Consider the following 144,179-nt stretch of genomic DNA (forward strand, 5'->3'; position numbering starts at 1 on the left):
GGAAAGAAGTAAAATCCCAGATAGACAAACTATTACCCTACTCTGTGACAATACACGCTAAAATGTCTTATTAAGTGTTTTGTCCAAATAGTGGTCCAGGCTTTATCAGCCTCCATCAGCCTACACCAATGATGTACACTAGGTAAAGGTGGAAACAGAAATATTGGATTGCTTGAAATGTGAAAAAGTCATTATCAAGGGATTATTTGAAGCGGAAGAAAAATATGCTACATTTGATTTACTGTATTAACTCCAAATATGACGTTGAGCTTTGTAGGCCTAGGGTCATCTTATCTTTCTCACTGGTTGGTTGTTTCCAGCAGATTATACTAGGCCAGGGATCTCTAGTTAATATAATACCTTTATGGCTGGGACACTTTTTGTTGTTGTCTTTGAACCAAGCGTGAACTCAATATGACCTCAGCATGACCTTAGCTCATGCTTTCCAAGCTGGTAGGAACCTGACCACAACCTGCAGAATCCCGATGTGCAGCACATATGAGTTGGGCTAGTGAACAAATAAGTCTCAAAGAGTAACTCTCATGAATACCATATGTTTTAGGCTTAGTTGGGGTGGCATGTAGCCTAGTGGTTAGAGCATTGGGCCAGTAACCATAAAGGTTGCTGGATCAAATTCTCAAGGTAAAAATCTGTCATTCTGCACTGGGTACTAAAGACATGGACGTCAATTAAAGCAGCTCCCTGCACTTCTCTGATATGGAGAAGTTGGGTTAAATGTGGAAGCCACATTTCAGTTGAAGAAATTCAGTAGTATAACTGACTAGGTCTTTCCCGAGTTAAGCCTGACTCCTACATGTATTTTGACCATGACTCCATTCTGCTTCTCCCCGCTTCAAAAAACCAAAGACTCAAGAGGGAAGTTCCGGTGGTCAGGTCTGACCAATCAGAATCCATGCTCCAAGACTGTTTTGATCACATGGACTGGAATAAGTTCTGGGGAACCTCTGGGGATAACATCAATGAATATGCAGTCACCGAATTCATAAAAACATGTGATTCCGATGGTGTCTTTCAAAACTTACCTGAATCAAAAACCGTGGATTGATGGCAGCCTAGTCGGGAAACTGAGAGATGCTGCTTATAAACATGCAAGGTGACGGGGACAATTGTATGGTTATACAGTACAAATACGACCTGTGCAGATCGATCAAGATGGCGATACACAAATATAAGGACAAAGTGTAGGAGCAATTCAAAAGGAATGCATACGTGAGGAGGCTGCTCATTGACTCCAGCTCTGACTTTAATAACATAGTGCTTTCTAAACTCACCACAAAGCTCACAGCCCTGGGACTGAACTCCTCCCTATGCAAATGGGTCCTTAATAGTTTGCAAGCCCTGCCACATCCGACGAGTGTCGGAGTCGGTGTAGTACGATTCAATCTTAGTCCTGAGTTGACGCTTAGCCTGTTTGATGGTTCGTTGGAGGGCATAGCGGGATTTCTTAAGAGAGTCCCGCTCCTTGAAATCGGCAGCTCTACCCTTTAGCTCAGTGCGGATGTTGCTTGTAAACCATGGCGTCTGGTTGGGGTATGTACATACGGTCACTGTGGGGACGACGTCATCAATGCATTTATTGATGAAGTCAGTGACTGATGTGGTGTACTCCTCAGTGCCATGTCAAGAACCCCAGAACGTATTCCAGTCTGTGCTAGAAAAACTGTCCTGTAGCTTAGCATCTGCGTCATCTGACCACTTCCGTCTTGAGCGAGTCACTGGTACTTCTTGCTTTAGTTTTTGCTTGTTAGCTGGAATCAGGAGGATAGAGTTATGGTCAGATTTGCCAAATGGGAGAGGGAGAGCTTTGTACGCATCTCTGTGTGTGGAGTTTATTTCCTCTGGTTGCACATTTAACATGCTGGTAGAAATGAGGTAAAACATATTTAAGTTTCCCTGCATTAAAGTCCCCGGCCACTAGAGCGCTGCCTCTGGATGAGCATTTTCTTGTTTGATATGGCCTTATACAGCTCGTTGAGTGCTGTCTTAGTGCCAGAATCGGTTTGTGGTGGTAAATAGACAGCTACGAAAAATATAGATGAAGACTATCTTGGTAAATAGTATGGTCTACAGCTTATCATGAGATACTTTACCTCAGGTGGGCAAAATCTTGAGGCTTTCTTAAAGTTAGATTCTGGGCACCAGATGTAATTTACAAATAGACACAGACCACCACACCTTGTCTTACCCAGTGCTGCTGTTCTATCTTGACGATGGACCGAAAACCCAGCCAGCTGTATGTTATCCATGTCGTTGGTAGAATAGTCTTGATCGGAGCTCATCCATTTTGTTATCCAATGATTGCACGTTGGCTAATAGGACTGCATACACTTTTTTTTTCATCCTAACCAACCTGCCCTCCAAATACACCTCTGCTGTTTTCAAACAAGATCTCAGTGATCATTGCCTGCATCCGTAATGGGTCTGCGGTCAAACGACCACCCGTAATCACTGTCAAACGCTCCCTAAAACACTTCAGCGAGCAGGCCCGGGTATCCTGGAAGGATATTGACCTCATCCCGTTAGTAGAGGATACCTGGTTATTCTTTAAAAGTGCCTTCCTCACCATGCTCACCATCTTAAATAAGCATGCCCAGCATGCCCATTAAAAAAAATGTAGAACAAGGAACAGATATAGCCCTTGGTTCTCTCCAGACCTGACTGCCCTCGACCAGCACAAAAACATTCTGTGGCGTTCTGCATTAGCATCGAATAGCCCCCCGTGATATGCAACTTTTCAGGGAAGTTAGGAACCAATATACACAGGCAGTTAGGAAAGCTAAGGCTAGCTTTTTCAAGCAGAAATGTTCATCCTGTAGCACAAACTCAAAAGAGTTCTGGGACACTGTAAAGTCCATGGAGAATAAGAGCACCTCCTCCCAGCTACCCACTGCACTGAGGCTAGGAAACACTGTCACCACTGATAAATCCACTATAATTGAGAATTTCAATAAGCTTTTTTCTACGGCTGGTCATGCTTTCCACCTGGCTACCCTTACCCCGATCAACAGCCTTGCACCCCCACAGCAACTCGCCCAAGCCTCCCCATTTCTCCTTCACCTAAATCCAGATAGCTGATGTTCTGAAAGAGCTGCAAAATCTCAACCCCTACAAATCAGCCGGACTAGACACTTTGGACCCTCTTTTTCTAAAACGATCTGCCAAAATTGTTTCAACCCCTATTATTAGCCTGTTTCACCTCTCTTTCGTATCGTCTGAGATTCCCAAAGATTGGAAAGCTGGCGCGGTCATCCCCCTCTTCAAAGGGGGAGACACTCTAGACCCAAACTGCAACAGACCTATATCTATCCTACCCTGCCTTTCTAAGGTCTTCGAAAGCCAAATTAACAAACAGATTACCGACCATTTCGAATCCCACCTTACCTTCTCCACTATGCAATCTGGTTTCAGAGCTGGTCATGGGTGCACCTCAGCCACGCTCAAGGTCCTAAACGATATCATGACCGCCATCGATAAGAGACATTACTGTGCAGCTGTATTCATCAACTTGGCAAAGGCTTTGGACTCTGTCAATCACCACATGCTTATCGGCAGACTCAACAGCCTTGGTTTCTCAAATGATTGCCTCGCCTGGTTCACCAACTACTTCTCTGACAGAGTTCAGTGTTTCAAATCGGAGGGCCTGTTGTCCTGACCTCTAGCAGTCTCTATGGGGATACCAAAGGGTTAAATTCTCGGGCCGACTCTCTTCTCTGTATACATCAATGATGTTGCTGTTGCTGCTAGTGATTCTCTGATCCACCTCTATGCAGACGACACCATTCTATATGCCTCTGGCCCTTCTTTGGACACTGTGTTAACTAACCTCCATACGAGATTCAATGCCATACAACTCTCCTTCTGTTGCCTCCAACTGCTCTTAAATGCAAGTAAAACTAAATGCATGCTATTCAATCGATCGCTGCCCACACCTGTACGTCCAGCATCACTACTCTGGACGGTTCTGACTTAGAATATGTGGACAACTACAAATACCTAGGTGTCTGGTTTGACTGTAAACTGTCCTTCCAGACTCACATTAAGCAAAACAAATTAAATCTAAATTCAGCTTCCTATTCCGCAACAAAGCATCCTTCACTCATGCTGCCAAACATATCCTCGTAAAACTGACCATCCTACTGATCCTCGACTTTGGCGATGTCATTTACAAAATAGCCTCGAACACTCTACTCAACAAATTGGATGCAGTCTATCACAGTGCCATCTGTTTTGTCACCAAAGCCCCATATACTACCCACCACTGCAACCTGTGCATTCTTGTTGGTTGGCCCTCGCTTCATACTCGCCGCCAAAACACTGGCTGCAGGTCATCTACAAGTCTCTGCTGGGTAAAGCCCCGCCTTATCTCAGCTCACTGGTCAACATAGCAGTTCTCTGCTGCCAATGACTGGAACGAACTGCAAAAATCACTGAAGCTGGAGACTCATATCTCCCTGAACTAGCTTTAAGCACCAGCTGTCAGAGAAGCTCACAGATCACTGCACCTGTACATAGCCCATCTGTAAATAGCCCACCCAACTACCTCATCCCCATACTATATTTATTTATTTATCTTGCTCCTTTGCACCCCAGTATTTCTACTTGCATATTCACCTTCTGCATATCTACCATTCCAGTGTTTAATTGGTATATTGTAATTACTTCGCCACCATGGCCTATTTATTGCCTTACCTCCCTTATCCTACTTCATTTGCACACACCGTATATAGACTGTTTCTACTGTATTATTGACTGTATGTTTGTTTACTCCATGTGTAACTCTGTGTTGTTGTATGTGTCAAACTGCTTTGCTTTATCTTGGTCAGGTCACAATTGTAAATGAGAACTTGTTCTCAACTAGCCTACCTGGTTAAATAAAGGTGAAAATAAATAAATGTATCTCAGAATTTGTTTTTGTTTTTGTTGATCATGGATTTTAGAACACTTGATGATCTCTTATGACGTAAAAGAGGATGCTGTGCCCCACAATACCAACCAGAATTCTGAATTCCAGAAAATGGTTCAATTCTAAAATCTGAGTGATTACTTTGCTACACTACGACAACCAGGACGCTACAGTCTAGTAGCATTATCATGGCAATGTGATGTAATCGTACTGTAATGTTTCCATCATATGAGTTAGGCCTTAAAATAACTGTATCCTTTATTAAACTTGTTTAGGCTACAGAACAAGTTATCAAATGAGATTTTAAAGTACATTTTTCAAAGGACAGCTCCCTAGCAAATACAACAGTTTGCTCAAGTCAGACTTTGGTCTACATTTTACCCAAGAAAAGTTATAGGAGTCTCTCTGGTGTCAATTCCTTCACTAGCCCAATGGCTACGCTACTCGATCGCACGTTTGGCTTAAGGCTTTGTAATGCAAGGATGCTGTCAATTATTGTTGGGCTACAGTTGAGTGATTCATGTTCTCTTGGTACATTTTTCCAGTGAAAATGCAGACAAATAACAGGAGTGGAATATTAGCTAATAGACTGGTACGCGTGAGATGTGGTCGCCTGAGATATTCTGTCATTTTATCAAACAAATTAAGAACTTTTTTCTCTTCACATGGGTATGGAATACAACATTTTAGTACTAACACTAGAATGCACGTTCATGTCATGGTGTGTTGCGACAGCCTGCCGAATGCCCAATGTCTTCTGCATTTTCCAGTGTCAATTTGAAGTTGTGTGCAGTAAACGTTTGGGAAACCTTGGAATATGGATGTATCAGATGGTCTAAAACACACACACACACACTCTCTCTCTAGAGGCTTTAGAATGAATACCATGCAAGGAGAACATTACTTCTGACTTGAGCTGTTTTTGTTAACATGTTTTGCCTCATGTAATGTTGTGTCGGTAGAAGCCTTTGAAGTGAATGTTGTCTTCTACAGTACCGTGTTGTCTTCTACAGTACCGTGTTGTCTTCTACAGTACCGTGTTGTCTTCTACAGTACCACGTTGTCTTCTACAGTACCACGTTGTCTTGTACAGTACCGTGTTGTCTTCTACAGTACCGCGTTGTCTTCTACAGTACCGCGTTGTCTTCTACACCGTGTTGTACAGTGTTGTCTTCTACACGGTGTTGTCTTTACACCGTGTTGTCTTCTACAGTACCACGTTGTCTTGTACAGTACAGCGTTGTCTTTACGGTGTTGTCTTCTACAGTACCGTGTTGTCTTCTATCCACGTTGTCTTGTACAGTAGCGTTGTCTTCTACAGTAAATACGGTGTTGTGTACCATGTTGTCTTCTACAGTACCGTGTTGTCTTCTACAGTACCGTGTTGTCTTCTACAGTACCGCGTTGTCTTCTACAGTACCGTGTTGTCTTCTACAGTACCGTGTTGTCTTCTACAGTACCGTGTTGTCTTCTACAGTACCGTGTTGTCTTCTACAGTACCACGTTGTCTTGTACAGTACCGCGTTGTCTTCTACAGTACTGTGTTGACTTCTACAGTACCACGTTGTCTTCTACAGTACTGTGTTGTCTTCTACAGTACCATGTTGTCTTCTAGAGTACCGTGTTGTCTTCTACAGTACCTTGTTGTCTTCTAGAGTACCATGTTGTCTTCTACAGTACCTTGTTGTCTTCGACAGTACCGTGTTGTCTTCTACAGTACCTTGTTGTCTTCTACAGTACCTTGTTGTCTTCTAGAGTACCATGTTGTCTTCTACAGTACCTTGTTGTCTTCTACAGTACCGCGTTGTCTTCTACAGTACCAAGTTGTCTTCTACAGTACCACGTTGTCTTCTAGAGTACCATGTTGTCTTCTACAGTACCTTGTTGTCTTCTACAGTACCACGTTGTCTTCTACAGTACCAAGTTGTCTTCTACAGTACCACGTTGTCTTCTACAGTACCGTGTTGTCTTCTACAGTACCGCGTTGTCTTCTACAGTACCGTGTTGTCTTCTACAGTACCGCGTTGTCTTCTACAGTACTGTGTTGTCTTCTACAGTACAGTGTTGTCTTCTACAGTACCGCGTTGTCTTCTACAGTACCGTGTTGTCTTCTACAGTACCTTGTTGTCTTCTAGAGTACCATGTTGTCTTCTACAGTACCTTGTTGTCTTCGACAGTACTGTGTTGTCTTCTACAGTACCTTGTTGTCTTCTAGAGTACCATGTTGTCTTCTACAGTACCGTGTTGTCTTCTACAGTACCGTGTTGTCTTCTACAGTACCTTGTTGTCTTCTACAGTACCTTGTTGTCTTCTACAGTACCATGTTGTCTTCTACAGTACCTTGTTGTCTTCTACAGTACCACGTTGTCTTCTACAGTACCAAGTTGTCTTCTACAGTACCACGTTGTCTTCTACAGTACCGTGTTGTCTTCTACAGTGTTGTCTTCTACAGTACGTGTTGTCTTCTACAGTACGGCGTTGTCTTCTACAGTACTGTGTTGTCTTCTACAGTACAGTGTTGTCTTCTACAGTACCGCGTTGTCTTCTACAGTACCGTGTTGTCTTCTACAGTACCTTGTTGTCTTCTAGAGTACCATGTTGTACAGTACCTACCGTGTTGTCTTCTACAGTACCTTGTTGTCTTCTAGAGTACCATGTTGTCTTCTACAGTACCGTGTTGTCTTCTACAGTACCGTGTTGTCTTCTACAGTACCTTGTTGTCTTCTACAGTACCGTGTTGTCTTCTACAGTACCGTGTTGTCTTCTACAGTACTGTGTTGTATTCTACAGTACCGTGTTGTCTTCTACAGTACCTTGTTGTCTTCTACAGTACCGTGTTGTCTTCTACAGTACCGTGTTGTCTTCTACAGTACCGTGTTGTCTTCTACAGTACCTTGTTGTATTCTACAGTAACGTGTTGTCTTCTACAGTACCGTGTTGTCTTCTACAGTACCGTGTTGTCTTCTACAGTACAGTGTTGTCTTCTACAGTACCTTGTTGTCTTCTACAGTACCTTGTTGTCTTCTACAGTACCGTGTTGTCTTCTACAGTACCTTGTTGTATTCTACAGTACCGTGTTGTCTTCTACAGTACCTTGTTGTCTTCTACAGTACCTTGTTGTATTCTACAGTATTGTGTTGTCTTTACAGTACCTTGTTGTCTTCTACAGTATCGTGTTGTCTTCTACAGTATCGTGTTGTCTTCTACAGTACCGTGTTGTCTTCTACAGTACCTTGTTGTCTTCTACAGTACCTTGTTGTATTCTACAGTAACGTGTTGTCTTCTACAGTACCGTGTTGTCTTCTACAGTACCGTGTTGTCTTCTACAGTACAGTGTTGTCTTCTACAGTACCTTGTTGTCTTCTACAGTACCTTGTTGTCTTCTACAGTACCGTGTTGTCTTCTACAGTACCTTGTTGTATTCTACAGTACCGTGTTGTCTTCTACAGTACCTTGTTGTCTTCTACAGTACCTTGTTGTATTCTACAGTATTGTGTTGTCTTTACAGTACCTTGTTGTCTTCTACAGTATCGTGTTGTCTTCTACAGTATCGTGTTGTCTTCTACAGTACCGTGTTGTCTTCTACAGTAGAGTGTTGTCTTGTACAGTACCGCGTTGTCTTCTACAGTACCGTGTTGTCTTCTACAGTACCTTGTTGTATTCTACAGTATTGTGTTGTCTTTACAGTACCTTGTTGTCTTCTACAGTATCGTGTTGTCTTCTACAGTACCGTGTTGTCTTCTACAGTACCGTGTTGTCTTCTACAGTACCGTGTTGTCTTCTACAGTAGAGTGTTGTCTTCTACAGTACCACGTTGTCTTCTACAGTACCACGTTGTCTTCTACAGTACCGTGTTGTCTTCTACAGTACCTTGTTGTCTTCTACAGTACCGTGTTGTCTTCTACAGTACTGCGTCTTCTATGTATTTCTTCCATTCTTGGTGGGCAACTAGAGGTGATTTTAATAATCCACTCTGTCATTAACTATCAAAGTGGATGTGCTGGGCACACCTTTAGACCTCCTAGCAAATCCCCCATTCTCAGTCGCTTATGGCAATCTAAGAGATCCCTCTTTGTGTGAATAATACCCCTAATCACACACCAGTCTACTTTGTATGCTCAGTTGACTGTTACGCCATTTCTTTTAAACCAAACAATAATGCCTAACATTAGTCAGTTACTTCAAACATGCCTTTTTACATCTATGTTAATATGCTGCAAGGACCATACGGTCTACTCTACTGTATACAACAAAACAACATCACTATCTTGAATATGTATAGCCAGAGAGACAAGAGGGCTAGTGATCCCAGAGGTTCAAGTCCCAGATGAGGAACACATACTTGAGGATCAAAAGGGCATTTAAGGCCCCTATAATCTCTCCAGATGTTGAGTGCCCTCTGGGCCCTGGTCTAGACTAGTTCACTATATAGGGAATAGGGTGCCATTTAGGACACAAGCCGTAGTCTGCTGCCTGTGCCATTGTGTTGACATGCATGGGAGCTATTTGTGAGCTACTCATTACCTCTGTGACCAGAACTCAAAAGGCCTCTCTCTGACTCACCCTCAGTTACCCGCTAGTCACTCCAGATACCCATTACAAACACCTTGCTCAGATAATCCTCAGTAGAAACGCTCAATAAACGTTTAAACAGGGAAGAAATCAAAGAAGTGCGAAGTATCAGGATAAAGTTACAAGGAGTCGTTGAACTTTTGGATACAGTATCATTACAATATGCCAATTCTTCACAATTGTGTCCTTTTCTTTTCTCTTTACCCCTCCCTTCTTAGTATCACTGTGAGAAAAGTATTTTTGGCCCGGCATCAAAGTGTACATAGAGGCAGTGCCATCAGGGTAACTGAGATTATGTCCACACCTCTAGACTTCAGTTCCTGTCAGCCCACTAGATAGCTGTTGTGTTAAAAGCTGTTTGAGGGAGGAGAGCAGTGGCCAGTCTGAATGTGCCTTGTGCCAATATTACAATGGTGGAATAAGTACCAAATTGTCATACTTGAGTAAAAGTAAAGATAACTTAATAGAAAATGACTCAAGTAAAAGTGAAAGTCACCCAGTAAAATAAAATTTGGTTTTAAATATACTTAAGTACCAAAATTAAATGTAATTGCTAAAATATACTTAAGTATCAAAAGTCAAAGTATAAATCATTTCAAATTCCTTATGTTAAGCAAACCAGATGGCACCATTTTCTTGTTTTTTAAATTTATTTATGGATAGCCAGGGGCACGCTCCAACACCCAGACATCATTTACAAACAAAGCATATGTTTAGTCCGCCAGATCAGATGCAGTAGGGATTACCAGGGATGTTCTCCCCTCAGGGGTGTGTACTAAGTCCCCTCATGTACTCCCTGTTCACCCACAACTGCGTGGCCAAACACGACTCCAACACCATCATTATGTTTGCTGAACACACAACAGTGGTAGGCCTGATCACCTACAATGCCAAGACAGCCTATAGGGAGGAGGTCAGAGACCTGGCAGTGTGGTGCCAGGACAACAACCTCTCCCTCAATGTGAGCAAGACAAAGGAGCTGATCGTGGACTCTAGGAAAAGGCGGGCCGAACAGGCCATGTTCTCTTATAATCTCCACCCGGCACAGCTAGAAGAGGACTGGCCACCCCTCTTAGCCTGGTTCCTCTCTAGGTTTCTTCCTAGGTTTTGGCCTTTCTTAGGGAGTTTTTCCTAGCCAATGTGCTTCAACACCTGCATTGCTTGCTGTTTGGGGTTTTAGGCTGGATTTCTGTACAGCACTTTGAGATATCAGCTGATGTACGAAGGGCTATATAAATAAATTTGATTTGATTTGATCCTCAAAAAGTTCTTCAGCTGCACCATCGAGAGCATCCTGACCGGTTGCATCACCACCTTGTATGGTAACTGCTCGGCATCTGACCGTAAGGTACTACAGAGGGTAGTGCGTACGGCTTAGTACATCACTGGGGCCAAGCTTCCTGCCACCCAGGACCTAAATAATAGCCGTTGTCAGAGGAAAGCCCAAAAAATTGTCAGAGACTCCAGTCACCCTAGTCATAGACTGTTTTCTCTGCTACCGCACGGCAAGCGGCTCCGGAGCGCCAAGGACCAAAAGGCTCCTTAATAGTTTCTACCCCCAAGCCAATAGACTGCTGAACAATTAAACAAATGACTACCGGACTATTTACATTGACCCCCCCCCCCCCCCCATTTGTTTTATACACTGCTGCAACTCGCTGTTTATTATCTATGCATAGTTACTTCATCCCTACCTACATGTACAAATTACCCCGACTAACCTGTACCCCCGCACATTGAGTTCCTCAAGCATTCCTCATAAAGCTGGTTGAGAGAATGCCAAGAGTGTACAAAGCTGTCATCAAGGCAAAGGGTGGCTACTTTGAAGAATCTCAAATATAAAATATATTTAGATTTGTTTAACACTTGTTTTTGTTACTACATCATTCCATATGTGTTATTTCATAGTTTTGGTGTCTTCACTATTATTCTACAATGTAGAAAATTATACAAATAAAGAAATATCCTTGAATTAGCAGGTGTGTCCAAACTTTTGACTGGTACTGTATGTCTGGCAGATCGAAGCCTGGAATATTCCATAAAAAATGGGTGCAAAGAGTGATACATCCACATGTGTACGTACCACTGCAAACCTAAACTCTGGAATATAGTTATACCCAAACCATCTTCTAATTAGTCTTGTTTACTTTATGCCAGGGGCAGTCTGAGTCTGCACCAAATGGCACCATATTCCCTGTACAGTGCACTGCTTTTGACCAGAGCTCTATGGTGCCTGATCAAGCGTAGTGCACTATATAGGAAATCGGGTGCCATTTGGGACACAGATGTTATTCGGCTCATATCTGGGGTTGAGTTGGATGACCTTGATGCAGAATGTGTGTGGAGGGAGGAATGTTTGATGCAGGCCAAGATCCAACAGCCTGTAGGTATCATCTGAGATGTGTTCATCTACAGAGTGACAACCAAGTTCTTGAATTATAGATAAAGGTGTTGAAGTTCACCTAATCTCATCCAAATGTAGAACCTAGGAATTGTGAAATATATTGGGACAATTTCCGGTGCTATAGAAGAGGCGGCAAATGCTTTCTTCTCTTATGAAAATGGTTTTAGACAAAACATGTGTGTGTTAATTAATTTATACATTAGGTTGGGAAATCAGCAGAAAATAATAATGGTTCTTTAGCTGCAAGAGTGGCAGAGTACCAATAGGGGGCATCTATACCCCAAAAACTCACATCTCAAGCGTGTTGTTCTGTACTGATTTATCCAAAAGAAAAACAGCGTAAAGTATTAGAACCATGAGTGATTGGTTGATAATGAATATAAGGAGTTGTTGTGTACCTTTAAATATATCTCCTAAATCTCTCTCTTGCCAATGCTCTTTGCCAAAGCACATTAGTGGCTTAATGAGTGTGTGTTGACTCAGTAGGTCAGAATGGGTGCTGATGAGAGGTTGGGATAGGTTCGTTATCAGTTGGCATGGGGTTGGGGGGGTACTAGTGCAGTGTGTCCAGCATTGCATTCCAAAGGTCCTGAATCATCCTATGACATAACGTACCTGAACTGTGCCCATCTAACATACACCTGTTCTTTCTTTGTGTATGTGTATCGAAAAGAGAAAGAGAAAGAAATACAAAAAAGAGAGAGAGAGAGAGTAAGAAAGAGAATGAGAGAAACAGGGTGCAGGCTCCAGCCATTACAGAGCAACTGATTAGTACATAACTGAAGAGCACTGGCACTCAGAGGTCCTCTCCTCTATCTATCTCCATATGATGGCCTTTTAACTAAGACCAGGGCGGCATGATTAGGCTATAGGCAAAGACAGATCAAGGTCTTGTTCAGTAAGCACAAATAGGAAGAAAGCATCTTTAAACTGAGTGAAACGAGGAGGCTATATCTGAACTTGACCAATTAGAAACATTCATTTTTTGTTTTCCGTTGCTACGGTGTGCCGTCGTGAAAACAACCCAGATCCAGGGTCACCAAGCAACTCTGAGAGGATGACCTGTAATGAAAGCTTCGGTCACGGCCAGGCTACACAGAGGGAAACTCCAGGCTTGTCTAGACAGCAATACAAAAGAGGAGAGGGTAAAGAAAGGTGAGGGGTCAGAGGTCACCACTAGCCAATGAGAGCAGAGAAGGCTGAAGGAGTGAGAACAAAGCTAACAGGATAGAGACAAAAGGTACGGGTCGTAAATGTATACTCCTACATGTTATCCAAACAGGAGTTCCAATCAGTCAAATTCAATGTCCACTACCATTCAAATGTTACTTTTTTGAAACACTTTGTTAACACAGGGTCATAAAACCCAGTATTCTGAGCATCTATAATTGTCCCCCCCCCCCCCCAACTCTCAGCAAGAACCTCCAGGTTTTTCTATATTTCGGTTCTCTCCCTCAGGAGATGTCCTGGTTAAATAAATTAATTTGAAACTGAAGCCACTGGTTAAATAAATGTTAAATTAATTAATTTGAAACTGAAGCCACTTGACTCCTTAGTGGACAGATATGAAGTAATCCACCCATCCACCCTGTGGATACTCTGAAGCTATCGGTAGGTAGATGAGGCAATGAGTAGAACGACTGAAGCAGCATATGTAACATATAGTGCCTTCGGAAAGTATTCAAACCCCTTGTCTTTTTCCAAATGTTGTTACGTTACAGGCTTATTCTAAAATGGATTAAATACATTTTTTTAACTGAAATATCACATGTACAAAGTACTTTGTTGAAGCACCTTTGGCAGCGATTACAGCATCGATTGTTCTTGGGTGTGACGCTACAAGCTTGGCACACCTGTATTTGGGGAGTTTCTCCCATTCTTCTCTGCAGATCCTCTCAAGCTCTGTCAGGTTGGATGGGGAGAGTTGCTGCACAGCTATTTTCAGGTCTCTCCAGAGATGTTAGATCGGGTCCAAGTCCAGGCTCTGGCTGGGCCGCTCAAGGACATTCAGAGACTTCTCCCAAAGCCACTCCTGCGTTGTATTGGTTATGTGCTTACGGTTGTTGTCCTGTTGGAAGGTGAACCTTCACCCCAGTCTGAGGTCCTGAGTAGGTTTTCATCAAGGATCATCACCTTCTAGAATTCATCTTTGCTTCGATCCTGACTAGTCTCCCAGTCCCTGCCGCTGAAAAGCATCCCCACAGCATGATGATGCCACCACCATGCTTCACCATAGGGATGGTGCCAGGTTTCTTCCAGACATGTGGCTTGGCATTCGGACCAATGAGTTCAATCTTGGCTTCATCAGACCAGAGAATCTTGTTTCTCCTGGTCTGAGGGTCTTTAGGTTCCTTTTGGCAAACTCCAAGCGGGCTGTCATGTGCCTTTGACTGAGGAGTGGCTTCCGTCTGGCCACTCTACCATAAAGGCCTGATTGGTGGAGTGCTGCAGAGATGGTTGTCCTTCTGGAAGGTTCTCCCATCCCCACAGAGGAAAGCTAGAGCTCTGTCAGAGTGACCATCAGGTTCTTGGTCACCTTCAACTGTGGAACCTTATATAGACAGGTGTGCCTTTCCAAATCATGTCCAATCAATTGAATTTACCACAGGTGGACTCCAATCAAGTTGTAAAAACATCTCAAATTCGATTCTCATTGCAAGGGTCTGAATACTTATATAAATAAGGAATTTCAGTTTATTTATAATATATTTGCAAAAATACAAAAAAAATGTTTTTACTTTGTCTTTATGGGATATTGTGTGTAGACTGCTGAGGATTTAAAAAAAAAATGTAATCAAGTTTAGAATAAGTCTGTAATGTGACAAAATGTGGAAAAAGGCAAGGGGCCGGTCTGAATATTTTCCAAAGGCACTGTGTGACATCATAAAAATGATCTTTGCCTGGTCAAATAAACAATGTACAGACAATGATACCAAGATACAGTATTTGACATGTCCACAATGATAATATAGTTTTATTACACCGAGTCAGTCAGATGACATAACATAGTAACAACATATGTACCATCACTATTTTCATAGACGATCCCTAAACAGTGCTTCAGATATATGCTCACACTGCACTGACAGTGAGCTCAATGGCATATTAATGGACAAAAGTCATGGATTTACAACCCATTTAGTTACCAATAGGAACATCTAGAACAGTCTAATAGTTAAGGACGTGAACTTGCTAGCTCCAGTTGTTCAATGTCTGTACAGTATCGGTTGTTTGTACTGTGCTGTATCCACAACAATCACCTGTCATACAGTATACATACACACACATTTACCACAGTTAAATCCTACATATAGAAGACACATCCACAGAGGTGTTATCATTTTGTACAGAAGGCAGTGGTTCATTCACTGAAGTTGATTGGTCGTTGTTGTGGCACCACTGCTCAGTTCGGGCAATATTCTATTGGGCCGACCATTTATTTAGGCTCATTTTCATAATAAAAGGTATTATAAAAAATATAGTACAGTTCTTTAAACATTTATTTGAGCAAACATTCATATCTGTCCATTGCTGGCCTGATCATTTAAAACAGAACAGCAGCCATAGTAACAAAAAGACAAACGCTTCACCCAGGAGAGGCAAAATGGTCACGTTTTAACTTGAAGTGGTCTTTCAAAATGTTGACATAGCAGTGTGTAACAACGCCGCGATGAAGTCATGATTGACAGTAAAAACGCTTGTTCCAACTGACGTAGTACTATGATGCCCAAAAAACCATCAAATGTTCCAACGTGTCTCCAGTTTCCCCCCACTTGACTCTCTGAAGTCTAAAACATGATTATGTCAGTTGCTTTCAGGCTGAGCTTGCATGAACTGCTATGACACATGCTATGTAGACATTCTGATGGGCCGGTTCAAGTCAAAGTGTTACCAACCGAAAGGCAAAAAAAAAAAAAAAACCTTTCAACTGGGAAACGTCTGCAGATTCCTAAAAGGTGAGACACTCACAGCAATGAAGCAGCGAGATGTTTTGAAAGAAGCACATCAAAAGAGAATTGTCAAAGATAATTACACACATAAAGAAGTATCCAGTGTAGCCTACTGCACCCGGGCGGCAAATTGTTCCTTCTGCCAGCCAATCTGCACCGCCACCTCGGTTAGTGAGAACATCCCCTGGAGGCTGGAGCTGGGACTTTCTTCATTCAGTCCTAGTGCTTAGGGACGTATGCGAGGAGGCATGTGAGGAGAGGTGGGAAGAGAGGGGAATTCAGTGGCAGTGCGGATGATGGTGTAAAGAATTTTATGGCGAGGGGGAAAAAAACCTGGAGCCCGGCCCTTCGCCATACACATGCCACCCATTAACAAGCGGAAATGTCTCCAAAATCATCCGGTCCCTCTTTGGCACGGGAGTTGTTGAAATGTTGAGTGAGTCACTTGTACTTGATACACACAATGTGCTTCTATAGAATTCTATAGGCTTTATTCATTGAAAAGGTTCTCCCATGTCTCCAAATTCTATGTGGTAGAGAGAGACGAGAAGCCTGACCTCCTGAAGTCAGGCTCCAAGGGCATACCAGGGTAAAAGGTCATGGGAGGGTCTAGAGCAAGTTCTAGGTTAAAGAGCAGAGGGAGGCCAAGATCGACCTAACAGTTCATACAGGCCTCAGGCGTACAGTGATGTTTGTTTGGTTGGTCATTGGTCAGTATACATACATTACACACACGTGAAGTGTCAGTGTCCTTAAACTGTCTGTTCTCAGCGTACACAGAGTTTGTCCAGTGTCTGTCTGTCAGACACATACAGTTCCCAAGCGACCCAACGGCTTCGCCGCCTCAAGCCCACTCTTTTCTCTCTCTTTCTTACTCTGTCAAGCTCATTCTTTTCCTACCCTCCTTTTACCCCCTTGTCTTCAATCTCTCCCCATGCCCTCTCCTTTTCTCCTTAACTATTTTTCTTTCATCTCTCCCTCTCTCTCTCTCTCTCTCTTTCTTTCTCTCCATCACTCCCTCTCTCTCAGGTGCAGCAGTCTCGCTCCAGGGGGTGGCCCTGAGGGGTGGAGGAGGAAGAGGAGGATGAGGAGATGAGAGGGGGGTAGGGGCTCATCTTGTCTATGTTGACATAGGTGGTGTTGAGAAGGATGTAGTGCTCTCCGCTGAAGCTGGAGAAGATGGCGTTGATAAGGGATACCAGCTCTGAGAAGGTGGGCCTCCTCTCCGACTTGGGGTGCCAGCACTCGACCATCACGTTATACCTGGGGTGGGAGATAAGGGAGGGGAGGTGGTTAGGATCAAATTTTGATGCATGGATAAGCCGATATGCAGGTGAAATACAATTATGTTCATATGTTTTGCTCACTTAGATATTTAGTAGCCACATTTATACTGAACAAAAGTATAACGCCACACGCACACAATTTCAACAATTTTACAGAGTTACAGTTCATATAACATTTTGTTACACCTGCAATTACATCTGCTAAATATGTGTACGTGACCAATCAAATTTGATTTGATATAAGGAAATCAGTCAATTGAAATAAATAAATTAGGCCCTAATCTGTGGATTTCACATGACTGGGCAGGGGCACAGCCATGGGTGGGCCTGGGAGGGCATAAGTCCACCCACTTGAGAGCCAGGCCCGCCGCCCACTGGGGAGCCAAGCCAAGCCAAAACTTGAAACATCTGTGGCATTGTGTTGTGTGACAAAACTGCGCATGTTAGAGTGGTCTTTTAATTTCCCCCAGCACAAGGTGCACCTGTGTTATGATCATGCTCTTTAGTCAGCTTCTTGATAAGCCACATCTGTCAGGTGGATGGATTATCTTGGCAAAGGAGAAATGCATACTAATAGGGATGTAAAACCAATTTGTGCACAAAATTTGAGAGAAATACGTTTTTTGTGCATGTAGAACATTTCTGGGATTTTTTATTTTAGCTCATGAAACATGGGACCAACACTTCACATGTTGCGTTTATATTTTTGTTCAGTGTAGTTTTGACAGTTTTGCCACAGGGCCCCATTCATTCTGGAAATACTGCATGTCAGTGAATGTTCATGAAAAAAGACTCATATGAATGGTTATGGATCATTGCGTTTTGCTCTCCGCTTGGCTGAATCTATACTAGGATTTACACCTCACCTGAAAACTCCCCCTGACTTGCGGAGATGAATAGGGAGATAGTATTTTATTTTCACGAAATAATCGTAGTTCGTACTTGGAAACATGTTGTTTTTACAGATTGGGGGAGATTAAGGAGGATCTCATGTCTGTAGTGACCTGATTGATTCAGTAGTTATATATGCGTTATAGTTTACACAATTCTCTCTCTCCCTAACCCTCCCTCCCTCCGTCCTTCTATCTGGCTGTCTGCATCCCTCCCTCCCTCTGTCTGTCCGTCCCCTTCCCTGTCTACATATCTGTCCGTCTCAGTCTTTTTCTTCAAGCAGACCATGCAGTACGTAAGGGTGGTGTTAACAATGGGCCTCTGTTCATCTCAATGTCTCTGTCAAGGACAAGCACTACTGAGCCATCCCTATGCGCATTGGTCAAGGTGAAAGACAGGAGTGTGTGTGGGCATATGTGTGCGTAGGAATACACTTTTATTAATACTGAAAGCATCTGTCTGCACATTATATTTGGGAGTAGTTGGGTATAAGCTTGATGGGTGTAAGTATACATGTGTGTTTGTTTATGAGTGTGTGTGTGTGACCAGTGGACACACACACACACTTTCCACTCACAGTGTGTGTGTGTGTGTGTGTGTGTGTGTGTGTGTGTGTGTGTGTGTGTGTGTGTACAAGCGTGCACGCGTGATGTGTGTGCGTACTGTATATGAATGTGTGTTTGTGTGTGTGTGTGTTCACTCACAGTGGGTCAGGGCAGAACTCTGGCTGCAGCAGCCGTCTCCCTTGCAGTAGGAACACAGTGATGTCGAAAGAGTTGACGTCCGAATACGGCGGGGCTCCCCGGGTCATCAGTTCCCATAGCAACACGCCAAACGACCACTGAAACATTGAACACCAGATGGACCAATTACACATCAGATCACATCACAGTACATCACAGGCTGCATCTGAAATGGCACTCTATTCCCTATGGGTCCTGGTCAAAAGAAATGCACCATATAGGGAATAGGGTGTCATTTCGAACACAGGCCAAGTCAGTCCTAATGAGATCATTTCCCTTCTGGCCTTCAGTGATGAGAGCAGCCAGCCGGGAAGAGTGTTAAAATCAGCTAACCTTAGTGAGATCACAGACAAATACTGTAGCAGAGAGTGACAAGCTAAACCTATATACCTCAACCAGAGATGGAACAGTACAGTGGTGGTTTGTTAAGGCAGAGTGGAGTTCGAGGGGTTGAGAGGATGGAGCTCTGATTAAGTTCCAAAGAATTAAGCTTGCTACTTATTTATCACAGGTTATCATCGTGTGTGTGTTAGAATAGCCGAGAGAATGATTACATAATACTGTAAATGAATGAAGGAGTGAGTAGTAGTGTATATACAGTACCAGTCAAAAGTTTGGACACACCTACTCATTCAAGCATTTTGTTCTTTATTTTTTACTATTTTCTACAAGTGAAGACATCAAACCTATGAAATAACACATATGGAATCATGTACTAACCAAAAAAAGTGTTAAACAAATCAAAATATCTTTAAGATTTTAGATTCTTAAAAGTAGCCACCATTTGCCTTGATGACAGCTTTGCATACTCTTGGCATTCTCTCAACCAGCTTCACCTGGAATGCATTTCCAACAGTCTTGAAGAAGTTCCCACATATGATGAGCTCTTGTTGGCTGCTTTTCCTTCATTCTGCGGTCCAACTCATCCCGAACTGTCTCAATTGGTTTGAGGTCGGGTGATTGTGGAGGCCAGGTCATCTGAAGCAGCACTCCATCACTCTCCTTCTTGGTCAAATAGCCCTTATACAGCCTGGAGGTGTGTTGCGTCATTGTCCTGTTGAAAAACTAATAGTCCCACTAACGGCAAACCAGATGGGATGGCGAATCACTGCAGACTGCTGTGGTAGCCATGCTGGTTAAGTGTGCCTTTAATTCGAAATAAATCCCTGACAGTGTCACCAGCAAAGCACGCCCACACCATCACACCTCCTCCTCCATGCTTCACGGTGGGAACCACACATAGGAGATAATCCGTTCACCTACTCTGCGTCTCACAAAGACACAGAGGTTGGAACCAAAAATCTCAAAAGACAGATTTCCACAAGTCTAATGTACATTGCTCATGTTTCTTGGCCCAAGCAAGTCTTTTCTTATTGGTGCCCTTTAGTAATGGTTTCTTTGCAGCAGTTCGACCATGAAGGCCTGATCCATACAGTCTCCTCTGAACAGTTGATGTTGAGATGTGTCTGTTACTTGAACTCTGTGAAGCATTTATTTGGGCTGCAATCTGAGGTGCAGTTAACTCTCATGTATTTATCCTCTGCAGCAGAGGTAATTCTGGGTCTTCCTTTCCTGTGGTGGTCCTCATGAACACCAGTTTCATCATTGCGCCTGATGGTTTTTGCAACTGTTCTTGATGGTTTTTGCAAAAGTTCTTGAAATGTTCTTGATTGACTGACATTCATGTCTTAAATGAATGATGGACTCTCGTTTCTCTTTGATTATTTGAGCTATTCTTTTACCAAATAGGGCTATATTCTGTATACCACCCCTACCCTGTCACAACACAACTGACTGGCTCAAACGCAAAAAGAAGGAAAGAAATTCCACAAATGTACGGAAATGCATTCCAGGTAACTACCTCATTAAGATGGTTGAGAAAATCCAATGTCTGCAAAGCTGTCATCAAGGCAAAGGGTGACTACTTTGAAGAATCTCAAATATAAAAAATATTTAGATGTTTAAAAAAAAAGTGCGTTACTACATGATTTATTATATGATATTTCATAATTTTGATGTCTTCACTATTATTCTACAATGAAGAAAATAGTACAAATAAAGAAAACCCTTGAATGAGTAGGTGTGTCCAAACTTTTGACTGGCACGGTACATGCGTGTGTGCCTGAGTGTGTGTGCATGACTATCGCCTCGTATCACTCACCTCTGTCATCATGAATTGCTTTGAGAGGCTATTTAAGGATCATTTCACCTCTACCTTACCTGACACCCTAGACCCACTTCAATTTGCTTACCGCCCCAATAGCTCCACAGACGATGCAATCGCCATCACACTGCACACTGCCCTATCCCATCTGTACAAGAGGAATACCTATGTAAGAATGCTGTTCATTGACTATAGCTCAACTTTCAACACCATAGTACCCTCTAAGCTAATCATCAAGCTCAGGGCCCTGGGTCTGAACCTCATCCTTTGCAACTGGGTCTTGGACTTCTTGACGGGCTACCCACAGGTGGTGAAGGTCGGCAACAACACCTCCACTCCGCTGATCCTCAACACTGGGCCCCACAAGGTTGCGTACTCAGCCCCCTGTTCACCCATGACTGCGTGGCCACACACACCTCCAACTCAATTGTCAAGTTTGCAGACGACACAACTATAGTAGGCCTGATTACCAACAATGACGAGACTGCCTACAGGTAGGAGGGGAGGGACCTGGCGGAGTGGTGCCAGGAAAATAACCTCTCCCTCAACGTCAACAAAACGAAGGCGCTGATCGTGGACATTAAAAAGCAGAGGGAGCAACTCCCTATCCACATTGACGGGCCGCAGTGGAGAAAGCTTCAATTCCCTCTGCATACACATCACTGATGATTTGAAAGGGTCCACACACACAGACAGTGGGGTGAAGAAGATGCAACAGCGCCTTTTCAACCCCAGGAGGCTGAATAAATTTGGCTTGTCCCCTAAGACCCTCACAAACAGATGCACAATTTTTTTTTTTTTACAGATGCACAATTGAGAGCATCCTGTAGGGCTGCATCACCGCCTGGTACGGCAACTGCACCGTCTACAACTGCAGGGCTCTCCAGAGGGTGGTGCGACCTGCCCAACGCATCACCAGGGGGAAAACTACCTGCCCTCCAGGACACCTACAGCACCCGATGCCACAGGAAGGCCAAAAAGATCATCAAGGACATCAACCACCCGAGTCACGGCCTGTTCATCCCTCTATTTACATTTTACATTTAAGTCATTTAGCAGACGCTCTTATCCAGAGCGACTTACAAATTGGTGCGTTCACCTATGACATCCAGTGGAACAGCCACTTTACAATAGTGCATCTAAATCTTTTAAGGGGGGGGGGGGGTGAGAAGGATTACTTTATCCTATCCTAGGTATTCCTTAAAGAGGTGGGGTTTCAGGTGTCTCCGGAAGGTGGTGATTGACTCCGCTGTCCTGGCGTCGTGAGGGAGTTTGTTCCACCATTGGGGGGCCAGAGCAGCGAACAGTTTTGACTGGGCTGAGCGGGAACTGTACTTCCTCAGTGGTAGGGAGGCGAGCAGGCCAGAGGTGGATGAACGCAGTGCCCTTGTTTGGGTGTAGGGCCTGATCAGAGCCTGGAGGTACTGAGGTGCCGTTCCCCTCACAGCTCCGTAGGCAAGCACCATGGTCTTGTAGCGGATGCGAGCTTCAACTGGAAGCCAGTGAAGCTCTATCATCCAGAAGGCAAGGTCAGTACAGCTGCATCAAAGCTGGGACCGAGAGACTGAAAAACAGCTTCTATCTCAAAGCCATCCGACTGTTAAATAGCCTTCACTAGCCGGCTACCACCCGGTTACTCAACCCTGCACCTTAGAGGCTGCTGCCCTATATACATAGACATGGAATCACTGGTCACTTTAATAATGGAACACTAGTCACTTTAATAATGTTTACATACTGCTTAACACATTTCATATGTATATACTGCAATATATTCTACTGTAATTTAGTCATTGCACGTCTTAATATTTATATATTTCTTAATTCCATTATTTTACTTTTGGATTTGTGTTTATTTCGCCACACCCGCAATAACATCTGCTAAATATGTTTATGTGACCAATAACATTTGATTTGATTTTGATTTGATGTGTGTGCTTGGGTAGTCTCTCACCACATCTGACTTTGGGGTGAACTTGTGTGTCTGCAGGCTCTCCAGGGCCATCCACTTGACAGGTAGTTTGACTCCACTCTTGTTGTGGATGCTGTAGTACTCCTTATCATACACATCCCTGGCCAGGCCAAAGTCTGCCACCTTCACTGTGTAGCTTTCATCCAGCCTAGGAGAGAGAGAGAGGGATGGGGTCAACAACAGCTTTACAGCATACAAACAGCGCTAGGGAAACTGACAGCCATGTTGGATCCGAACATTCTTATATTATCTTGTAATGGTTGGAGCCAAAATGGCGTCTTTTCCAATGTGGAATCTCAAAGTATGCATGACTGTATGCCTCTCTCACTACAAAGATGGGTACACGTTCACACACTGACTGTTTGAGATTGCATTTGACAGTTTGTTCCAGATCTTACATGCAGTTCCTTGCGGCTAGGTCTCTGTGGACAAACTTCTTGCTGGCCAGATACTCCATGCCCCGGGCCACCTGCAGACCAAAGCCCATCAGGTCCTTCACTGTGGGGTTCTAAAGAAACAAGGAAGAGGGTGGAGGTGAGATACACGTCCCACATGTATCCACTGGTGCTGGGGGAAAAAATACTTCATATAGGAAGTAAAGCACACAAATACAGAAAGAAAAGCTCACACACGGAAAATGCTGCTTCGGTGCTTTACTCCTGTACCTACATATACAAATGTTTCAGCTGCTTTGGACTTTGTCTGACATTACTTCATGTATGACCAGTGTGTGTGTGTGTGTGTGTGTGTGTGTGTGTGTGTGTGTGTGTGTGTGTGTGTGTGTGTGTGTGTGTGTGTGTGTGTGCGCATGTGTGTGTGTGTGCGCATGTGTGTGTGTGCGCATGTGTGTGTGTGTGTGTCGTACATGTGTCTCTTCCCGTATGAAGTTCCTGAGGTCTCCGTGCTTCATGTACGGCAGCACCACCAGAGGAGAGCCCTCAGTGGGCAGACAGATCCCTAGTAGAGACAGCACGTTGGGGTGGCTGAAGTCCTTCATGATGATCCCCTCCTTCAGGAACTGAGACACCTCCTCCAGGTCAGTGATCCCTGACAACCCGGCAAGATATTACAGAATGACTTGTTTACTTATTTAGCCAAGTTACTGAAAAGAGAACACATTCTCTTTTACACAACATCCTGACATTAAAGTCTGTATTATAATCATGTATTGCCACCACCAAAAACGCAAACAAAACAGGCCCTGGAGCCATAAGCCTAAATCTCTTTACCGTGCCATCTAAACCTTAGTTAGCAGCCCATGAGGAGCCAGTCTTCAGGCTGTCTGAGCATTGGGACTGTGACCCTAAACCAAACCTATAGGCAACCGCTACGCAACACTCCCATTACCCAATCGAATCAGTGCTCCTGGTGTCACTGCTCTTTCCCCCTCCCCTCTCTTCTAATCTCGTTTAAAACGGAATCTCATTTAGCTAAGATAAAACAGCTGATTGCCCTTTCACTGGAACTACCAGATGACGACACACTCAAACGGAAAAAAGAAGACATGGCATTTAATGCTGAGTTTAAAAAAAGAAGACAATACGGCTGTTAAGCTGCAAGAGTTCAAACTACACTTTTCTGTATTGCAGAAACAACATGGTGACATCACCTACAATATTCACCGAAAACACTGTGTCTTTGCCAAGACAGTGACACAGTTCCCCAGGGAACTTCGTTTTCTTTAAAGTTCCCTGGGGAACTTCAGGTCACTGTAAACTCAATGAGAAGGCCAAGGCTCAGAGAACAATGTCTAAACGAAAGGCAGAGGTAACTCTATCGCTATGGGTTACCAGCCGAGTGCCCTCAATCGCTATGGGTTACCACCAGTCCAGCAGGCAGATCTCACCAAAGCCTTATCTAGGACATTAATCTCCCAGGGTAAAGTGACAGGTTACACGATTAGAGACAGGGGGACCCTAATGTCATCCTCGTCGCCAGGAGCCCATTCATCTCAATCATCCTTCCACAGGCCACACTGCTGCGGCTGTGTGTGTCATTGTGTGTGTGTGTGTGTGTGTGTGTGTGTTGTGTGTCAAGAGCCCAGCTGGAATGAGATAAGGCCCTCTAATGTTATTGTGGCATTGCATTGTTGCAATGATATCATATCACATCATAGCTATGAGATTTGAATGAATGAATAGGGGATGACTGAGGTTGGATTCTGCTTATATGGTTGAATTTTGGACATGGTTAGTCAGGTGTGTTTCAAATGGAATCCACGGTGTAGGTACGGTAGCTCCTCTTAGCATTATTATTGTATCTTCGGCCATGTTCCAGATGAAGATCTGGCCTTTCCTGTTTTTGATCATCCAACCACGTCCAAGTCGGAACCCCTTAGCTTCAAAAGGTTCTCTCTCGTTTTGTGTCTGAACACAACCCTGGTCAAGTGACTTTGTGATGTGGTTCTTTTGGTCATGCTGTGGTCTGTACTCACGGTTGAGGGACTTGATGGCACAGTGCTGTTTCTGACCGTCAGCCTCTAACAAGGTCCCATGGAACACACAGCCAAAGTGACCTGTGAAGAAAAAAAAGAGAGAGAGAAACATAAGAAGAGATGAAGCTCAAATGGGTGTCAAAATAAGCTAGAAACAGAGTACTTGCTGTTAGAGGAATGCTTGATGCTGAAACCCTTGTTTTGTTTTTTATAGACATACTTCTTTAGACCAGTAAGTCAATGGAGCAATTAAAAAATATATATGTAATTTATTTAATTTAACCTTTATTTAACTAGGCAAGTCAGTTAAGAACAAATTCTTGTTTACGATGACGGCCTAGGAACAGTGGGTTAACTGCCTTGTTCAGAGGAACAGTGGGTTAACTGCCTTGTTCAGTTAACCCACTGAGTCAGGCAGGCTGAAAAGCTAGATTCCCCTTTGTTGAAGTCTCGATTACTTCTATGAAGCTCTACTTGAGGCGCCCATTCATTCCCTTCAGTTTAGTTCAATAGGGGTTCATTAGAGGCTATATCGCCCCATATCTGAGTTACTGTGGCCTTTATTATATGTGGTCTGGGGGGGCTCAGTGCAGCTTTGCAAGGGTGTTGGGCTATTAAAAGCTAGGGAGTGTAGAGAACTCTGAGGTGTTCTCCCATCACGATCCTTGCAGATGCACTGAGGGCTCGGGTTACACCACACGGATAAACAATGGTGCTCGGAATTCTACCCGGGAATAAATCATCCCACGCCACCCCATAATCCTGCTTCGGAATCTCCAGGCTTCCCTGAGGGCCGAGTCAAGGGGGGGGGGGGGATTTTGGGGGGAGCATTGTCCCTGAACATTGTGCGGATGTTAATAACAGAGAAAGGCCTTTCTCCTTTTTCTGTTTTCATATCTGAATGTCAAACCTGGTGGTTTGATTATGTTGGTCACTAAGCTCTAACATGGTGAATACTGTATTTAGGTGTATCCCCTATGAGGATGGATTCTGATATTACCATGGTTGAGACCTACAGATTCCCTAAAGTCCGAGTCTGAGAATACACTACTTGTATGTGGACACCGGCTTGTCGAACATCTCATTCCAGAATCATGGGCATTCATTTGGAGTTGGTCCGCCCTTTGCTGCTATAACAGCCTCCACTCCTCGTCTGGGAAGGCTTTCCATTAGACGTGGGAACATTGCTGCGGGGACTTGCTTCCATTCGGCCACAATAGCATTAGTGAGATCCGGCACTGATGTTGAGCGATTAGGCCTGGCACACAGTCTGTGTTCCAATTCATCCCAAATGTGTTCGATGGGGTTGAGATCAGGGCTCTGTTCAGGCCAGTCAAGTTCTTCCACACAGATCTCAACAAACCATTTCTGTATGGACCTCGCCTTGTGTACAGGGGCATTGTCCTGCTGAAACAGCAAAGGGCCTTCCTCAAACTATTGCCACAAAGTTGGAAGCACAGAATCGTCTAGAATGTCATTGTATGCTGTAGCGTTAAGATTTCCCTTCACTGGAACTAAGGGGCCTAGCCCAAACCATGAAAAACATTATTCCTCCTCCATCAAATTTTACGGTTGGCACTATGCGTTCGGGCAGGTAGCGTTCTACTGGCATCCGCCAAACCCAGATTTGTTAGTCTGACTGCCAGATGGTGAAGCGTGATTCATCACTCCAGAGAACGCATTTCCACTGCTCCAGAGTCCAATGGCGGCGAGCTTTACACCACTCCAGCCGACGCTTGGCATTGTGCCTGGTGATCTTAGGCTCGTGTGCGGCTGCTCGGCCATGGAAACACATTTCATGAAGCTTCCGACTAACAGTTATTGTGCTGAAGTTGCTTCCTGAGGCAGTTTGGAACTCGGTAGTGAGTGTTGCAACCTAGGACAGAGATTTTTACACGCTATGATCTTCAGCGCTCGGTAGTCCCGTTCTGTGAGCTTGTGTGGCCTACCACTTCGCGGCTGAGCCGTTGTTGTTCCTAGACATTTCCATTTCACAATAACAGCACTTACAGTTGACCTGGGCAGCTCCATCAGAACAGAAATTTGACAAACTGACTAGTTGGAAAGGTGGCATCCTATGACGGTGCCACGTTGAAAGTCACTGAGCTCTCCAGTAAGGCCACTCTGCTGCCAATGTTTGTCTATGGAGGTTGCATGGCTGTGTGCTCTATTTTATACACGTGTCAGCAACAGGTGTGGCTAAAATAGCCAAATCCACTCATTTGAAGGGTTGTCCACATACTTTTGTATATCTAGTGTACTTTGTCTAAAACTATGACTTATTGGGTTAAATCGTTGGACAACATCATGGGTAAGCTCGGGGGGTCTTTCAGCTGAAAACATTTGAAGGGGTGCCCATATACTTTTGGCCATTTGGTGTACGTTAAGGTCATGTGTGTGTAGGTGTGTGTGTTCATGGATGTGTGTGTCTTTTCATGTATCAGAAGTATGTATAGTAGACACAGTTCCGACCCCATCATCAAGTTCGCTGACGACATGACAGTAGTAGGCCTGATTACCAAAAATGATGACACGCCTACAGGGAAGAGGTAGGACCCCAGCCACCTGTGCCATGGCCTGTTCTCCCCATTTCCATCACTCAGACGTGGGCAGTATAGGAGAATCATGACCTAAACTGTCAGAATGGCCAATAGCTTCTACCCCCAGACCATCAGGCTGCTGAATAGCCACCACTCGTCAGCTACCTGCTCTCCCTGTCCCCCTCCTGCCTCCTGGACTATCCATCCATCCATCCCTGTACATGTCTATCCTATATATGTCTATCCCACACACACACGTATGATCATCCCACTCACCTCTGCCTATGACCTGGTTTAAGTGTAACAGCAGGTGTTCCCTGGCGATGACCACATGTTGAACCTCCTTCAGCAGGTCAGGGTGCAGCTGGGACGTGTCGATGTGGACCGAGGCAGACAGGAGAGGGGACACCAGCTCCCCCTCCACCCCCAGACCCAGCCCCAGCCTGGGGACAGGAGTTCCCCATGGCCCCCGTAGATGGGGGGAGCCCCCCGGCACGACTCTGGCCTCTCCACGCCCTGGTCTGAAACAATATAGCCAAAGGTCAATTACTACAGGGTGTCAGGGTTAGAGGTCAGCGTGAGGTCAGATGATCACAGAGTGATGCCAGAGAGAGTCATGGTTACAGAACGAAAGAGGGAGAACTTGAGCCCTGCCCAGTACATGCAGAGGAAAGTGAGAAAGGTAGTTACGTTGCTTTCTTCCCTTTCTCTCAGTGTTTTGCTCGAATGAGTGGAAACAGTTGGGGTTATATTGAAAGAGGTTCATGCAGGGATGGACCACTCTAGTCCTTAGAAGTTACAGCACATCTCTGGGTTATGAACTTACGAGTTAGAAGTTTAAAGGGGCCAATCGTTGCGACATCAATTTTTTGTTGTTGTTGTTATAAATGAATCATATGTACCCATTGATTCTTGAAGAATATAATGTGTAAATAGTTCATAAGCTTAGCTCAACTATCATAACCCAAAATATAAACTTGTTTTACTCCAAAGTTTAAAAGCAAAGTAAATGTAAACCAACACTGTACAGCCTCAAAACATGGTTGCATCTGTAGTGTTGATATCATGGATGGTCTGTCAATGCATCCATAGCTCTGACTATGAATTTGAGAGTCGTTACATTCCTCCAGCCCCATTCCTCAGCTTTTTACCGAAACAATGGCAGTCGAGTACAATTTGTAATAGTTTCAAATACAAATAGCCACTTTAAGTTTAGGAAAGGAAAGCGAGCATTGTTAGTACAGGGTTATAAGGTCAGCGTTAGTGTTAGGACAGGGTTAGTGTTAGGATCAGGGCCATGGTGTTGTGTCAGGAAACGTACCCTCCAGCAGGGTGGTTCTATAGTCCACTGACTCGTGGGACACCATTTCGTTAGTGGGGCTGACGCTCGGGCGTTTGCCAACATGTCCAAGTGCTGAATGTGAGCCCGGCCATCATACCAAACCTTACCCTCAGCCAGATCTAGAGACCAGAGAGATGGAGAGGGGGAGAATAGGGGAGAGGGGGTGGTGGTGGGTGGGTGGGTGTTTGGGCAAGAGAGAGAGAGAGGGAGGGAGGTAGGTAGAGGATTGGATGTAGGGAATGTGATGAGATGTAGGGAAGAGAGGGGTGGCAGAGAGAGGTGAGTGATAGGGAAAGATGGGGTAAAGGTGGAGGGAGAAGGTAGGACCAGAGAAAGGGAGAGAGAGAGAGAGAAAGAGAGAGAGAACACAGTCATTGAAGGAGAAGGACAGAGCGCTCCACCATTTCTCCCATCGTGACCAGCCAGTCAGCACAACATCTCCAGCAACCCCACAGCCATCCCAACCCCACAGCCCAACACGGCTAGTAGGAGGTGGACACACGTGCAAACGTACACACGCTCACATTCAGCACTCGCACACAAAACCCACACAAACAAAAACATAGTAAATCCTGTATATCACATTTCTATAATAACACACATACCGTCAATGTGCTTGTTCCTCCTTTTCCAGATGAATAGAGTGAGCAGCATAAGTAGTAACAGGCTGACACACACACAGCCAGCTATCAGCCCTCTGTAGTCCTGTTCATGAGCCAACATCACTCTTCCCAGACTCACTGAAGACGATGCCTGACGCCACTACGCACACACAATACACACACACAGAAAGGAGAGGAGAACAGTGAGTGAGATGTACAACTACTTTCTAGATAATCTTTTTTTTTTTCCCTAGGGGAAAATACTGATGCGTGCACACGCACACTGTAAATCAATTCTAGTTGTTTCAACTGATTATTATTAAGTAACTGGTTCCACATCCTTTTTAAGTTTACTCAACTTTTTGATCAAAGTGTTACCTGAACTTAAACGTTTTTAGTTGGCCCAAACTTAGCTCCGACTTGAAACTTTAAATGATGTGTTTGCTCAACTTGTGTCACGGATCCCTCCGGAACATTCATCACGCACACCTGTCTCCTATTCCCACTGATTAGTATTTGTATATATGTGCCCTTTGGTGTCCATGGTCTTGTCGATTATTGTTGGTGTGTGTGAGTACCTGTGCTGTGTGTTTTGGGCTTTCGTGTCTTTGTGGATTGCGCAGATGATTACGGGTCTCGTCCCGTGTGTTAATCATTGTGCGCGTGTGTACAGTTGAAGTCGGACGTTTACATACACTTATGTTGGAGTCATTAAAACTCATTTTTTCAACCACAAATTTCTTGTTAACAAACTATAGTTTTGGCAAGTCGGTTAGGACTTTGTGCATGAAACAAGTAAGGTGTACCTGTGGATCTATTTCAAGGCCTACCTTCAAACTCAGTGCCTCTTTGCTTGATATCATGGGAAAATCAAGAAATCAGCCAAGAACTCAGAAAAAAAATTGTAGACCTCCACAAGTCTGGTTCATCCTTGGGAGCAATTTCCAAACGCCTGAAGGTACCACGTTCATCTGTACAAACAATAGTACGCAAGTATAAACACCATGGGACCATGCAGCCGTCATACCGCTCAGGAAGGAGATACGTTCTGTCTCCTAGAGATGAACGTACATTGGTGCGAAAAGTGCAAATCAATCCCAGAACAACAGCAAAGGACCTTGTGAAGATGCTCGAGGAAACAGGTACAAAAGTATCTATATCCACACTAAAACGAGTCCTATATCGACATAACCTGAAAGGCCACTCAGCAAGGAAGAAGCCATTGCTTCAAAACCGCCATAAAAACTCCAGACTACGGTTTGCAACTGCACATGGGGACAAAGATCGTACTTTTTGTAGAAATGTCCTCTGGTCTGATGAAACAAAAACAGAACTGCTGGCTATAATGACCATCGTTATGTTTGGAGGGAAAAGGGGGATGCTTGCAAGCTAAAGAACACCATCCCAACTGTGAAGCACAGGGGTGGCAGCATCATGTTGTGGGGGTGCTTTGCTGCAGGAGGGACTGGTGCACTTCACAAAATAGATGGCATCATGAGGAAGACATCAGTCAGGAAGCTTGGTTGCGAATGGGTCTTCCAAATGGGCAATGACCCTAAGCATACTTACAAAGTTGTGGCAAAATGGCTTAAGGACAACAAAGTCAAGGTATTGGAGTGGCCATCCCAAAGCCCTGACCTCAATCCTATAGAACATTTGTGGGCAGAACTGAAAAGCATGTGCAAGCAAGGAGGCCTACAAGCCTGACTCAGTTACACCAGCTCTGTCAGGAGGAGTGGGACAAAATTCATGCAGGGGTACGAGGTAATTAGTTAACTATTTAACTGACTATTTAGCAGTGTTATGGCTTGGGGGTAGAAGCTGTTCAGGGTCCTGGTGGTTCCAGACTTGGTGCATCGGTACCGCTTGCCCTGCAGTAGCAGAGAGAACGGTCTATGACTTGAGTGGCTGGAGTATTTAACACCGCCTGGTATAGAGGTCCTGGAAGGCAGGGAGTTCGGCCCCAGTGATGAACTGGGCCGTATACACTACCCTCTGTAGCACCTTGCGGTCGGATGACAAGCAGTTGCCAAGTATGTAATACGCTAGTATGGGTATTTGGACATGGCCACCGTCTCCTCTCCAGGGGCGTAATTTTAACATGAAAGATCTGCACAAAAATATTTCGATGTACAAACTTGGTGAATGCCATACAAGTTTCCCATTATGAAATCAGACCTGTCGTAAAACTGTGCACACGTGAACAACCATTAGAACTCGTCCTGAAAAACACCCATTCACCTTTTATGGTGATAATAACACCCTTATTTTCTGTCAAGTTTGGACGTTTTGGAATTAGGCTAAGACAGTATCTAAAGGAAATAGGAATGGCCGACTTGATCAAATGTCTTTGGAGGAGTTGGCAGAAGGTTTTATTTTGCAGTGACATTAGCGGTATCTGACCGTTTCTGAAAGGCAACAACAATCCCTACACACTTCAATGCAAAAGATGAACTGTATGTTATAAACCGCACACCCTGTCCGATGCATCAAGCAAAAAACGAGAAATGATTAACAGTCCCAATTAAATGAGCGATGCGCACGGTAATTTGGTGCATGGCTACTACGGGAATATAAACTCATCATGGCCAGAAAAGGTTGAGGAATTGTATTCTGCAATGGTTATGATATATACGTATTATGTTTCTAAATGAAATATTGTCTACGTGAGAAATGTGACATTACAGTACTCAGACGTGGCCTAAAAACGTCAATGGGAAAAGGTGAGCATAGAGCAGAATAGGCTACTTGAAATAGCTCATCTATTTACTAATGTGAAGTGGGTCCAATTCAATGAGAGATGGGACGAATGGTCGACAGTCCAAACTTGTTGTAGGCCTATAGGCTACTTCACGAGTAGCCTATGAAACCATCACAGGTCATAGGTGAGGAATCTATTCTGCAATGATCATGGAAATGGAATACTGTAAATAATAGGAAATATATGTCTATTTCAAATTATTTTCAAATGCAAAGATAAGAAACCCCCCAACATTTGCTCTTATCACTAACGGCAAATGTTTGCATCTTGTTATTATATTTAACTAGGCTACCTGTTCTCTTTATGAATGATACATGAGTCATATATTACCCATTTGCACAAAGCTACTTCAACCACGAGAAACTGTTAGTGTGCTCAGTGTTCCTGTAACGTTTTAAGGGTTAAATCATGTGGAAAGTCAAAAGTTTATGGTTGAACAATCTATTGTTATTACATTCATAAGCATTTTATGTGTCAGATAAATACTATTTGAGGGACACGACTTTTTGGGAGATATTGGAAGTCTGAGTTGAACAGTCCAGTAAAAGTTGAGAGGTGTTGTCACGTTCTGACCTTTATTTCCTTTGTTTTGTCATTATTTAGTATGGTCAGGGCGTGAGTTGGGGTGGGCAGTCTATGTTTGTTTTTCTATGATTTGGGTATTTCTATGTTTCGGCCTAGTATGGTTCTCAATCAGAGGCAGGTGTCATTAGTTGTCTCTGATTGAGAATCATACTTAGGTAGCCTGGGTTTCACTGTGTGTTGGTGGGTGATTGTTCCTGTCTCTGTGTTCACGGTTCTTGTTTTTGTTAGTCTGTTCATGTATAGTTTTCTTCATTAAAGAACCATGAATAGAAACCACGCTGCGTTTTGGTCCGCCTCTCCTTCACCGCAAGAAAACCGTTACAGGTGTTGATGGAATGCCAGGAGGAATGCAGAGATATCTGTGGATTTACCCGCCTAGTGGTAATAAAATGCCAGGCAGCAGAAAGATAAAAATGACTGTATGATCTATCAAAGCAGGCATCTATCAAAGCAGGGGCTGTCAATACAAACAGTCAGGACGCACACACGACACACACACATGCTTCAAGCACACACGCTTGCGCGCACACACACAACGCCATCGTCATGGGCACATACACAAATGCACGGACACACCACACACAGAGCCCTCTGTATGGATGCAGTGGCTGCCCAACAAAGCCTTTATGAAGCTGTGGAGGGGGTACTGCTAGACTGTGGGGGGGGTAGTGGTCTGAAGAGGTCTCTGTAGACAAGGGGCTGTTTCAAGTGAAGGGCTGAAGTGGAGGGCTCAGAGATCCTAGGGAAGGTAGGGTGGGCTCACTAATGTTTAACTAGGGGTGATGAGGGAACTCAGTAGCAACCCAATGGAGGTAGTTTGGAAATGTTCACTGAGAGTTTAGCTGGAATGGAGTGTGTTTTTGTCCATGTGTCTGTACTAGGTCTCTCTCTCACTCTCTCTCTGTCTCTCTCTGTCTCTGTGTGTGCGTGTGTGTCTGTCCTCACCTCCACCTCCAGTTCATTGGTGGCATCCCGTAACTCCATGGGGACAGTACACTCCAGGGTGTTACCCACCACAGTCACACTCTCACAGGTCCTGTTAGACACCTTCAGCACCTCCCCCTTCATCGCCTCCACATCCACACGACCTGGCACCTGGAGATGGGGGTTATGGAGATTTAGAAAGAAGGGGAAAGGGATAAATGGAGTCAGTATAAAAATCCTACGTACTACATCATCCTCAGTGAGTCCTACCATATCCACACAGAGACATGCATGCAGGCTTGCTCGAAAACTGCTTCCAGTGGAAGTGACTGAGGCACTGGTTGTGGTGCCACTACTGTTATCGTGAACCCTCTCTCCAGGACAGAGACAACAGCCTCTCTGCGTCTGCATACAAACTACCTAACCCTTTTGTCGATGAGGGCTCTTCAGACGGGAAGAGAGGATTTTTGAAGGAAGGAATCTCACCCTCACTGCCTTGGCTACATGCTCTGACGCTCCTTCACACACATTTCACTTGGCTCTTGGACTGTAAAATGGTCTGGTTCCTTCAGTCTCTAATGTTACTGTCTCAACCTCAACACTGTCACCTGACGGTTTATTCTCAAACTGCTTGGTTCACACACACACACACACACACACACACACACACACACACACACACACACACACACACACACACACACACACACACACACACACACACAGCTCAGTTGCCTCTCACTCTGCATGGTTGTGCTGTATGTGTATAGCAGAAGGCAATAAAAAGAATGATCACATTCCTCGCGTGACAGCCTGGGATTTTCAGATTTGACACAGAGTGGAGGGCCGCACCTGTTCCCAAACCTCACGGTGTAACTGTATGCGTCAACTAGTGCAGTACATGTGAACACACACACACGTTCTTTTATCCTCGTGGGCACATTACATTTATTTCCATTCAAAATCCTATTTTCTCTAACTCTTAACCCTAAACTTAACCCTTAACCCGTAACCTGTAACCAAAACCCTAAACCTAACTCCTAACCCTAACCCTAACCCCAAACACTAACCCTTACCCTAATCCTAAACTTAAAATAGCCTTTGTCCTCATGGGGATGTGGGAAATGTCCCCACGAGGGAGAAGGTCCTTGTTTCACAATCCCCCCGCATACGCACACATGGACACTGAGACAATAACAAACTCTAATATCAACAGTATTTTAACATATACAAAGCATATTGCATAATATGTACAATCTCTCATCTGAACACGTGTCATCTCATGTCTGTACTCTGAGGTTGTGTGTAACATTTAATGTGTGTTTACGAGTCATTGAAAGCAACATATCCCATAGAGAGAATAACTATACAATTTCTGCCAGGCATTAAACAGTCTATCCAAACAAACAGAGTGTGTGGCGCTAATCTGGGCTAAGATGCTTGTTACCCTCCCATGGAACGATCTGTAGAGATAAGAGCTTTACACCAGCCAAGACTAATAACATTATCAGTAGCCTTTACTGATTGGCGGACATTTTGGGGCAAAGATATCAGATGGCCCCAAATGTACTCTATAACAGTGCAACCCAGGGCCTTGGGTGTCCCTGGGGTAATGGGGGCTCATGGGAGCTCATCTGGGACCTAGATGGGGGATGGGAGGTTACTGAGAGGGAAAGGAGGGGCAGGGGCTGGATTAAGCCATGGGGCCAAGGTCATGCCTGGGAAAAAAGCCGACCCAGGATCCTGTGAGACCTGTTCCACACAGCTGTCACTAACCATCGGGCCGCCTCAGTAAAAAAAAAAGAAAGAAAGCTATAATTGTTTTCATTGTAAAAAAACAACAACAACGTTTTCTACCCAGAAAAATTAGGTTGCCCATTTGAAACACGCCATTAATATGTCAAGGGCTTTGACCTCAGGAACCTGAGACAATGCAGTGAGATGGAGAGAATACACAGAGGAGAGGGATCGGAGGAGTGAGTGAGGGAAATGTAGGGGGTGAGCGATGGGAAACGGGACTCTTTTTCCTGTTTTCTTTCAGTATACAAACCCCTCGCCCCCAGTATTGTTTCCTTCCCACCTCAGACGGGCGAGGGTGAGTCAGTGGAAGGGTGTCGAGGAGGGCAAAGTACAACAAGCTACAATCAGGGCTCAATTCCATTTCAATTCAGGAGATCAACTGAAACTCTCGTCCAGAAGAGAAACTGTAAGCGCCATTTGTTTTAAAATAGGAATTCTCCAATTTTAATTCATTTCCTGAATGGATGCATTGGTAGTTGCACTGACCCCAGCTTTCATCATTATCATCATGGCAGGGCTTTACAGTGCGACCCTTTCGCTTGCATATCCTCCTTCATATTCTTCTGTGCTTTATTACCTCAAATATTCTTCATTTTGTGCTCTCACATTTCTTTGTGTGCAGTCCACTGTACATTTGTCAACTTAGGCAAACACGTGTTCCTTGTCAAAAAGGTAAGCATAGCGCTCTGCATGGAGAGGTGGTGGTGGGGTAAGGGACGAGGGGGGAATGTGGATGTGGAAGAAAGGACCTCAACATTAATATTGTCAATTCCCCTTAAACTCAGACGATTCAGGAGATCAATAGAAACTCAACTAGGGAACAAAAAGGTGCCGGTCTGACACGTCTCACCTTAATCTCCAGGATGCTCTTGTTGCCTTTGGATGTGACGGTGGGTCTCTGGAAGTCCTCGAAGCGAGGGTCCTCTACATACAGCAGGTCAAACTGGGGCGCGGTGAAACCATCCAGGACGAACGCCACCTTGGTGACCACAGGAGGCTGCAGGCCCAGGTCCTTCAGGGAGGGAGTGGTACACAGGATGGTCAGCCTGTCCTCACCCTGCGTACAGCTCTGGAGAGAGAGCGCACACGTGGCATAAGTAACACACACACACAATACGTTGTCCTTTACTGCATTAACAATGGCAGTTACAACGTGCACACACATGTACGTACAGTATGTACACATGCACGCACACACCGCAATTGTGCTTTAAGGAGAAACACTCCTTACAAATTCCTCCAGCATTTCCCTTGTTCCCATGTCACATAACAAGGACACATACTAATCCGTCAGATGACAGATGTTTTCATCCCAGGGCTAATTACACGCTTTCTAATTGTACACACTATCTATTTATTTCTCCATACAGCTTCAGTGGGGTTTAAGTGCCTTGCTCCGGGCACAACAGCAGTGTGTGTATACCACCCTGGATTCAAACTTAAAAGCCTCCCATCACTAGCGCTTTACCATAAGTGCTATTGAGCTAGACAGCGACTTGAGAAACACATAAGAGAAAACATTATATGAGTCACTTTTCACCTTTTATTTTTGAAATGTATTATTTCAACAACAAAAAATATATATATATATATATATATATATATATACATCCAGCACCCGCTCAGAGACAATGAATGTGCACATGTAATCGTTTCCCGAAACATTCCCTTCCATGCAGATGATTAGTTCCAGATTCCAGCAGGTCATAATAAAGCCAAAGTAATGAGAGAACATCAAATACTGTATAGAATCCAAACCAGCATCTGCTGCTATACCAGTGCCTGAAACTATTATTTAGACTGTTTCAAATGTAAGAGTCTATCCAGTAAGATATACCGGCGTGCTGACTGGAACAAACTATACTTTGATTTTTAAAAGAATGTCAAAAGCTGGCTGATGACTGAACCATATAACCATTTTCCAAGTCTGAATCTCCACTGAACAAAAATATAAAACGCATCATGAGACAATTTCAATGATTTTACTGAGGTACAATTCATATAAGGAAATTAGTCAATTGAAATAAATAAATTAGGCCCTAATCTAAGGAATTCACATGACTGGTTATGGGTGCACTCATGGGTGGGCCTGAGAGGGCATAGGTCCACCCACTTGGGAGCCAGGTCCAGCCACTGGGGAGCTAGGCCCAGCCATTCAGAATGAGTTTTCCCCCCACAAAAGAGCTTTAAGGTACACAGAAATACTCCTCAGTTTCATCAGCTGTCCGGGTGGCTGGTCTTAGATTATCCCACAAATGAAGAAGCCGGATGTGGAGGACCTGGGCTGGCGTGGTTACATGTGGTCTGCGGTTGTGAGGCCAGTTGGACATACTGACAAATTCTCTAAAACAAATGTGGAGGTGGCATATGGTAGAGAAATTAACATGACATGTTCTGCCAACAGCTCTGGTGGACATTCCTGCAGTCAGCATGCCAATAGCACACTCCATCAAATCTTGAGCATTGTGTTGTGTGACAAAACTGCACATTTTAGAGTGGCCTTTTATTGTCCCCAGCACAAGGTGCACCTGTGTAATGATCATGCTGTTTAATCAGCTTCTTGATATGCCACACCCGTCAGGTGGATGGATTATCTTGGCAAAGGAGAAATACTCACTAATTGGGATGTAAACAAATTTATGCACATTTGAGAGAAATAAGCTTTTTGTGCATATGGAACGTTTCTGGGATCTTTTATTTCAGCTCATGAAACATGGGACCAACACTTTACATTGTTTTTGTTCAGTATTTAGGTCCCTGGGACTGAACACTTGCCTCTGCAACTGGATCCTGGACTTCTTGACGGGATGCCACCAGGTGGTGAGGGTAGGCAACAACATATCCTCCACGCTGACCTTCAACCCAGGGGCCCCTCAGGGGTGTGTGCTTAGTCCCCTCCTGTACTCCCTGTTCACCCACGACTGCATGGCTGCGCATGTCTCCAACACCATCATTAAGTTTGCAGACGACACAACGGTGGTAGGCCTATAGGGAGGAGGTCAGTGACCTGGCAGTGTGGTGGCAGGACAACAACCTCTCCCTCAACGTCAGTAAGACAAAGGAGCTGATCGTTGACTACGGGAAACGGAGGGCCGAGCATGCCCCCATTCACATCAACAGGGCTGTAGTAGAGTGGGTTGAGAGCTTCAAGTTCCTCAGTGTCCACATTACCAAGGAACAATCATTGTCCAAACACACCAACACAGTTTGAAGGGGGCTTGACAGCGACTCTTCCCCCTCAGGTGGCTGAAAAGATTTGGTACGAGCCCTCAGATCCTCAAAAAGTTTTACGGCTGCACCATCAGGAGCATCTTGACTGGCTTGGTACCACTTGGCATCCGACCACAAGGCGCTACAGAGGGTAGTGCGTACGGCACAGCACATCACTGGAGCCAAGCTCCCTGCCATCCAGGACCTCCATTACATGTGGTGTCAGAGGAAGGCAAAAAAATTGTCAAATACTCCAACCCCCCAAGCCAAAGACGATTCTCTTTGCTACTGCATGGCAAGTGGTATCAATGCACTAAATCTGGAACCAACAGGACCCTGAACAGCTTCTACCCCCAAGTCACAAGACTTCTAAACAAGACTGCTAAATATATAATCAACTGGCTACCTGGACTACCTGCATTGACCCTTTTTTACACTAACTCTCTTGCATTGACTCTATGCAAACACACAGGACTCTAAACACACAGCACACACACACACACACACACACACACACACACTGCTGCTACTGTCTATCTATCCTGTTGCCTAGTGACTTTACCTATACCTATATGTATAGTACATAGCTACCCCAATGACCTCGTACCCCAGCATATCGACTCGGTACTGGTACTTCCTGTATATAGCCATGTTATTTTCTACTCCCTATATACTGTATATGGCCATGTTCTTTTCTACTACCTAAATACTGTATATAGCCATGTCATTTTCTACTCCCTATATACTGTACATAGCCTATAGTACATAGCCATTTTTATTTGTTATTCACTGTGTATTTATTCCTTGTGTCACTATTTAGATCAGATAAATATATATATAATAATTATGTTTAACTCTTCATTGTTGGAAATTGTAAGCATTTCACTGTTAGTCTACAACTGTTGTCTACGAATCATGTGACAAATACAATTTGATTTGAAAGTCCTTGACTTTATTGTGTTGTCCCTGACAAGTGTTTAAAATGTTACAACCTGGAAATACAATTTATTTTGGGGGGTTTGTATCATTTGATTTACACAACATGCCTACCACAATATTTTGTATTGTGAAACAAGAAATAAGACCAAAAAAATGTAAACTTAAGCGTGCATATCTATTCATCTCCCCAAAGTCAATACTTTGTACAGCCACCTTTTGCAGCAATTACAGCTACAAGTCTCTTGGGGTATGTCTCTATAAGCTTGGCACATATAGCTACTGGATTTTTGGGCAAAACTGCTCCAGCTCCTTCAGTTGGATGGGTTCTGCTGGTGTACAGCAATCTTTAAGTCACACCAGAGATTCTCAAGTGGATTGAGGCCTGGGCTTTGACTAGGCCAAACCACTCGAGTGTTGCTTTAGCAGAATGCTTAGTGCCATTGTCCTGCTGGAAGGTGAACCTCCGTCCCAGTCTCAAATCTCTTGAAGACTGAAAAAGGTTTCCCTCAAAAATGTCAGTGTATTAAGCACCATCCATCATTCCTTCAATTCTGATCAGTTTCCCAGTCCCTGCCAATGAAAAACATCCCCACAGCATGATGCTGCCACCACCATGCTTCACTGTGGGGATGGTGTTCTCGGGGTGATGGGAGTTGTTGGGTTTGCGCCAGACATAGTGTTTTCCTTGATGGCCAAAAATCTAAATTATAGTCTCATCTGACCAGAGTACCTACTTCCATATGTTTGGGGAGTCTCGCACATGCCTTTTGGCGAATACCAAACGTGTTTGCTTATTTTTTTCTTTAAGCAATGGCTTTTTTCTGGCCACTCTTCCATAAAGCCCAGCTCTGTGGAGTGTACGGCTTAAAGTGGTCCTATGGACAGATACTCCAATCTCCGCTGTGGAGCTTTGCAGCTCCTTCAGGGTTATCTTTGGTCTCTTTGTTGACTCTCTTATTAACGCCCTCCTTGCCTGGTCCATGAGTTTTGGTGGGTGGCCCTCTCTTGGCAGGTTTGTTGTGGTGCCATATTCTTTCCATTTTTTAATAATGGATGTAATGGTGCTCCGTGGGATGTTCTTAGTTTTGGATATTTTGTTGTAACCCAACCCTGATCTGTACTTCTCCACAACTTTGTCCCTGACCTGTTTGGAGAGATCCTTGGTCTTCATGGTGCTGCTTGCTTGGTGGTGCTTCTTGCTTAGTGGTGTTGCAGACTCTGGGGCCTTTCAGAACACGTGTATATATACTGAGATCAAGTGACAGTTTATGTGACACTTAGATGGCACACAGGTGGACTTTATTTAACTAATGATGTGACTTTTGAAGGTAATTAGTTGCACCAGATCTTATTTAGGGGCTTCATAGAAAAGGGGGTGAATACATATGTACACACCACGTGTCTTCTTTATTTAGGGGCTTCATAGAAAAGGGCGTGAGTACATACAGTATGCACGCGCCACTTTTAGTTTTTTATATTTGTTCGAATTTTTTGAAACAAGATATTTTTTACATTTCACTTCACCAATTTGGGCTATTTTGTGTATGTCCATTACATGAAATCCAAATAAAAATCCATTTAAATTACAGGTTGTAATGTAACAAAATAGGAAAAATACCAAGGGGGATGAAGTGGGGTACAAAGGGTGGTAGAGTGACAGTTTTACACTATTCCATACTGAGAGATTACATTTTTGTCCAGCCTACTCATGATAGTTCAACCAGTCTGTGAAGGCAGGGTCAGATGCAACACTCTGTAATTTCTCCATTTGTTTGTTATGCAATATTGGATTTCATGGCACGTTCCTTTCACATGTTGAGCTTACATTTCACACGTATAATTTTCACATGTATACATTTTGCGTTCACACCACCTTTTCACATGTGAGGAGAATAACATGTTTTCACCTCACATGTGAATTGCATTGTCACGTGTGCAATTAGCAGTTTCACGTGTTAAAAACTTTGACATGTGAAAATCACATTTGCCATTTCACATTTAAGAAAACTCCACATGTGAAAAACAATCACGTGAAAATGAAATTAGCAGTTTAACTGTAAAACATTTTACTTTCACATGTGGAAATTCAGATTCAAATGTGGGGTTGAAATAATGTTAATGGATTACGTTCAAAGGGCGACATACTGTAGTTCTGCTGTATGAAGGCCACTGCCTGTTAAAAAGGTGCAATCCTTAGTTGCTACATCCATTTTTGGACTTGTAAATGAATGATATGTGTTTATTATTGAAGAACGTAACATATAAATGTCTCATGAGCTTCATTCAACTGTCGTACCCCATCAGAACCCCAAATATAATCTTGTTTTACCCCAATGTTTGTAAAGAAAGTAAATAGGAACAACCACTAAACACATGGTTAAAACTATCATTTTGATATCATGGATAGTCAGTCCTTGCATCCAGCGTTGTCTATAGATTTGAGAGGGGTTGAATTTCTCCAGCCCCAGCCCCATCCCCATCCCTCAGCTCTTTACTGAAACTGTGGCAGGGAATAATGGTGTAAGAGAGTAATAGTGTTTTATTATGTGATGTAATCCTCTAGTGAGTGAGGTACTTTTGTGCCATAATTATCAAGAAAAACATCTGACGTCGAGAACAAAATTGTTAGTAGGGCAAACAAAAAGACTAATAATGATATTGAAAGCCAAACATAACCCCAAAAGTATTGATTGCAAAACCAAATATTGCAAGGAAATAATTTCAAAATGTTTTTTTTTTGTGAAACATTTCTGATAAATAAAACACCTCCCTCTTTCCTGCAGTTTTCCCTATCTTCGGTTATGTTCGCCTGGCCTTTGCTTTCGCTGCCTTTTTGGAACATTTATTCAAGCAACATACTGTAGCACCCTGCATCCCACTGCTAGTTTGCCTCTGAAGCCTCTGAAGCTAAGCAGGGATGGGATGGGAGACCAGACGGAGATGAAAAATAAACATGTTAAAAATAAACAGGTCCGAAAACCAGATGTGTTTCTTCTCACATGTTATTTTGTAAGGGTACCACTACCCTAGATACATTCACTTCTCTGCTAATGCATCCTCCATCTTTTCTAGTCTGACATAGTGGTAAACAGAGAGAAAAGAAGGGCCTGCGTTCTAGTAGGAGTGAAACAAGGGCCCTAATCCAGAACAGAAGAATAAAGGCAAAGTCCCAAATGACACCCTATTCCCTATCTACTGTAGTGCACTACATTTTACCAGGGCCCATAGTGCACTATATAGGTGTAACAGTTCTGCTTTCCCTCCCTCTCCTCGCCCCTACCTGGGCTCGAACCAGGGACCCTCTGCACACATTGACAACAGTCACGCTCGAAGCACCGTTACCCATCGCTCCACAAAAGCCACGGCCCTTGCAGAGCAACGGAAACAACTACTTCAAGGTCTCAAAGCAAGTGACGTCACCAAACACTATTAGCACGCACCCCGCTAAGTAGCTAGCCATTTCACACCGGTTACACTCACCCCCCTTTTGACCTCCTCCTTTTCTGCAGCAACCAGTGATCTGGGTCAACAGCATCATGTAACAGTATAGCTTCCGTCCCTCTCCTCAACCCTACCTGGGCTCAAACCAGGGACCCTCTGCACACATTGACAACAGTCACCGTCAAAGCACTGTCACCTATCGCTCCACAAAAGCCACGGAAACAACTACTTCAAGGTCTCAGAGAAAGTGAAGTCATCAATCAAAGCGCTATTAGTGTGCACCCGGCTTACCATTTCACACCGGTTACATAGGGAATAGGGTGCCATTTGGGACACACTCTAAGAGCTAAAGTGGTGGAAGTTAGTTCAGGTATTTCAATTGTTTTTACATTTAACAAGGCAAGTCAATTAAGAACAAATTCTTATTTACAATGACGGCCTACCGGGGAACAGTGGGTTAACTGCCTTGTTCAGGGGCAGAACGACAGATTTTTACCTTGTCAGCTCGGGGATTCAATCCAGCAACCTTTTGATTACTGGCCCAACACTCTAACCACTTGCCTACCTGCCGTCCCTGTATCCTCCGGCATCTCTTCTGTCCTCTCCTCTTTCCCCTCTCGGCATCGCCATGGCACTTCGGTCCTCTAGCACAACTAGCGTGGAGAAAAACTGGCCCAGATGTCTGGTATGGTTGTCATTTCCGGCTCTTCACGTCTAACTGGAGATTTGGGAAGTGGTGCGGACGAGTTCTAGAAGTGTTTCTTCATGTGATAATGGAGTCGCAGGGAGTTTTTGTCAGTCAGTCCCCATGCTTCCTATATATATAGCAATCTGGTGTTCCTTATGGAACTTTTTGTGTGTTTTCAACAAAGGCCTCCTGAAAGTGCACCGGCAGCAGACACTTCGAAGCCTCCTGGTGCACACACAGCTGTGGCATGGACAAAAAAAAAGTTTAACTCTGCCCAGAGTTGACAGCCAAGTGTAAATGTCTGTCGCGTGGTTAGGGGCCATTGATATTGTATATGTATCTAGTTGGCCACTAAAGCAAACAAGTCCTTGAGTAAAGATATCCTACACAGACAGACATCAAGCCCAAAGTACCCATGGCCCCAAAAATGACCCCAAACACATGTTTCTAGTGGCCTTTCTGCACCACAGTCACATGTCCTTTCTGCTAAAACATTTCATTAGGTGGCATGTTTTTACATATCACGGCAGGAGTGGAATACATATCAATCAATCAATCAAATGTATTCATAAAGCCCATTTTACATCGGCAGTTTCAAGTGGTATTAGTTGTATGTACCGGGGTACACATGGAATACATCGTACAGTTGTCACAACGTGCATTTACAGTAATCTGGTCTTGACCTCGAAGGGCAAGCAGGAGCAGAGGCAGACGCACAGTGGCCAGAATATTTTGCTCCACGCTCAACTTTTCCGGAACATGGAAGTGTTTTAATAAACCTTTCAATGACTCGTTAGTGATTGAACTCCAATTCCCATGAGCATCATTGTTGCTAATCACAGTAGCCATGGGTGGAATAGCAGGGCTGGTTTTAAGTGTTACAGAAGCTTCCTGTTAGCAGTTCAGTTCCCCTGGACAGACTTCCAAACTCTAGTCAGTGTTGAGCAATAACGCAGATGGAGTGCAAACACACACACCCTCTGGCCCTGCAAGGCCCTCGTTCACACACACACACACACACACACACACACACACACACACACACACACACACACACACACACACACACACACACACACACTGCAGGCCTTGTTTAAACACACACACACGCTAGCATGCACACGCACGTACGCATGCAGTCACGCACACACAGGCACACACATACACACATGCACACGGGCCCTGTTCACTCACACACAACCTGCACTTGATGATCGAACAAAAGCAAGCAATCACAATTGAGTCTGGCGTGTGTGTGTGTGTGTGTGTGTGTGTGTGTGTGTGTGCTCCTCGACAGGGAGCAACTAAAGGGGTCTAGAAGGTAAAATGGTCCCCTGGAGAGTTTAGACAAATATCCTGTGAATTAGGGGAAACCTCAGTCAACCACTACTCATTATATGGCAATGATTCATTGTTTCATAAATGTCTCCTCTCGCTTGTGTTGGTAGACTGATCTGAATGACTGTGGGTTGGGGGGGAGCAACTGTGAATACAATTACTTGTTAGTTGATATTGTAGCAGCAGAGGTGGGTAGTTAGCTCTGATTATCACTGAACTGGCAACCCTGTACTCCCAAGATGGAGACAGCAACCATAGTGCAATTGTACAATTGTAAACTCTCTGGAACGTGTTCAGTATCCTGACCAAGGGCTAACAATGCCAAACAAAGCGATCTTATAAGATACTAAGTGTTACCCAGAAGCTAAGGACTCAAGCTGTACATACATAGTTAGTTAAGATCGAAAGATAACATCGACAAGTGTAGCCGTATTGGGTCACAAAAATATCTTTAACTAGCCAGGTGGAAACGGAAGGCCTCATACAAGCCCCTCTCAGGCTGGGCTTTGGCCATTCTGCTGAAAGGGTAAGAGATGGGAAAGGCAGACCAGACCGGGTCTTCAGTTGATATGGAGCACCCCCATGTATAAATTCCTCCAACATGTGTCTGGCCGGTTAATGGAACGGTAACACTTTCTATGAGGCGCACACACACAACGCCGTAGTGTATTTACAATGATATGATACACGTATAGTGCATTATAACACAGGGGGTGGGAAAGGCAGACCTGGGCTGTGTTGACATGGAACTTTATGATTCCTTACCAACCAACCGGTGTCTGGCTAGTCTAGTGGATCCTCTAGTAAAGCGAACCCTGTCCAACCGCAAACGCCACTTCCCCATCAACCTTTCCACACCAACCCCTTGGCAATCTCACTCTGCTCCCTGGCCTCCTTTACTGGATGTGAATGGGCCCTGGACGTAGTAATGTGAAAATTCACACTAACTCAGATCTATTGCTCCATCCCTCTTTTTTTTTTCTCGGCTCCTTTGGCTTTCTGACCATGCCAGCTTTCCCCTGCAGATCGTAAAAGAAAGAAGAAGAAAAAACATTCCTTTCATGTTTGTGGGAAAGCTGAGATTACTTGAGCCTCGGCTTTATTCCAGATCTGAGAAACAGATATCAAGTCGATGCTTGGACATTTTCTCCTTTCTCTCATGCTGTTGTCAGAGGCCCCAAATCTCATTGTCGGTCCATGGAAGAGTTGTTTTTCTTCCCTTCTAGACCTTGCTGGTATGAAATCTATGGAAGGAGGATCACGAGTGTGTGTGTTTGTACTCTACGTGCCTGCAAGTGTGTGGCTGTGCATGTGTGCATGTCAGCATGCGTACTGTATGTGTACAGTATGCTGCATATGCGGAGGACATATATTATGGACTCCTATTTCAACCGCAGTCCTACTATATTTTTACGGGCTGACAGTCAGCTTGGGGTCTGTGCAGACAGGCTACCCAAAGTCAGGAGATGAAATTGTACACGGATCAAAGTTTTATTTTCTTCTTTCCCTTTTCTCTACTGAACAAACACAGAGCTGCTGTGGTGGTGGGTGATGACAAGCCCGTTCAAATTACTGCTCAGGCATTCATATATCCAGGGTGTTCTCTTTGGAAACAGTGATCTCTCTCTCTATCTCCCTCTCTTCTCCGGCGACCCTGTGTTGTGGGTCAAAATAATACTGTGTCTCATACCGTCTCTTCCTAGAGAAGGCCTCATCTCATCCTGGTTACTGTAAAGAATTTAAGAGGCAACAGCTGGAGCATTAGGGGACTAGAGCATTATACCCGATACTAAATCATTAGAAATGATACCCCGTGTTGTTAAACACAGGACACGTCCCTGTCTTGTCTTGCCTGGTGCACTGTCATCCAGTCAGTCTTCTCTGGGGGTTTAGGTATTAGATTAGTGGTTGGGAATGGAAAGGAAATAAGATTGTTTGAAAAGGGACAAACTCAGTGCATGCGTTGAGTCACGCTTATTTGATCCATAGTTGTACCAAGATTGATCCCATTTCTATTCAAGTCTATTGAGAAATTCTAAGCACAATAAATTCCACGGAACATTTTCAAAGTCTCCAAATCGAAACTTTCAAATCATAAATGTACAACAACAATGTTATTGGTAGTTGAATTGATACTGATATATTATGAGGACACCTTCTACCTGTGTCCTTTTTCCTTCCTCATCCCTCCCTCCCTCCTCTCCTGTTGTCTCTTCTGACCCTAGCCCTCCCTGAGGCTCTGTAGAGCACCAACCTCATCACAGGTCACACCAGGAGGGGGTCAGTGAAAGGGAAACTGAAAGGCGAGCTGGTGTGTGTGTGTGTGTGTGCGTGCATGCGTGCGCTTGATGTCAGGGGATGGGGGTTGGTTGTAGCTTAGCTGATACAGATACAGTGGTCTGGTATAGAGGGGCTTGAGAGGGATAGAGAGGGATTTTGTTTGGTTGAGATTTGAGATAAAGTGTTAGAGCAGTGTATGTGTGTGTTTTGCTTGAGTGTGCGTTTCTCCTAAGGGAGTCATGACTAAACCTGTGTGCCTTGCTATCAAGGTTGAAAGATAACACCATAACAAAGCACTACCTGTCCACATAACATCAGAGGCCACTTGTGTGTAAAACGTATTTGTTGTGGTTCATAGAGATGGCAAGATGGCGCCGATAAAGATGGAAGCTTCACTTCAAGTCCTTAGGAAACTGTGCAGTATTTTGTTTTTTTAATGTATTACTTCTTACATTGTTAGCCCAGAAAACCTTAAGTGTTCTTACATACAGCCGGGAAGAACTATTGGATATCAGAGAGACGTCAACTTACCAGCACAACCAGCCCTACGACCAGGAATACGACTTTCCGAAAGCGGATCCTTTGTCTGCACCTCCCAGGGCATTTGAACTGATTCCAGACGCCGACTCAAAACAACGCCGTCGGAGGAGAGGGTGCCGGAGCGGTCTTCTAGGCTTCGGATGCTCGCACACCACCCACCGCTTCTGAGTATATTACTTGCTAATGTCCAGTCCCTAGCTAACAAAGTCAACAAAATTAGGGCCAGAGTTGCTTTCCAAAGAGATATCCGGGAGAGTGTAACATACTCTGTTTCACAGAGACATGGCTAGCTGGGAACATGCTGTCGGAATCCGTACAACCAGGGGATTTTCAGTGCATCGCGCAGACAGGAACAAACATGTCTCTGTTAAAAAGATGGGAGCGTGTGTATGTTTCATGATTAACGATTCATGGTGTAATTGTAACAACATACAAGAACTCAAGTCCTTTTGTTCACCTGACCTAGAATTCCTCACAATCAAATGCCGACCGTATTATCTCCCAAGGTGAACTCTCCTCGGTTATTGTCACAGCCGTGTGTATCCCCCCGCAAGCGGATACCAAGGCTGCCATCAAGGCTGTCTTGGTATCTTTATGCACACTGGAAACCATATATCCTGAGGCTACATTTATTGTAGCTAGGGATTTTAACTAAGCTAATCTGAGAACAAGGCTACCTCAATTCTATCAGCATATCGATTGCAGTACACGAGCGAGTAACACACTTGACCACTGCTACTCTAACTTCCACGATGCATACAAGGCCCTCCCCCACCCTCCTTTTGGCAAATCTGACCATGACTCCATCTTGTTGCTCCCCTCCTATAGGCAGAAACTAAAACAGGAAGCGCCGGTGCTTAGGTCTATCCAACGCTGGTCTGACCAATCGGATTCCACGCTTTAAGATTGCTTCGATCAAGTGGACTGGGATATGTTCCGGGTAGCCTCAGACAATAACATTGACATATACGCGGTGAGCAAGTTTATAAGGAAGTGTATAGGAGATGTTGTACCTACTGTGACTATTAAAACCTTCCCTAAACAGAAACCGTGGATTGATGGCAGCATTCACGCAAAACTGAAACCACCGCATTTAATCATGGCAAGGCAACTGGAAACATGACCAAATACAAACAGTGTAGTTATTCCCTCCATAAGGCAATCAAACAAGCAAAGTATCAGTGTAGAGACAAACTGGAATCGCAAATCAACGGCTCAAACACGAGACGTATGTGGCAGGGTCTACAGACAATCACAGATTACAAAAAGAAAACCAGCCCCATCGCGAACATTGACGCCTTGCTCCCAGACAAATTAAACAACTTCTTTGCATGCTTTGGGGAAAATAAAGGGCCACCAACACAGCCCGCTACCAAAGACTGTGGGCTCTCCTTCTGCATGGCTGACGTGAGTAAAACATTTAAACGTGCTAACCCTCGCAAGGCTACCGGCCCAGACGGCATCCCTAGCCGCGTCCTCAGAGCATGCGCAGACCAGCTGGCTGGTGTGTTTACAGACATATTCAATCAATTCCTATTCCAGTCTGCTGTCCCCACATGCTTCAAGATGGCCACCATTGTTCCTGTTCCCAGGAAAGCTAAGGTAACTGAACAAAATGACTATCGCCCTGTAGCACTCACTTCTGTCATCATGAAGTGCTTTGAGAGACTAGTCCAGGATCATATAACCTCCACCCTACCTGTTATCCTAGACCCACTTAAATTTGCTTACAGCCCCAACAGGTCCACAGACGATGCAATCGCCATCACACTGCCCTATTCCACCTGGATAGGAGGAACACCTATGTAAGAATGTTGTTCATTGACTACAGCTCAGTATTCAACACCATAGTGCCCTCCAAACTCATCATTAAGCTTGAGACCCTGGGTCTTGACCCCACCCTGTGCAACTGGGTCCTGGACTTCCTGACTTGTCACCAAAACCCTCACAAATCTTTACAGGTGCACAATTGAGAGCATCCTGTCGGGCTGTATCACCGCCTGGTACGGCAACTGCACCATCCACAACCGCAGGGCTCTCCAGAGGGTGGTACGGTCTGCACAACGCGTCATCGGGGGCAAACTACCTGCCCTCTATATATTTTATACTTATATATTCTCATCCCATTCCTTTACTAGAATGTGTCTGTTTTAGGTTTTGTTGTGGAATTGTTAGATACTGTATTACCTGTTACATTCTGCTGCACTGTCGGACCTAGAAGCATAAGAATATCTCTACACTTGCAATAACATCTGCTAACCATGTGTATGTGACCAATGACATCTGCTAACCATGTGTATATGACCAATGACATCTGCTAACCATGTGTATGTGACCAATGACATCTGCTAACCATGTGTATGTGACCAATGACATCTGCTAACCATGTGTATGTGACAAATAACATCTGCTAACCATGTGTATGTGACCAATACCATCTGCTAACCATGTGTATGTGACCAATAACATCTGTTAACCATGTGTATTGGACCAATAACATCTGCTAACCATATGTATGTGACCAATAACATCTGCTAACCATGTGTATGTGACCAATAACATCTGCTAACCATGTGTATGTGACCAATGACATCTGCTAACCATGTGTATGTGACCAATGACATCTGCTAACCATGTGTATGTGACAAATAACATCTGCTAACCATGTGTATGTGACCAATAACATCTGCTAACCATGTGTATGTGACCAATGACATCTGCTAACCATGTGTATGTGACCAATGACATCTGCTAACCATGTGTATGTGACCAATAACATCTGCTAACCATGTGTATGTGACAAATAACATCTGCTAACCATGTGTATGTGACCAATAACATCTGCTAACCATGTGTATGTGACCAATGACATCTGCTAACCATGTGTATGTGACCAATGACATCTGCTAACCATGTGTATGTGACAAATAACATCTGCTAACCATGTGTATGTTTTTTATTTTTATTTTTTTATTTCACCTTTATTTAACCAGGTAAGCAAGTTGAGAACAAGTTCTCATTTACAATTGCGACCTGGCCAAGATAAAGCAAAGCAGTTCGACACATACAACGACACAGAGTTACACATGGAGTAAAACAAACATACAGTCAATAATACAGTAAAAAAAAAACAAGTCTATATACAATGTGAGCAAATTAGGTGAGAAGGGAGGTAAAGGCAAAAAAGGCCATGGTGGCAAAGTAAATACAATATAGCAAGTAAAACACTGGAATGGTAGTATTGCAATGGAAGAATGTGCAAAGTAGAAATAAAAATAATGGGGTGCAAAGGAGCAAAATAAATAAATAAATTAAATACAGTTGGGAAAGAGGTAGTTGTTTGGGCTAAATTATAGGTGGGCTATGTACAGGTGCAGTAATCTGTAAGATGCTCTGACAGTTGGTGCTTAAAGCTAGTGAGGGAGATAAGTGTTTCCAATTTAAGAGATTTTTGTAGTTCGTTCCAGTCATTGGCAGCAGAGAACTGGAAGGAGAGGCGGCCAAAGAAAGAATTGGTTTTGGGGGTGACTAGAGAGATATACCTGCTGGAGCGTGTGCTACAGGTGGGAGATGCTATGGTGACCAGCGAGCTGAGATAAGGGGGACTTTACCTAGCAGGGTCTTGTAGATGACATGGAGCCAGTGGGTTTGGCGACGAGTATGAAGCGAGGGCCAGCCAACGAGAGCGTACAGGTCGCAATGGTGGGTAGTATATGGGGCTTTGGTGACAAAACGGATAGCACTGTGATAGACTGCATCCAATTTGTTGAGTAGGGTATTGGAGGCTATTTTGTAAATGACATCGCCAAAGTCGAGGATTGGTAGGATGGTCAATTTTACAAGGGTATGTTTGGCAGCATGAGTGAATGATGCTTTGTTGCGAAATAGGAAGCCAATTCTAGATTTAACTTTGGATTGGAGATGTTTGATATGGGTCTGGAAGGAGAGTTTACAGTCTAACCAGACACCTAAGTATTTGTAGTTGTCCACGTATTCTAAGTCAGAGCCGTCCAGAGTAGTGATGTTGGACAGGCGGGTAGGTGCAGGTAGCGATCGGTTGAAGAGCATGCATTTAGTTTTACTTGTATTTAAGAGCAATTGGAGGCCACGGAAGGAGAGTTGTATGGCATTGAAGCTTGCCTGGAGGGTTGTTAACACAGTGTCCAAAGAAGGGCCGGAAGTATACAGAATGGTGTCGTCTGCGTAGAGGTGGATCAGAGACTCACCAGCAGCAAGAGCGACCTCATTGATGTATACAGAGAAGAGAGTCGGTCCAAGAATTGAACCCTGTGGCACCCCCATAGAGACTGCCAGAGGTCCGGACAGCAGACCCTCCGATTTGACACACTGAACTCTATCAGAGAAGTAGTTGGTGAACCAGGCGAGGCAATCATTTGAGAAACCAAGGCTGTCGAGTCTGCCGATAAGGATGTGTATTGGACCAATAACATCTGCTAACCATGTGTATGTGATCAATAACATCTGCTAACCATGTGTATTGGCCCAATAACATCTGCTAACCATGTGTATGTGATCAATAACATCTGCTAACCATGTGTATTGGCCCAATAACATCTGCTAACCATGTGTATTGGCCCAATAACATCTGCTAACCATGTGTATTGGACCAATAACATCTGCTAACCATGTGTATGTGACCAATAACATCTGCTAACCATGTGTATGTGACCAATGACATCTGTTAACCATGTGTATTGGACCAATAACATCTGCTAACCATGTGTATGTGACCAATAACATCTGCTAACCATGTGTATGTGACCAATAACATCTGCTAACCATGTGTATTGGCCCAATAACATCTGCTAACCATGTGTATTGGACCAATAACATCTGCTAACCATGTGTATGTGATCAATAACATCTGCTAACCATGTGTATGTGATCAATAACATCTGCTAACCATGTGTATTGGACCAATAACATCTGCTAACCATGTGTATTGGCCCAATAACATCTGCTAACCATGTGTATTGGACCAATAACATCTGCTAACCATGTGTATGTGACCAATAACATCTGCTAACCATGTGTATTGGCCCAATAACATCTGCTAACCATGTGTATGTGATCAATAACATCTGCTAACCATGTGTATTGGACCAATAACATCTGCTAACCATGTGTATTGGACCAATAACATCTGCTAACCATGTGTATTGGCCCAATAACATCTGCTAACCATGTGTATTGGCCCAATAACATCTGCTAACCATGTGTATTGGACCAATAACATCTGCTAACCATGTGTATGTGACCAATAACATCTGCTAACCATGTGTATGTGACCAATAACATCTGCTAACCATGTGTATTGGCCCAATAACATCTGCTAACCATGTGTATGTGATCAATAACATCTGCTAACCATGTGTATTGGCCCAATAACATCTGCTAACCATGTGTATTGGCCCAATAACATCTGCTAACCATGTGTATTGGACCAATAACATCTGCTAACCATGTGTATGTGACCAATAACATCTGCTAACCATGTGTATGTGACCAATAACATCTGCTAACCATGTGTATTGGCCCAATAACATCTGCTAACCATGTGTATGTGACCAATAACGTTTGATTTGATTTGGGAACAACATGTCACAATGTGGGCCAACTCCAAGTCAGCCAACCACCAACCCCTCAACACTAAGGTGTACCAGTTTGTTTCAAGACAGAGGGTAACGTTAAAAAGCAACTGCAATGAAACCTACATTTCTATCTAGTTATCAGGGTTCCTTATAAAAGTGGAACACACAGAGAGTCAGGTCAGGGCTTCTCTCGTGCTGTGGTAACTGAGGTAACCTCGATAGTGGCTGAATACATGTGTATCCGCACCACAGAGTTCTTAGAAGAAGGAGAATCAACACAGATTGAAGAGCTCGAGGCCCACAGCTGAGTCCCAAAGGGCACCCTATTCCCTTTGTAGTGCATAATAAACCATGGTTGTGTCCCGTAGGGTTTTGGTCAAAAGTAGTGCACTATATAGGGATGATGGTGCTATTTGGGATGCGGCGGGGGGAAAGATAATCAACCCAGATTGAGCAGATTGAAGCCAGATAATAAACCAAGTCAGCTACTGTAACATTACTGTGTGACTCAGAGGTGATGACGCTATCTCATATGGAGCGTAGATTTTCCATTTCCCCTCCATCCATTCGTACAAATCTATCTAGCACTGTTCCCCTAATATTTCACCTCTTTTCTCCTCTTTTCAGGGGGGCTTAATGACAATAACAGCCACGCGGTTTGTTTGAAGGGGGGCTGGAGGTATTTTGTTTTTTGCACAGGCTGGAAGTCCTCCGGTCGGTCGCCTCAACAGACGGACAGACACTCAACGGGAAAGAGGTCATGCTAAACCTCAATCCTAGTTCAGTAGAGGTTAAGACACTCACCACAGTGAAGACCTTGCCGTCCTGGGCTGTGGGGATGAGCACCATCTGAGGCGGGGAAGCCGAGTGAAGGTAGAAGCCCTGGGCCACCACAGTGCTGCCTCCGCTATTGGGGACGCAGAGAGAGTAGCCATGAATAAAGACACAGTGTGATCTCCATGGAGAAAATGGCTGTTAGTGATTAGTCACTAGCGTGCCCATTGGCCGTTATCAATAAAACGTCACAATAAGGCGCAGAGTGTTAGATTTGCCTGCTGAAAACATCTAAAAACATTTACGTGCCGTTCTCAAGGGATCGTTCAATAAATGTTAACTGTCCTGCAAAAATCATCACCTCTTGAAGAACATAGTCATAATTACAAATGCATTGTTATTCCATGCAGAACAATTGCGCACATTTAGCTCTATCATCATACAGCAAGTAACTGCATGCTTTCAATGATCATTAAAAAAAAATCAATTCATCCTGTAATATTGGCCGCCATGAATTGGATATTTGAGTGATATACAGTCAAATGAAAGTGAACTACTGTATAAGTGACAAGTAGGCAATGAGTGGTTTACGTTCATTTCCCATCCTTTGTGAGATCTGCCTGTCGAGCAGCAGAAGGGTGTATTTGACGATATAAACTGTAAAGGTTGGCTACACATAGACGCAAATAGACCTAATGTACTTTTCTCCCGCCAAACAACGTAGGCCTTCCTAGCGAAGTTAGCTAACATGATTCCCTTTTGTTGTTTTCAAGAGGGTTTAATCACGCTTGCTGCTGACAGACATGATAGGCTCCATTTATTGACGGACCACGTCAAATTGGCTAGCTTGCTAATAACAGCTAACAAAGCTAGGCTGTATCCAAATATTGTTTGATTTGCTTGCCATCTATCGAGGCGAAGACAGTAATCCGACTGGCGATGTAACTAAGTCAAAGGAAGGCCGACGTCTTGCTCTTTCCAAAAGTCGAATCTCTGAGGAAGCTAAATGACATGTTGTTTGCTTAGCTAGCTACACGCCAAATCGATAGGCTCCCCTCACCTATCTGAAAATACATGCTCAATCAATGTTCTCTGATCATAAAAAAGCATGCAGTTACTTGCTGTACAACTCTGATGATTGATGTGGAATAATCGGAAACGTGTAGTTCTGACTCTGCTCTTCAAGAGGAGGTGATGATATTCCAACCAAATAGTTAGAACCTTTATTTAACAATCCCTGGAAAACGGCACATAGTTGTCAATGGTTTTAGCGGAGCTGGGGGTCTCCTTGCCCACCAGCAGCCAAATAGATTTTTATTTCATGTGTCCCTCTTCACCCACTTATCCTTTATGACCGTCTCTCTCACTTTCTCTTCTCCTCTATATACCACACACTGCTACTCGTTCCCTCTCTCTGCGACTTCTCTGTTTTCATAAACTCCCCCCTACGATCTCTCATTCCTTCTCTGACACCTGTATCCTATGGAACCTCTTCCTACGGATAATAAAAGCTTTATCTCTTTCCCTGGCTGCCTCTGTCGACACCGCCGTATTACTCCCGCTGTTGCTCTACGGCCTGCCTCCCTCCTTACCAACGGACGAACCTGCAAACTAACATCAAGTACCTGATGAAGGACCGTGTGGGCTGGATGCTGGAGATGAGAGGGTCTTCGTTGTAGGCGAAGAGTACAGGGGCCTCTCGGACCACAGAGTCCACCCTCACATACACCGCCTGGAGGGACGGGGCCGACTGGGGAGGGGTCCTGCACATCAACACGGTAACTGACACACTGGAGAAAGAGACAAAATACACGTCGGCATATTAGTGAGAGTACACACACAACACAGTTCCTCACATTTGGAGAATAACCCAAACCTGTTAAATACAGTGTATATCGTCCGCATGTACACACGCAAGCATTTTTACTCGAAGCAGAAACATTATGCACTCACCTCAGGATCTCACAGGTTGCGTTCCCCACAGTGACCTGTCTGGTGTTGCCACTGTCTAAGAAAGAGCCTCTGATGGTGAGCACGGTGCCTCCTGACTTAGGACCGAATGCAGGGAAGATCTCCCTGATTACTGGGTTCTGTATGAGCGAGACAGGAGGGGAGTCGAAGCCACTTCAAACCCAACAACAACCACAATTACAGCTCATATGCAAATCAGTCAGTTACTGTAAGTAATCGATCTGTCCATCCATCTGACATACTGTACCTACAGTGTCTATGACAGTGGGCACCAACTGTAGTCGTGGAGAGCTAGAGAGAGAACCAACGCCTGAATTTTTAGCTCTCCAGGACCAGGGTTAATGACTACTGTCTACTGTGTTCATATTGTGATTGTGAGTGGAGACAGCATTCAGTTCTTACCACAAAGGTGAATCCCTGTGTTTGGGACATCTCCTTGCCACTGTGGACCTTCACCACACTACTAGCCAGAGACGAGTTCACAGGAGACGCCGGAACACACACCAACCTACACACACAGAGACGTGTACACACACACACACACACACACAATTCAATAAAACTAGATTTATCCCGCAGGAGAGGCACAAGAACACCAACAACAAACATTGTGTGCTCACTCTTGTTGGGGTAAGCAAGCAGTTAACCTAATTTGATGATGACTTTACTACGCTGCAGAAAAGCACAAAGAGACCATCTTTTGGGGGGTTCAATCTTCTACACAATGAGTTGACTATAAGAGGGGGGGGGGGTGTTTGGTAACTTGGGCTTTTGAGTTAAACGCTGCTGTCTGGGCATGGCCTCTTGGATTGGAAAGAGTGAAATTCTGTACGCAGCCATTCTCCCACCAATTTAACACTTAGTGAAGTCATGAGCAGAGAATGCAATGCAATGTGGGAATGCGCCCCGGCACTTGGAGTCTCATTCTATGGCGCCGTTTCCTTAACATTCTTCATTCAACTGTTTTACCCTTATTCCAACGCATGATTAAACAGTACACACACAAACACAACCCCCCCCACCCACCCACTGACTCATCCACAAGGATGCATGCACTACTACCCCCCGCCTACACACACACCCCAATCCCAGTCCGTCCTCCCTCACCTGTTGCTGTTGCTCTCTCGTTTCAGCAGTTTGCAGGGTGCTCCGGCCACGTCCAGGCTGATGAGTGTGTGGTCAAACCTCTCCGTCTTGTTGAAGCCAAAGTTCCTCCCACACACCGTCACCTTGGTGCTCCCTCCCAGGGGGCCGTTGGCTGGGGAGATCTACACAAACACACAATAACAACCCAAAGACAACCTTCAAACATCCTTCAAAACAACCTCCAAACAATCAGATAACAAAGGAAGTGGAAACCCTGTACTTCTAGATCCAGGTGCTGGTTTTAGCAGAGACAACTAGTATCCAAAAACAAGTGTAGAAACCACACACAGGAAATGACAAGCGACCAGACAGACAACCTTTAAACTATCCTTAGACAACCTTTAGACAACAATGGAGGAGTTGCTTACAAGCTCTCCAGTAAAAACATGACTAGCTTGTTCACAGCTAAATCCCACTGTGTCACTGTGTAGTGTATCCAGGTTACTGGTGGGAGCTTTGTTTCCATACTTGCCAAAGGGGTATATGGCATATAGTATACTGCAAAATTAGCTACAGGTAACTGCCAAAATCATTTTTAAAAAATGGAGTAAATGAGGGATACAAAGTATATTGAAAGTAGGTGCTTCCACACAGGTGTGGTTCCTGAGTTAGTTAAGCAAGTAACATCCCATAATGGTTAGGGTCATGTCTAAAAACGCTGCGCAGGCCATTATTTTGGACATTATTTTGGCTACTATGGCTATGCCCCACATAGGATGACAATGCGCCCATCCACAGGGTCACTGAATGGTTTGATTAGCATGAAAACCATGTAAACCATATGCCAAGGCTGTCTCAGTCACCAGATCTCAACCAAATTGAACACTTAGAGATTCTGAAGCGGCGCCTCAGACAGCGTTTTCAACTACCATCAACAAAACACCAAATGATGGAATTGATTGTGGAAGAATGGTGTTGCATCCCTCCAATAGAGTTCCAGACACTTGTAGAGTCTCTGCCAATGTGCATTGAAGCTGTTCTGGCTCGTGGTGGCCCCACGTCCTATTAAGACACTTTATGTTGGTGTTTCCTTTATTTTGGCAGTTACCTGTATGGCCTCAGATGACACTAGTCACTAGCAGCTTGTCTTTGTTTATGTAGACATTCTCAGTATGGAATATTGCAATAAAGATCAAAACAACAACAATAGTCCCAGTGTTTTGGTCAGAGGGAGTGACATAGGGGGTGTTGTGAAATGTTGTGCTTGTGGACAACAAAGCTTTTTTAAACTTGAACTGGCTAGTTACCGTGGTGATGACGGGAGGGCAGGAGTCCTGGGTCCAGAGGGACGCTGGGTGACACTGGGCTGCCCTGGTGCAGCGGCCGTCACACCAGCCACATCCCATAAAACCTGGCGCCAGCAGGCAGGAACTACACATCCACTGTTGCTCACAGCCAGGACCAATCAGAGGGACCTTGGTGATCTGGGCGTACACACGACAGCCAATCAGAATACAGACTAAACAAAAACAAGTTTGTTTTGTACATAAGAATGCTGTGGGTTTAATTCCTGCATTGATCACATAACTATATGACACTTTGGATAAAAGCATCTGCTAAGCTACAATACCATATTTCATTACTATTATAATATTATATAGTTATGCATTACTTCATTGTAAAAACATCATACTGTACAGGAAGTATTCATACCCTTGACTTATTCCACATTTTGTTGTGTTACAGCCTGAATTCAACATTGATTAAGTATTTTTTTCTCATCTATCTACACACTATACCACAGTAACAAAGTGAAAACATGTTTTTTGACAAGTGTTGCAAATCAATACATGTTAGAATCACCTTTGTTAGCGATTACGGCTGTGAGTCTTTCCGGATGTCTCTAAGAGCATTGCATACCTGGATTGTACATTATTTATATCTACTAGGCTAACATATGGAATTGTTTTAAGATGGTCTTACCATGGATCATTTAGCTATTTGATTTTGAATTGTAGGACTCCTTTAGGTATCAATTAATATTATTTTTATTTGGCCTTTACAACTATAGCCCATAGAAACACATTGAATAACACATTCATAAATGGCAAAAAAGTCAAATAGTTTAAAAAACGAAACAATAGAGAATAAGGTTTTGAAGTGTCTGTCTTATATCTACGAGATAGAATAAAGCTCAGGAAATATACATTTTATTTGACAAATATTTAACCTCTTATTTTTGGTGGCACAAAACTACATCCAAAACAGAGAACATTGTGTTCGTGAGAGTCTACCCTTTCCACAGTAGGGTCATACTCGTTTCTAGGCTAAACCATACGGAAGCTACAGACATTTTCATAAGAATAAATATTTTCGGAATTTCAAGGTCTAACAAAAACCGCCCGACATAGGCGGATGTCCATGCTACTTATTATGTGACTTGTTAAGCAATGTTTTACTCCTGAACATATTTAGGCTTGTCATAACAAAGTGGTTGATGCGTACTAATTCAAGACATTTCAGCTTTTCATTTTTTAAATTAATTTGTAAAAAAAAAAAAAAAGAAGAGAATTCCACTTTCATATTATGAGGTATTGTACTCAGGCCAGTGATGAAAAAAATCTAAATTAAATCCATTTTTTAATTTCTCTGATCAATGTGGGCATACGGGGAAAACATTTATTTTCAACTGTTAGCTGAACTTGTCACGTCCTGACCATAAAGAGTATTTATTTTCTATGGTAGAGTGGGTCAGGGCGTGACTGGGGGGGGGTTATTATTTCTATGTGGGGTTCTAGGTTTGTTTTTCTATGTTGGTGTTTGTGTATGATTCCCAATTAGAGGCAGCTGGTAATCGTTGTCTCTAATTGGGGATCATATTTAAGTAGCTGTTTTTCTCACCTGTGTTTACGGGATATTGTTTTTGAGTTATTGCACGTTAGCATTCTCTGTAGTCGCGGATCGTTGTTAGTTTATTGTTTATAATTGTTTTTTTCTTTGCTAAGTTTCACTTCTTTAATAAATATGTGGAACTCAACGTACGCTGCGCCTTGGTCCGTTTCTACGAACGAACGTGACAGAACTGTTGTAGGACATTGATTCCAGCAATCTGTTGGCTCTGGTCAATGTTGAACACTGTGGCTTAGTGCCAAGGGGCTGTTGTTTCCATCAAACCAGCAATGTAAAGAATGTCTGTTATGAATATAAAGAGTGTGTGTGTCGATACAGTGTGCGTGTGTTTGTGTGTCTTTGAGTGTGTGTGTGTGTGTGTTGTCTTTTGATACTCCCTCTCCTGTGTCTACTGACTACCCACCTTATTTCCTGTCACCAACAAGAGTGAGCCGTCCTGGCTGCGCTGGGGGGAGCCGTCGTGGCGCTGGGGGGACAGGAGAGCCACCTCGGGGGACACGGGGCGCGAGTCATCCAGGCGGAAGTCCACGTGGGGCGTGCTGCGTTTGGAACGGGAGACCACCACCTGGGGAAGACAGAGGCCAGGCCAGCTCAGTAAAACACAGAGTTCAACCATTTATTAATAATTTTAAAAACACCCCTGTCTACCGGAGATGCCACACATTTCTTCAGGTTGCTTAAGTCCATACAGTGTAGAATTTCGGGAGAAACTCTTTCAGTGTAAACTTAAATGGCTAAAACCAAATATAAAGTATGTAGAAAAGATAATGGACCTATATATTTTTGGAGGTCCAACGCAGCAGTTTTTATCTCAATATCAAATCATTTCTGGGTAACACTGAAGTACTGTGATTGTTAAAATGGTCAAAAATAAACAAACGTAGCTTCTTAGCAAAGAGCAATTTTGAAAGCAAGAATTTTGATAGGACTGTCTGGGAGTGGTCTGAGTGGGGAGGGGAAAACTGAAAACTAAAAACTATCTGTTATCGGGAGAGGTTTGGAACTCTTTCTTATTGGTCAATTAACTAATTTACCACCTGGTGATGTCCCCAGGCTAAAACTCCATCCCATCAAAACAGGCAGACATTTCAGGTGTCTTTCACAGTATTATTCCAAACTCATAGTGTGGAAATATATTTTTTTTAAAACACTGCAAAGTCTAGTTTTTGACTGCACTGGGCCTTTAAATAATATCATCTTTGATAACTAACAGGCACCAAAATAAAAGCTAGACAGTCAGTGAACATTGACAATTACCAAAACAATGAATTTAGCAGTATAGGCTTTGTTAATATGTTTGAGCAAAATAACACAGAATTAGCCATGGCAAAATACTGGAAATTAGCTTTAAAAGTGGAAGAAATTGATCTCAGCTCCATGGGAGAATAAATAGAATGTGTAGAATTGCAGGAAATTAGCTTTCAAACTGCAAACATTTCTCTCAGCTCCATGGTGAAATGAGTAAAAATGCAGGGAATTGGCTTAAAAATTAAAAAATGTCTCTACACCACCAAGATAACGGCCTCTAAAATGTCATCTGAAATTCAGCCATGCCGCCAGGCCGACCGCGCCCCTTACCACAGGCCCTACCACGGCCCCTTCCAAGCCTTTTTGATCCAGGAAAAAAAAATTGACACGAACTTGGGCATGGTGATTTCGTAGGACCTTTCAGTGCTGAGTCAATCTTCTGCTGTTTCTACTAGTCGGGTGCCGTACAAGACTGAAGGTTGCAATAGAATGGAATACGGTAACAAAGAGATAATGCCATGGAATCTGGTGGTGCAGACCAGGTCATCTAGTTGTGAGGGACTATTAACACAGTAACACTGAACGATGTTTCACGTCACATGCAAAGTGTGTGTTTTTTTCCCCCATTGGCATTGTAGGGGCCCGGCGAGCCACTCCCACTACTGTGTGGAGGGTAATAATGCTGCTATATTGAGAGTGAGATGACAGATTGGCAGATTAGAGCTTAACCACCATGGAGGTGGAGGGAGCTACAGTGAGACGGAGGGACAAAAGACATTGCCCGAAGGCAGAAAGAGCAGCAAGAGAGCATCTTGTACCTGGACATGTCGCGAGGTGTTTCAGAAGTCTTATTCACACACACACACACACACACACGCACGCGCACACACGTCGACTTAGGCACGCATTCATACACATACACACACGCCTACACACACACACACACACACACACACACACACACACACATAAACGCATGCACGGACATACACACTCCTACACACAGATGCAGTGCAGCGCACACCTGGAGTAACTTGGCTTGGAGCTCAGAACCGGTTGGGTTGGGGTGAAACATAACAGTGGGCTGTAATAGAGTGTGGTTATGTCCTGGTTGACTTTAATCCACTGTATCACCCACCCACCCCTCCTCTCCTTCTATCCCCCCTTATCTCTTCATTGACTACGGCCCTCCGCCAGGTGTGTGTCTCTGCAAGGTGTGTACGTGCGTGTCAGCTGTGCTCACTTTAAAGTACCATTGCATTTCAGTAAGGAGTATGAGGGGGGCTGCTACCCTCTTAGTCTTAAGTCATGTCAGGTAGTCAGACGTGGACACTAACGCCTGTTTTCAAGGTCCTTTGTTGACAAGGCACCTTGGAGCATTGATACACTGAAGCTGAAAACCAATGTCTTCTTTGTGAGAGACTTCAGCCAGTCAATGAATGGCATGTCTCCTTTCTCATAGGGAACACTATTATTTCCTGCTCCACTCTTCAGCTACAACCAAAGACTGAATGACCTAGTCTCTTTCTCCAGAGGTAATAGTGGTCGGAATTAGAGCTTATTGTATTAGACAGGGTTAGCCTATAAACACAGCCACTGTGCTTTTCACAGTGATATTGAACCATAGGAGAGATTTCCTGAGCCAAAATGGAGAGACCACAGGGACACAGCACAACACAGCACATCGTTCTCTTTCTTTCTCCTACCCTCTCTCTTTTGTTCTCTCCATTGGTGCTAAGAGCATTTTCCCCTGGGAACAAAGGATAAACAGAAAGAAAGGCAGTTGACAGAGGCCTTTCCTAGGATTCTAATAAGCTAGAAGCAATCGTTCAACCTTACAAGCTCTCTCCCTCCCTCCCTCTTTTTTCTACACTCGGTCCCATATTTCTCTCTCATGCCACAACTCTTCTATTCGACCAATCTCTCCATACCTTCACCTCGTCTCTTAAAGTCCCCCCCCCCACCCCATGAGGTCCACTGCATCCCTCTCTCAGGACAGCTGGTCTCCTGCTCTCTCCTTCCCAGACCCCCATCCCGAGACAATGAGGTTAGAAATTTCACCAACAACAAAAAAAAAGAGTGAGAAAAAAAAAACATGCCAACAGCTGCGGGGACTCGGTGGAGAGAGAGAGAGAGAGAGAAATGCTGTGCGAGGGAACGTGTCATCGAAGCTCAGGGCGCTTGCCATTAACGGGCAGTTCGGCTCATGACCCTGCTTCCGCGCAGCTGTCGTCGACTTTTTCGCCCGTTCCCATCGTTCCTCCGTGACTTTTTTTCAACACAGTATTTCCTGAAAGTACTCATAAAACATCAGAGTTTGAGGCCAAACAGAGCTTCCTTTTACAGGGACATGCAAGACAGAGCAACCACTCCAAAGCTCTTATCCGTCAGCGTTCCCACTTCCACCTGACCTCACTCAACCTAGCCGGGTCCAAGATCGGTTATGCATTATGCATGTAAATGGGCAGGATGTTGGCTGATCTGGGACCAGGCTAGACTGAGCCATCTGCTGAGTAAATCCTGCCTCTCTAGGAGACAGTGAGACCGCCGCCGAGGGCCTAGACACACAAATGGGAAGCGGGAAAGTGAAATCCAACATTAGCTGTACTTGTCATTAATAGGCAAAACCAGACGTGTTTTTTTCGCTCAGATGGTACACACGGCGGAACGCAGCAGGAGGGTTTGTGGAAGCATGGCGAGGCAAGGTCAGGGGTCATGTGTTGAGCAAATAGGAAGGAAGCCACCCTCCTCCCAGCTGTGGTGTTTCCTAACCTGGCCCTGTACTGGCTGCCACCTGTGTCTCGGCTCCTTGTGTTCCCAAAATGTCAGGTTTCACTGGTCACGTACCACCGTCCTGCCCCATTTACATGCACAATAAGAAAGGGAGACTGTGCTGCCTGGCCACGGCACCAACAGACAGTTTTGCAGGTTTGAGCCTTCTGTATACACTCAGGAGCTCAATTGACTTTTTGTTTATGAATAATTCAAAGTTAGGTTTGGTTTCTTCCTCTTTCTACCCTTTTTCTTGGGTAAGCAGGTTACAGCACCAACCCTTTGCTGTTCAAGGAACTTTTTGGACTAAAAGGACTCATTCATGCTGCCTCCTTTGCATTGAGTGAGTGTGTGATTTTCACACTCTCACTGCTCCCACTCTCGTAAGGCTGTTTAAGTAAAGTGTTACACTTCCCCTCTCGTTGCCAGTGCTCCCTCTTGCCCCCTGTCCCCCTACCTGTATGAGACGTCCGTCTGCGGTGCCCAGGCTGGCCACGGTCTGCTCCTGTGCAGTCGCCACGGCAATGGAGGTGAGCAGGACGTTGCTGAACTGCCCGCTGAAGTAGTCTAGTCTGGCCATGGTACTGGTCACCTCCAGACGGTAGCCCTCCTCATGCTTCCCACAGCCAAACGAGTCGTCTGACGAACTCTACACGGGGAGGAAAACACATGCTACATAAGATATGTGGATCACATACGGTTGCATGAAATACGTCATGTACAGCCAGTGGTTTTTGACTAATTACATTCCGAGTGTCTCAACTGATGAGCCACAGTACTTCCCAAGACCCCTAACCTCCCCCCATGCCCCTGTCAGATGAGGGTAAAAGGGAGGGATGGAGAGCAGGGCTCCCTAAGCCTCCTCATCTGCTCTTTCGTCGGACCCTGCTCGTAATGGAGAGCTGAGTTGTGGCTGGCACGGTGTGCGTGTGCGTGTGTGTGTGTGTGTGTGTGTTTGTGTGCGTGGCAGGAATTCATGGGAAACACATTGGGAATGCGTGCCGGTGCGGCTGCCATGACATTACACACGCTCACTGCTCTCTCTCTCTCTCTCTCCTTTTGCTTTTCTCCCTCCCTATTTGTCTCCCTCTCTCTAGCTCGCCCAATAGGCATGCAAGAGTCTTCTCCATTAGTAATAGAGTAAAAGTCCACCCTGTAAGTGTGTTTGCGCCTGGCCTGTTTTCACTCGGCCACTCTCCAGAACCACTGTCTGGCAATGGCAACCCTGTGCAGTTTTTCACTTGGCCACCCTACTCTCTGCTTTGAAAGTAACCTAAGTCATCGTCATTAAACCATTAGAAGAGGTCACCAGTCTTTAAAGTGGAAAAAGCTCGGGGTAGGGTGAGGGGGGCTGGTGTGGTCAAGCTAGACAAGCTCTCAGGTCAAGGACCCCCCCCCAGTCGGTCATCAATAGTTAATGAAATCCGAGGCTGGCAGGCGGGGGCCGTGACTAAACAGGCGGGGCCAGTTACAGAGTTTAGGGTGCTAGCTACAGACTACAGAGGCTGAGGGTTACTGATTAAGAGATCCAGGCTGGGGCCCCTACCACTAACTCCACTTGGCCCGGCCTGGCAGCATCTACTGTTTCACTGTACGCTCCAAAGGGCCCAGACACAACACTCAGTATGGAACACAACACTGGCCCAAAACCCATATGGGAGGGGGAGGGGAGAGAGAGAGAGAGAGAGAGAGAGAGAGAGAGAGAGAGAGAGAGAGAGAGAGAGAGAGAGAGAGAGTGTATACAACGATGCAGGTCAAGTGGGTCATTTATTTTCAAATGATCTTAAAATCACTCACCACACTGACTGATGGTGCCTGTGAATCAGGGAGGGATAGCCAACTAATGAAGCACCCAAAGAGAGACACTCTGTAAACGAAGTACTACGTGTGAGGACTATGTCAGGGTGACTTGCTTGCGATGTGTAACACTGAAATGTCTCGGGGTAAACCCTCAAAGGCTTTGAAGCTGAGGAGAACAATGGGAGAGTAGTAAATCACGCAAGCAGCTTTTCTCTAGCAGCCATTATAGAGTAGACCATTACAGGCGAGTTTAGCTCCAAGGTGAAAGGACAGTCCTGGCTGGTAGACAAACAAACAATAAAAGAGCCTCAAAGCTACGATATACCTGTATCTATCATAAGCCAAACCAGGTTGGACTGGCTACAACTAGCTCCAAGGCTATAGCAAGGGTAGGATAGATAGAGAGACAACTACAGAGGGAAATCCTCAAGGCTCAGGCTGGCCAACATCTCTGGCTGTACGTAATGCCAAAAGCCACAGCTGTACTGCAGAGGGCCAGCGGTGCTGAGCTGTCAGGCCGGAGTTGATTCACTCTACAAGAACCTCATCGTTCTTTCAGAAGAGGAGAATAATATCTGACGTCTGAGAAGGAGAGAGGACTGACTACCTAGAGTGAAAATAGATCAGGTGGGTAAGATATAGTGTGTGTGTGTGTGTGTGTGTGGGGGGGGGACAGATGACGGATGGACCGTATTTCATGTGTCTACAGTGTGTGTGTGTTTACTTTTGCCCGGAATCTCCCGGCCAACAACTTTGATCCATCATAACTCCCGCTGTCCGCACCTCTCACGCAAGTAAACCACATGAGATACAGTCCATGGGAAGTGGTCCAAAGTCTGGGACCTCTCTCTCGTACTACTCCCCGAGATTGAGATGTCATCAAGCCAGGATACTATGGAGATTACCACAGAACCGCTCCAAAAACAGGTCCAGGGGAGATTATTATGACAGCAAACAAACAGGGTCCTATGGAGTGTTTGTAAAAGCAACGCTGAGCGGTAGGAGGGAGAGACGAAGAAAGAGAAAGGGTTCTGGAGCATTCCATGGAACTCTGTGAAGGTAACGCTGAGGATCAAGGGGACGTAACTGGACAGTGGACGGGTGTTTTGACAAGTCGTGTTTGAAGCCCCATTGCTATTATCCTAGAGACCTATGGATTTTCTTTGGCACACAGTAAGACAGTCTTGAAGAATGGTCACGCTGTTGTCATGGCAAACGATTTCCTTAGCGAGGTTAAATACGTTCTCTCTTTCTCTCTCTCTCTCTAGCTCTCAATTTTTTTGGGGCTCCAATTTGAAATCGAAAGAGAGATGTTTTAAGGCAAAGGAAGGTGAACTCCCAACTGGTTTCGGGTCTCCAAACTTTCCCCAAGTTTTAGGAAGATGTTTTTGTCCAGTAAAACAGAAGCCGAGGGGATACGTGAGACACTGTACACCTTTTTCCCCCACATTTAACCACCGGCAATTGTCTGCAACACAACGGCCAGGCGATAGAGTTACTATGGCAGCAGCGGCTCTGTGTTTAACTGCTCCGCAGGGCCCGCTAGCGACCCATGTGAGTGTATGTGTGTCTACATGAGTGTGTATGTGTGTGTGAGGCCTGCCAGAGTCAAGAGAGGTGTGTAATCCGCATGCTGGGTACAGACAAGGTGCAGAGAGAGCTCTATTGTCCTTTTCATACTCCTACACTGACCCTCGGGCCAGGCTCCCTTAGAGCAGACACACCAGTGGCTCTAGCGACACACAAAACCACTGGGCTGGGGCTGTGTTACTATTTATTATTTTATTTATAATTATTTATTTTTTTATCCCCTTTTTCGTCATATCCAATTGGTAGTTACAGTCTTGTCCCATCGCTGCAACTCCCGTAGGTACTCGGGGCTGTGTTACTATTAATAGTAGACGTACACCTACACACTCACTTCACTCAGTCATAAAAATACACTGGGGGCTACTGCTTAGAGTAGGTACACACACACACACACACACACACACACACACACACACACACACACACACACACACACACACACACACACACTTTGTTATTGCTGATTTCTTGAGTGGGCAGCAATGCTCTCCACAAAGTCAGCTGGCCTTTTACTAGAATAACACAACTCTGCCCCCTGACAGCTTGCACTGACTGTTGTTTGTGTGTACTTATTAGGGAGCAAGTGTGGTTGGGGTGTAATGGGGTGTGTGTATATGTATGTTTTGTAGAGTCTGGAAGGGGTGTTGATGGGTTGTGTGTGAGTGATTACACATGTACGTATATGTGTGTTTGTGTGTGTGTAGAGGCCCCCACACAATATACATAGCTTGTGTGTATGGGTACGTGTGTGTGTGTGTGTGTGTGTGTGTGTGTCAGGGGAATTAGAGAAGCTGACAATAAGGTTGGATTAGACCCTGGCGCGCCGAGGGCAGCTGGTCTGGGTCGATGCGTGCCCTCCGGATGCCAGGCAGAGTTAGGGGTTAGTGTGTGAATGTGTGTGTATGGGTTAGGTATGGTGACCCAGGGTGGCATGGGTGCATTGAGCCCGGACAGAGAACAGCTTCGCACATCATATAAACAGACGCCAGAGGAACTCAGTCAGGCTGAATAACATTCATTTCTGTTTTGGAGTGTTAAACCCAACCCTCGTTGGGAACGAGCGTTTCAGTTCATTGAGGGAGAAAAGTACAGGGTCTAAAAGCCTCTGTTGGTGAGAGGGCCCACTCTAAACTTCTCTCTAACCCTCTCTCCCTTTACCCCGCATTCCCATTGTTTCTTCCTCCCCTCTCGCTCCCTGTTCACACTCTTCTCCACCTGTCACCCTTCCCTTCTCTCTCTCCTATCATTCCACTCACTCACTCACCCTTCTCTCTTTCTTTCTCTCTCTTTCTCTTCCTCTCTCTATCTCTCTGTCACTGAGGCACAACTTGGTGTCCGTGGCTCATTTGAATAGTCAAATGATCTGTCAACGCAGACCGGGGGGCTGTGGGAGCCTTTGTGAATCCTGCCAGGGAACAATGCAGCTACCCTTGGGTACCACACTCTATATAGTCACACACACACACTGGCTGAATGAATGATGAGTGAATGATGACCCAGCACCTCCCTCTCTCTCTCCCTAAGCTGAAGAATGCAGTTACTAATAATTTGCTCCTTGGTCTCGTACAGCAAGAGGAGTGCAGTGTGGAGCTGTAGAGAGTTTGGGCCAAAGATATTATTTGTGGTCGTACTGTGATGAACTTCTATCCTCAGAGCTCTTCTTCCAGCACGTAGCTACACTCCGTCATCGAAACAATGACTGATATCTGACGATGGGAGGGAAACAGGGAACATCATGGACCTATAGAACATTCTTCACTAGCCCAAGACTTTCTCTTTTCTGTGACCGATAGTCCAGCCAGTCCATACAACATATTTACTGTTGCACGGCAGGCAGCCGCCAGCCTAGCATGTTAATTCAATTAGACCAAACAGACCAACGCAAATTGAGGATAATTTAGTGTTGGGGCAGCGGGACGCGCGGAGTTAGCGCCCATCATTTACCCGCCGTGCATTATTAGCATTAGCGCTTATCCACTCGTTATTCATGACCAACCACTGACAGACAGAAGGGGCTTCGAGTGGGAATCATTTCCACCATGAACCCACCCAACTGTCTCCTACTACATTTCAGTAATGGACTCTGGTGTAATGAAAAGGAACTGCCCAGAGCAGAGTGCACCGGAGAGGAGTTGTCAATGGCCAATGCTCCCTGATGAGTAATAAGGAAACATATCCAACTTGGAATGGGGAACATGCACGATTCCAAAGGAGCGTAACTGCTTTTCAAAGATCCAAGATCCAACCTGACATGCTTTAAAGCCCTTTCCTGCCAAACGAATTGAAACGGAATTCCTGGTTCTCAGTCAGTAGTAGTCTGGACTAATCAATTCCACCCGGGCCAGCGAGCAGCAAAACGTTTGGCAAGAGCCTACTTAGTGATGACTTCACGGTGAGTGAAGTTAAACGTCTGAAAACCTGCCCCTTCCTTCAGGCCATCCCGCTATCACTTGCATGGTGTGTTTAGGGCTCTCAGTGTGTGTGTGTGTGTGTGTGTGTGTGTGTGTGTCTGTGTCTGTGTGTCTGTGTGTGTGTCTGTCTGTCTGGTCTCTCTCTTTGTATTTTTTGGAGGGCCAACGAGGAGCAAAGGGAGAAGGATTTTCCACACACTGAACCATTAAGACCTTAGCTAACTGTATATGAGGCACGGTGGGGGGAACACAGAAGGACCCCAGCACCAGTAGCAGTTCCAACAGTAGGGACTTTAAGATGAACCAGATAACCAAGGGTTGTAAACAGGGTCAGGAAACTATACACTGTATCTTGGCTCTAGGTCTGACAGCGTTGCTTATCAGTGTACATTGACGCAGGGCCTGGGGAGCACTGTGTGCATTGCCTCATTTATTTATCTTAAAGGCCCAGTGGACTCAAAAACATGTTTTCCCACACTATGAGGTTGGAATAATACGTTGAAATTATAAAAAATTATGATAATGCCCTTTTAGTGTAGGAGCTGTTTGAAAAGAACGCCTGAAATTTCAGGCTGTTTTGGTGGGGTGTAGTTTTGGCCTTCCATGGTGACATCACCATGCAATACATTAGCTAATAGACCAATAAGAATGAGTTTGAAACCTCTCTGCCAATAACAGCTAATAAATGTGTTTTTTTTCTGCTCCCCACTCAGACCACTGCTCAGACAGTCCTAACAAAATTCTTGATTGAGAAATTGCTCTTAGGTAAGAAGCTATTTTTGTTTCTAATTTTACCATTTGAATTGAAAACAATCACAGTAAGCTACTTAATTGTTACCCAGAAATGATTTGATATTGAGATAAAAAACAACATCTGCATTGAACATCTGCATTGAACATCTGCATTGAACATCTGCATTAAGTATGGGATGTGCATATCACCGTCGTTTTCTTAATTGACACAGGATATGAACATAGCTAGTTCTTCCCTTCTTTTGTCCATCGTACTGCCAGATGGTGAAGCGTGATTCATCACTCCATAGAACGCGTTTCCACTGCTCCAGCGTCCAGTTGTGGCGAGATTTGCATCACTCCAGCATACGCTTGGCATTGTGCATGGTGATCTTAGCCTTGTGTGTGGCTGCTTGACCATGGAAACCCATTTCATGAAACTCCAGATGAACAGTTCTTGTGCTGACGTTGCTTCCTGAGGCCGTTTGGAACTCGGCAGTGAGTGTTGCAACCGAGGACAGACGATTTTTACGCGCTACGTGCTTCAGCACTCGGCGGTCCCCTTCTGTTAGCTTGTGTGGCTTACCACTTTGCGGCTGAGCCATTATTGCTCCTAGATGTTTCCACTTCACAATAACACCACTTACAGTTGGCTAGGGCAGCAATTTGACAAACTGACTTGTTGGAAAGGTGACATCCAATGACAGTGACACTTTGAAAGTCACTGAGCTCTTCAGTAACACTGGCAATGTTTGTCTATGGAGATTGCATGGCTGTGTGCTCAATTGTATACACCTGTCAGCAACGGGTGTGGCTGAAATAGCCCGAATCCACTCATTTGAAGGGGTGTCCACATACTTTTGTACATATAGTGTACTTGTGTTTTAACGAGAACGCAGGTTTAAAAATCAACACAAACTCGGAGAGAACAAACACAACCTTATCATACGTATTATATTCAGATTTTTTCATGACAACTTGCAGGTGGTGGTGGCTTTTAGTATTTTTTTTGTAACTATTTCTGCACCAGCTGAATACTATAATGTCTGTAAAACAAAAAACACACAACAAAAGGCAAACTAACAATGGGCATAGCCCCAGTCCAGAGAAATGGGCGGCAGTGCAACAATGCATCATTGTACTGCCTTTTCACACTAATAAACTCCTGGAAGTTGGCATCCCCCCCACACACACACACACAGATTATGTGAGAATAATTCATGATGATCTAAATACTGTACATCTGGTTGGTTTCTCCAGGGCACAGATCCAGGAACACTGTTAATGCTGATCTAGGATCAGTTTTGTCTCGAATCATAATGAATAAGGGGGGACGTGATCCTAAATCAGCACTCCTCTGGGACACTTTGTGAATACCGGCCCAGTACTCTTAATGCCAGATGAGAAATCTTCCAACAGGATAGGTTTTTGTATTAGACTGTAAATGTATTTTAGCAGCATATAAACAGGAAGTTGTGTGTAATGCATCACCTACCATCTTACTCTTCTTCTGAAACATGACTGAACATTGTCACAGTCCCGGTATGACGACTGCCAAAAAAAAGCTCAAGGGTTCATTGTCAGAGACTATTGTAGGATACATCAAACCAGTAAATGCTGGTTGTTTTTATTTTTTATTTAACCTTTATTTAACTAGGCAAGTCTGTTAAGAACAAATTCTTATTTATAATGACGGCCTACCCCGGCCAAACCCTAACACGGGAGCCCAACTTTAAAAACAAAATCTTTCTCTTTTGACACAATCCCTGATGCACAAAGACTACGTTTTCTTGGCAGTGAATTGGGATAGTCCATTAGATGCATGGCCAAATACTGGGCTTTCTGACCGTAAAATACACCATTCAATTCCAAGAAAAACAGCTCATGCTCACTCAGGTGTGAGCTTGCCCTCCCTTCCTTTTCCTCCTTCAACAGCAATATGATTCAGCCAGAGATCACCAATCCCCAGTGGGGTGGATAACATCAAAGCCTTCTGCCCCAATCTGAATGGTGTCCTGGGGATTTGGCTAGATAGCCTAGGTCTCTGTTTGTTGGTGCATTGTATGGGAGCGCGACAGGGTGATAAAAACCACACAAGCGTTGAGAGGATAGGGATTGAGAGGTTGGAGTAGGAGGGTGGGGGGGTGTCTTTCTATTCGATCACCTCCATACTTGAGTACACATTCAGACACAATCTCTTGGCTCCATTGTGTGTGGCTTAGTGTAGCTGAATGGAATGGCTGGGGGTTTAGCATCAGCTGATGCCAGAGTCAGACCATGCCTTGGCCCGGAAGGACTTTAAATCACCTTCCATTTCATCCATTTCAAGTTATCTTAACCAAGGTTTAGATGTATTCAAGATTCATCTAAACCTAACCCTGAAACATAAAGTCTCTCACATTCTGTCAATGTATCATCAGTTCACTGTTGACCGGTCTGGATGTTCATGGATTCAACCACAAAGACCAGGGAGGTTTTCCAATGCCTAGCAAAGAAGGGCACCTATAGATGGGTAAAAATTTGAAAAGAAGACATTGAATATCCCTTTGAGTCTAGTTAAGTTATTAATTACCCTTTGGATGGTGTATCAATACACCCAGTCACTACAAAGATAGAGGCGTCCTTTCTAACTCAGTTGCTGGAGAGGAAGGAAACCATTCAAGGATTTCATCATGAGGCCACTGGTGACTTTAAAATAGTTACAGATCTTCTTTAATGTCTATGATAGGAGAAAACTGAGGATGGATCAACAACATTGTAGTTACTCCACAATACTAACCTGAATGACAGAGTGAAAATAAGGAAGCCTGTACAGAATTTAAAAAATCCAAAACATGCATCTTGTTTGCAATAAGGCACTAAAGTAAAACTGCAAAGAATGTGGCAAATAAATTAACTTTATGTCCTGAATACAAAGAGTTATGATTGGGGAAAATCCAACACAACCCATCACTGAGTACCACTCCTAATATTTTCAAGCATGGTGGTGGCTGCATCATGTTATGGGTATGTTTGCCATCGGCAAGGACTAGGGAGTTTTTTTTAGGATAAAAATAAACTGAATAGAGCTAAGTACAGGAAAAATCCTAGAGGAAAACCTGGTTCAGTCTGCTTTCCAACAGACACTGGGAGACAAATTCAACTTTCAGCAGGACAATAACCTAAAACATAAGTGTCAGCCCTGATCTTTTTCACCTGTCCTTGTGCTTGTCTCCACCCCCTCCAGGTGTCGCCCATCTTCCCCACTTATCCTCTGGGTATTTATACCTGCGTTTTCTGTCTGTCTGTGCCAGTTCGTCTTGTTTGTCAAGCTTACCAGCGTTTGTCCTGTCAGCTCCTGTCTTTTCCCAGCCTCTCTTTTTCTCATCCTCCTGGTTTTTGACCCTTGCCTGTCCTGACCCTGTACCCGCCCATCTGACCACTCTGCCTGTCCTTGACCCTGAGCCTGCCTGCCGTCCTGTACCTTTGCTCCTACTCTGGATTATCAACCTCTGCCTGCCTTGACCTGCCGTTTGCCTGCCCCTGTTACATTAAAACATTGTTACTTCACACAGTCTGCACTTCAGTCTTACCTTGATTCCCGATAAAGGCCAGATCTACACTGGAGTTGCTTACCACAACGACATTGAATGTTCTTTGTGGTAAGTGGCCTACTTACAGTTTGACTTAAATCGTTGTGAAAATAAACGTCTGTCTAGCAATGATCAACAACCAACTTGACAGAGCATGGAGAACAAAACAATTCAAAAAGAGCAAACACTGTGTAAACGCTCTTAGAGACACCCAGAAAGAGTCACAGCTGCAATCGCTGCCAAAAGTGATTCTAACACGTATTGACTCAGGGTTGTGAATACTTATGTAAATAAGATATTTCATTTAAAAAAAATATTTAAAAAATACATATATTCACTGTCAATATAGGATATTGTGTGTAGATGGGTGACACATCTATTTAATTCCATTTTGAATTCAGGCTGTAACACAATAAGTCAAAAGTATGAGTACTCTCTGTATACTGATACCTTGACTCTAAGTATAGATTTGGTAGCGCTTTCCTGCAGTCAAATGTTAAGTTTTGTATGGTTCCATAAGACAGATGGTTACTTATGTGCAAAAAAAAGCGAAAGTAGGGTGGTTGGTCGGGGTGGATGGTGGATGGATCGTCTTGGATTTACGTACAGAATCATACGAAATGTTCTGAGACCAGGTTGCATAACTATGTGCGTGAGGTGTATACTTTTGCTTCTAAGTAAATGTATTTAAGACCACCAAGAAACATTCTGTGCGACCCTGATTTAGCCCACTGCAGTAAAAGGTTAAAAAAAAAAAGAGAGAGAGAGATTTTTTGTTGTTGCTAGGCAGCGTTAGCTAGCACTAGTTCGCTGTAACTGTGCCCAAACTCATCCTATAGCTTGTTCTCCATCTTCGTTTTAAATAGTGAGCCAACATGCTTCTCTGTAGCAGACATTTCTTGTCTCTCTGGAGCAGACATATAGTAAGAAGTATTTTTGGAACATGAAATCGCAATAAAAACTGAGTATCGATTCGCAATACATGTAGAATCGTGGGAATCGCAATACATATTGCATTGGCTCCTAAGTATTGTGATAATATCGTATCAGGAGGTCCCTGGCAATTCCCAGAACCTAATATATATTCTTTTACCAGGTATGGCTTGAATGTCTACCAATGTCATGCCCATCTTTTATCTGTTCACTCCAAACATTTATAAAGTATAAACAGTGCTCACTTTAGACTAGGGACTGCAAAAAGACTTAGTGAATGTTTTTTTAAACGTGGGAGTAATTATTAATAAACGGTGAACAAACAATTTCAAAATGCCTTTATAAATGGTTCATCACGGACCCCTAAAATAAAGTGCTAGAGACATATGCAACTGCATGGCAAAGTCCCAGAGTTCCATAGGGCTGTAGAGTCCACCATGTTAGTCTGTCTGAGGTCCATGCTGGGACGCTGGCCTGGGCTTCCGGGCCCACAGGGTGGAGTAGACCGGCTGGCCTAACACAGAGGGTTGTTTCTGCTCCACTGCTCCACCCCTACACTGACCTTGGTGATTACAACATCCATGAAGCCAGCTCAGACTGGTAGTGAGACAACACTTTAAGAAGGGATGGGGGGGCGGGCGGAGGGGCTGAGGTAAGGGCACTGGTCAGGAGGGTGCCTCGTGTATGTGCGTGCATGCTGAAATACGAGTGCGTCCACATAGCACCTATTCCACCAGGAAGCAGGATATCACTGTGTGGAGGTAGAGGCAGAGAAGTAAACGAGTAGGGGGAAAGGCAAGTGACTGATTAGAAAACAGCTCTGGGCCCTTGACTCATATCTAAGCTCAACTGAGCAAAGCTCCTTTACTCCACATCACACACTAAACAAGTGTATGATGTGGAGGTTTGGGGACTATTGGCAAAGACCTCTGAGAAGCAATAAAGTAGCCACATTTTTGCAGAATCCATGCTTAGATGTGTGGAGGACAAAATGGAAGATATGTGATTTGAAGAGAATGTATATAATTTGTAACGGCATGTCGAAAAAGAGAAATTGACGAGGACAGGAGCGGTGGACAGCAGAGATCAGTGTCAGGGCTATGGCAATTCCAGTATGTGCTTTCCCTCAGACAGACAGGTTGCAAGCGGAGGGAGACATTTCCACTAGTTACTGCTCTTAGATAAGGTAAGGTGTGCACACAATTCCAACCTCACAAACAGACAAGAAGCACACACCTATACTACGCAATGTTCTTTTTCCCAAACAAGTCACAGAGAACTGGGACTGGAGACCCCTCACTAATGATTAACTTAATGCAAAATACAAACTAACATTTACCACAGAAAACAACCCGATTATTACCAGGAAATACCTGCATATGTGAACTGAGAAAACACACCAGCCCTGGAGAATTTTGAACAAACAGCCAGAGGCGGCTCGCCCATTAGGGAGTTAAGGGCAGCGCCACACTTGTGATTGGTCAAAAAAATACCTTTTAGGGATTATGTTTTAAATGCTCATAAAAGTGTGGTAAATGTGTAATTTGCCTGTTTCAAAAATATATTGTTAAAAACAAGATGTTCACTTACTTTGCCCCACAGTGACTGCCAACATTGTGCCAACATTGCTTGGATTGTGTTGCCAGCTATTTTCTATTAAGGGGAACAGCCCCAATGAAATAGGAGGTTTTCATAGCTGAAATGTGCGTCTGTTCAGTCAGATCTTCTGGCTCTAGTCTCCTTCCTCCCAAAAGTTATCTTGCGCCAGATAGCTTACTTCCACAAGTGAGACTACAGTAGAACTTCTCTATCAGGTACAGATGGCTCTAAAGCAAAAAGCTAACTGTAATTAACTTGCAAATGAATAATCATAACAGTCACAGGAGCCTGGGACCTGATAAACCGGTCAACTACATCCAACAAGAGTTGAAGGACAGGGGGATACACTAGCTAGAACCTTCTCATCGCGGATCTGGTAGGACAAAAAAGCGTGGGCAATTTGATTGTTTGTCGATCAGGTTCTATTGTAGGTGACAGGGCGACATGTTGTGTGGACTAAAACAGCATAAAACCGGGTGTATCACAAAGCATGATCAAATTATACAGTAATTTTGAGAAACATCGAGAAATAGATTGGTACATTTTTAGCTAAAACAAACCAGTTATCAACCTTTTGATATAGCTAGCTGGTAGCTTGCTAGCTAGTTATCTCCCACGCCAATTTCAAGTCTTTCTAAGCTCATATCTGACTTACTCGGAAATATGAAGTTATTTCAGAATGAATGTTTACTAGCTAGCGCATCATACCTTGTCACATTATGTTAGCCAGCTATCCTCAGTTAGATAACGTGTTTTCACTTATTACATTTGTACATTTTGTTGCATTCTTCCTGGTCCACTTGTTCGTTCATGAGCTGACTGCTTATTCTAAATAGTATAATCTGATCCGTTTATAACAGCAGCAGCATGTGCAGCAGTGGTCTTTCGGTTTTTGACAGGCAAAAGTGAAAAAGGTGTATTTATGCTGTCGTTCAAATGCACAGATTGCTTTATATATATTCTCAAAGAAACTACCCGTAGCTTCTGTCATGCTGCTTTGTTGACAATTCCAACCATCTTCACGCCCCAGGTATTCACCAATCAACAGCCACTGCTGCAAACAGCAAACACACCAGCCTTTGAGAATTTCTAACTCGCAGAAAACACACCCGCCTTGAAGAATGTCTTAAATAAACAGCTTTTTAAACATATCTGTTTTCATTAATTGAGAATCAAAGTCCAATTTGATAATGTCATCATCGATTGACCAAATGGACAATCTTATGTAATCACGACTCAGTCGCAGAATATTGACCCACTGCTCTTCTCTGTATATTGCACAGTTAGTGTTGGTCAATGCAAGTTTATAAACCTACAGCCTGGTAAAGTAAGTATGGTTTTCCATTACTTTCTATGGGCAAGGACTTAATACATCATGCGCCATTATGACATAGTGTTTATATGACATAGTGTTTATATGACGTAGTGTTTCTATTTTGTTTCTATTATTTCCTTCTCTATTTCTATAATATTTATTCTACCCCACAGACAGGTGCTGAAGGCAATCAGTCAGCAGCTGGATGCCAGGTGGCCAGCGTGCCAGTCAGTCAGTCTCTGGTGCCTGGTGGTATCTAGCTGCTGTTGCTCAGCCTTTCCTCAAGCATGGAGCCTGTCTGGGCACGGACAATTCATGACACACTGTACTTGTCTTAGCTCATACTGGGATGGACTCACTGAGCTGAGGGGGTGGAGGTGGAGGTGCCTGAAAGAGTACACAGCTGCAGGGTCTCTCACCCAACTCTTACCACATATTCATTAGGGGATAGGCTGGTGAGTGTGTGTGGTTTTGTGAAACAGATGCAGGTTGAGGAAAACAACCACAAAATCTCAAGCTAAACCTCACACAGTTCTTGACTTATCTGACTTACCTTTCTCAGTTCCTCTTACTATCACTTTTACGTGCACACTCACACATACACCAGGCATGCACACCTATCCTACCTTATCAAAACCCAATATTGTAAGATTATTATGGATTTGAACAGGACAGGGCAGGAACAATCCTGTATTTTCATTATTTTGTTCATTTCACCAGTGAAGTAATGTCTCCCTCCCACCAGGTGAGCTGTGACCTAAACCACCATATTCAGTAGTTAAAATAGAAAACATTTTTCCCAAAAAATTTGAGATTTGCAACAAAAATGTGAAATTCCTATTGGACAAATTCAGTTAGTCCCTCATTGTTTTGGTGCATTTTCTTGTGTTTGGTGTCTGGTGAATACAACCCCTACCACAACATCCTAGTGACAGCAGGCAGGCAGGTCACCAGCATGCTCAGGCATGTGGGACCATTGAGATCCTATTAAATTAAATACAGTTTATACAGGTGTTTTGATAAGGTAGGATAGGTGTGCATGCCTGGTGTATGTGTGAGTGTGCACGTAAAAGTGGATTAGCTAAAGAGACATACAAATTCTTCAAATTCATTATTTTACACAATATCTTATCACAGCACTGGCAAACACTGGTTGACCAACTCCCTGACCAAAATGGCTGACCTTTATGCAATCATAAGAAGGTTAATGTCCATTCTAGCATTCTAATTCCAAATTCTATGTGTGGAAACACAGTGCGTGTATCTCAAACAGCAGCAAGCCCCTTACTGTAGGTCTTACTCAACTGTTGAATGGACACTTTTTCAAAGTATATAGTGATGTGTTCAATGCTGGATATATAAGGACATGTATCCTTGTTGCATTTCATAACCAGAAACTATTATGTATTTTTTGTTCTTAAGGCCACCCTTTAAAACCTGTTCATTGAAACAGTACTGCTAATTACAATGACTGTCAATCAAAAGCCTCTTCCATTGGAATTATATTACATACGTACAATCAATCAGGCTTCAGATTCAATTTAAAAGCAATCAGCGTCGGGTGGGTTTTCACAGATCAATGGTAATCTAATAATAATTTTGACTTTAAATGTGGCTGTTTGTTATTTTTAGAGCCCAATTGTCCCCCTTGTCTCTCTCTCTCTCTCTCTCTCTCTCTCTTTCTCTCTTTCTCTCGACTCAACTTATGATAATGGCCCCAAAGCCTGTTGGTGACATTCCAAGTCTGAACCATCTCTCACTCTCTTCCATTACCATTACACAGCAAAATGTGTAGTGTTTCTTTTTGTTGCCAATAACATTGTCAAGCCAAAATCTCCTGTCTAATCCAATCAAGAGGCTCTTTGAACTTTGTGTGTATACAGTAAGTCTATTGACGGGACAAGTTATTAGTCTTTCATAAGTATTCTAGATGATTTGTGTTTCTGGTAACAAACAAACGGCCCCCATGAGACCCACAATAAGCCTGCAGTGAGAGAGGCAATGAGCAGCTACTGAAAAGAGACTGGCTCTAGCCTATAGCACATGAAAAAGACGACAGAGACACCATTGTATCATTTATCATATCTGGCTCCCTACACTACTTGGGCACATCCTAAATGGCACCCTATGCCCTACATACTTCACTACCTTTGACCAGAGCCCTATGGGCCCATAGCCAGGAGTTAAGAGGCTGGGTGGAATTGACAACCACCATTTACATCATCAAACATGCTCTTGCATCGGCTCACTTCTCCAACCCTCCTTTAAATTCCTATTCCAGGTCAGTTTAGTTGACCAGAAGATAAAACAAACGTTTACAACTTTTTACTGTTTTATGGCCTAGATTATCTGGTTCTCTTACTATGCGATAAGAGAGAGGGCCTACTTGCCATATGCCACTGAATACGACCCATACATTCATTAGACAACAACTGGGAGGAGATCCTTCTTCAGGCTTCAAAACAAAAACAGGATAAAACATTGGTGACGGTTGGTCAGTTATTGTACGTTCAGACTCATTAGTTCTTTACTGCCTTTCCCCGGGATGAAAAAAAAAATGTGGTGCTTTAAAGTTTAAATTACTCGTTGTTTAGACTCGAAACGGCACAACGGAATATGTTTGAATGACTGTTAAAGTCATACGTAAAAAGAGAAACCCTGTTAGCGTTTACCTGTCGCGTAACGTTAAAAGCTCTTTTGGCTGCAGCAAATCAACACAACATTTGATAATCGACTAGATGGATTTAACTGTATGACATTGTCTGAAGCAGAGAATCTCACAAAACCAAAATATTTGAAATAGCAGATTTGAGTGATGAATGTTTGAGAGTGTTCAGAGTCGGTGAAAGAGAGACAGAGCAAGAGCAGGAGAGACTGTACACCACTAAACCCAAAACAATAATAATGGGGTTTCTGACACGCAACAGCTGCCAAGAAAGATGATGTAGGCTATAAAAACATAGCCTACTTAGTTCTGACTGTGGAATTATTAAAAGGTGTTACACATGATTACACTTTACAAGTGTAGAGAACCCTGCACCTCAAGGCATCTGACGTGGCTCTCTTGTCTGTCAAGTAGTGTAATTAGTCAAGGAAAAATAATCTCCGATAAGATTGTGCACCGCAGTGCGCTAGCTGCGTTACTACAGATCCTGGTTCGATACCAGGCTGTGTCGCAGCCGGCTGAGACCGGGAGACCCACAATTGTCCGGGTGGGGGGTTTGGCCGGCCAGGAATTCCTTGTGTCATCGCGCTCTAGCGACTCCCGTGGCGGGCCGGAGGCATTCGCGCTGACACCGTCACCAGGCGTACTGTGCTTCCACAGACACATTGGTGCGGCTGGCTTCCGGGTTAAGCGTGCATTGTGTCAAGAAGCAGTGCGGCTTGGCGGGGTTGTGTTTCAGTGTAGAATAGAATAGATCTATAACTTTAGAAGTAGCTTGATGTGCACTGTTATTGATTGGCTTAATGCTATATCTAGACTAACACCGTTTTCTCTTTCCCACAGATGGAATCAGATGTAGGTGGGCATGTCGAGGGAAAGCAGAGAGATAACATTGACCATCAGTAGTCCAGAGTTCTGATTCCCTATTTCAAGACACTTGGGGGTATCACAGAAAAATAGATACAATCCTTGTGATGGAGAGGAAATTTACCCTCGTGCAAAACAATTTTCAAGAGGGAGTGAGAGAGAGAAAGAGAGAGAGAGAGATTCTCATTAGATGCCTCTGCTCTGACGGGCATAGGGATGGGATCATCTTCCTCCCAGCAGCTGCCGAGTCCCTGTTATTCTACCACAGATTCATCGTGGCTCCCTAAGAGTCAGAAATGCATTCCGTGATTCCATTTGTCCCCTCTGCATTCTTCTCTGCAGCCCCCTCCCCTGCTCTCCTCCCTCTGTATCTCTACTGTAATCTACATAATCGTTAAAACCTATTAACATCCTTATTCTGTGGGAGTGCACCCGAGTTATATACTGGCTTAACATTACATGGTGACCAGGCCTATAGGTTATATGGCTGCAGGTTAGGTAATGATTCAGTGGCCGGGTGGGGGAATCAAATACTACTTGAAATCTTTCAAATATACTGCACATTGAGCATTTGCTCAAGCAATTGTTTTAAATTGTATTTGAACCCAGGTATCGATGAAGTCAAGGGAGGATTTTTAGTGCTGCTACAGATATTGACAGGACTATTGACAGGACCTCCGGAGAGGTCGTCAGCAGTTAAACTCGTGTCACTATTGATCAGATGATTTAACCGATTGATCCCATCAATGATGAAGTATGGATGGAGAAGACAGAGAAGAGGAGAGGCATGAGGCCAGTGAGGCCAGACAGTTGACTCCCTCCCATAATGACTTATCACTGAATTCTTGTGCCTCGCTAGATCTCCTTAATCCATGTTTAATTCAAGTCAACTACATACCATATTTACTGCAGTAGCTAATTCTCTAACTCTAAAATCCAGAAAATAACCTAATAACCGTAATACCCTTGAAGAGTACTCTCACTACATCTACAGTGCAGTCTATTCTATAACACATAACTGTTATAGTGCATTGCTGTTCAGTTCTTACCCCGTTGTAGCAGCGCTTCTCCTCGGAGCCGGTGAAATGGTATGGCTGCTTGGTGTGGCACTTCTGGATGAAGTCCTTGAAGAAGTTGTTGACATCTGCCAGTGAGATGACGCAGACGGCCGAGTTTGCACTGGGTTCCGGGGAGTCTGGCTTGGACCGGGCAAAGGCGGCGAACAGCACGTCCTCCCCTTCCTTCAGCCCCATCTCCTGCCTCAGCTCGCGGCCCGCCTTGGCCACGTGGGCTGCCTGGAGGACATTAAACACCTCGATGCTGGCTGAGCGCCGCCGCCTCCTCCTCTCCGTCAGGATGCACTCGAATGGCATCTCTACGTAGCGCCGCAGCTCCGGGTCCGTGCCGCACATGCGGACGATGCGGGTGTGGTAAACCTGCGAGCTGTGGCCCTCGCGCTGCACGGTGAGGAAGTAGGCGTGGTAGCCACTCTGGAAGGAATAGACATACTGGAGGTGGTGGTCGCCGCGGAGGCCCGGGGCCAAATTCATGTAGGACTGGTCGGAGAAGAAGCGGAAACCATCTTGGGTTTCTTTCATCTGACGCACTGAGATGGTGTGGTGTTGTGGCTGCTGGGCCTGGGGGCTGGAGATCATCCGGGATGGGCTTCCGGGGATCTCCGAGTTTCCTACGAAGAATCGCACCACGCCTCCGCTCTCCACGTTCAGCACACGGGACCCCAGGGGACTAGCCACGCAGTCGGGGCAGCCGTGCCGTCCTCCTTGATCTGTCTTGGGTGAATACATGCACTGTACCTCCCTGTCCACCTTCTTTCTCTCCAGCAGGTGGCGACGGCAGACACCGGCGTCCGCTGAGCCGCAGCTGAACAGCTCATCGTCATAATAACGCTCCACCAGCAGGGCCATGTTATAGTTGTCCACCACAGCGTTGGTATTACCGCAGGCTCCATCCTGACAACTAGGACCACACCGCCTTCTGACAGCGCCTTCAGACACGGGCCCGGTCTGGTACTCCGACAGCTTGGTCAGGTTCTCTGACAGTGCGTAGATTCGGTTCACGGCACCAATGTAGATGGTCCCCTCGAAGGTTACCAGGTTCTGAATGGCGGAGATGGCCTCAAAGGTGGGCAGGTCGTAGGTCACAGACAGGTTGAGCTTGGAGTTCTCAGCTGCCTCATTACACTGACCCATCACCACGGACCCAGAGAAACAAAGAGCCCAGCAGATGATCACAATGTGAGCGATGTCCAACAAGCAGATATTCTTCATCCTGTTCCAAAAAAAAGTTTTAAAATGAGTTCAAAATGAGGAATTACTTATTCAGACCACTTGTGTGTATAAGGTAGTAGTTGTGGAATTGTTAGGTTAGATTACTCGTTGGTTATTACTGCATTGTCGGAACTAGAAGCACAAGCATTTCGTTACACTCGCATTAACATCTGCTAACCATGTGTATGTGACAAATACAATTTGATTTGATTTGATTTTGAGAACAGTCACTAACACAAAGAAAACACCATCCATTTTTTAAATGTCTTCCTCGATTGCCCTCACTTGATCAGACAGAGCTACAGTTGAAGTTGGAAGTTTACATACACTTAGTTTTGAGTCATTAAAACTCATTTTTCAACCACAACTATAGTTTTGGCAAGTTGGTTAGGACATCTACTTTGTGCATGGTACAAGTAATTTCTCCAACAATTGTTTACAGACAGATTACTTCACTTATAATTCACTGTATCACAATTCCAGTGGGTCAGAAGTTTACATACACTAAGTTGACTGTGCCTTTAAACAGCTTGGAAAATTCCAGAAAATGATGTCATGGCTTTACAAGCATCCGATAGGCTAATTTACATAATTTGAGTCAATTGGAGGTGTACCTGCGGATGTATTTCAAGGCCTACCTTCAAACGCAGTACCTCTTTGCTTGACCTTTGCTTGACCTCAGAAAAAATATTGTAGACCTCCACAAGTCTGGTTCATCCTTGAGCAATTTCCAAACACCTGAAGGTACCACGTTCATCTGTACAAACAATAGTACGCAAGTCTAAACACCATGGGACCATGCAGCCGTCATACCACTCAGGAAGGAGACACGTTCTGTCTCCTAGAGATGATATGAAAAGTGTGGTGTGAAAAGTGCAAATCAATCCCAGAACAACAGCAAAGGACCTTGTGAAGATGCTGGAGGAAACAAGTACAAAAGTATCTATATACACAATAAAACGAGTCCTATATCAACATAACCTGAAAGGACGCTCAACAAGGAAGAATCCACTGCTCCAAAACCGCCATAAAGCCAGACTACGGTTTGCAACTGCACATGGGGACAAAGATCATACTTTTTGTAGAAATGTCCTCTGGTCTGATGAAACAAAAATAGAACTGGGGAGGCTTGCAAGTCGAAGAACATCATCCCAACCTTGAAGCACGGGGGTGACAGCATCATGTTGTGGGGGTGCTTTGCTGCAGGAGGGACTGGTGCACTTCACCAAATAGATGGCATCACGAGGATGGAAAATTATGTGGATATATTGAAGCAACATCTCAAGACATCAGTCAGGAAGTTAAAGCTTGGTCGCAAATGGGTCTTCCAAATGGACAATGACCCCAAGCATACTTCCAAAGTTGTGGCAAAATGGTTTAAGGACAACAAAGTCAAGGTATTGGAGTGGCTAGTACCCTGACCTACAAACCTGACTCAGTTACACCAGCTCTGTCTGGAGGGATGGGTCAAAATTCACCCAACTTATTGTGGGAAGTTTGTGGAAGGCTACCCGAAAAGTTTGACCCAAGTTAAACAATTTAGAGACAATGCTACCAAATAATAATTGAGTGTATGTAAACTTCTGACCCACTGGGAATGTGATGAAAGAAATAAAAGCTGTGTCAGCGATTGGGTGCAGAGATGTAGCGGAGTCAGGCGCAGGACACAGCTTAGAGCAAAACAACTGAGTTTACTCAATAAAACAAACAGGCAATATTCCAACAAGGCACAGTCAAACTAACACCTACAACAACCACTAAGACACCAACAATCACGGACAGAACAGAAAGATATGCCAGAGGGTTAAATAAGGAACATAATATGGGAATTGAAACCAGGTGTGTGTAATACAGACAAAACAAAATGAAACATGGATCGGTGGTGACTAGAACCGCCGAACACCGACCGCCGAACATCGCCCGAACAAGGAGAGGGGCCGACTTCGGCGGAAGTCGAGACAAGCTGAAATAAATAATTCTCAGTACTATTATTCTGACATTTCATATTATTAAAATAAAGTGGTCATCCTAACTGACCCAAGACAGGGATGTATGGTGTATGTCAACTTCCGACTTCAACTGTATATGGAGAAAAAGGAGCATTCTCTTGCTAAAAATAGAGACCATTAGAAACACAAGAGAGAGGGACAATTTGCTTGTCAGCTCGGCACACATATGGATCTGTGTTTTGGGGTTAAAAGCCATGGTTTACTCACGCCACCACAGCATCACCTCAGTGATATCACTGTCGCTGAAAGCCGATATGGGAGCTTTAATAGAGCCCTACTTCAATATCAAACACATCAGCACTTCTACTATGACTCGTTATTATTGTGAACAAGCCAATCGCTGACACTCATGAGAGTCCTGTTGCTGATGTGCTGACTGAGGGACAATAAAGTCGTAGGCTATTGAAGTAGCGTGCCGCTGTGTTGACCAAGCACCACCAAACACCATTGAGCACCACTTCTGTGGTTCCAAATTCCATCCACAGTGCGACCCAACATGGTGAATCATGGTGGAGTCGTGGACACAGCAGCCCTCCCTCTCTGCAGGGCGATGCAACCAACCACGGCGCTAAGTTTAGAAAATGTCTCCAAGGTAGCGGGAGATAGAACTCAATTAAAACAATGCAGGGGGACTTTGAGTGGTGCTCTGTACAAAATGATAAATAGTTGGTGCAGGCCACTTAAATGGCAATCCACTGGGGAATGCTTTTAGGGTCTGTCAGAGTGTCAGAGAAAGAGGGAGTGTGGAAGAGAGAGAGAGAGAGAGAGAGAGAGAGAGAGCGAGAGAGATAAATAGAGAGAGAGAAATAGAGAGAGATTTTTGACCCCATGCATGATAGTCATCAGATAATTTACAAGTATGATCCATATCAGGACGATCTGAGTTGGTGGTTCAGCACATTTTTAACAAGACAACAAAAACTGCAGGAGAGAAAGCCCAACAGAACCCCTCAGATTCTTTTTTTTGAGCTTATATTGTCGATTCTCAGAAAAAACTATAAATGGAACTGGTATAGGAAGTTATGTTATTGATATTTTCAGACAATTGATCCAACTCATTATCATATAAAATGGTTGATTCCTCAGCCATCATGCAATGGGCTATGGAAATGATGATTTCTATGATATAATGAATGATACAGTATGTACTTAATTACTGCAAACAAGTTATTGATTAACCCTCTGGGATTTCATTAGGATATTAACTGCCCTAAAACATAGAATAATTACAAGATTGTAAAAAACGAAACAATAAGAATGTTTTATTGTCACATACACCAGATAGGTGCAGTGAAATAAGTGGTTTTACAGGGTCCGCCAAAAGTCGTGCAAGTTAACATCGAAATAAATCACTGGACAGTGGTAAATTAAGCAATTAACATGGACCATCACCAGTCCAGAGTTCTGACTACTATACTATTTTCAAGGATGGATGGGAGCCAAAGTGGCAGGTGTGCATACTGGTCAAGTGACTAGTTTGTTTTTTTAAACTTAAAATGATGAGTAAGAGTGAGGAACAAAAACACATTTTCTCGACTCCACATTCTAACACGCACCTGCTCCACTCCCGAAACAATTCATTCTCTATAAGAGGTGTTATTGCAAGGAACAATGACTTATCCTAAGTAAATACAGCTTTGAGAAACAGAATATTTGAGGATATATTGTGATTTAAAGAGAGGGAAATGACTCATGGGAGAAATTGCTCTGTGAGGGAACACGCGGACATTTCTGTGAGACTATTTCTGGAGATTTTGGTTAGTGTAGGCTATAAATTCTGAGCATATTATAATGCATGTATTGCAAAACTTAGGCTATTTGGACAATCTTATTTTCTTTAATCATTGAAAGAATTGAGTAATGGCCATTGTGCGCAATTGTTTTGTTTTTGCATGGAATAATCTGACATTTGTAGGTCTGACTGTGCTCTTCAAGAGGTGATGATATTTCAACCAAATAGTATAACATGTATTTATCAATCCTTTGTAAACGGCAATGGTATTAGCGGAGCTGTGGGTCTTGCCCCAAAGAAGGCCAATCGAACGCTCTATACCTTATTGGGACGTTGTATTGAAAACGACCTATAAAGCAATGACGAGTGTTTCGTGGATGAGTCACAGGCTACAAAGTCATTCAAAGTAAAGCAAACATGAACAATAGAAAGGCAAAAATAGAACTTACCTGTCAGTTAGGCAACTATCTCAGTTATGTTTTGGTTTCTTCTTTCAAATCATAGTAAGCCCACACAACTCCTGCATGCATGCATCAACGTTTTGACGGCTGAAGAACAAATTGATGCGCAGGAGATGTTTGACTTTGAATACTCTTATCAGACGTTTTCCCTTTCTTTTCACAACGATCACAACCGTTTTCCCGTTTCTCAGACAAAGTTCGACTCTTTCTGACTCCGATTCACAAGCTGCGGACCTGTGTGACTCAGGATATAATGTAGATACACACACACAGGCATTCTAACCCCCTGCGTATTTTTGTCCGCTTTAGCGCGCGACGCTCCTCCTCTCGACTACTGTACTGCGAGTGGTTGGAAGGCGCGCGATTACACTCAGGTGAGTTTACAGGTTTGATCGATAGCAACGCTAACTTTTCTCAGTATTGTTCAGTCTTTAGCTTAGTTCCCACATTGTATGTTAATTAATAATTATATGTGCCATAACAAGTAAATAAAATACCCTATAACTCGTTATAGAAGCACCTTTCCTTCTCACTAGAAAAACGATCCAACATTCCACCTGACTTTCCCCAAGAAAGACCACTGACTCAGTCTATTCTTAATTATTGGTTGTCAAGTTAAAAATGCTCCCTTAGCTATCAATAAAGAGGCAAGTTCTGGCAACAGCTCTGGTGGACATTCCTGCAGTCAGCATGCCAATCGCATGCTCCTTCAAGACTTGAGACATCTGTAGCATTGTGTTGTATGACAAAACTGCACATTTTAGAGTGGCCTTTTATTGTCCTCAGCACAAGGTGCACCTGTGTAATGATCATGCTGTTTAATCGGCTCCTTGATATGCTACACCTGTCAGGTGGATTAATTCTTTTGGCAAAGGAGAAATGCTCACTAACAGGAATGTAAAGAAATTTGTGCATACAATTTGAGAGAAATAAGCTTCTGTGTGTATGGAACATTTCTTGGGATCTTAAATCTCGGCTCATTAAACATGGGGACCAACACTTTACATGTTGTGTTTATATTTTTGTTCAGTATATATACACACAGTACAAAGGTGTTTGGAAGTGACTGGGATGGCACAATAAAATTGGGGACTTATTTCCATTGTGGTCTCCATTTCTTTTTTTTTTACAGACACATTACATAGATACAGACACATTACATAGATAGATACACATTGCATAGATACAGACACACTACATAGATACAGACACATTACATAGATACAGGCACATTACATAGACACAGGCACATTACAGAGATACAGACACATTACATAGATATAGACACATTACAGAGATACAGACACATTGCATAGATACAGACACATTACATAGATACATACATACACATTACATACATACAGACACATTACAGAGACACAGACAAAAAAAAGGTTATACTATTCACACATTAGCCAGCTTTTGCCATTCTTTTCTAAAGTGGTTATGGCTGGTATGGCTTTGAATTGCTGTGGTTGTTTGTTCCACTCAACAGCTCCGGGATACACAGTACCAGTCAAACGTTTGGACACACCTACTCATTCAATGTTTTTTCTTTATTTTTACTATTTTCTACATGGTAGAATAATGGTGAAGACATCAAAACTATGAAATAACAGAAATGGAATCATGTAGTAACCCAAAAAGTTTTAAACAAATATATTTTATATTTGAGATTCTTCAAATAGCCACCCTTTGCCTTGACGACAGTTTTGCACACTCTTGGCATTCTCTCAACCAGCTTCATGAGGAATGCTTTTCCAACAGTCTTGAAGGAGTTCCCACGTATGCTGAGCACTTGTTGGCTGTTTTTTCTTCACTCTGTGGTCCAACTCATCCCAAACCATCTCAACTGGGTTGAGGTTGGGTGATTGTGGAGGCCAGGTCATCTGATGCAGCACTCCATCACTATCCTTGGTCACATAGCCCTTCAACAGTTTGGAGGTGGGTTTTGGGTCATTGTCCTGTTGAAAAACAAATGATAGTCCCACTAAGAGCAAACCAGATGGGATGGCATATCACTTTAAAATGCTGGGGTAGCCATGCTGGTTAAGTGTGCCTTGAATTCTAAGCACCCCCACATCATCACACCTCCTCCTCCATGCTTCACGGTGGGATACACACGTGCAGAGATCATGCGTTCTACTACTCTGCCTCTCACTAAGACAAGGTGGTTGGAACTTAAAATCTCCAATTTGTCCATTGCTCGTGTTTCTTGTCCCAAGCAAGTCTCTCCTTCTTATTTGTGACCTGTAGTGGTTTCTTTGCAGCAATTCAACCACGAAGGGCTGATTCACACAGTCTCCTCTGAACGTTGATGTTGAGATGTGTCTGTTTCTTGAACTCTGTGAAATATCTGAAGTGCAGTTAAGTCTAATGAACTTATCCTCTGCAGCAGAGGTCTTTCTTTCCTGTGGCGGTCCTCATGAGAGTCAGTTTCATCATAGCGCTTGATGGTTTTTGCGACTGCACTTGAAGAAAAAAGTTATTGATATGTTCCATATTGACTGACCTTCATCTCTTAAAGTAATGATGGACAGTTGTTTCTCTTTGCTTGTTTGAGCTGTTCTTGCCATAATATGGTCTTTTACCAAATAGGGCCATCTTCTGTATACCACCACTACCTTGTCACAACACAACTGACTGCCTCAAACGCATTAAGAAGGAAAGAAATTCCACAAATGAAGGCACACCTGTTTATTTTTTTATTTAACCTTTATTTAACCAGGTAGGCAAGTTGAGAACAAGTTCTCATTTACAATTGCGACCTGGCCAAGATAAATGTTAATTTAAATGCATTCCAGGTGACTAACTCATGAAGCTGGTTGAGAGAATGCCAAGAGTGTGGCTACTTTGAGGAATCTCAAATATAAAATATATTTTGGTTTGTTTAACACTTTTTTACTTACCACATGATTCCATATGTGTTGTTTCATAGTGTTGATGTATTCACTATTATTCTACAATGTAGAAAATATTAAAAATAAAGAAAAACTCTGCAATGACTAGGTGTGTCCAAGCTTTTGACAGGTACTGTAAAAATCTGTTCTTACCAGATAGACTCGTATTTAAAACAGTGAATGTTAAAGTCTCTGGCTGTGGTATTATGCTGGTGGACATCTTAAACAAATGAAAAATGGTTGGATCGATACCTGGGGGCTGAGTCCGTGATAATTCTATGGACCAGACTAAGTTGAATTAATATGACTATATTTTCCACGGATAGCCAGGCTAGCTGCTTAAAATGCTCGACCTCTAGACGAGAATGCGGGGGGAAATTTAAGTACAATTCTCATATGCTGGTCTGTAGCTTATTCATTCGATGCTTTGGGCTGCTGGTGAACCATGATGTGCAGGCATAATCAAAGTGACACTGGACTAGCGCACTTGCCAGAGTCCTTAGGGTGTCTATAGCTAGGTTTTCATCAAATTGCCAGATTTTCATGCAAATATCAAAAACTGCATAAAAACAAATAATTTTCCCGTCAGAGTTGTGTTTCCATCAAATGGACTTGTTGCAGATAAAATTCGGTGGACAAAATACGTAAATACATAGTTAAATGGGTTTCCATTCATTTTCAACTCTAGGCCTACTGATAGTTTTGTCACAAGAAACATTTGCTAGGCATAGCGAATTAGTGCACTCTTCTGGTATCGGTACTTGCGCTCTAAGCCCGAAAGCTTGCAGATGCAGTAAAGATATAGCCTACATGATGAGATTATTATGGACAAAAGTGAGAGATCATTTTGATTTGTCGAACGGCAGTCGAAGCATCGATCATCACGCCACCAGAATAAGACCCTCAGAATGTATTGAAAGGAGCATCATGCTCATCACCGTGCACTTTCACCACCCTGTGAAGTTCATCACAACATATTTCATCTGGCCTAATAAAGTACATGCTTTGCCATGATGTCATGTCATTTTCTTTACTTTACTCGCATAAAAAGGTCGTATGGAAACCTGGTTAATGTCAAGCCATTTGGAGGATGCTGGAATGATATTTTCGACAAACGGTGTGAATGCCTACAGGAGACTTTTGAAGTAGCCTAAATAGATTAAAACCATTGTGACTGGTTGTGTTTACGCCACATAAAAAAGGTCATTTTAAAGTTAAATTACAAATATTTAGGCTATATCGAAGCTTTTCTTCTTGCTCGGATTGGAGAGGAGGCAGAACATGTTAAGCTTTCCTGAATAACTGGACAACGATTCATTGCATTGTGGTGTTGTAGGTTAGTCTAGGTAGGACACTTGTATTGTCCCTAAACAAGATCAATAGGGGAGCTTTTTAAGCTGAGCGTCTCATGTTTTCACTGTTCTTTCATGAGCAATGATGCACCTGGCTTCTCTGCTGCCTATATCAGCCCGTCCCATTGGTTCTTGTGGATTCATATCGAAAGTTAATGCTCATTTGAATGGTTTTTATGTGTGGTACGATTCTTAGTAAGCCTATTGCAGATCTGTACAAACGATCCACCTACCGCTACTGTCACTATGAATGGCGGATAGAGGACAGGTTAGGCAGTTAGACTGGTAGACTGTACTAAATACCTGTGGTATAGTTAGCACATGGAAAAGTGTAGTGCGTAAGGGAAGTAACAACACACATTTATAATGGGGAGGCACATTCAAGCAGATGAGGAAATGTGGCTAGGATGAAATAAATTATATAGTAAAACCTGCAAAAGAGCAAATGTAAACCAGGGATAAACACACTACCCTCCCCCTGTGCCCAATAAAACACCACACAACTCTCCCCTATTTTGGACTCCCTCCCCACCACAGTAAATTTCAAACGGGTCCTAACCCAGCTGAGTGTGTCACCTATGAATCACGGTGGACAGCACAATGATCACTTTGTCCCACTTTCCTGAAACCAGGCTATTGAAGTGAAAGGGAGTTGGGAAATCAAGATAACAGTGTAACGTTTGGTGAACATAAAATGAGCAGGCACACTGGTCAGTAGGAGACTATTCACTTTCTACAGTGACTGCAGAAGTGACGGTGACCTTTGACTTCTGAGGGAGGACGACTTCTTTGAGACTGTTGAGTGTGATGGAACAAATGACAACAGTAAGCGAGAACAAGTAACACAAGTGCCCTTCGTATGACTTCATTCTAGTGACTGGTGAACTGGTGAATGTAACATGTGAATCAGGCGCCATGTGTTTGGGCGATGTGCACCCTTACCATAGTCACCCACTTGGCAACAGTGGTTGTAATAATCTGTCACACCAGACATTATCTGGTTGTAGCCTATGTGAGAGTGTTCTGTTCAAGTGCACATACATCCTGCTAATGTTTCTGTGAGTCAACGCTCTACCCTTATTCTGTCAACAACAGTTACGTAGTGTGGAGTATCCTCGCCTGCTTACTCCTCCTTTGTTGGTTTTATAGTGTGTGTCTCATGTCTGTTTGCTGTGTTTTTGCCGTACCTCAGGGCATGTACAGTATGTCTGATGCAGTAACTAAGGGGTGTGTCTGCTCTGGCAGAACGGTGTGTGTGTGTGTGTGTGTGTGTGTGTGTGTGTGTGTGTGTGTGCGTGTGTGTGTGTGTGTGTATGTGCGTGTGTGTGTGTGTGTGTGTGTGTGTGTGTGTGTGTGTGTGTGTGTGTGTGTGTGTGCCTGAAGGGCTCCTGTGGTGGCTCGTGGCTCCTGTGGCGACAGTGGACTCCATTCCAACTGGGGCGTTTTTCCTCAACAGCAGCTGAGGAGGAAAGGTTCAGTTGGGTGGATGGTCGGGGTGGTTAAACCTTACGTCTTCACGCTGTAGTCACTGCTGTTGTTGGTCTGTGAAAAACTCACCGCACGATCCACCACCACACCACAGTTCTGATAAACAGAGATATTTGTCATGCCGTCCTGTATGTATAGCAAGGATCCGATTTCCACAGATTTCATGGGTACGGGCATAAACATTTTTACGTTCATTGAACATAACGTGTCCCAAAAGTAACCCGGACCAGCGTAGGCTTGACTGTTCAATGAACGTTCTATAACTGTTGTTGCCATCTAGTGGAGAAGAGTTTGAACAACTAGGCACTGTTTCCTCTTGGTATTTGAACAGAGATTGTGGCAGAGGCTAACGAATGACAGGCAGAAAAGAGAAAGGCAAAACTAAAAAATGGGGAGAAATAAACAGAGAGAGGGACTTACTTGCCTTAATCCTATTAGCCACCATGACTTTTTTTTTTTTTTTACCTCACAGAGAACCCCACTGTCAAGAGGAAGAGAGTGGAACAGTAATAATCCTCATCAGTCCCCAAGTCATCCAGCAGTGGTAAGTCTAGTAGAGATACTGTATCTATCACCTGGCAGGTCAATAGAAACCTGAAGTAACCGCTGACCATAGAGATCTATCCTCCATTCTGTCACTGTAAACTCTGATTGATGCTTGACCCATTAGTGGCTCTGACCCTGCTGTGGCCTGGGCTGGGCTGGGGGAGGGGGGTCGCTCCAGAAGTTGATCACTGTAACAGACAGAAGGATAGACAGGGATTTAGTGATCCCCTCTCCTCTCAATCAATCAGTCACTAACCACATATCCTGGAGATGGAGACGGAGGCCAGTGACCGAGAGTAATGTCCAATAATAAAGCATCTTGGCGATAAAAACACAATGTTTGGTTGGTAAACAACAAGAGAGACATACATGTGTCAATATCCCAAGATGGAGGTCAGAGGAAGAGGACATTGTGTCAAGATGAGTGAGGGTCAGGTGGACGTACTCGTCTCAGAGACAGTCTGTTTGTAGCGTCACAAGCGTGGTGGTAATAAAATAGGAAATCAAAAGATCCCAATCTGGGAGTTGTACAATAAGATAACTACATCTGAGAATGAAAAAGTGTCAATCAATAAGACTCTGGCATCCTCTAATCTCTCCTTGTGTGGCCATTATCGGACGAAATCTCATTGTCATTGTTCATATTTGCGGCACAGCGTCTGTAATAAAAGTGATATGAGACAAAATGATGTCATCTGTGGAATATTGGAAACATGAACTGAATCCAAATTCAGAAAGGCATACTATAACATTTAGCTGTGGTAGATAAATCCTCACTTAGCGTTACAATAAAACCTTCTCTTAAACTTTTCTTGAATTTGTTTCAGGGGGAGCGATAGATCCGGATTCCCATTCTCAAAACAACCGTCCAAAAATAAAACATTTACTACAATATGTTGAATTATTTGTTTTATTTTTTTTGATCTCTCTCAGTCTCTAGTGGAATGCTCTCGGGTCTAGTTAAAATGTTTACGCGGTTTCTTGAAAGAGCTATTAAAAATCCACTCGGCTTGTTTACCCGAGGAAACGGACACAAAACAAATCACGCTCAAGTGGAGCCAGGTTCTTCAGACTCAGAGCAGCTCTAGTACTATTCTACCGGCTCACTCGCCCATCTGGGAGAAGCCAGGTCATGGGTTCGGATTACAGGGCGGCTAGAGGGGACTGGGCACGACCGTAACAATTCAGGGCCTGCCTGCCATGAGAATTTCATATTTGTGAGGTATGGGATGTCTTCCTCCTTCCTGTCTGGCTTCTCTCCCCAAGCTGTGGATTAACAACATGTAAGTTATAGAGAGGCGGACTGTTCTGTTTAATTGATGACAAATCCAGACATACAGTGTGTGCAATTGAACCTGTGGACATCAGTACTTCTCTGAAAATATATCTTTCCTGACTCATTTTCCACCATGCAGTAAAATTGTGTTGTCAAAAAGACAACAGCAATGCAGTCAAAACTGGAACGCTTAAAGACAAATAGCTATGTGAGAGGATGACTGGTGGTGTGGAGAAGAGAAACCTGGTGTGCTACAGGGAACATCTGTAAGGGGAGTAGATCTTAGACACTGGGGCTGGAGGAGATGGCCCACTGCCAGTCTTCCTGTGTGATGTCAGTGTCATCCCCATCATCACTACTCATGGTGGGCCAAGATATCTAGACTGGACTGTACCCCCAAAAAGTATGGGTCCAAGACCTGTTCTCCCTGACCCGTTGTAGAGGTGGAGAAGAGAGGAGAAGAAGAGAGAGAGAGAGAGAGAGAGAGAGAGAGAGAGAGAGAGAGAGAGAGAGAGAGAGGGGAAAATTGAATAAAATGGAAACAGGTCTATGTCACCTTACCTTTTCTTTCCATTGTGTATGATGACGAATCCATCATTGGATGAATCATCCCAAGGAGAAGGAAGGACACCTCCAAGGCACCAACTTATTGTCTTGTTCAATGAAATGAGGACGTAACAAGTCATTTTTTTTCTCCCAGAAATGGAATATGTCATTGAGTCGAGTGGATTTACTCAGAAACCATTTGTAACCAAGGAGAGATGTGTGTACTCTATGCAGGTTTAATCTGTTATCACCTGATGGCGCCACTGTGCTGTTTCATTGGTAGGCTACATGACCAATCACCTAACAGTCACTCCAACAGAAAAATGTGTTTAAGGTCACATTTTCTTAACTTTATCCAAACTCTAGTACTAGATGTCTGATTCTCTATGTATGCCAGAGGGCTACGGCGTGAGGACTGTTGGTCATTGTGGCAAGGTAACACTGACGTCTTTGTGTTCTGTCATCCTCCTGTTATTTCTGCTTTGGGCTCGCTGTGTGAAGCTCTGGATGGAAATTTCCCCCCTGGAGGAGTCTGAGAGGATTTCTCCCTCACTACTGTAAACCTACCTGCGGCTGGGAGTCTGGGACTGACGGAAGCCTTCTCCACCTCTCCACCTCTCTAGTAGTAGTTTTCTGGGTCGTGTATTCATTAGGTCACACCGTAGCAAGACGTAATAAAACGTTTCGCAATGGAAATGGAAAATGTCTTATGTTCAAGTAGTTCCTCCCTGTTTCATTCAGTTGTCTTCCGTTTGGTGCCTAGTGAAAATGACAGTGTTGTGCTTAATGGACCATGGTCCAGTAAGGCCTGGCCTGCTGTGTTTATGCTGTGTGTGCTTCAGGGGTTCCACACCCTCTCTGGAAGGTCCAGGGAGCTCCATTGGTCTGTCCCGGCCATAGAATTAGAATCGCTAGAAGGGACAGACCACACTATCACAGAACAGACAATAAGCCTGATGGACAATGTGAAAGAGGAAGGTAGCCTTAGTGCAACTTTAAATCCCTTTAAACTGTAATTAGGCTACTGATATTGAGGCAGTGAATCAAGATACTGTTTAAGCAGATACACAACATGACCAAAAGTATGTGGACACCTGCTCGTCAAACATCTAATTCCAAAATCATGGGCATTCATATGTAGTTGGTCCCCTCCCACTATGCTACTATAACAGCCTCCACTCTTCTAGGAAGGCTTTCCATTAGATGTTGGAACATTGCTGCGGGGACTTACTTCCATTCAGCCACAAGAGCATTAGTGAGGTCAGACACTGATGTTGGAGAATTAGGCCTGGCTCGCAGTTCCAATTCATCCCAAAGGTGTTCGATGGAGTTGAGGTCAGGGCTCTGTGCAGACCAGTCAAGTTCTTCCACACCGATCTCGACAAACCATTTCTGTATGGACCTCGCTTTGTGCACAGGGGAATTGTCATGTTGAAACAGGAAAGGGCCTTCCCTAAACTGTTGCCACGAAGTTGGAAGCACAGAATCGTCTAGGTCATTGTATGCTGAACCATGAAAAACAACCCCTGACCATTATTCCTCCTCCACAAATGGGTGTCCACATACTTCTGTAAATATAGTACATATGGAGTTGCTTGTCTCAACCTGTACTTACTGTAAGTTACGTGTTTTTTGTATAAATCAAGACTGAGATAGGTCCTGTTTTCTCAATCATTGTAGTGTATTACTCAACTGTTTGTTTCAATGTTTCTGGTTACCATGGTGATGTTGTGCAACCTACAGGGGGAAAAGAGACAGATGGCACAGTGGCTAAAATGTTTACTCTACTCTCGTTAAATTGTAGAATGGAATTTCCTTAGCTTTTCATATTATTTAACCTTTTACTAAAGTGGGCTAAATCAGGGTCACACAGAGTCTTTCTTGGTAGTCTTAAACAAATCTACTTTGAAACATAAGTATACACCTCACAGTTTCAGCTTGGACACCTTGAATAGGAATGATTCTAATAATGGCGCCAGAGGAGATGGCTTCCGTTTTACGGTCCCCTAACCAATTGTGCTACTGTGTGTTTTTTTTCCGTTATAGATATTAGGACAGCGATTACTCATCCTGTACTGGAAGAAGATTTTTTCTTTAACAAGTTGGACACGAAGGATTTACTCCAGACACCGACAAGGCCCTCATCCATGTAATTCGTAAGAGAAATAGACAGAGATATCGGGGATGGAGGTCTGGGTGCCTTGTAAGGATCCGACGGCGAGTGGGTAATCTGCCTTTACCATCGGTCCTATTAGCCAACGTGCAATCATTGGATAATAAAATAGACAAACTATGAGCACGTATATCGTACCAACAAACATTAAAAACGGTAATATCTTATGTTTCACCGAGTCGTGGCTGAACGACGACATGAATAACATACTGTACAGCTGGCGGGATTTACACTTTTTCGTAGGATAGAACAGCCGCCACTGGAAAGACAAGGGGTGACGGTCTATGTATATTTGTAAACAAAAGCTGGTGCACGAAATCTAAGGAAGTCTCAAGGTTTTGCTCGCCTGATGTAGAGTATCTCATGATAAGCTGTAGACCACACTATTTACCAAGAGAGTTTACATCTATATTCTTCATAGCTGTCTATTTACCACCACAAACCGATGCTGGCACTAAGACCACACTCAATGAGCTGCATACAACCATAAGTAAACAGGAAGATGCTCATCCAGAGGCACCACTCCTAGTGGCCGGAAACTTTAATGCAGGGAAACTAAAATCCTTTTAACCTAATTTCTACCAGCGTGTTAAATGTGGAACCAGAGGCAATAAAACTCTCAACAAACTATCATGGTCTAAAAACAGCAAGAGAGTCGTGAAAGGGGCACGACAAAGCCTATTCCCCCCCAGGAGACTGAAATGATTTGGCATGAGTCCTCAGATCCTCAAAAAGTTCTACAGCTGCACCATCAAGAGCATCCTGACTGGTTGCATCACTGCCTGGTATGACAACTGATCGGCCTCTGACCGCAAGGCACCACAGAGGGTAGTGCGTATGGCTCAGCCCAGTACATCACCGGGGCCACGCTTCCTGCCACCCAGGACCTCTATAACAGGCGGTGTCAGAGGAAGGCCCTAAAAATTGTCAAAGACTCCAGCGACCCTAGTCATAGACTGTTCTCTCTGTTCTCTCCGGCAAGTGGTACCGCCATGTCTAGGTCCAAAAGACTTCTTAACAGCTTCTACCCCCAAGCCATAAGACTCCTGAACAGCTAATCAAATGGCTACCCAGACTATTTGCATTGTCCCCCCTCCCCTCTTTACGCTGCTGCTACTCTCTGTTATTATCTTTGCATAGCCACTTTAACTCTACCTACATCTACATATTACCTCAATGTCCTTGACTAACCGGTGCTCCCACACATTGACTCTGTGTATATAGACCCCATATATATAGCCTCACTATTGTTCTTTTACTGCTGCTCTTTAATTATTTGTTACTTGAATTTTAAATGTTTTACTTATCTATTATTTCCATAATACTTATTTTTTCTTAAAACTGCAATGTTGGTTAAGGGCTTGTATGTCAGGTCTGTTGTGTTCAGCGCAGGTGACAAATACAATTTGATTTGATTTGATTGTGTAGAAACTTAGACTAGCTACGCTACTGTTTTTTAAAAACTATTTTCTATATTGTAGAATAATAGTGAAGACATCAAAACTATTAAATAACACATATGGAATCATGTAGTAACCAAAAAAGTGTTAAACAAAATGTATTTTATATTTGAGATTCTTCAAATTGCTACCCTTTGCTTTGATGACAGCTTTGCACACTCTTGGCATTCTCCAGCTTCACCTGGAATGCTTTTCCAACAGTTTTGAAGGAGTTGCCACATATGCTGAGCACTTGTTGGCTGCTTTTCCTTCACTCTGCAGTCCAACTCATCCCAAACCAACTGGTTCTAACCAGAATATAAAGAGCATTGGGAGGCCCCGGTGCACAACTGAGCAAGAGGACAAGTACATTAGAGTGTCTAGTTTGAGAATCAGATGCCTCGCAAGTCCTCAACTGGCAACTTCATTAAATAGTACCCGCAAAACACCTGTCTCAATGTGAACAGTGATGAGGCAACTCCGGGATGCTGGCCTTCTAGGCAGAGTTGCAAAGAAAAAGCCATATATAAGACTGGCCAATAAAAAGAAAATATTAAGATGGGAAAAAGAACACAGACACTGGACAGAGGTACTCTGCCTAGAAGGCCAGCATCCCGTAGTCGCCTCTTCACTGTTGACGTTGAGACTGGTGTTTTGCGGGTACTATTTAATGAAGCCAGTTGAGGACTTGTGAGGAGTCTGTTTCTCAAACTAGACACTCTAATGTACTTGTCCTCTGCCTCAGTTGTGCACCACACAGAGTTGTACGAGAACTTCAGTTTCTTGGAAATGTATCACATGGAATAGCCTTCATTTCTCAGAACAAGAATAGACTGACGAGTTTCAGAAGAAAGGTTTGTTTCTTGCCATTTTGAGCCTGTTATTGAACACACAATTTCTGATGCTCCAGATATTCAACTAGTCTAAAGGAGGCCAGTTTTATTGCTTCCTTAGTCAGCACAACAGTTTTCAGCTGTGCTAACATAATTACATTAGGGTTTTCTAATGATCAATTAGCCTTTTAAAATTATAAACTTGGATTAGCTAACACAACGTGCCATTATAACACAGGAGTGATGGTTGCTGATAACAGGCCTCTGTACGCCTATGTAGATATTCCATTTAAAAAATCTGCCGTTTCCAACTACAATAGTCATTTACAAAATTAACAATGTCTACACTGTATTTATGATACATTTGATGTTATTTTAATGGACAAAAAATGTGCTTTTCTTTCAAAAACAAGGACTTTTCTAAGTTACCCCAAACTTTTGAACGGTAGTGTACATCACAGAATACTGAAATAGAGCAAAACCATTTGACAGAAGCACCAGATTTTCTGCAGGTTTTTGGTCATTTCACTGCAGGAAAGGGCTACTGCTTTATTGTAAAGGATTGAAAGGTGGAAATAGATCAGAGAGAAAGAGAGAGATCATAGAGAGAGAGAGAGATCATAGAGAAAGAGAGAGATCAGAGAGAGAGAGAGAGATCATAGAGAAAGAGAGAGATCAGAGAGAGAGATCAGAGAAAGAGAGAGATCAGAGAGAGATCAGAGAGAGAGAGAGAGAGGGGAGAGAGAGAGAGAGAGAAAGAGAGAGAGAGATCATAGAGAGAGAGAGAGAGAGAGAGATCATAGAGAAAGAGAGAGATCAGAGAGAGAGATCAGAGAAAGAGAGAGATCAGAGAGAGATCAGAGAGAGAGAGAGAGAAAGAAAGAAAGAGAGAGATCATAGAGAGAGAGAGAGAGAGAGAGAGAGAGAGAGAGAGAGAGAGAGAGAGAGAGAGAGGCAGAATTCTTTGAGGGCATAATGACCCAGTACATAGCTACAATACTTCAACATCTCTAGGCCCCATATTTTCCTGTCCAATATGGCTGAGTTATATCAGAGAGAGGGCCAGGAACAGTTCAGCATGTATATGTATCTTGTTCAATTAGTCTCTGGAATCCAGTCATTTGAAGTGAACCTCTGTATACATTGTTGTTGACCATTTCTGATTCCTAGTAATGTCAGTGTAGTTCCTGGAACTGTCAGGGGATACATAGGATGTACGAAGTGAGGCCAGCCCCAATATGAATTGCTTTGCCATGATTATTATGAATAGATATCTGAAATCATAGTTCTGAAAAGCATGGTATGTCTTTGAATGCAAACTAACTGAAGGAGGACGGTTCATGTCTGGTAAAAAAAAAAGTATTACAATGATGATGAAAACTAAATATTAGGATTCTTTGTGAGTAAAATCTTGTAATGGGGAATAATTTGATGAATTCCTCCCCTGTAATTTCTGCCCGTGTTGAATGTTATGGTTAAAGTTTGACGCCACACTGAGCCGAGGGCACGCTGATAATGTATCTGTGACACCGTGTGATTATGTGACCGACCGAGGATGTTATGTCTTCCTCCCAGCCTCTCGGGCTGGTATATACTGCTCTGCTCTTTTGTTCACCTGAAAATCCCCTTCACAGTTTGGCAACGAGGATGGGATGCTAAGGTATTCAGCCATGTTCGTTGAGCGAAGCTTCAGAATCATCTCTCTGCAGGTGAGGCAAACAAACGTGTGTACTCCTCTGTTGTGGAGCCTTCTGTGGTTTTTCTCACTGAGAGGTTGCATTCCCGTGGTATCTAAAGATTATCACATATTTTGGTGAAAGGCGCCTCGCTGTATTGTCAATAGATCCATCTCGGTTGCATTGTGGTCAACATATTAAAATGGGATACTAGTATATGCCACTCCTGAGGCCGCCCAACAGCCTCGCCTGTGAACATGGTACCTGCGGGGTGGGAAAAGCATGTCTCTCAGGGAGAGTCACGTCAGCTGTGTGTGTGGTCCATATTTTGAGAGGCGCTAACTGTGCATTCGGGTGAGCCTGTCTGTAAGGGATCTGCAGTGTCAGGCACTTGTAAAGCTGTACAGCAGTGTAGTCTGTCGATACGGGGTCTGCAGCGTATCAGGTGCTTGTAAAGCTGTACAGCAGTGTAGTCTGTCGATACGGGGTCTGCAGCGTATCAGGTGCTTGTAAAGCTGTACAGCAGTGTAGTCTGTCGATACGGGGTCTGCAGCGTATCAGGTGCTTGTAAAGCTGTATGACAGCATAGTTGAGGCACGTGTGTACTCCCAGTTAAGACCATATCAAATCAAATAGAAAGCCACACTGAGCCGAGAGCATGCTGATAATGTATCTGTGACACTGTGTTATTCTGTAACCGGGCGCTGATGTTGTGTCTTCCTCCCAGCCTCTCGGACTAGTCTTTACAGAACATTAGGTTGTGTCGGATTAGAATATAAAGGGCCCGTCTCCAAGAGGCCTGTTAGACATGTTTCTGTGTGAGAGGTGTCTCCCTGTTTGCAAACTTGTTTTAAACCGAATTGATGTATGACTGACTAACATCCGCTTTGCAGAACATATCTGTCAATGCAACGGTCAGTAAATGGACAAATAGAACAGCTTTTTCCAAAGGTATTGTCAACACAAGTGGGGTGATAAGAGTCTAAGTCTGTGTGTATATCTTATTCATAAACACTGCTCAATCTTACAGCACAGGTGAAGAATGATGTTGTAGCCACCAGGCTACAACAGCACATAGTGATTTGGAGGCCCCAGGCAGGGGCCAGTCTGTGTACTTAGTGTGCAGCCCAGGTCTGAGCTGATTCCCAATTTCACTGGTTTATGGTTTTGGGTCACCATGGCAATGCGGGTGAACGCCTCCCCATCTAGCTGGAAGTACTCCATCCCTCCATCCCTTGTATTATGTAAAGAATCATGCCCAGTTCATGAGGCCCCTGATGATGTGAGACCTGAGATGGTAAGTCTGCCACTGGTAGCCTCAACATTACATAATTTTTACCTTAGGGATAGTCTTCTGACCCAGACAAGGCTCCTCTTTGGGACAGTCTGCAAGTTTGAACAGCAAGGAGGCCTACATAAAATGGTTGTCTTTTTAAAAGTACCCGCAAAACACCAGTCTTAACGTCAACAGTGACGAGGCGACTACGGGATGCTGCAAAGAAAAAGCCATATCTCAGACTGGCCAATAAAAATATAATATTAAGATGGGCAAAAGAACACAGACACTGGACAGAGGAACTCTGCCTCCAGCATCCCAGAGTCGCCTCTTCACTGTTGACATTGAGACTGGTGTTTTGCGGGTACTATTTAATGAAGCTGCCAGTTGAGGACTTGTGAGGCATCGGTTTCTTAAACTAGACACTAATGTACTTGTCATCTTGCTCAGTTGTGCACCGGGGCCTCCCACTCCTCTTTCTATTCTTGTTTGAGACAGTTTGCGCTGTTCTGTGAAGGAAGTAGTACACAGCGTTGTATAAGATCTTCAGTTTCTTGGCAATTTCTCGCATGGAATAGCCTTCATTTCTCTGACGAGTTTCAGAAGAAAGGTTTGTTTCTGGCCATTTTGAGCCTGTTATCGAACCCACAAATGATGATGCTCCAGATTCTCAACTAGTCTAAAGAAGGCCAGTTTTATTGCTTCTTTAATCAGAACAACAGTTTTCAGCTTTGCTAACATAATTGCAAAAGGGTTTTCTAATGATCAATTAGCCTTTTAAAATGATAAACTTGGATTAGCTAACACAACGTGGCATTGGAACACAGGAGTGATGGTTGCTGATAATGGGCCTCTGTATGCCTATGTAGACATTCCATAAAAAATGATCCCTTTCCAGCTACAATAGTCATTTACAGCATTAACAATGTCTACACTGTATTTCTGAGAAATGTGATGTTATTTTAATGGACAAAAAAATGTGCTTTTCTTTCAAAAACAAGAACATTTCTACGTGACACAACTTTTGAACGGTAGTGTAGGTGTATTTGCACAATATAGTCTAAATATCACATTCTATCTATGGACAAACGAAGGTCAGAATCATATGACAACAATTCACCTCTCCTCAATGAGAGACAGATTTACAAACCAAAACAAAACAAAACAAACCTAACAAGCAAGCATCACTAGCAGATGGGATTATATTACATTTTAATGTGCACAGTGACGTGAGATTGTACAGTAAAAGCAAGGGAAGGAAAATGCCATTTTAATATAAAAATACATATGACCTTTTTCATTCAATCAAGCAACGTGCTAATACTTACCATCCTCACAGAGAGCAGGTATTCCTTATATAATGCACTATATAGGGAGCATTTGGGACGCACACAAAGTGTGCTTCATGTCAGTATATTAAAAAACATGCCCCCATTCGCTATCAAACAGCAGTGATTTCAGGGGTGGGAGACCTATAGTGCATTCGGAAAGTATTCAGACCACTTGACTTTTTCCACATTTTGTTATTGTTACAGCGTTATTATAAGATTTATTAAATAGTTTTTCCCCCTCAAAAACAGTTTTTTTTTAGAAATGTTTGCTAATTTATAAAAAAAAAAAATGAATTATCACATTCACATAAGTATTCAGACACTTTACTCAGATCTTTGTTGAAGCACCTTTGGCAGTGATTACAGTGTCGAGTTTCCTTGGGTATGTCGCTACAAGCTCGGCACACCTGTATTTGGGGAGATCCTCCCATTCTTCTCTGCAGATCCTCAAGATCTGTCAGGTTGGATGGGGAGCGTCGCTGCACAGCTATTTTCAAGTCTCTCCAGAGATGTTCGTTTGGGTACTAGAAGCGGCTCTGGCTGGGCCACTCAAGGACATTCAGAGACTTGTCCCAAAGCCACTTCTGCATTGTCTTGAATGTGTGCTTAGGGTCGTTGTCCAGTTGGAAGGTGAACCTTCGCCCCAGTCTGCGGTCCTGAGCGCTCTGGATCAGGATTTCATCAAGGATCTCTCTGTACTTTGCTCCATTCATCTTTCCATCAATCCTGACTAGTCTCCCAGTCCCTGTTGCTGAAATACATCCCCATAGCATGATGCTACCACCACCATGCTTCACCGTAGGGATGGCGCCAGGTTTCCTCCAGAAATTACGCTTGGCATTCAGGCTAAAGAGTTCAATCTTGCTTTCATCAGACCAGAGAATCTTGTTTCTCATGGTCTGAGAGTATTTAGGTGCCTTTTGGCAAACTCCTAGAGGGCGGTCATGTGCCTTTTACTGAGGAGTGGCTTCTGTCTGGCCACTCTACCATAAAGGCCTGATAGGTGGAGTGCTGCAGAGTTGTCCTTCTGGAAGGTTCTCCCATCTCCACAGTGGAACTCTGGAGCTCTGTCAGAGTGACGATTGGGTTCTTGCTCACCTCGCTTACCAAGACCCTTCTCCCCCGATTGCTCAGTTTGGCTGGGCGGCCAGCTCTAGGAAGAGTCTTGGTGGTTCCAAACTTCTTCCATTTAAGAATGATGGAGGTCACTGTGTTCTTGGTGACCTTCAATACTGTAGAAATGTTTTGGTACCCTTCCCCAGATCTGTGCCTCGACACAATCCTGTGTCGGAGCTCTAAGGACAATTCCTTCAACCTCATGGCTTGGTTTTGCTCTGACATGCACTGTCAACTGTGGGACCTTTATATAGATAGGTGTGTGCCTCTCCAAATCATGTCCAATCAATTGAATTTACCACAGATGGACTCCAATTTGTAGAAACATCTCAAGGATGATCAATGGAATGCACCTGATCTCAATTTAGTGTCTCATAGCAAAGGGTCTGAATACTTATATAAATAAGGTATTTCAGTTTTTTATTTTTAATACATTTGCAAAAATTTCAAACAACCTGTTTTCACTTTGTCCTTATGGGGTATCGTGTGTAGATTGATGAGGACATTCTGATGATTGATGAGGTTTTTAAAATAATTTAATCAATTTTAGAATAATGCTGTTAATGTAACAAAATGTGGAAAAAGTGAAGAGGTCTGAATACTTTCTGAGGGCACTGTATTAGCTGATAGTTCTTGGTTGGAGCTGTCGACAGCACAGGTGGCTGGTGGCACTTTAATTAGGGAGGACGGGCTCATAGTAATTGCTGGAACGGATGAAATGGTATCGAACACATACAGCCATTATGAGCTGTCCTCGCCTCAGCAGCCTCCTGTGGACGACAGTCAATAAGCAGAAGTCTACACCAGACCATACTATTCAATCAGGGAATAAACTCAAAACTCACAGTGGAGTAAAAAAATATTTTTTAAAAGACAACGCAACTCAAAAGTTGCATACATTGGGCAAACAAAGCTCAAAACAAAAAGTTCTTCATAAAGTGTAGATAAAGCATGGTTATTTAGCTACGGCTACAGCAAATGCGCATCAACATTGAAAGTTCAACCCTCCCTCTACAGAGAAGAGACCTCACGTGGTTTAAAAGAAGATCCCACAGGTGTGAATGTAATGAAACAAACTTCAAGTGATATTTTTTTGAGATTCAAAGGCAAACATGAAAAAAAATCCTCGGCCACATAGAAAAATGGTATATACCATGAAGGCTGTTCCGTTTGTAGACTTGGTTGTTGTCATAGAATTTCATCTCCCTTGCTTGGATTGGAGCTGGAACAAAACAGTGTTGATGGAGAGAGTGATTATGATGTCATCAGGTGGTTGTCTTATACCTGTGTGTCTGCCTGCCTGTCTGTCTGTCTGTCAGGACATGCAGACTGACAGCGGCGTGTTGGTTGGCTCGGTGGCTTTGCAGAGGTGGTGGTGCATGCAGAAACAAGGGCAGGTTCAGTGTTTCAGACTCGGAGTCACGGCAGGCATAGCGGGGTGGAGGGTGTGTGAGGGGGTCAGGGTGTGGGGGGGGGGGGGGGTAGTGGGACTGAGAGAGGGGCATTGAGAGGGTTTTGGCTCTAGGATTTTGTGCTGTGTCAGGTGGGATTTGTCAACTCTCTCCAAACAACGCAATGGGACAGGCACGGGGATATCCCTTCCCCCGCACCCAAAGCATTACCCTCCCAAAAATAGGAACACAAACCCAGCAGAGAGGACACCAAAATCCATCATATGAGCCTATCAATCAATTAACTAACTAATCAATCAATCAATAATTCAACCAATCATACCCGTCATTAATCAGAGAGAGGATCACACAACATTTCGGAATAATGTTAGGAATAATGGAGTGGGGGTGGGGTGGCTAGCGTGGTGGTGCTCCTGCAATGATAAACAACACTAACAAAAAACAAAATTAAAAATATAAACAAAGACCCCAAGGAATGACTTGACATAATCATGTGCCCCTGTTGTTGGTTAAACCAGCACTGGAGAGAGAAACGATAGTCGTCGAGGGAGACGGAGAAAGAGAGGCGGGGCAAGGTACTCCCTGTGTCTCCGCCCCCTCACCGCCAACATCCCGCCCACAGCTCTAGAAATGTCTCACCCTCTTCTTTGATCAAAAAAGTTGCTCCCTCTCTTTTCTTTCAGTTTCTTCAGGTGTCTTCTCTCCCCCTTTAACATCTGTTATGGTTTCCAGCCCTCACCTCATTCCCACCATCCTCCCCACATCCTCCATTAATTTTCCTCTTCTTCCTCCTCTTCTTCTACACCCCCTTGGTGGTGCTGATGCGGACGCTGCTGAAGCACTTGCCCATGGCTTCAAACAGAGGATCGCAGAAGGTGTGGATGCAGATGGAGTAAACACGGCTGACACAGTGGATCTCGATCAGATAGCTCTTGATGCACGGCACCACCGCCCAGATGTGGATGAAGGACAGGATGGCGAAGAAGATGCCCCAGACCAGCGCCAGCGGGATTCCCACCAGGGCGGTAAGGAGACGGTAGCACCAGTACTTGGTCACCGTGAAGGTGGTGAAGCTGGCCTTCCACACGCCGTCGAAGCTGTATGTCCCCGGAGGCTCCGCGATCACATCCTCGAACTCCACCTGACGGGAGAAGAGAATCACTGAATCAATGACGGTTCATGAGACAGCCACTGTCAAAGCAACTAACATAGATAAAGAATATAACCTATTTCTAAAAATGTGCAAAAAAGTATGACAAGAGATTTATGTCTCCTCATAGTGACTGGTACGGAAGGTCAACTAGGTCAACCCACCCCCACAACAAACATTTTTGTGATTCCCTCCTTACCCTCTGTACTCTCTCTACCATCCTAAACCATCTTTTCACAATTCCTGACAGACAGAGCTGATACAAAAGACAGAGCCACAGTGCCAGAATTGTCTGAGTCAGAGGGCAAATAAGCAGCACTATACTCCCCAGATGGTGCAACACTAACCAGTTTCTCAAAGCAGGAAAATAATAACAGGAAATGTGAATTATTGTGTGGATTATAAATCGTGGATATTTTTTATAGGGGTTGGTCATTTTTTTGTTAGGTCAAATCAAATCAAGAAATCTCCTGCAACAAATCTTCAAATGAAGATCCTACATCTTTACATGAAGACTCGTCAAGAGTAGCCGGATGGGTCCCAGGTAAACCATGAAATGTATTTATTTTCAGTGTAAAAACACTTCTCAGGTGGTCGACGGGTTTGCTACGTGCCTCCCAAGTACCCATGACCACATAGACATTTTAGTGCAGACTGTGAAGTGGAAAAACACACGCATGCTAGCACACTTGCTCTCTCTCGCTACCTCACTACCACTCTCTCGCTACCTCTCTTTCCCTTTCCCTCTCCCATTCGCTACCAGGCCCACGATAGAGCAAATATTTATTTTACAGTTACTTAAATTGCGCGTGTGTTTTGTCTGCGAGAGACGTGTTGCTGTCAGAGGGTTTAACAACACCTGTATCTAGTGCAGAGTAAAAGTGCATTTTTGATATGAGATTGAACATTGTATTCAGAACATATTCCTACCAGCTCTTTCTGTGTACACATAGGGGTTCCTAAACTGAACATGCTAAACTTATAGCATAAAATAAAAGTTGGTGATTACAGCCCTGTAATAATAAATCATATTATTATTTTAAGCCACAAGACCCAGCAATGTCCATTTAATTTCCCCAGAGGCCTTACATCTTGAGTACTGCACTGTATGTACACTTACAATTGTTTTTTTGAAATTTGCAGTTTCACATGTGAAATGGTTGTTTTCAAAAAGGTTACTTAGACTACCCGAGTATAATAATTCAAGTGTGTTTAAAAATAAGGATGTATTATGTACGAGCCGTCCACTCCATTATTATGGTGTTGCATTGATATATGTGCATACTTAGCACTACTACTAGGTGGAGGCATTCAGAGTGTTACTGCTGCAGACGCGTGCCTCTCTTCTTTGTATGTCGCTCCGTGACTGTTGGAAGAAGCCCATTGAAAAGAACAGAGACGCTAGCTCCCTGTCTCCTTCATTTTATATATTTTTTCCAGGTTGTACTCACTCATGGTTACGTTTTCAAAATCTAGAGATAACAGTTTAACTAAACTGTTTTGTTTTTGGGTTATTTTGATGTATCATTGAATTGTTAACACTGAGTGAAAAACAAGTGAGATTTTCCCATTTACATGACTGTATCCAAGCTAAGTCAATGAGAACAAGATGCCGTTTTGGAAGACTGTTTTTTATTTCCGTTATAAAGGTTTTGGGTTTTAAAAAGTTAGATTTTTTACAAACGACGGCTCATATTGAGTGTATTTACATGTAGATATGAAGCCACTCCTCAGTAAAAGGCACATGGCCGCCCGCTTGGAGTTTTCCAAAAGGCACCAAAAGACAAGATTCTCTGGTCTGATGAAAGCCAGATTGAACTCTTTGGCCTTAAGCGTCACGTCTGGAGGAAACTGGCACCATCCCTAAGGTGAAGCGTGGTGGTGGCAGCATCATGCTGCGGGGATGTTTTTCAGCGGCAGGGACTGGGAGCCTAGTCAAGATCAAGGCAAAGATGAACAGAGCAAAGTACAGAGAGATCCTTGATGAAAACCTGTTCCTGAGCGCTCAGGACCTCAGACTGGGGTGAAGGTTCACCTTCCAACAGGACAACGACCCTAAGCATAGAGCCCAGACGACGCAGGAGTGGCTTCAGGACAAGTCTCTGAATGTCCTTGAGTGGCCCAGCCAGAGCCCGGACTTGAATCAAATCGAACATCTCTGGAAGAGACCTGAAAATAGCTGTGCAGCGACGCTCCCCATCCAACCTGACAGAGCTTGAGACGATCTGCAGAGAAGGATGGGAGAAACTCTCAAATACAGGTGTGCCAAGCTTGTAGTGTCTGAATACTTTCCGAAAGCACTGTACATGTGTCCGGAAACCAGATGTATATTTTTCGGGTTTTCATGTTTCTTGTTTTGTAGTCTATTTCATGTATAGTTTCGTTATTAAAAGAACCATGAATTATAACTACGCTGCGTCTTGGTCCGATCCCTGCTACACCTCTTCTTCAGAGGAAGAGGAGAACCGTTACACCTATGTTATATGGAAGGGATCCTCACTCATTCTGAAAGCAAAACAGCATGACTGCTGCTACTAATACTGTCTTACTGGGGCAGACTCAAAGGTTGCTCTTGTGCATGACTATGGGAATGACTTATAATATTCTGCATGTCATGGTATGCTAGATACATACAGTTGAAGTCGGAAGTTTACATACACTTAGGTTGGAGTCATTAAAACTTGTTTTTCAACCACTCCACAAATTTCTTGTTAAAAAACTATAGTTTTGGCAAGTCGATTAGGACATCTACTTTGTGCATGACACAAGTAATTTTTCCAACAACTGTTTAGAGACAAATTATTTCACTTATAGCTCATTGTGGGTCAGAAGTTTACATATACTAAGATGACTGTGCCGTTAAACAGCTTGGAAAATTCCAGAAAATTATGTCATGGCATTAGAAGCTTTTGATAGGCTAATTGACATCATTTGAGTCAATTGGAGGTGTACCTGTGAATGTATTTCAAGGCCAACCTTCAAACTCAGTGCCTCTTTGCTTGCCATCATGGGAAAATCAAAAGAAATCAGCCAAGACCCCAGAAAAAAAACTGTAGACCTCCACAAATCTGGTTCATCCTTGGGAGCAATTTCCAAACGCCTGAAGGGACCATGTTCATCTGTACAAACAATAGTATGCAAGTATAACACCATGGGACCACGCAGCTGTCATACCGCTCAGGAAGGAGACGCGTTCTGTCTCCTAGATGAACGTACATTGGTGTGAAAAGCGCAAATCAAACCCAGAACAACAGAAAAAGGACATTGTGAAGATGCTGGAGGAAACAGGTACAAAAGTATCTATTTCCACAGTAAAACGAGTCCTATATCAACGTAACCTGAAAGGCCGCTCAGCAAGGAAGAAGCCACTGCTCCAAAACCGCCATAAAAAAGCCAGACTACGGTTTGCAACTGCACATGGGGACAAAGATCATACTTTTTGGAGAAATGTCCTCTGGTCTGATGAAACAAAAATAGAACTGTTTGACCATAATGACCATCGTTATGTTTGGAGGAAAAAGGGGGAGGCTTGCAAGCCGAAGAACACCATCCCAACCGTGAAGCACGGGGGTGGCAGCATCATGTTGTGGGGGTGCTTTGCTGCTGGAGGGACTGGTGCACTTCACAAAATAGATGGCATCATGAGGTAGGACAATTATGTGGATATATTGAAGCAACATCTCAAGACATCAGTCAAGAAGTTAAAGCTTGGTTGCAAATGGGTCTTCCAAATGGACAATGACCCCAAGCATACTTGCAAAATTGCTTAAGGACAACAAAGTCAAGGTATTGGAGTGGCCATCACAAAGCCCTGACCTCAACCCTATAGAACATTTGTGGGCAGAACTGAAAAAGCGTGTGCGAGCAAGGAGGCCTACAAACCTCACTAAGTTACACCAGCTCTGTCAGGAGGAATGGGCCAAAATTCACCCAACTTATTGTGGGAAGCTTGTGGAAGGCTACCTGAACCGTTTGACCCAAGTTAAACAATTTAAAGGCAATGTTACCAAATACTAATTGAGTGTATGTAAACTTCTGACCCACTGGGAATGTGATGAAAGAATTAAAAGCTAAAATAAGTCATTCTCTCTACTATTATTCTGACATTTCACATTCTTAAAATAAAGTGGTGATCCTAACTGACCTAAGACAGGGAATGTTTACTTGGATTAAATGTCAGGAATTGTGAAAAACATTTAAGTTTAAATATATGTGGCTAAGGTGTATGTAAACTTCCGACTTCAACTGTTCGTCTCAGTACCTGTCGCCCCTTTAGGGATTGGACATACAATAAAACAAACTCGACCCATTCTCAGGTTCAACATGTGACCAGTCTTGTTGGCGTCAATCTGGAGTGACAACTGTAATGTATTATTTTCATTTTTCCCTGGATTGCAGAATGCCTCAGTCCAGTGTTTCCGTTACTATGGTATAGGTGTGGCGGACAACCCCTACCTCGCTCTGTTTCCTCCCACCTAAAGGGGTTTGATGTGACTTTCATTTATTTAATTTAATTTATTGCTTAATAAATCATGTTGATTTGGGGCCTTTGTTTGCACCCCGCCTGGACAATCTAAGGGAATCCCTGCCTCAGCTACTCCATTGAGCCTGAACATAATCATTTCCCACTATAATGTGCCTCCCAGGATACTGGAGCATTTGGCAGGGAGATGTTAGCTAGCGGCTAGTTAGCGAACCGATCACTGCTGTGGTTCCCGTGCGGCGTGGCTGTGGGTGTGTCTACTCTGCCCAGATTAGCCCCATTATGGTTTAACAGAAGGCTGCGTGGCTTTGGGGCCACTGCTAGAGCCACTCCACTCCACTGACTGCGCTATATAAAGAACTCAGCTTTACGAGAGGAAAATATATTCCCAAGGCAAACTCTGCATGGATGTTGATTCTTTGATGTGACCAATTGAGTGCAGCTGTTGAAATTCTAACTATAAGATCACTGCTAAAGAAAGTCAACAGTCTACTGGTTCTGCAAAAGGAGAGAGAGTAGTGTACATTGTTTGTGTGTGTTGTCTGTGTTTGTGACTGTATGTCTGTATGTATGCGGGACTTGTGTGTGTGTGTGTGTCCCTTGCAAAAAAAACATGTGAAATAGCGGTTTTCACATGTTGAGCTTAACTTTCACACACAAAACCATATTTTCGCATGTATTTAATTTAGAATTAACATGTTAACATCACCTTTTCACATGAGCAGAATAACATGTTTTCAGTTTCAGTTTCACAAATTTGCGCTTCCACATGTGAAAATTGGATATGCATTTTCACATGTGAAAAACTTTGAAAATCAATCATGTGAAAAATCTAATTTGCAGGTTCACATGTAAGAAACCTCCACGGTTGGAATAATGTTATTCTCCTCACATGAGTTGGGTTCCCTGGTAGAATATTTTCCTATGACTGAACCCATTGTAATAAAATTCCTCTTCATAAAGATCTGGCATGACCTTCATACTGAAGTGGGTGCGCGAGGGAATTTCGTAGCGCATGAGGCCATACTCTACAACAGAGTATGGCCTCATGGCTGCAGCGATAAACATCCCAATACATTAGGTGATGGCTTTAGCCCGGTCTGATGCTGCAGCAAAAGGCTGCTTAAATGCCTCTGTGAGAAGTTGTTGTCTCTTGGCTGAGTTGCCTCCCGTCACTGACACAACGGGCTTTAAATGTGTGGCCATGCTCGATGTATTTCCATGATGATACGGATTTATTGTGGCACAATGTCTACACACGGTAATGGTGTTGTCCACCAGGTTCCAGGATTGATTCAACATGCCACGTTCACGTGAACAGTCAACACAACTGCTTTAAAAAATAAAATTAAAATTAACCTTCAGGCTTCAGAGTAAAACACAGCAAGCATCTGTCTTGTCTTTATCTTTTCACTGCAACTCTGCGTAGAGATTTAGGGAATTATTACTTTAGAAGTAACAGTGGCAGTAAAACTGTATTTCACTCTGATGGTTAAACTTTACAATTGATACGCATGTTTACATGCGTGCCGAACGATGGGGGGTGATCCGTACGGATCACGCATCAACTACGGTCCATTACACCACTATTAGCTGTGGTTGCTGATGCATATATAGTTGAATCATGCTTTGTTTAATGCCAGTGGCAGGTCATTGGTAAAAATAGAAAAGAGTAGAGGGCCTAGAGATCTGCCCTACGGTACACCACACTTTACGTGTTTGACATTAGAGAAGCTTGTCACGCCTTGGTCTTAGTATATTGTGTTTTCTTTATTATTTGTTCAGGCCAGGGTGTGACAGGGGTTTATTGTATTGTCGTATTGGGGTTTTTGTAGGCATTGGGATTGTGAATGATTAGGGGTGTGTCTAGTTAGGCTTGGCTGCCTGAGGCGGTTCTCAATCAGAGTCAGGTGATTCTCGTTGTCTCGGATTGGGAACCGTATTTAGGTAGCCTGAGTTTCACTTTGTATTTTGTGGGTGATTGTTCCTGTCTTTGTGTAGTTTCACCAGATAGGCTGTAATTAGGTTTCGTTCCGTTTGTTGTTTTGTACTTTGTAGAGTTTTCATGTGTCACTTTTTCCATTAAAGTCATGAGTAACCACCACGCTGCATTTCGGTCCGACTCTCTCTCTACAAACGAAGAACGCCGTTACAGAATCACCCACCACACACGGACCGAGTGGCGTGGTAACAGGCAGCGACAGCAGGAGCAGCAAAAGGAGGATGAATTGTTCAGAGAATGGACATGGGAAGACGTGTTGGAAGGCAAAGGTTGTTACACTTGGGAGGAGATACTGGCCTCCCATGGGAACAGGTGGAGGCACTTAGGAGAGCAGAGGCAGCAGGAGATAGGAGCCGACGATACGAGGGAACACGGTTGGCAAGGAAGCCCGAAAAGCAACCCCAAAAAATTATTGGGGGGGGGGCTTAATGGGGGTATGGCTATGTCAGGTAGGAGACCTGCGCAAACTCCCTGTGCTTACCGGTGGGCTAGAGAGACCGGGCAGACACCGTGTTATGCTATGGAGCGCATGGTGTTTCCAGTGCGGGTGCATAGCCCGGTGCGGCACATACCAGTCCTTCGTATTGGCCGGGCTAGAGTGGGCATCGAGCCAGGTAAGGTTGTGCAGGCTCGGTGCTCAAGAGCTCCAGTGCGCCTGCACGGTCCGGTCTATCCAGAGCCACCTCCACACACCAGTCCTCCGGTAGCAGCTCCCCGCACCAGGCTTCCTGTGCGTGTCAGCCGATCCTGTAGCACCAGTTCCAGCACCACGCACCAGGCCTTCACCAACACAGCCAGAGCCTTCTCCTGCTGTTGGAGTCTCGCCTGTTCAAGCACAGCCAGAGCCTTCCTTCCCTCCTGCGCTGTTGGAGTCTCCCGCCTGTTTAGCGCAGCCAGAGCCTTACTCCTCTACAGCGCTGCCGGAGCCTCCCGCCTGTTCAGCGCAGCCAGAGCCTGTCTCCTCTCCTGCGCTGCTGGAGCCTCCCGCCTGTTCAGCGCAGCCAGCGCTTTCCTCCTCTCCTGCGCTGTTGGAGTCTCCCGCCTGTTCAGCGCTTCTAGAGCTTTCCTCCTCTACAACGCTGCCGGATCCTCCTGCCTGTTCGGAGCAGCCTGAGCTGCCAGTCTGCAAAGAGCTGCCAGTCTGCAGAGAGCTGTCAGTCTGAAAATAGCTGCCAGTCTGCAGAGGGCTGTCAGTCTGCATGAAGCAGCCAGAGCTGTCAGTCTGCAAAGAGCTGCCAGTCTGCAGGGAGCTGTCAGTCTGCAAAGGGCTGTCAGTCTGCATGAAGCAGCCAGAGCTGTCAGTCTGCAAAGAGCTGCCAGTCTGCAGAGAGCTGTCAGTCTGAAAATAGCTGCCAGTCTGCAGAGGGCTGTCAGTCTGCATGAAGCAGCCAGAGCTGTCAGTCTGCAAAGAGCTGCCAGTCTGCAGGGAGCTGTCAGTCTGCAAGGAGCTGTCAGTCTGCAAGGAGCTGCCAGTCTGCAGGGTGCTGTCAGCCTGCATGGAGCAGTCAGAGCTGTCAGTCTGCATGAAGCAGCCAGAGCTTCCAGTCTGCAAAGAGCTGCCAGTCTGCAAGGAGCTGTCAGCCTGCATTGAGCAGTCAGAGCTGTCAGTCTGCAAAGAGCTGCCAGTCTGCAGGGAGCTGTCAGTCTGCAAGGAGCTGTCAGTCTGCAAGGAGCTGCCAGTCTGCAGGGTGCTGTCAGCCTGCATGGAGCAGTCAGAGCTGTCAGTCTGCATGAAGCAGCCAGAGATGCCAGTCTGCAAAGAGCTGCCAGTCTGCAAGGAGCTGTTAGCCTGCATGGAGCAGTCAGAGCTGTCAGTCTGCATGAAGCAGCCAGAGCTGTCAGTCTGCATGAAGCAGCCAGAGCTGTCAGTCTGCAAAGAGCTGCCAGTCTACAAGGAGCTGTCAGTCTGCAAGGAGCTGTCAGTCTGCAGGGAGCTGTCAGCCTGCATGGAGCAGCCAGAGCTGTCAGTCTGCAAGGAGCTGTCAGTCTGCTAGGAGCTGTCAGTCTGCAAGGAGCTGTCAGTCTGCAGGGAACTGTCAGCCTGCATGGAGCAGCCAGAGCTGTCAGTCTGCATAGAGCAGCTAGATCCGCCAGTCAGCCATGATCTTCTAGATCTGCCAGTCAACCAGATTCTTCCAGATCTGCCAGTCAACCAGTCTTCCTTCCAGTCTCTTGCCAGTCAACCAGTCTCTTCCAGATCTGCCAGTCAACCAGTCTCTTCCAGATCTGCCAGTCAACCAGTCTCTTCCAGATCTGCCAGTCAACCAGTCTCTTCCAGATCTGCCAGTCAACCAGAATCTTCCAGATCTGCTAGTCAACCAGAATCTTCCAGATCCGCCAGCCAGCCAGGATCTACCGGAGCCTACTACCTGCCTGAGCTTCATCTCAGTACTGGGCTTCCTCTCAGTACTGGGCTTCCTCTCAGTACTGGGCTTTCTCTCAGTACTGGGCTTCCTCTCAGTACTGGGCTTCCCCTCAGTCCCGGGCTGCCCCTCAGTCCCGGGCTGCTTCTGTCCCGAGATGCCTCTCTGTCCCGAGATGCCCCTCTGTCCCGAGCTGCCCCTCAGTCCCGAGCTGCCCCTCAGTCACGAGCTGCCCCTCAGTCCAGTGGGGATCTGGGTGAGGAACTAGGACATTAATGGAGTGGGGTCCACGTCCCGAGCCGGAGCCGCCACCATGGACAGACGCCCACCCGGACCCTCCCTATGGTTTTGAGGTGCGTCCGGGAGTCCGCACCTTAGGGGGGGGTTCTGTCACGCCTTGGTCTTAGTATATTGTGTTTTCTTTATTATTTGTTCAGGCCAGGGTGTGACAGGGGTTTATTGTATTGTCGTATTGTTTTTTTTGTAGGCATTGGGATTGTGAATGATTAGGGGTGTGTCTAGTTAGGCTTGGCTGCCTGAGGCGGTTCTCAATCAGAGTCAGGTGATTCTCGTTGTCTCGGATTGGGAACCGTATTTAGGTAGCTTGAGTTTCACTTTGTATTTTGTGGGTGATAGTTCCTGTCTTTGTGTAGTTTCACCAGATAGGCTGTAATTAGGTTTCGTTCCGTTTGTTGTTTTGTACTTTGTAGAGTTTTCATGTGTCACTTTTTCCATTAAAGTCATGAGTAACCACCACGCTGCATTTCGGTCCGACTCTCTCTCTACAAACGAAGAACGCCGTTACAAATCTTCCTTTAAAAGAAAACCCTCTGAGTTCTATTAGATAGATTGCCATATCATGGATTCAGAGCTGAGGTTGAAAAGCCATAACGCATAAGATCTCAGCAACAGGATAGGGTCAATAATATCAAAGGCTGCACTGAAATCTAACAGTACAGTTCCCATCTTCTTATTATCAATTTCTTTCAACCAATCATCAGTCATTTCTGTCAGTGCAGTACAGTACATTTTGAGTTCCCTTCTCTATAAGCATGCTGAAGATCCCTCAGCTCTATAAGATCCCTCACCTATGTGGGTGTTTTCATGTTTTATGAATCAAAGTTCACTACATCAAATGCCTGACACTCTCCCAGTGGATGGTGACCCCTTACATATGAATAAATAACCCAGCTGGACATGGCGATGGACATGGGCTGTGACTGCATCCAAAATGGCACCTTATTCCCTATTTAGTGCACTACTTTTGACCAGGGCCATTGGGAATAGGGTGCCATTTGGGAAGCAGCCTCTGACTTTGTGGCAGCTGCTGTTCTCTTCCCACCCCACACACGACAGGTGGTTTTCACTAGAGCCTACATCAGCGCTCTTTCAGCCAAGCTTTCTCTCAACATACTAATACTTTACATACAGTGCATTCGCAAAGTAGTCATAGCCCTTAACCTCTTGCTTCTACTCGGGACGCTTGCGTCCCAACTAGAGCTCTGGAAATGCAAATGCGCTACGCTAAATGCTAATAGTATTAGTTAAAACTCAAAAGTTCATTAAAATACACATGCAGGGTATCGAATTAAAGCTACACTCGTTGTGAATCCAGGCAACAAGTCAGATTTTTAAAATGCTTTTTAAAAAAGCATGAGAAGCTATTATCTGATAGCATGTAACACCCCAAAAGACCCACAGGGGACGTAAACAAAATAATTAGCATTTCAGGGAGCGTTACACAAACCGCACAATAAAATAGAAAACATTCATTACCTTTCACCATCTTCTTTGTTGGCACTCGCTAGATGTCCCATAAACACTATTTGGGTCTTTATTTCGATTAAATCGGTCCATATAAAGCCTAGATATCGTTATATGTAGACTGTGTGATAAACGAAAAAAACATCATTTCAAAATAACGTCATTTTTTAAAATTCAAAAAGTCGGCGATAAACTTTCACAAAACACTTGAAATACGTTTGTAATGCAACTTTAGGTATTAGTAAACGTTAATAAGCGATAAAATTCATCAGGAGGCGATGTAAAGATCATTAGCTGTCCGTCTGGAAAAATGTCCGGCTAGAAACTCAACGAAAATATCCGGTCCTAGACCAGAGGAGATATGGTGCCCTGCATGTGTTTGACCAAGAAAAACTAGAAGGGAAATGACAAGACTCTAGGACACCGTGTGGAAGCTGTAGGTACTGCAACCTCAGTCAATTAATTGTGGTTCACCTTTATCAATGGGTTCAAGTAGCGTTTGGATATATTTTCCCATTTTCAGTGATCAGTTTTTCCTGTGCTTTTCGAGTAAATGCCGAACATTCTGGTAAAGCCACATCAGTGATTTAACCAGTTTTTATAAACTTGAGTGTTTTCTAATGTCCACACAGACCAAGGCAAATGCATATACTATATTCCTGGCATGAGTAGCAGGGCGCTGAAATGTTGCGCGATTTTTAACAGAATGTTCAAAAAAGTAGAGGGTCGACTTAAGAGGTTAACTTACTGCCTGAATTCATAATGGATTAAATCGATTTTTTCTCTCATCCATCTACATATAATACCCCAAAATGACAAAGTGAAAAAAATGTTTTTAGAAATGTTCGGATATTTATTGAAAATTAAATACAGAAATATGTAATTTACATAAGTATTCACACCCCTGAGTCAATACTTGGTAGAAGCACATTTGGCAGCGATTACATCTTCTGGATAAGTCTCTAAGAGCCTTCCACACATGGATCGTAGATAAAAAAATGTTCAAGCGCTGTCAAATTGGTTGTGGATCATTGCTAGACAACCATTTTCAGGTCTTACCATAGATTTTCAAGTAAATTTAAATCAAAACTGTTTTGAAACGTTTTGAAAAACATAATTCCACTAGTGTATGTAGGCCAGTGACACAAAATCTCAACGTAATATATTAAAAATCATACCGTAACACCAAAAAATGTGGAAAAAGTCCACGGGTGTGAATACTTTCTGAACGCACTGTAAGCACACAAAATGGGCACAGTGTGGTTTGTGTCTACTTTGAAAAGAATGATTCTCTTTTAATAACTCACTAATTTAATGACAGATGCTGTGTAACTATAAAAACAAGGACTGTGAGAAATGTTTTGTTCCAACAACAGGATATGAGTAATATTTCCTCTGTTCCAACACCGGAGCAATGATGTTCCACTCTGTTCTAATGACAGCAGCCGCAGCAACACGGGCCCTCAGATCCTCAAAACGTTATACAGCTGCACCATTGCGAGCAAGCCACTATAGAGGATGGTGAGTACAGCCCAGTACATCACTAGGACCGAGCTCCCTGCCACCCAGGACCTCTATACCAAGCAGTGTCAAAGGAAGGTCCAAAAAAACTGTCAAAGACTCCTGCCACCCAATCCATAGAATTTTCTCTCATAACAGCAAGGTAAGCAGTGCCAGTGCACCATGTCTGGAAATAACAGCACCCTGAACATAATCAACGCCCAAGCCATAAGACTGCTAAATAGCTAATCAAATTTAGACCTGCATTGACCCTTTTTTGCACTAACCCTCTTGCATGAACTCGATGAGCACACACTGGACTCTACCCACACCCCAACACACACATACACACCTCCACACTCACACTTTATTGCATTGTATTTCTGTCTGTAATAAAGCCCTTTTGTGGGGAAAAACTCATTCTGATTGACTAGGCCTGGCTCCCCAGTGGGTCGGCCTGGCTCCCATGTGGGTGGGCCTTAGCCCCCCCCAGGCCCACCAACGGCGGTGCCCCTGCCCAGTCATGTGAAAGGCCTAATTTATTTACTTAAATTTACTAATTTCCTTATAATGAACTGTAACTCAAAGTTTTATATTTTTGTTCAGTAAGCATAGCTACCTCAACTCCCTCATTCCCATGCACATCTACTACACACTGGTGCTCCCTGTATATAGCCATGTAACTTTTACTCTTTATTGTTATTCCATATTCACTGTGTAGTTATTCCTCATGTTGCTATATATATATATATATATATATATATATATATATATATAAATAAGCTTTATCTTTCACTCTGCATTGTTGGTAAAGTAAGCACTTCACTGTTGTTTATGAAACATGTGACAAATACATTTTATTTAGAATATGCTCTGCTGCTATAAACCTATTGTAACACATAGTCAACTGGGGTCATGAACCCGAAAAAGCTCAAACTGACATATAGTATAGGTTACACGTGAGAATGCTATGCGACTCACCACCCACTTCGCATATTTTTTGATAAATGTTTATCCTATTTTTCAATCATTGAGTTTTTTAAAATTATTATTTTATTCACTTAATAAGGCTACGTTTCTATTGTTGTTGCATTTTGTCGAGAGGTGAACCTGCAAGCAAGCATTTTGTTGCATTGTGTACTCCACGTATATCATGTGTATCTGACTAATATCTGACTAACTTGAACTTGAACACACGCAGTAGGCTACTTTGGGTCACCCTTGACAGTTTACTGTGCACATTTGACTGCTCCTACTCAATCATCGTGCAAGTGACAATTTCCAGTCCTCATGGGTATATTACAATGGTAACATGCATAATAATACCAAATCCAGTATACGGACTGGTTCGGATTTGAACTCACCTTGACAACGTCGTCGTTTAAGTATTTGGGGTCCCGGTTCACCAGGTCGATCTCTTTCGTGTGGACGTCCTGCATCGTCTTCATCCCGCTCATACTGTCGTTATCCATTTCTTTGTTATTTGGTTTGTATATGTTCCCTTGTTTCCTGATGAACTGCGAGTGCAGAAATCCCTTGTAGTCCGGAGGGAAAGAAGAGAAGCGGGGGATAAATTAGTGGAGAGACGGGTAGAGAGCAGAGGATAGACGGACTGAGCGCACCAGAGTTAGCAGCCTACCCCAGCCTGAGATGGTTTTAAGGGAGAGCACCACACCCCTCTTTAGCAGATATCCGTCTCTCACCGCAAGGGGTCGTCACCAAGAACTCACACAATGCGTGTTAACGATGGTTATTAGGATGGCTGTATGCTCTGTACACTGAGAACCTGTTTCACATAAGGCATCGCAAGCATATTTTCTAATCATATGACTGTCGTCAAGTTTTACTGGAATGTGCATTTTTCAATTTGCTTAGCTAGTCTAATAGAATTAACATTCTAAAAAAAAACACAACTTTGACTGACTTTGTGCGCATAATTATCCATGTGGATTGAAACATAAATAATGCTCCGAATGTAAGAAGTGTAGTTTGTTTATTTATAGGGGACAATGCACATTAATCAACATCAATATTACAATAATGCAACATCCATGTAAATGTACCTGGGTTACCCAAAAGCTAATTTGCACCCAAAGTCGCAGGGTAGCTAAGGTCAATTACACAGCCACCGTACAAATATTCAGTAAAACAATAGAAAATACAAGTGAATAAATCATTGTAAATGTCTCATGTCAGTGCTAATGGATAGAGGGGGCTTGCTTGCACATTCGCCCAGTAGGAGTGGGAGTAACGTTCACAACTAGGTGCCAAAAAAGAGAACTATTGGCAAATAGGCTTTGGAGTTTAAAAGTTTCCCAATTTTCCAATGGCATTTTCGATAAATGTCAGAATGTGAATGAGCCAGATAAACTTTATTGCTCTCAGATGATGAAATATCTTCTAAAAACGTACAAATGTTTACAAATATGGACAGCAGTGTCCAGAAGAGAACCGAGAACCATACCTCGTCAGTTTCACCGTCCTTGAGTCCACCAGTCATGCTGTCCCGCGCCTGAAGTGCGAACAGTCCAGTGTGTCGTTGAAGCGAGACAATATCAGTTTAACAGAGGAAGTAAAGCAATAACAGGAGGCGTGTGGAATATGGTGACGACTTGGAGGGCTCCTCCGGGGATATTACCAAATCCTGTCGCCTTATCTTTACGTTGCGCACATTGGAAGCACAGTTAGTTAAGTAGCTGGAAAGACCTAAGAGTAAATCTCGGCGCTCATCTGCATGGACTGAATGAATGCGTTTCATATTCGCAGAGCAGTCACCTGTGTACACTGTAAAACATGTCCTGTTTTTAACTTACCATAAAAAAATCTACAGTATGTTACTGTACCATAATTTACAGTATCCAATAATGTTACTGTGATCTTTTTTGCTGTTGTTTTTTATGGTAACTTACAGGCAACTGTCTGCCTGTACCTTACACAAAACAATAGTATTGTTGTAAAAACATTAGTAGCATTACTGTACTAATGTTATGGTAATCGTAAAGAATTAACAAATGAATTACATATATTGAGGAGATGGGGTTTGCATTTTACAGTATTTTAGCATAATTGCATGGGATTGGTGCAAGCAGGTTGGCCGCTAGGTATTGTGTTTACATATTACAGCAAATCAATGAATACCAGTTTGGAAGCCTTTGTTTACATTTACATTTACATTTAAGTCATTTAGCAGACGCTCTTATCCAGAGCGACTTACAAATTGGTGCTTTCACCTTATGACATCCAGTGGAACAGCCACTTTACAATAGTGCAAGTGAGGGGGGGGGGGGGGGGGGGTGAGAAGGATTTGTTAAGGCCTCTAGAAGTGCAAGTGATATAAAATACCACACTTAAGTATTTTACAATTGCACTTCTAGAGGCCTTAAAGGTCCCACACATTCATCCTATTTCCCAAGTAAAAATAGCATTTGAATGACCAAAACATCACCCATTATATCTTTATGCTATTACAATGCTCAGAATTGAATACATTTGACATTTTCTCTCCTCTCTAACTATCAGGAAGCTTGAAAGAACCGGCTGAGTGGGCGGGGAGCTTATATTCATCAGCTCACCTTGACTGACAGCTCTTTAAAACGCCCTTGTAGTCGTTGCCAGGTAACAAGCTAAACAGTGGGCCACATGTCATTGATGACATGGTAAACAATAGACTACTCATTCTGAGATTAAATAGTATGCCTCAACCCATTTTCTCTGCAAAAGGCTTTAATGATCAACAGCTGAAAATGGACTGTTGGATGTCAGACAAACAGCATTACAAAATACAGTTACTTCAATAATATACTTCACAAGAATTAGTCAAGTTTGAGTCAATTTAGAAACTTAGACACAAGGGAATGTATATGAAAACAGCATGCAATAAGTATACTGGACAAGTTATTGGTGTCTCTGCATTAGCATTATAAATGACAGTATGTTCAGATGTGTATTTATTGATCAGACATTTATTTGATCATTTACAATATGCCAGCATAGCCAAAATGTGTATCAACATGAACACTCATAAGAAATAAAAGGTGAGAAATAATGGAGACATCATTTGACATGAACATCAAATAAAATAGAGCCATAAGCCTAATATAGGCACCCGGCCGCCCTACTTTGTGTAGGACCCATTGATTTGTACAATTTGTAACATTAATCTCATGTCCGAATGCTTGAAAAAAAAAAATACAATGAAACAAAGTGTGAGATCGTATCACGTAAAAGCGAATGACTTAGGCTTCAGGAAATGCAACCAACTGCAGATATTGATGGGGTGTGGAGCAGGAGAGGAGGGGGACCCATGTGTCCCGTTTCAATCAAGCAGACCTCAGTCACCCACTTGGCTTCAGGAACCCCCAAGATTAAAGCCGTAAACAAATCCAGCTATGGCCTCCTCCTCGTCAGGCCCGTCACACTGGGCAGACTCCTACAGTGACCTCGTTGAAGAGGAGATCCAGGACCGTGTCTACGTAGCCTGTAAGTGTTTTTGAAAAGGTCAATGTTTCTTAAATGGGCAGTTCATTTAGTTTCCTTTTATTTACTGTTCTGAGTTATTATGCTATCAATTCATTTACCTAGTGATCTACTCATACAACAATTTGTTTTCCGGTGTTTTTGAAGTACTCAATTTGAAATATGCAGTATTTGGTTGTGCACTCTTTTGTGAAACATTTGAATGTTTGTATTTGGAAATGTTGGTGTGCCTGAAATGCTCAATTGGTGCAGATTTGAAATTAATACCTAAAAACTTTTCTCTTTTGGGGTGTTTCTATAGGCCACCAAGTGCTAACAGTCAGTATCTAAATAATATGTGTGAAATGCTTGATAGTGTAAGTGATGTAAACAGAGAGGTCTACTTTCTTGGGGACCTGAATATTGACTGGTTTTCATCAAGCTGTCTGCTCAAGAGGAAGCTTCTCACTGTAACCAGTGCCTGTAATCTGGTTCAGGTTATTAATCAACCTACCAGGGTGTTTACAAACACTACAGGAACAAGATCATCCACATTTTTACTAATACTGTATAATGTTGTTTTAAATCTGTATCCATACCCATTGGATGCAGTGATCACAATATAGTGGCTATATCCAGGAAAGCCAAAGTTCCAAAAGCTGGACCCTAAATAGTGTATAAGAGATCATACAAAATATTTCTCATGTGGATGATGTAAAAACTATTTGTTGGTCTGATGTGATTAATAAGGATCATCCAGACAATGCACTTGATGAATTTATGAAATTGCTTCTTCCAATTATTGATAAACATGCACCTGTTATGAAACTGACTGTTATAACTGTTAAGGCTCCATGGATTGATGAGGAATTGACCATAACCTGTTGTTCAGAACACTTATGTAATGGCTGTGCAACCTTATTGTGGATTCAGAGATATCTATCCTATATAACTCAGAAGCTTCTCTAATGTCAGAAATGTAAAGTGTGGTGTCCTGTACAAAGCATGTGTGTACATCTATGCTGATAATTCCACCATATACGCATCAGCAACCATAGCTATTTAAGTCACTAAAACCCTTAATAAATAGTTGCAGTCTTTTTTGGAATGGGTGGCCAGTAATAAACAACTAAACAACTCTTGAACACTCTAAAACAAAGAGCATTGTATTTGGTTCAAATCATTCCCTAAATTCTAGACCTCAGCAGAATCTGGTAATGAATGGTGTGGCTGAAAGTTGTGGAGACTAAATTACTTGGTGTTACCTTAGATTGTAAACGGTCATGGTCAAAACATATAAATTAAATAATTGTAAAGATGGGGAGAGGTCTGTCCGTAATTAAGAGATGCTTTCGCTTTTTTGACACCACACCCCACAAAGCAAGTCCTGCAGACTCTAGTTGTATCTTATCTTGACTATTGTCCAGTCATATGGTCAAGTGCTGCAAAGAAAGACCTAGTTTAAGCTGCAGCTGGCCCAGAACAGAGTTGCATCAGAGGGCTCATATTAATACTATGCATGTCTCTCTTGGCTAAGAGTTTTTCCTTGCCAGCTGTGTGCTGGGAGTTCTTCAGATCCAATGTAGGGGGCTTAGGCATGGATGAACAAAAACCATATAGTGACTATTAGGTGTGTTACAGAAAATATACAGTTTACAAGATAACGCAGCCAAACCACAGTTCCGTTATCTAACGTTAGCCCCCCCCCCTTAAAATGTTGGCTACCATGTCAGACTCATCAATTCAAAATAGGCAATGGTGGCGAAGTAAATACAATATAGCAATTCCAGTGTTTTAATTGCATTATTCTATTTACTTCACCACCTTGGCCTATTTATTGCCTTTACCTCCCTTATCTCACCTCATTTGCCCACATTGTATAAAGACTTATTTTTCTACTGTATTATTGACTGTATGTTTGTTTTACTCCATGTGTAACTCTGTGTTGTTGTATGTGTCGAACTGCTTTGCTTTATCTTGGCCAGGTTGCAGTTGTAACTGAGAACTTGTTCTCAACTTGCCTACCTAGTTAAATAAAGGTGAAACAAAAATAAATAAATAAAAATCAAACTCTGATACTTACATTATCATCAGCGCTTGCAAGATCCACTGTTCAAGACGGTACAGCATATGTCTTCAAGATTAGCTTCCTGGCAAGACCCATCGAACGTTCTCCCCAATTGATAAAACAACTTTCCTCAAATGTGCACTGCACATGTGTGACCTGATTGTAATTTTCGGTGCAGCCTGTCCACCCGAAATGAAAAGCAGCCACTGCTTTTGGATGTCATCAGTCTTTGGAAAGAACTGTAACATAAAATGTACACTGTGCCATCCAGTCACAACACAGTGTGCTTATTCCGGCATGCTGGTAAGTAGCTTCCTAACTAACGGTTGAAGTCACACCACAGGTGAAAGGTTACCAGTATCTTTGGTCATACTTTCTGCTTGAGCTAGCTTACGGTTTGTAAGCCAAAGCAAGGCATAGGCGCACATGTGACGGCAGTTTTAAGGCGGCACATATTTATATTAGTAAAGATGATAAAACGCTACCGTTGGTGTACTACATTTCCGGCTTTATATGATGTTGCATAAAGACTTCGTCAAAGTACCAGCTACAGTAATTGTTCATACTTGGGGTCATCTTACTTGGAATTGGTTTCATGTAAATATCATCGAAGTTGATGAAAAATGTGACGTTGACTGTTTGGAACCATTAACAAAGGCTTCCAAACTGGCAGTGACTATAGGGTAGAACAGACCTAAGGACGTACCATGCAACCACTAATGGTCAAAAGGTTTTTGGCGCTCCAGAAATACAGTACGGTAGTGTATTCTGTGGGGTGGAATTACAGTACCATTCGAAATAGAGCAATTATTTCCCTGCCCACAACATTTTCCAACAATGCACCACAATTTACAGGATGCTGCAGTGTAATGCTTCACAGTATTTTACTGTTGATACATGTACACATTTACAAATCAATCATTGTTTTTCATTACAGTGTAATATTTGTAAATCATATACAGTGAGGAGAACAAGTATTTGATACACTGCCGATTTTGCAGGTTTTCTTACTTACAAAGCATGTAGAGGTCTGTGATTTTTTATCATAGGTACACTTCAACTGTGAGAGACGGAATCTAAAACAAAAATCCAGAAAATCACATTGTATGATTTTTAAGTAATTAATTTGCATTTTATTGCATGACATAAGTATTTGATCACCTACCAACCAGTAAGAATACCGGCTCTCACAGACCTGTTAGTTTTTCTTTAAGAAGCCCTCCTGTTCTACACTCATTACCTGTATTAACTGCACCTGTTTGAACTCGTTACCTGTATAAAAGACACCTGTCCACACACTCAATCCTCTCCACAATGGCCAAGACCAGAGAGCTGTGTAAGGACATCAGGGATAAAATTGTAGACCTGCACAAGGCTGGGATAGGCTACAGGACAATAGGCAAGCAGCTTTGTGAGAAGGCAACAACTGCTGGCGCAATTATTAGAAAATGGAAGAAGTTCAAGATGGCGGTCAATCAGCCTCGGTCTGGGGCTCCATGCAAGATTTCACCTCGTGGGGCATCAATGATCATGAGGAAGGTGAGGGATCAGCCCAGAACTACACGGCAGGACCTGGTCAATGACCTGAGGAGTGCTGGGACCACAGTCTCAAAGAAAACATTTAGTAACACAATACACCGTCATGGATTAAAATCTTGCAGCGCACGCAAGGTCCCCCTGCTCAAGCCAGCGCATGTCCAGGCCCGTCTGAAGTTTGCCAATGACCATCTGGATGATCCAGAGGTGGAATGGGAGAAGGTCATGTGGTCTGAGGAGACAAAAATAGAGCTTTTTGGTCTAAACTCCACTCGCCGTGTTTGGAGGAAGAAGAAGGATGAGTAAACCCCAAGAACACCATCCCAACCGTGAAGCATGGAGGTGGAATCATCATTCTTTGGGGATGCTTTTCTGCAAAGGGGACAGGACGACTGCACCGTATTGAGGGGAGGATGGATGGGGCCATGTATCGCGAGATCTTGGCCAACAACCTCCTTCCCTCAGTAAGAGCATTGAAGATGGGTCGTGGCTGGGTCTTCCAGCATGACAACGACCCAAAACACACAGCCAGGGCAACTAAGGAATGGCTCCGCAAGAAGCATCTCAAGGTCCTGGAGTGGCCTAGCCAGTCTCCAGACCTGAACCCAATAGAAAATCTTCGGAGGGAGCTGAAAGTCCATATTGCCCAGCGACAGCCCCGAAACCTGAAGGATCTGGAGAAGGTCTGTATGGAGGAGTGGGCCAAAATCCCTGCTGCAGTGTGTGCAAACCTGGTCAAGAACTACAGGAAACATATGATCTCTGTAATTGCAAACAAAAGTTTCTGTACCAAATATTAAGTTCTGCTTTTCTGATGTATCAAATACTTATGTCATGCAATAAAATGCTAATTCATTATTTAAAAACCATACAATGTGATTCTCGCCATCACGGTTGACAACTCCATTGTGTCCTCCTCCCAGAGCGCTAAGAACCTTGGCGTGATCCTGGACAACACCCTGTCGTTCTCAACTAACATCAAGGCGGTGGCCCGTTCTTGTAGGTTCATGCTCTACAACATCCGCAGAGTACGACCCTGCCTCACACAGGAAGCAGCGCAGGTCCTAATCCAGGCACTTGTCATCTCCCGTCTGGATTACTGCAACTCGCTGTTGGCTGGGCTCCCTGCCTGTGCCATTAAACCCCTACAACTCATCCAGAACGCCGCAGCCCGTCTGGTGTTCAACCTTCCCAAGTTCTCTCACGTCACCCCGCTCCTCCGCTCTCTCCACTGGCTTCCAGTTGAAGCTCGCATCCGCTACAAGACCATGGTGCTTGCCTACGGAGCTGTGAGGGGAACGGCACCTCAGTACCTCCAGGCTCTGATCAGGCCCTACACCCAAACAAGGGCACTGCGTTCATCCACCTCTGGCCTGCTCGCCTCCCTACCACTGAGGAAGTACAGTTCCTGCGCAGCCCAGTCAAAACTGTTCGCTGCTCTGGCCCCCCAATGGTGGAACAAACTCCCTCACGACGCCAGGACAGCGGAGTCAATCACCACCTTCCGGAGACACCTGAAACCCCACCTCTTTCAGGAATACCTAGGATAGGATAAAGTAATCCTTCTCACCCCCCTTAAAAGATTTAGATGCACTATTGTAAAGTGGCTGTTCCACTGGATGTCTTAAGGTGAACGCACCAATTTGTAAGTCGCTCTGGATAAGAGCGTCTGCTAAATGACTTAAATGTAAATGTAATGTAATGTGATTTTCTGGATTTTTGTTTTAGATTCCGTCTCTCACAGTTGAAGTGTACCTATGATAAAAATTACAGACTTCTACATGCTTTGTAAGTTGGAAAACCTGCAAAATCTGCAGTGTATCAAATAATTGTTCTCCCCACTGTATATGTTGTACACACCTTGTTTGGTTGGTTCACTTCAGACCTTGATGTCTCTCATCCTATCACTCAGAAAAGTTTTGAAAAAGCTGCAAGTTGCCTATCCCACAATGCTGTGAGGTTACAGTAATGTACTGTTAAACCAAAATATCTTTGGAATTTGCAGTATAAGATTCTGTTTACTTTTAGTCACCCTGAGTACATTGCCATTTACAGCAATTTACTGTGTCGTGTCTTTACTATCATTAACTGAAGACTTATAGTTTTTATCAAAGATTCTCTGTAATTAGTATTACGCGATCAACTGATTAATCATGTAACTAATTAACTAGGAAGTTGGGGCACCATGGAAAATTATTTAGATTACAAGGTTATAATTTCCTAATATAACCTTTCAGACATGTTCGTATCTGATCCACTGTCTTCTGATTAATTAATTATTTACTTTACCTCACCTTAGTCTCATTCCAAACGTCGAAAATAGTTGGTTATCTGCAGTCTTCACTATGAGTCATCCATACATCAATTGTCTTAAATAATTTATTTATTACCAACTTAGTAATTCACAGAAATGCATAAACAAACAGTAAATACTGTTACAAGAAATGATAGGGGAATGTGCCCTAGTTGGCTAAACCGGCATGGCGGCAAAAGGGGAAGTGTGGGGTCAACTAAGAAGTCACTACAGAGTTAATAATTATAACACTTGAAATGCTAATCCTTTACACATGAACGCGCACTCATTCGGGAACAATTGGGAAGACCCATTTGCGACCACGCTTTAACTTCCAGACTGATGTCTTGAGATGTTGCTTCAATATATCCACATAATTTTCCTGCCTCATGATGCCATCTATTTTGCGAAGTGCACCAGTCCCTCCTGCAGCAAAGCACCCCCACAACATGATGCTGCCACCTCTGTGCTTCACGGTTGGGATGGTGTTCTTTGGCATGCAAGCCTCCCCTTTTTCCTCCAAACATAACGATGGTCATTATGGTCAAACAGCTCTATTTTTGTTAAATTTTTATTTCCCACCAGAATTTGCAAATAAATTCATTAAAAATGTCATTTTCTCGATTTTTTTTTCTCATTTTGTCTGTCATAGTTGAAGTGTACCTATGATGAAAATTACAGGCCTCTCTCATCTTTTTAAGTGGGATAACTTGCACAATTGGTTGCTGACTAAATACTTTTTTGCCCCACTGTATATTTATATCACAAAACCAGTTCACAAACGTCCATATTTCATGTAGTCGTCAGTATATCCTGTTTTATTCCAACAAGAAAGGAAGAAGGAAAAAGGAACATATATTCTAGAGGCCGCTAATGACTGGCAGTAAAAATGTGTCTCAGGCATCACAATACCCATAACGGAACACCTACGTTTAACTTACAGTGGCAGGTTTAGCCAATAATACATTCAGTACAGACAATCCAGAGTGAGTAAACCTGTAAAACCAACCCTTTCTCCACCTACACACTTTTTGTTTTTATTCCAAGGTCGTTGCTCTATCACCTCGGCTGTATTACACCTAGGCCTATATCATTAGGATCAAGAATATAAAAGGTAGGCAGGGAAATAATTGCTCTAGCATAAACAGCTTATATAGAAATATATAATATACCTCTCTCTCTCATTTAGAGAAGTGCTTCCATTTGCCAGTTATTGTGTTGGTTCTACCAGTACCTTTAATCAGTTTATCCAAAGTGTTAACCAGCCTGGCATACTAATAGAGACAACGACCTCGTGACAATACCTAATCCATTTGCCGGTGTGTATCGGAACTATAATATGTCCGTATAGGCCCACTCCAATCGAGAAGCTATGCAGGTTTTAAGTCATAATATACCCGACCTCTACAATTAGTCCATTCCATAGCAAACAAAAAAACAGCAACCTTGGTATTTCTAATGTACAATCAAAAAGAAAAAAGGTCAGACTCATCCATCATCGCCTTCCCGATATAGTCCAAAGTTCAATATTGCCTAAATAAAAAAAGGACACGTTCATCATAAACATTCTACATTATCATAAGTCCAACCTTATCTTATGTCCACATAGTCAACGGTTCCATACGGCATGAATAAAAAAAGGACACGTTCGTCATAAACATTCTACATTATCATAAGTCCAACCTTATCTTATGTCCACATAGTCAACGGTTCCATACAGCATGAATAAAAAAAGGACACGTTCGTCATAAACATTCTACATTATCATAAGTCCAACCTTATCTTATGTCCACATAGTCAACGGTTCCATACGGCATGAATAAAAAAAGGACACGTTCATCATAAACATTCTACATTACCATAAGTCCAACCTTATCTTATGTCCACATAGTCAACGGTTCCATACGGCATGAATAAAAAAAGGACAAGTTCATCATAAACATTCTACATTATTATAAGTCCAACCTTATCTTATGTCCACATAGTCAACGGTTCCATACGGCATGAATAAAAAAAAGTCCATCATACTAACAATGTTTTGTAAAACATAATTGTAATGTGTAACGGGCCTTCCCTCCCCTCTGCCACCGAAATGGTGAAGCCGTTGAAAATCAATTGTTTCCACCTGTTTGTCCGTCATCTTGAGATTGCGCTTCATGAACACCTTGACTTTTTCCTCCGTTGACTGATGGTTTTTGTTTTCATTCCCATGATAACAATATTATTTGTCATACATCTGCACTTTAGATCAAGTCATTTGGCTTTCATTGTTTTATTATCATACCATAGCCTCTGTGTAGTGTCTTCTAGGGAGTCCACGGTAGTTTTCAATATCTTATTTTCCTCTCGTATTTCTTCCATCATTTTATTACTGTAATCAATTCCGGTTTTTATGGCCTTAACCTCCCCCAGGAGCCCAGGCAATAGATCCAGCTTTTTTAACTGCTTGCTCATGCTTGTAAGCAATTCTCTATCTTCTGGAGACATAGTTATATAAAAAGTCCCCCTCCAATGTTAGACGGCAGCTTCCCTTCAGTTTCGCTCGCGGAGCTCGAGGAAAGGTCTTCTCTTATTCGCTTCGATGTACCTGCTTCTTTTTAGAAAAATTCTGATCAATAAATAGTTCAAGGCTCTTTATACTATCCAGAATGTTTCGCAGTTATCAGCTGATCCTCAGTTTTTAGGATTAATTCAGGGGACAAACTGTGCCTACCAAGCTGCCACCTGCCACGTCATAACTAGCCTTTGGCGCAAAGCTCTGCAGCATTCGTGAAAATACGATCAATACAAGTGGACGTTACAGTTCCAACACTATTGGTATGACCTCTAGTTTGTTGAGTGATAACCTGGATCATATTACCGGCATTAGTCACAGTTAGAAGTGTAGCTACCCAAGACTTAGCCTGCCCAGGAGCAGGTTAGTTCTGACGGATTCGTTGCAATAGAAATGCACCTGGCTAAAAGGTCAGCCACTTTCCTATGACTGGTAATCTCAAGTTGAACTCAAGAGTTGACCAAAGTTGCCTTGCTTACTCCTCAAACTACATTCGCAGTATAGGGCTCTGGTCATTCTAGTCTGTCTACATTCCTTTGTCTGATTCTCTGCCCAGGGCAACAACTCACCTTGGTTAAGAAATGACACCAGCCCAGAGACACAACAGTCCTGTCCGGGTTGTTTTCAACCTGTCGTATGGGTGTTCATGCATTGCATTCTTTGTTTGATGGGTGGGTCACGACAAATGAATGAAACAAAATGAATTGCATTTCCACGTCTTGATTTTAGTTAGTGTGTGTGTGTGTGTGTGGTGAGAGAGAAAGAATGTATGAATGAGATTTTGTGTGTGTGTGTGGAGGGGTGGGTGGGGGGTAATTGGTAACCTAGGCTACACATTGCACCATCCAGTTGCCTAGAAGTTGACCGTCGCCATTCTCTAGGGAAGAGAACTGGATCAGTTGGAATCTACTGCAGAGTCAGGTGAGATGTGTGAGACAATGCAAAATACATGCAAATGAGTCACAATCACAACACTGTCTTCAGGATAGGATATATTTTAATGCCCCTGAGGAAACAGTACTGATGCATACAAAAGAGGGAGACAGGTTGCTTTTTCTTGTCAGTGTTTATATCAGTGCCGTTTGTGTGAGATAGATGGTTCTGAAAAATGTGCATTCTGGCTCCAGATCACACACTGAATACCCAGATGTAGAAGAAGCAACCATTCCTCTTGTGCTTGGTATAGAGGAACAGAGTGAAATAAGGGCTTGTAAGGGCATTGTTGGTTAAGGGCTTGTAAGGGCATTGTTGGTTAAGGGCTTGTAAGGGCATTGTTGGTTAAGGGCTTGTAAGTAAGCATTTCTTTTTGTATTCGGCGCATGAGACAAATAAAGTTTGATTTGATTTAAAGTTGATAAATAGACTTCACATTAAACTGAAGACCTGTGACCAGAGGGGTAATTGGTTGATAATCGCAAATCAGACAAAAGAAGCACTGTAAGAATTTGTTAATTGTTTCAACTAATTATTATTAAGTAACTTATTCCACAGACTTTTTTTACTTACTTAACTTTTTGATCAATGTGTTACCGGAACATAAAATGTTAAGTATGTGTGTGTCTCCCCATGGCACCCCCATGTCTCTATGGGGGTGCCACGGGGTTCAATCCTCGGGCCGACTCTCTTCTCTATATAGAACAATGATGTTGCTCTTGCTCCTGGTGATTCTCTGGTACACCTCTACGCAGACGACACCATTCTGTATACTTCTGGCCCCTCTTTGGACACTGTGTTAACTAACCTCTAGCTTTAATGCCATACAACTCTCCTTCCGTGGCCTCCAACTGCTCTTAAACGCAGGGAAAACTAAATGCATGCTATTCAACCGATCACTGCCCGCACCTGCTCGCCTGTCCAGCATCACTACTCTGGACGGCTCTGACTTAGAATACGTGGACAACTACAAATACCTAGGTGTCTGGTTAGACTGTAATCTCTCCTTCCAGACTCACATTAAGCATCTCCAATCCAAAATTAAATCTAGAATTGGCTTCCTATTTCGCAACAAAGCATCCTTCACTCATGCTGCCAAACATACCCTCGTAAAACTGACCATCCTACCGATCCTCGACTTCAGTGATGTCATCTATAAAATAGCCTCCAATACTCTACTCAACAAACTGGATGCAGTCTATCACAGTGCGATCCGTTTTGTCACCAAAGCCCCATACACTACCCACCATTGCGACCTGTACGCTCTCGTTGGTTGGCCCTCGCTTCATACGCGTCGTCAAACACTGGCTACAGGTTATCTACAAGTCTCTGCTAGGTAAAGCCCCGCCTTATCTCAGCTCACTGGTCACCATAGCAGCACCCACTTGTAGCACGCGCTCCAGCAGGTATATCTCACTGGTCACCCCCAAAGCCAATTCCTCCTTTGGTCATCTTTCCTTCCAGTTCTCTGCTGCCAATGACTGGAATGAACTGCAAACATCTCTGAAGCTGGAGACTCATATCTCCCTCACTAGCTTTAAGCACCAGCTGTCAGAGCAGCTCACAGATCACTGCACCTGTACATAGCCCATCTATCTACCTACCTCATCCCCATACAGTATTTATTTATTTATCTTGCTCCTTTGCACCCCAGTATCTCTACTTGCACATTCATCTTCTGCACATCTACCATTGCAATGTTTAATTGCTATATTGTAATTACTTCGCCATCTCCTCCTCTACACCCCAGTATCTCTACTTGCACGTTAATCTTCTGCACATCTACCATTCCAGTGTTTAATTGCTATATTGTAATTACTTCGCCACCATGGCCGATTTATTGCCTTAACTCCCTTATCTTACCTCATATGCACTCACTGTATATAGACTTTTTGTTTTCTTTTGTTCTACTGTATTATTGACTATGTTTTGTTTATTCCATGTGTAACTCTGTGTTGTTGTATGCGTCAAATTACTATGCTTTATCTTGGCCAGGTCACAGTTGCAAATGAGAAGTTGTTCTCAACTAGCCTACCTGGTTAAATAAAGGTGAAAAAAAAGGAGAAAGAAAAAAGAAAAGTTGGCTCAACTTGTATCATATTTTTGTTCAACTAGAAATTATTATTTGGGCATCTTCAATAAAATAAGACTGTGGAACTACAGTGTACTGAACAAAAATATAAACCTCCACACAGCTTCTTCACCTGCGGGATCATTTGAGACCAGCCACCCGGACAGTGGATGAAACTGTGGGTTTGCACAACCAAAGAATTTCTGCACAAACAGTCAGAAACCGTCTCAGGAAAGCTCACCTAGCATAAGCTATGGACAGTGAACACAACTGCAAGGTCCATTCATCAACCGCCATCACCTCATTTTTCAACATGATAATGCACAGCCCCATGTCGCAAGGATCTGTACACAATTGTTTGAAGCTGAACATCTCCCAGTTCTTCCATGGCCTGCACACTCACCAGACATGTCAAACCAAATCAAATCACATTTTACTGGTCACATACACCTATTTAGCAGATGTTATTGCAGGTGTAGAGAAATGCTTGTGTTCCGAGCTCAAACAGTGCAGTAGTATCTAACAATTCACAACAATACACACAAGTTTAAAAGTAAAATAATGGAATTAAGAAATACATAAATATTAGTATGAGCAATGACGGAGTGGCATTTACTGAAATACAGTAAAATACAGTATATACAGTGCATTCAGATAGTTTTTTAGACCCCTTGACCTTTTCAAACTGTTGATACGTTACAGCCTCACTCTAAAATTGATTGAATTGTAAAAATACTCATCAATATACACACAATACCCCATAATGATAAAGTGAAAACAGGTTTTCAGACATTTTTGCAAATGTTGAAAAAAATAATAATTCAGAAATACCTTATTTACATAAGTATTCAGACCCTTTGATACATCCTGTTTCTAGTGATTGTCCTTGAGATGTTTATACAACTTGATTGGAATTCATCTGTGTTAAATTCAATTGATTGGACATGATTTAGAAAGGCACACACCTGTATATATAAAGTGACACAGTTGACAGTGCATATCAGAGCAAAAACCAAGCCATGAGGATGAAGGAATTGTCCGTAGAGCTCAGAGATAGGATTGTGTTGAGGCACAGATCTGGGGAAGGGTACCAAAAAATCTCTGCAGTATTGAAGGTCCCCAAGAACTCAGTGGCCTCCATCAATCTTAAATAGAAGAAGTTCGGATCCACCAAGACTCTACCTAGAGCTGGCCCCACGCCAAACTGAGCAATCAGGGGAGAAGGGCCTTGGTCAGCGAGGTGTCGAAGTACCTGATGGTCACTCTGACAGAGGAGATGGGAGAACCTTCCAGAAGTACAACCATCTCTGCAGCACTCCACCAATCAGGCCTTTATGGTAGATTGACCAGACGGAAGCCACTCCTCAGTAGAAGGCGCATGACAGCCCGTTTGGAGTTTGCGAAAAGGCTCCTAAAGGACTCTCAGACCATGAGAAACAACATTCTCTGGTCTGATGAAACCAAGATTGAACTCTTTGGCCTGAAACCAAGTTTCTGGAGGAAACCTGGCAACATTCCTACTGTGAAGCGTGGTGGTGGCAGCATCATGCTGTGGGGATGTTTTTCAGCAGCAGAGAAGGGGAGACTAGTCAAGATCGAGGGAAAGATGAACGGAGCAAAGTACTTAGAGATCCTTGATGAAAACCTGCTCCAGAGCACTCAGAACCTCAGAGTGGGGCGAAGGTTCACCTTCTAACAGGACAACGACTGTAAGCACATAGCCAAGACAACGCGGGAGTGGCTTCGGGATACGTATCTGAATGTCCTTGACTGGCCCAGCCAGAGCCCAGACTTGAACCCGATCTAACATCTCTGGAGAGACCTGAATATTGCTGTGCAGTGACTCTCCCCATCCAACCTGACAGAGCTTGAGAGGATCTGCAGAGAAGACTGGGAGAAACTCTGCAAATACAGGTGTGCCAAGCTTGTAGCATCACACCCAAGACAACACAAGGCTGTAATTGCTGAGTACTGAGTAAAAGGTCTGAATACTTATGTAAATGTCTTATTTCAGTTTTTTAAATGTTTTAATTAAATTAAATGTTTTTAAATACGTTTTTGCTTTATGGGGTATTCTGTGTAGATTGATGAGGGAAAACATTATTTTATCAATTTTAGAATAAGGCTGTAGCCTAACAAAATGTGGAAAAAGTCAAGGGGTCTGAATACTTTCTAAATGCACTGTACATGTGAAATGAGTAAAGCCTCCTGAGGTTGGACAAACGTGCGCAAGGTAGCCTACAGGAAACTTTCGAAGTAGCCTAATCAGATTAAAACATTGTAACTGGTTGTGTTTATGCCACACATAAAAGGCAGTGCATTTTAAAAGTTAAATAATAAATATTTAGGCTATATTGAAGCATTAGGTTCTAGGTGCACAAGGAATAGATCGGAAAGGAGGCAGTGTGCCTAAACTTTCCTGAATAATGGGGCCTGCTGGGAGCATACAGTGCTTTCAGAAAGTGAAATGGATTAAATAGAGAAAAATCTCACCCATCTACACTCAATTCCCCATAATGACATAGTGAAAACAGGTTTTTACAAATGTTTGCTAATTTAATGACAATGAAATACAGAAACATTTACATAGGTATTCAACCCCCTGAATCAATGCATGTTATTTTCACCTTTGGCAGTGATTACAGTTGTGAGTTGTTCTGGATTGTACAACATTTGCCCATTATTATTTTCAGAATTCTTCAAGCTCTGTCAAATTGGTTGTTGATCATTGCTAGATTTTCAAGCAGATTCAAGTTAAAACTGTAGCTCAGTCACTCAGGAACATTCACTGTTCTCTTGGTAGGCAACTCCAGTATAGATTTGGCCTTGTGTTTTTGGTTATTGTCCTGCTGAAAGGTGGATTCATCTTCCAGTGTCTGGTGTAAAGCAGATTGAACCAGAGTTTCCGCTAGGATTTTGCCTGTGCAAAACTCCCCAGTCCTTAACAATTACAATCATACCCATAACATGATGCAGCCACCACTATCCTTGAAAATAGGGAGAGTGGTACTCAGTAATGTGACGTATTGGATTTGCTCCAAATATAACACTGTTTTCAGGACAAGGAGTTAATTGCTTTCTCACATGTTTTGCAGTATTACTTTAGTGCCTTGTTTCAAACAGGATACATGTTTTGGAATATTTATATTCTGTACAGCCTTCCTTCTTTTCACTCTGTCAATTAGGTTAGTATTGTGGAGTAACTACAATATTGTTGATCCATCCTCGGTTTTCTCTTATCGCCACCATTAAACTCTTTAACTGTGTTAAAGTCACCATTGGCCTCATGGTGAAATCCCTGAGCTGTTTACATTCTCTCTGGCAACTGAGTTAGGAAGGACGCCTGTGTCTTTGTAGTGACTGGGTGTATTGATACCATCCAAAGTGTGATGAATACTTTCACCATGCTCAAAGGGTTATTCATTGTCTGCTTTTCTTATTTTTACCCATCTACCAATAGGTGCCCTTCTTTGTGAGGCATCCCTGGTCTTTGTGGTTGAATCTGTGTTTGAAATTCTTTGCTCGACTGAGGGACCTTTCATATAATTGGATGTGTGGGGTACAGAGATGAGGTAGTCATTCAAAAAATAATGTTAATAAACACTATTATTGCACACAGAGTACATGCAACTTATTCTGTGACTTGTAAAGGCATTTTTAACTCCTGAACTTATTTAGACTTGCCATAACAAAGGGTTTGAATACTTACTGACTCAAGACATTTCCTCGTTTATTTTTTATACATTTTTTAAAATGTAGATATATAAAAAATAAAAAAATCCACTTAGACATTATGTGTGTAGGCCAGGCCAGTGACCAAAAAATTTAATTAAACTGTTACACAACAAAATGTGGAAAGAGTCAAGGGGTGTAAATACTTTCTGAAAGCTCTGTATGTGGCCACATTATTATAGCACGACTTGGGAGAACGATGATCCCCAAAAGACATCAGTATCAGAAGTAAAATTACAGCCAGACTGGCCTGCTACTGTGCTTTTCTGGACCGTATAAACTGTCTAGAGTAGACCCACAACTGATCCAAATGGAATCAGACATTCACATCACAGGGATTTTGCACCGTTACTCAAATTACATTTTCACTGCAGTTTACAGCCTAGAGTAGAATTTTGAACTCACTTGAAACCAATAATGCTATTATTCATTGCATTGTGGTGTTGTAGGCTAGTTTATAGGTAGGACATTTTTATTTTCCCTAACCAAGATCAATGGGGGAGCTATTTGAGCTGTGTGTCTCATGTCTTCAATGTTCTTTCATGCACAATGACACATGTAACCTCTATGCTGCCTATCAGCTATTCCTCTATGTTATTGTGGATCTATGTTGAAAATAGTTGCAACCTTTAATGATTTTATGTGTGGTATGATTGCTAGTCAGCCTATTGCAGATCTGGACAAACGATCCACCCACCACTATTTTCACAATGAATTGTAGATAGAGGGCAGATGGATTGTTAGACTGGTAGACTACATTGACCTGTGGTATAGTAAGCGAGCAGAAAAGCGTAATGCATAAGGGAAGTACCAAATCACCTTGATAGGGGAGGCGTGGGTAAGCAGAAGAGTAAATTTGGCTAGGATGGAAGAAATTATATCATAAAACCTGCAAAAGGGAGAATAACCTGGGGAAATGTGCACTATCCTCCACTGTACCCAATAAAAAACCACACAACCCTCCCAAATAATAAAAAAATTAAAAAAGTATGACTCCCCTATTTTGGACCAACCCCCCACCCCAGTAAATTTCAAACTGTAAATATCAGTATGGAATATTCCTTACATTCCACCAAGTCAGTAAAATGCTGTATTTATGTAACCCTATAGGTTATTATCAGTATGGAATATTCTGGTATGGAATATTCTTCCATATTTTACCAAATCAGTATTGTGCTGTGTAAACCTGTAGATTATCAGCAGAGCCCCAGGTCGTGTTGCAATAGACCCACCGGGTCAGGCAGAGGCAGTTCTTCTTCTTTCTGTATAGGAAAGTGTCTTATGCAATCAGACCAGCTCAGTGATTTACAACTTTTCTCTCTCACTTTTCTCTCTGAGACTGAGAAACATATCCCCACCCTCCTATCACAGTTCTCATAATTTTCTATGACAGAGAGACACGCAGCAATACTCAGAACATTTTTTACAAATAATTATCTTTATTTGATGCAGAATAGGAACACTTTTGGTACTTTTTTACAAATCAAAGAATAAGTCTCGTTTGTTGAGCTTAATTAGAATCACATCATGCCATTTACCATTTTTGCTCCATAAAAAAAAATTAATTCCACACCTGTGTGCTCTATTGCACAATCACACCTCCAAGCACTGAAGAGATAACTCAGCCAAGTACAGACATGGTCTATTGGCTGGCAGGCTGTCAACTGCCTAGCTTAGCCAAACGATTAGAAGTTACTGACAGAATCGCTGCGTTTGGTTGTCCATTAAAACAAAGCACAAGGGTGCCTCTGAAATGACACCCCATACCCTATACAGCCCACTACTTTTTAGGGAATAGGGTGCCATTTTGGATGAAGCCACGGTTTTGTGTGATGTATTATACGATAAGTTGTGAAGAACTGGTGGCACTATCTGCTAGATTCTCTCCACATTTGGGTTCAGACATCAAAGAATAAAGCAAGCTAGTTGCTCTACGGCTTATAGAAAGCTCAGCAGCACCTAGGCCTACGACCATGTACCTGACTGTATAGAATAAACCAGAGTAGTAAAACTCATCTTAGATACTTAACATAAAAGTTCTGTCCAGTTTTTTCACGACTCACAGAAACATGGACCGTCAAGAACACATGGCAATTGTGCATAAATAATTAGTTAGAAAGCCAATACTCCGACAACCCACCCTTTTGTTTATTATATTAGCTTCTGTTCAAAATATATACAACTGTCTTAGGTCTTTACTAGGTAGGTTGTCTTTGTGTAAAAGCAAATGCCCAAAATGTATCCAAAGCACTGCGAGATTAACACAGCAGCAGCAAAATAAGGCTGCAGAAGTATAAGCTGCATCTCAGCATCTAGGATCAGTGTACACTCTCTTACAGAAAACAAATTCATTCATTCAAATCCCATCTGAATCCTCTGCTGTATATCCACAACACATAAAAAGCAGAAACTACACAGACGTTACATGTCTGATGCCAGGAATGGTGTGATGCCTAACTGGCCAATATACTGTTTGGCCCTGATCTGATCCTTTATGATTAAAACAGTTATTTTTAGCATCACAATAATGGAATGATAATCATTTATTTTGGTCACAACTGAACAATTGTCCTTTTGGCAGAATATGTTTTTCCACTTAGACATAGGTAAAAAAAAAAGAAAAGAAAAAAAAGAAGTGAAGATGTCCTTTAACTTCTTAACCCCCATAACAGGGAAGGAAAGACTCTATCAGATGTCCATGGCCTTGACGTGGACAGAGGACAGACACCTGCCCATACTGTGGAAGAGGGGGGTGACAAAAATGTCTGTAAGGCTGCTCCAGACCACCTGGACAGAGGGCAGGGCCATCAGACAGCTCCGCACCACCGGCATCAACACCCTGGAAGGAGGAGGACCACAAAAACAGGTTTCACTTTGCATCGCGCGCGCACACAGCATTCTTCAAATGCACAGAATGTGTAGGCATAAGTATTACCTGCATACATATTACATTACGGGGAACATTTAGCCTTGTGTTGGGGTGTAATATCAGTTGCATGAGGTGTTCCTAACAAGTTCCGTTTGCTGCAGAGTCCAGAGTACCTTGCAACATGAATTCTAACACAGCCTTCTTGATCCTCTTACTTTGTCCATTTTGGATGTGCATAAACAGTTAATGCAGACTTTATGAATGCTTGGAGCCTGCAGTATGTATTACGGGCAGAAGGAAGCCTAGTGGTTAGAGCTGTTGGACCAGCAACCGTAAGGTCACGGGTTTGAATACCCTTCGCCAGC

General features: G+C 43.5%; 3 protein-coding genes across 3 annotated transcripts in view; all 3 read right to left on the reverse strand.

The window, feature by feature from the left end:
* Window positions 1-15,382: 15,382 nt before the first annotated feature.
* On the reverse strand, window positions 15,383-88,968 carry LOC115109662 (hepatocyte growth factor receptor-like). Its single transcript, XM_029634864.2, is given in 23 exon segments — window positions 15,383-17,113; window positions 18,732-18,868; window positions 22,889-23,054; window positions 23,305-23,414; window positions 23,772-23,953; window positions 25,341-25,421; window positions 28,157-28,321; window positions 28,324-28,401; window positions 29,202-29,267; window positions 29,270-29,341; window positions 29,828-29,984; window positions 34,116-34,265; window positions 36,745-36,963; window positions 54,747-54,849; window positions 56,342-56,506; window positions 56,670-56,806; window positions 57,090-57,195; window positions 57,795-57,955; window positions 59,081-59,257; window positions 61,087-61,248; window positions 65,161-65,352; window positions 83,237-84,476; window positions 88,666-88,968. Coding segments are annotated over 22 exon segments (4,263 nt in total). The 5' UTR covers window position 84,476; window positions 88,666-88,968; the 3' UTR covers window positions 15,383-16,875.
* A 16,153-nt stretch (window positions 88,969-105,121) lies between these two features.
* Window positions 105,122-123,884, reverse strand: LOC115109663 (caveolin-1-like). The gene is made up of 3 exons (XM_029634865.2): window positions 123,768-123,884; window positions 122,668-122,838; window positions 105,122-109,182 (listed from the first exon to the last, which is right to left on the reverse strand). The coding sequence occupies exons 1-3, from the start codon at window positions 123,801-123,803 to the stop codon at window positions 108,841-108,843; spliced, it is 549 nt and encodes a 182-aa protein (XP_029490725.1). The 5' UTR covers window positions 123,804-123,884; the 3' UTR covers window positions 105,122-108,840.
* Window positions 123,885-142,362: 18,478 nt separating this feature from the next.
* LOC115109664 (caveolin-2-like) overlaps window positions 142,363-144,179 on the reverse strand; it is a 5,871-nt gene continuing 4,054 nt past the window's right edge. Inside the window, exon 3 of the mRNA XM_029634866.2 lies at window positions 142,363-143,784. Within this exon, the coding sequence (XP_029490726.1) occupies window positions 143,634-143,784 (151 nt within the window). The 3' untranslated portion in view covers window positions 142,363-143,633. The remainder of the gene's footprint in view (window positions 143,785-144,179) is intronic.

The sequence above is a fragment of the Oncorhynchus nerka genome, linkage group LG25 (assembly GCF_034236695.1).
Source record: "Oncorhynchus nerka isolate Pitt River linkage group LG25, Oner_Uvic_2.0, whole genome shotgun sequence".
NCBI classification, from domain to species: Eukaryota; Metazoa; Chordata; class Actinopteri; order Salmoniformes; family Salmonidae; genus Oncorhynchus; species Oncorhynchus nerka.

Excerpts from the sequence above, each read along its gene's own strand:
- LOC115109663 (XM_029634865.2), bottom strand. The coding sequence starts at position 123,803 with ATGACTGGTGGACTCAAGGACGGTGAAACTGACGAG. Across the intron at positions 122,839-123,767 it reads AGGACGGTGAAACTGACGAG|GGATTTCTGCACTCGCAGTT; the intron begins GTATGGTTCTCG and ends CCGGACTACAAG. Across the intron at positions 109,183-122,667 it reads TAAACGACGACGTTGTCAAG|GTGGAGTTCGAGGATGTGAT; the intron begins GTGAGTTCAAAT and ends TTCTCCCGTCAG.